This window comes from Phyllobates terribilis, unplaced genomic scaffold (genome assembly GCF_046119375.1).
Source record: "Phyllobates terribilis strain yellow unplaced genomic scaffold, ASM4611937v1 Scaffold_49__1_contigs__length_9717188, whole genome shotgun sequence".
In the NCBI taxonomy this organism is placed as follows: Eukaryota; Metazoa; Chordata; class Amphibia; order Anura; family Dendrobatidae; genus Phyllobates; species Phyllobates terribilis.
This window is the reverse complement of record NW_027362809.1, coordinates 4144750-4282210: the sequence shown is the minus strand read 5'-3', so window position 1 is coordinate 4282210 and position 137461 is coordinate 4144750. Positions and strand designations below refer to the sequence as shown.

General features: G+C 45.3%; 3 protein-coding genes and 1 non-coding gene across 4 annotated transcripts; all 4 read left to right on the top strand.

The window, feature by feature from the left end:
- Positions 1–16733: 16733 nt before the first annotated feature.
- LOC141191623 (oocyte zinc finger protein XlCOF8.4-like) lies at positions 16734–46389 on the top strand. Its single transcript, XM_073661555.1, has 7 exons — positions 16734–16792; positions 26513–26657; positions 26787–26966; positions 27050–27173; positions 27257–27351; positions 27550–27640; positions 40887–46389. Exons 1-7 carry the CDS (start codon positions 16767–16769, stop codon positions 41576–41578), a joined length of 1353 nt encoding a protein of 450 aa, XP_073517656.1. The 5' UTR covers positions 16734–16766; the 3' UTR covers positions 41579–46389.
- Positions 46390–49091: 2702 nt separating this feature from the next.
- LOC141191624 (oocyte zinc finger protein XlCOF8.4-like) lies at positions 49092–81765 on the top strand. Its single transcript, XM_073661556.1, has 7 exons — positions 49092–49186; positions 76896–77043; positions 77173–77352; positions 77436–77559; positions 77644–77741; positions 77937–78027; positions 81065–81765. Exons 2-7 carry the CDS (start codon positions 76966–76968, stop codon positions 81568–81570), a joined length of 1077 nt encoding a protein of 358 aa, XP_073517657.1. The 5' UTR covers positions 49092–49186; positions 76896–76965; the 3' UTR covers positions 81571–81765.
- A 158-nt stretch (positions 81766–81923) lies between these two features.
- LOC141191674 (gastrula zinc finger protein XlCGF66.1-like) lies at positions 81924–82834 on the top strand. Its single transcript, XM_073661618.1, has 4 exons — positions 81924–82113; positions 82243–82422; positions 82506–82629; positions 82713–82834. The coding sequence occupies exons 1-4, from the start codon at positions 82021–82023 to the stop codon at positions 82832–82834; spliced, it is 519 nt and encodes a 172-aa protein (XP_073517719.1). The 5' UTR covers positions 81924–82020.
- A 1207-nt stretch (positions 82835–84041) lies between these two features.
- On the top strand, positions 84042–84161 carry LOC141191692 (U5 spliceosomal RNA). The gene has a single exon (XR_012265443.1). It is a non-coding gene; the product is annotated as a U5 spliceosomal RNA (small nuclear RNA).
- The last annotated feature ends 53300 nt before the right edge of the window (positions 84162–137461 follow it).

Here is a 137461-nt window from a genome sequence, read left to right as displayed (position 1 = left end):
AAATTGTTGATACAGCAATTCCAGGTTCAACAGCAACAGATGCAGCAGCGACAGCAGCAGGAACTGATGACTCTCCTGGCGGAGGCCGTCCGTATCAGAGAAGCCGCACCACCTCGAGGCCGAAACGACAAGACCCAGGTAAGGAAAACCGTGAGACGGGTGTTGCAAAAGATGACTCAAGGGGATGACGTCGAGGCGTTCCTGGCCGTGTTTGAGAGGGTGGCGGACCGTGAGCGACTACTACCGGAGAAGTGGGCGGAGGTTCTAGCTCCATATCTGACCGATGAAACCACAGAAGGCGTATTTTGATCTGGCCCTATAGGACGCTAAGGAGTATAGCAAGCTTAAGGCTGAGAGCCTGGTGCGACTGGGAGTAACCCTCGCAGTCAGGGCACAACAAGTTCACATCTGGAACTTCCACAGGGGCAAACCTCCTCGGTCACAAATGTTTGATCTTTTGCACCTGGTACAGAAGTGGCTGCAGCCAGAGACTTGTTCCCCAGCCCAGATGGTCGAGAGAGTGGTCATGGATCGGTTTATCCACTCACTGCCTAAGCCAATTTAGTCCTGGGCTGCCCAGGGAGATCTCCAAAATGCAGACTACCCGGTGGGCCTAGTAGAGGTACCAGGCGGTAAAGGGTTCCCTGGGTGGTTAAGCAGTGGTTATGTCACCTTTCTAGGGCTCCCAGAAGAAGAGGACTAAATCTTCACTGGGTGGGCATCCAAAGTCCCAGGAGGCAGCTGAATCGCAGCTGGGAAATCAGTCCCATTCTATCCTCTGCTGGAGGTGTCATGCCCCTGGCCATATAGCCACTCGGTGTCCCATGTACTCTGAGCAAATGGACTGCAACTTGGGCTGGCGTTGCTCTTATTTTGCCTACCCCGCCTGTAGCGCGGTTCCTCAGCATGGCGAGGGCGCTCAGGCATGCTCATTGTCCATAAACGGGGTGCAAGTGTCTGGACTGTTGGACTCAGGAAGTTTGGTAACCCTGACAAGCGCCAAACTCCCTCATCAGCTGGTTTCTGGGAAGGTGGTGGGTGTCTGGTGTATCCATGGGGACGCTAAAAACTATCCTGTGGCCTGGGTGGATGTAAACATGGACTGTGGCACCTCATCTCAGGAAGTGGGGGTCATTAAAGACTTGATGCACCCGATAATAATCAGACAGGACTTTGCTTTATTCTGGGATATGTGGGGGAAAGCGGGGACACCTGGTTGCTCGGACGTCAGCCAGATCATCCCTGAAGACACCTCGCCGCAGGCTGTAATGGACGAGTTTCCCATGTGTGTGTTTGTGGGCGATGAGGATGAGGTAGCATCCCCTGAGGTCAATATCCCTGAGCAGGGGGTGTCCGAGGGAAAATTTGGAACTGCCCAACTCATGGATTTAACTTTGAAAGGGGCGTTCGAAAATGTTACCGTGTTAAATGGAGTGCCTCAGGAGCCAGGGGGCCGACAGTGGGTTCCCTCATTTTGCTGTGAATGGGGAATTGCTGTACATAGTAACCAAGTCAAGGGGTGAGGTAATAGAGCAGTTGCTAGTGCCAGGGCCCTTTAGACGCAGGGTACTTGACATGGCTCATTCCCATGTGTTGGGTGGTCACCTGGCGCAGATAAGACTTAGGAACGGATTCTCAAGAGAGAAATAATGAGATACTTGCAATGACTATAGGAAGCTGAACAAGGTCTCGAAGTTCGACGCCTACCCAATGCCTAAGGTATATGAGCTTATCGAAAGGCTAGGACCCACTCGGTACATCACCACCCTGGACCTCACCAAAGGATACTGGCAAATTCCCCGGTCCAAAGAGGCCAAGGAGAAGACAGCCTTCTCGACGCCAGATGGATGTTATCAATATGTCAGGATGCCGTTTGGGTTTCAGGGAGGTCCGGCCACTTTCCAGAGAGCCATGGACCGGATCTTAGCACCCCATAATAAGTACGCAGTGGCCTTCCTAGTTGACATCGTCATATTCAGCCAGGTCTAGGAAAGTCATCTTGGCAAAGTTCAAGCAATACTTGACGCCCTAAGGAAGGTGGGCTTTACCATCAACCTGAAGAAATGTGCTATGGGGATGGAGGAAGCCAGGTATCTGGACTACGTGGTTGATAGAGGGGAAATAAAACCATAAATAAATAAGGTTGAGGCGATTCTGAACTGGCCACAGCCCCTCACGAAGAAGCAGGTCAGGGCATTTCTAGGCATTGTGGCGACTATCGAAGGATGTCCATAACTTTGCCCTGATAGCAGCCCCGCTGATGGATCTTCTGAAAGGCTGGGTGCCCACGTAGCGTTTTTCAAGCGTTTATGCTGCGGAATTTAAGCAGCATAAACGCTTGTGAAACGCTAGGTAATCCGCACCCCATGGTCCCCAAGGGGATTCCGCATGTTCTATGTACATGCTGCGGATTTTTCCGCAGCGTTTATGCTGCGTACAAAAATCCGCAGCATGTCATTTAATTTTGCGGAAGCGCAGCGTAACTCCCGCCATTGACTTGCATTGAGACGCATAGAAACCGCGACTGTACATTTTTACAAGCGGCTTCTATGCGTCTCTATGTGCGGATGGTACCCAGTTCTGGAGGAGAGGAGACTCTCATCCAGACCTGGGTACCATTGTACCTGTAAAAAAAGAATAAAATAACAAATAAAGTTTATACTCACCTTACCGAAGGCTTCTCTCTGAATGCCGGCATCGCTTGAGGACCTGCGGTGACGTCACAGTCATGTGACCGCAGGCCCTTCACCGCTCTGTCTCGCTTTATGCCGGCAGCCGGGAACAAGCCAGGAAGCAGAGCTGCAGCCACGCCGGGCATCGGGGGTGAGTATAGCTTTATTTGTTTTAATTTTTACGGTTCACACTGTATAAATCCATGCTGTTTGCATGGATTTATATAGTGTGACCTAGTTGTCAAGCACTTTCCAAGTGATGCTATCGCCTGGAAAGCGCTTGTCAATCTGCATGCGGAAACGCATGTGAATCCGCATGTGGATCCGCATGTATTCTGCAGGAAAAACGCATGCACAATCTGCATGCGTTTTTTCTGCCAGGGAGATTCAGAAATGCTGCAGAAATTTTCTGCTTCATTTCTGCATCGTGGGCACATAGCCAAAGCGGCCTTCCAGGATTTAAAACTGACCCTCTGTAAACAGCCTGTCTTGGTGGTGCAAAATTTCTCCAAAGAGTCTGTGGTCCAGATGGACGCATTGGATGTCAGACTTGGAGCAGTCTTGTCCCAGGATATTAAAGGAGAGGAACACCCAATAATGTATCTCAGTCGTAAACTGTCCATGTGTGAGAAGAACTACTCCATAGTAGAAAAAGAATGTTTAGCCATCAAGTGGGCGTTAGACTCTCTGAGGTATTACCTGTTAGGTAGAAGGTTCAGGTTAGTGTCGGACCATCCCCACTAAGGTGGATGCGAGAAAAGAAGGGAAACAATGCCCGAGTAACTAGGTGGTTCCTAGCCCTACAAGATTTAGTTTCCAGGTAGCCAGAAAGGATAGGCGTGGTGCCAATTAAATCCGCACTCCTCCACACATGGATAAGGAATCAAAGGTTCAATTAAAGTCCATCTTTTATTTAAGGCTTTATTTATTTTGGACTTTAATTGAACCTTTGATTCTTTATCCATGTGTGGAGGAGCGCAGAGTTATTTGGCACCATTACTATTCTTTCTGGCTTTCTGTTGTTTATCCCTCTGTGGATTCAGTGCTGCCTGCAGCCCTCCATTATACATACCACATGTGTTATGCATTTAACAACCCAAAAAGGTGAGAAATTTCTGTTTTCTCATGACTTAATCTGGTAACAGCGCTATTTGCGCTTCCCTTTTTATTTATTTTTATTTTCCAGGTGGAGCATAGGCCTGGGAAAAAAACATAGGAATGATGATGCCTTATCAAGGGTCTTTGTATGGTGGCAGAAGGTGCCAAGCCCACCGGCTTTGGGCAGAGGGGGGGTATGTAAGGTTGCAGCTGGACATGTCATGGACGGGAGGTATGTGTACTCAAGGTGCCAAGCTTTGGTGATGTACGGAAGACTAATTTTCCTCTTTACTCTCCAAATCACACCCCACCACCTGTGAACTTGACCCAATCCCGTCCCATCTCATCCCCAACCTTAACACAGTCTTCATCCCAACCCTTACCCACCTTTTCAACCTGTCACTAACAACTGGTGTCTTCCCCTCATGCTTCAAACATGCCTCGATCACACCCATCCTCAAAAAGCCCTCCCTTGACCCATCCTCTCTGACTAGCTATTGCCCCATATCACTTCTCCCTTACGTCTCAAAACTACTGGAACAACACATCAATTCTGAACTGTCTTCCCACCTCTCCTCCTGCTCTCTCTTTGACCGCCTCCAATCTGGCTTCCGACCGCACCATTCTACTGAGACTGCTCTGACTAAAGTCACCAACGACCAACTAACCGCCAAATCCAAGCGACACAACTCTGTCCTCCTCCTCCTAGACCTGTCATCTGCCTTCGACACAGTGGACCATTCCCTCTTACTACAGATTCTCTCATCTCTTCGCCGTATCTTGGATCTCCTCATGCTTAACAGACAGGACATTCAGTGTCTCCCACTCACACATCACCTCCTCATCTCACCCCCTATCTGTCGATGTCCCCAAAGGTTCAGACCTAAGACCCCTGCTCTTCTCCATCTACACCTTTGGCCTGGGACAACTCATAGAATCTCATGGCTTTCAGTACCACCTCTATGCTGACGACACACAGATCTACCTTTCAGGACCCGATATCTCCTCCCTACTAACCAAAATCCCACAATGTCTGTCCACTATCTCATCCTTCTCTGACAGATTTCTAAAACTTAACATGGATAAAACAGAATTCATTGTCTTTCCACCATCTCATTCACCCCCCCCACCTGATCTATCTATCAACGTCAATGGCTGCCCACTCTCCCCAGTCCCTCAAGCTCGCTGCCCGACTAATCCACCTGTCCCCACTCTATTCCCTGGCCTCTCCCCTCTGTCAATCCCTTCACTGGCTCCCCATTGCCCATAGAATCCAGTTCAAAACCCTAACCCTGACATACATAGCCATCCACAACCTGTCTCCTTATATCTTTGACCTAGTCTCCTGGTACATACCCGTACGCAACCTCCGATCCTCACAAGATCTCCTTCTCTACTCCCCTCTTATCTCCTCTTCCCACAATCGCATACAAGATTTCTCCCGTGCATCCCCCCTACTCTGGAATTCTCTACCCCAACATATCAGACTCTCACCTACCATGGAAACTTTCAAAAGGAAACTGAAGACTCACCTCTTCCGACAAGCCTACAACCTGCAGTAACCATTGCTCCACCATACTGGTGCACGACCAGCTCTACCCTCACTTACTGTATGCTCAACTATCCCTTGTAGATTGTGAGCCCTCGCGGGCATGGTCCTCGTTCCTCCTGTACCAGTTGTCGTCACGTTTTGTTAAAGATCTTTTGTAATAGTTCATGTATGTATACCCCTTTTTCACATATAAAGCGCCATGGAATAAATGGTGCTGTAATAATAAATAATAATAATAATGTAAGACTCGGAAAAGTAGGCTGCAGCACACATAGTGCGGAGAGGTATTTAATGGCTCGGATTATAGGGCCGTGTTTTACGAGCAGCTGAAAGAGCTGGGGTGATCAGCTGCTCACTTACCATTAGTCCAGGTCTTGGAAGGCCTGATTTAAGACAGCTGGGCTTGCCTCAGTCTGTCTGTGTGTTGTGCACGGTGAGCAGACCTTGCATGTGCTGCTCAGACCTTGCTGAAGGCAGAGAATGGCATTTGCATTTAAATGACTGAGGCCGTGCTGTATGGACTAGTTATTTTGTGTTTTGTTCTATTATACATTTTTGGAACCTGAAATAGGCTGTTATGTTTTGTTTCCTGCCTGGTTTATGGACATTTAATAACACACCAGTTTGTTTGAACCTGCGGACTGCATCCCTGTGTGAACCAGCGCTTACCACAGAGCAGACCCCTCACAACACTTTAATAAATTTCATCCCACCATCAACTCATCACTCCTGTACTGAAATTAACTTTTTAGACACCTTCAAGCTATTGAACAATGAAATAGAGATGTCCCTGACCCTCTACATGGGTCAGTTTCCATCCAAAACACATAATAAAACTCTATTGTCTACAACCAACCCATTAGATATGTGATGGTGTGATATAGTATGTGGGTGTCATTTTGTGTATAGTTATATTTTACTGATTTTCATAGTGTTCTCTTGTTGCTCTGGGGATTAAAGGTGGGGATAATGTTAGGCGTCGGTCTGGTGCTGGATTCAAAATGGGTCCAGGACCTTCTGTGGTCTCCCATTTCAGTCCAGCCAGGACTGATGCTGCTCAGCATCACCATCAGCCCCAACGCCTAGCTGGTCCGCCAGCACTGTTTGTCTCCCAGGTAGTTGTGCCTAGCAATGTTAAGCCTGGGTTGCAGAGGGAGACAGGGCTTGTGGAATCTAAGTCCAGGATTTGCCGCACTGAGCATGTCCGTGACCTGGCGGATTATGATTGGTGGGTTGGCACCCACCTGACCCGGTGACCTGGCACCGCCTGATTGGTCCACGGGTAACGTCACCAATGGCGCGTTGGTGGGCAGGGCTTAGTCTTTAAAAGGCCCGCCCACAAAGATGGCGACGCGCTCAGATCATTTGAGCTGGCTGTTTGTGGTGTGCACACTTACTCTTGGGCTCCTCGAAGAGCCATAGCTTTAGTTAGGCAGGCTAGAAAAAGTAGGCAGGTAGCTTCGCCTTGCAGACTGGCTCTGACCAGGGGGTTCGCCTTACACCCCGAGCCGTCTGCAGTAGCCGTTCTCCCTGTACCGCCTTTGAGCCATATAGAGTGGGTCTGCTCAGTCCGGTAGCACGCCGGCTGAGTGCACGAATACCCGGCGGGAATCACACCCGCACGCTAGCGCCAACTCCTATAGCGTAGCGCCTGTATCGAAGACAGGGCTACTGCTTCTCCCACGGTCACATGTCTCCCTGCGGTTCTTGGAGATTGTGTGAACCGTTATACTAGCGCCAACTCCTATAGCGTAGCGCCTGTATCGAAGACAGGGCTACTGCTTCTCCCACGGTCGCACGTCTCCCTGCGGTTCTTGGAGATTGTGCGAACCGTCTTACCCTTCCGTGTGCATTAACACGAAGGGCTAAGATAGTTGATAGGTGCGTCGCCGGTCGCTCTCCCTCCGTGCAGTTAACGGAGATAGAGCGTATCGCTTTACCCGGTCCTGTGTGCTGTTAACACGGACGGGTTATCAGTTTAGTTGTCGCTTTCCTTTCCACCCGGAAAGTGTTCGGCAGCAGTCCACCAGGCTGCATTGCGGACCCCGGGGTCGGTTGCGTTCCATTAAAATAAAGTTGTCTGCAACCGCCCTCCTAACAGTATCTGAGCTCCAGGGTCTTGCCGAACATGGCCGACAACCAGCAACTGCAGCGTTACGTACAGCAACTGGAGACCAGACTTAGAACTCTGGAACAAACTGCTCCGGTCGCAGTAGCTTCCCAGGTGGCTACTCTAGCAGACAATATTATTAACTTGGCTGCGGTGAATACTGCAACCACTGCAAGTGCCCCATTACCCCGGTTTGCTCTCCCGGAGAAATTTTCTGGGGATAGTAAACTCTGCAGGGGTTTTATTAATGTATGCTCCATTCATTTGGAGATGATGGAGGCATGGTTCCCCTTCGAAAGAGCCAAAGTGGGATTTATCATCTCATTGCTTTCTCACAGGGCTCTGGAGTGGGCTACTCCTCTATGGGAGCGGAACGACCCGGTGGTAGCAAATGCGGGTCTCTTCCTTAAGACTCTAAAAAGTGTTTTCCTGGGTCCTCAGGTCACGCATGATACGGCTCTTAAGCTCCTTGCGTTGGTCCAGGGTTCTGTCACCGCCAGTCACTATGCCGTCCTGTTCAGAACCTTCGCAGCTGAACTGGATTGGTCTGAGCGGTCGCTTATCCCGGTGTTCTGGAAGGGTCTGGCTGGGCATATTAAAGATGCTTTATCTACCAGAGAGATTCCAACCTCCCTGGAGGAGTTAATATCTGTCGCTGACCGTATAGACTTGCGTCATGCAGAACACAGGTTAGAGCTAGAGGTTGGCAGTCCCCAGTATCTGTTGGCACCAGGCGTCTTTAGACCCAAATCCAAGACCTCCGATCCGGAGCCCGAGGCTATGGATGTATCCCGGACTGAGTCTAGTCCCTCTCGTTCCCGCTCTGCACATCTCTTGGAGCACCCTGTAAATAAGGGTTCCAAGCAGTCGGTAAAACGAGTAGGTCTTACCACCGTTGGTGGAGGTACATTAAATTCCGGGACCTCTTCCTCCAAGTTATCATATAATGTGACTTTGTCCTTTGGTAAATCTGCAGTTACTGCCAAGGCGTGGGTGGACTCTGGTGCTGAGGGCAATTTTTTATCATCCACGTTTGCCCAGAGACATGCCATCTCTACTGAGCTACTCTCTAGTCCAATGAACATTAGTGTTGCCAATGGTTCACTCCTGGATGTGCAAATCACCCATCAGTCGATTCCTCTCACCATGTCATTTCCTCAGGGCCACCGGGAGGTTATCTCTTTTCTTATTATTCCCGGTGGATTAGACGAGGTGTTGTTGGGTCTCCCCTGGTTACGTTGTCATTCTCCACACATTGACTGGAATTTGGGGAGAATTTCTTCCTGGAGTGGGAATTGTGCATCTCAGTGTTTGGGCAAAGTCACCCGGAGGGTAGCCTCTGATCCTTCTATCATTGCGACATCCGGTACAGATTCCTTGTCTGTTTCCAGGACCCTGTCCTTGTCAGATTATGTCGCAAAGAACTCTCAGGAAGAGAGGGTGACTGCAGTGTCCTCCAACCCGGTTCCGTCAGGGAGGACGTTTGTTTCCCCTAATCTACGGAGTATGGTGCTCTCCTGGGCTCATGCCCCTAAGATCGGAGCTCACCTGGGGGTCAAACGTACCACTAAGTCCCTTCTACGGTCCTATTGGTGGCCCCGGTGGCGCCAGGACGTCAAGGACTTTGTCCTCGCGTGTCCCGTCTGTGCGAGAGATAAATCTTTTCGCCAGAGACCGGCGGGTTCTTCCTTCCTGTCACCCGTGAAGGATTCTACACATAGAGGACCAGTTGTCACTGCTTCCTGTCCTAAAAGAGGGTACCCTGTACACCGGAGGGGTCACTTTTTTGTGAATCCTCTCTGTGACCCGTTGGACCACTTCCTTGCCCCCCGACTCATGGAGGAAAATGAGCGTCAAGTGGAGGGGGATGTTAAAGGTGGGGATAATGTTAGGCGTCGGTCTGGTGCTGGATTCGAAATGGGTCCAGGACCTTCTGTGGTCTCCCATTTCAGTCCAGCCAGGACTGATGCTGCTCAGCATCACCATCAGCCCCAACGCCTAGCTGGTCCGCCAGCACTGTTTGTCTCCCAGGTAGTTGTGCCTAGCAATGTTAAGCCTGGGTTGCAGAGGGAGACAGGGCTTGTGGAATCTAAGTCCAGGATTTGCCGCACTGAGCATGTCCGTGACCTGGCGGATCATGATTGGTGGGTTGGCACCCACCTGACCCGGTGACCTGGCACCGCCTGATTGGTCCACGGGTAACGTCACCAATGGCGCGTTGGTGGGCAGGGCTTAGTCTTTAAAAGGCCCGCCCACAAAGATGGCGATGCGCTCAGATCATTTGAGCTGGCTGTTTGTGGTGTGCACACTTACTCTTGGGCTCCTCGAAGAGCCATAGCTTTAGTTAGGCAGGCTAGAAAAAGTAGGCAGGTAGCTTCGCCTTGCAGACTGGCTCTGACCAGGGGGTTCGCCTTACACCCCGAGCCGTCTGCAGTAGCCGTTCTCCCTGTACCGCCTTTGAGCCATATAGAGCGGGTCTGCTCAGTCCGGTAGCACGCCGGCTGAGTGCACGAATACCCGGCGGGAATCACACCCGCACGCTAGCGCCAACTCCTACAGCGTAGCGCCTGTATCGAAGACAGGGCTACTGCTTCTCCCACGGTCACATGTCTCCCTGTGGTTCTTGGAGATTGTGTGAACCGTTATACTAGCGCCAACTCCTATAGCGTAGCGCCTGTATCGAAGACAGGGCTACTGCTTCTCCCACGGTCGCACGTCTCCCTGCGGTTCTTGGAGATTGTGCGAACCGTCTTACCCTTCCGTGTGCATTAACACGAAGGGCTAAGATAGTTGATAGGTGCGTCGCCGGTCGCTCTCCCTCCGTGCAGTTAACGGAGATAGAGCGTATCGCTTTACCCGGTCCGGTGTGCTGTTAACACGGACGGGTTATCAGTTTAGTTGTCGCTTTCCTTTCCACCCGGAAAGTGTTCGGCAGCAGTCCACCAGGCTGCATTGCGGACCCCAGGGTCGGTTGCGTTCCATTAAAATAAAGTTGTCTGCAACCGCCCTCCTAACACTAATGACATATTGAACCAGGCTAGCTTGTTGATTTTGCAAAGCAATGGAAGGACCAACAATGGGACCTTCCCCCCCTGACCTGTGAATGAGGAGAATGGACTTTTAAATATCACAGCCAGGAGAGACACTGGTGAGATTCTGTATGGGACGAGGATGTGAGGACAGCATGCCAGAGAGAATGGGAGAAGCCTGGATGACTTTGGAAATATTTCTTGAAGGAATATATATGGAGAAACATATGGACTATTTTATCCTCTGTCTGCTGGACTGTTGGACTCTCATCTCCCAGGACATTTGTACCATTACCGGACTGCATTCATGTTTCTGGACTATTTTTATCCTCTGTGTGGTGGATTGTATATGGACCTTTCAGTATTGCCTATAATAAAGGTCTTGGAATTGTTCAATCTTCTCTTGCTCTGTTGATTGTGTGATGTTGGAGAAGGACCCTGTGACCAGATACAATCGGATATGTTCCAACCCTATGGACAGAGACAACACCTTGGTGACCTCAGAAGGACTTTTTTGAACGAGGGATACCATACAAGAAGAATTGAAAACCAGATTGCAAGAGCCACCAGAATATCAAGGAATCATCTCCTACATTACAAAACTAAACAAGAAAGCAATCTGGTGCCTCTAATAGTCCCCTAAAATCCAAATCTGGAGGTGCTAAGTAGAGCTACATGGAAATTGCAACCATTATTACAAAAAGATGCCCGCTTACAATCTATATTTCCAGATCCCCCACTTCTGTGTTTTAGGCAGCCCCCAAAACTAAAAAGCATCATTGTCAGAAGCTCCATGTCCTAGCTACAGGAACCTTTCCCTGCAACCAGAAAAAAATGTAAAATCTGTCCATTTATAATGAACACAGACAAGATAAAGATTCCCAACTCAAATCAGGAGACAACCACAAGATCCCAAGTACTATCAGCTGCATCACATCTAATGTAGTGTACTTTAATTATATGTAATAAATGTCCAGCTTGGGGGTCTGTATGTAGGGGAGACAGGGCAAAAACTTAGAACAAGGATGAATTGTTATCGCCACACAATAAAAGAAAAAGATTAGATCTACCTGTGGCCTAACATTTTTTTATCCCTGATCACAGCATCATGGACATGAAATTACTTGTATTAAAAGGTAACTTCAAATCTCAGACAGAAAAATGTGGAATTACAAACTTATGACAATCTTTGACACACTCACAGAGCAGGAATGAATGTGTCGCATGGATTTATGTCTTTCTACATCAACTAAGGAATGTGCTCCTCAGACCGTTTGGGGGCATCACAATCATGGACCAGACCTCAATCACAGGACAATAAAACTTTCATAATCCTTATCAATGAACTGTTCCAATATTCACAGCCACAACTGCTTCTCCCTCTCCCATACTAATAGTTCTGCTTCACATCACTTGTCTTATCTATTGCATTATTCCTGTGCCCTGTTGTGTATAAATATGTGACTCTTCAGATTTTGTGTTATACTATGTCTACTGAAGAGATCTGAGTAGTCTCGAAAGCTTGTAATTTGTTACCATATTTTCAGTTAACCAAAGGTATCAACCACTGAAGACTCTCAAATTTTAATATTTTTTTCCAAACATCAATTTTAAGATCTATACACAGGTGTTCAATGGGATTTAGATCCGGACTCATTGCTGGTCACTTCACAACTCTACAGCACTTTGTTTCCATCCATTTCTGGGTGCTTCTTGATGTATGTTTGGGGTCATTGTCATTCTGGAAGACTCATTACCTAGAACGTAAACCCAGCTTTTTGACACTAGGCACTACATTGCCACACAAAATCCTTTCTTAATCTTCAGATTTCAGGATGCCTTGCACACAGTCAAGGCACCCAGTGCCAGAGGCAGCAAAAGAACTCAAAGACATCTTTGAACCTCCACCATATTTGACTGTAGTTACTGTGTTCTGTTCTTTTCTTTGTAGGCTTCATTTTGTTTAAACAGTAGAATGATGTGCTTTACCAAAAACTCTATATTGGTCTCATCTGTCCACAAGACGCTTCCCCAGAAGGATTTTGGCTTATTCATGTACATTTTGGCAAACTGCAGTGTAGCTTCTTTATGCCTCTGTGTCAGCAGTGGGGTCCTCCTGGGTCTCCTGCCATAGCATTTCATTTAATTCAAATGTTGACTGATAGTTCACACTGGCACTGATGCACCCTGAGCATGCAAGACGGCTTGAATTTCTTTGGAACTTTAGTGGGGCTGCTTATCCACCATCTGGACTATTGTGCGTTGCAACCTTTCGTCAGTTTCTCTCTTCTGTCCACATCCAGAGAGATTAGCTACAGTTCCATGGGTTGTAAATGTGTTGATTATGTTGCGCACCATGGACAAAGGAACATCCAGATCTCTGGAGATGGACTTGAAAAATATCAACAATTTCAAGGTTACAACAATTTTGGTTCTCAAGTCCACAAACAGTTCTCTTCTTCTCTTTCGTTCTCCATACTTAGTGTGGCACACACATGCACACAATGCAAAGATTGAATCAACTTCTCCCTTTTTTATCTGGTTTCAGGTGTGATTTTCATGTTGCCACAATTGAGATTGAACGAGCTTCACATTAAGTTGTTTACCCACACCCCACAATTTTGACAAGGTGCCAACAATTTTGTCCGGCGCGTTTTTGGTGGTTTTGTGTGAAATTATGTTCAATTTGCCTTTTTTTCTCTTTTTTTTTATTGTGTTGTTCCAATACACACAAAGGAAATAAACGTGTATAACAAAACGTGTGAAATTGTAATAATTTTCAGGAACAATTTCAAGGGAGCCAACACTATGGCCATGACTTGTTTTTGTTGCCTTTTAAATGTGTTGCAGCATTTCATCCTTTTCATGTTCAGCTATATTAGGAGGATTGTAGCAATCGCAAATTAGCAGCTTTCCATTATTGCCATTTCCATGTACATTTACCCATACTGGCTCTACATTGTCGTCGTTGAGCACAGGTTATAAATTGGATTTAACGAAAATACCCATCCCTCTATCTTTTGTTTCTTTCCTAACTTTTTAAGTGTAGTGTAGCCCTCTGTTTGTCACCCAGTCATGGCTTTCTAGCCAGGTTTCCCTAATGCCCACCACATTGTAATCTGCGGCTGACACAAGAGCCTCTAATTCATTCATTTTGTTTGCAAGTCTTATTGCATTTGCCAGCAGACATTTATTACTCCTACTCGCCTACTTAATTTCCTTGAATGTCCTAGCCCCCATAAATCCTCATTGACCCCTACTTTCTCTCTGTATTCTGTATCCCCTTATTTGCACAAGTACCCTCGCTCCCCCCAGATCCTAGTTTAAAAGCTCCTTCATCCATCTGACCATTTTTTCCCCGCAGCACAGCTGCACCCTCCCCGTTAAGGTGCAGCCTGTCCCTATGGTAGCACCTGTAGCTGACAGAGAAGCTGGCCCAGTTCTCCATGAATCCAAACCCTTTGTTCCTGCCACTTATTTAACTATTTAAGATCCAGTTAACTTTCTAGTGATGATAGTGGAATCTGCAGTATTTCTGAGGACACTTCCTTGGAGGCCCTGTACTTCAGCTTCTCTCCTAATTCCCTGTAATCATTTTCAAAGACCCTCCACCTCCCTCTAACTTTGTCATTGGTACCCATGTGTACCATGACTGCTGGATTTTCCCCAGCCCCACCCAATAATCTGTCTATCTGATCACATGAAGATCCCCAAATTAACTTAGGAGCTATCTTAAGGACCATAATCTTTCCACTTAACGAGATAATGCAGACGGCACCTGACCCACCTGGAACAAAGCACTCGCCCTACCTCATACTACTGATACCCTTCCAAATCCACCTCAATTATGTCTTGAGGCCTCATCAATTTTTTTTAAAAGAGAAGAATAGAAAGAATTATGATTTTCCAGGCAATAGGAAGTTGCAACTTAACTTACAGGATTTAAAATTTTTAGAATTTTATAAGGACCTACAAATTTAGGCACAAACTTTCTAGATGTGATCTTTAAGTGCAGATATTTTGAAGACAACCACACAAAATCTCTCTCCCTAAAGATAGAAGCCTTCCTACCTCTGTGGTTAGCACCACTTTTGGCCTGGTCACTAGCTACCAAAAGATCCCTTTTGACCTCCCTCCAGACCTTAATTAATTGGGGACAAAATCTCTCCTCCTCTGACATGGAGGATTGTAATCCTGAAAAATTCCCAAACACTACAAACTACAGCAGCTAAAAAAAAAGCAAGGTCCCGGTAGTCTTAGAGGAACGGTTATTTAGAGCACACTTGGTATGGGACAGAAATTCCACCCAGTCTTTCTGATTAGAGGAGACAAAACATCCCTAATACTGCTCTATTTCCTGGTTCATCCTTTTCTGTTTGACTGTTAGTCTCGGGATGATACACTAAGAGAAAAAACAGATTGATACCCAATCTGAAGCAAAAGCTAAGCCAAAAACTAGCCAGAAATTGAACTCCTCAATCGAAAATTATGTTTTTGGGAACACCATGAAATTTAACGATTTGAGAAATTAACAAAGTTGCTAAGATCCTAGCAGTTTGCATGTTTTGAAGTGGGACCAAAAGAACGATTTTGCTAAAACAGTCTACCACCACCCACATGACAGTAATACCACCAGTTAAGCAAATCAGTGACAAAGTCCATAGACAAGTGGGTCCAGGTTTGTAATGGAACATCGTTAGGGAAGAGATAACTAGAGGCTTTAGCCCTGGCACAGACTTTCAGACTTTGCATTTTCAGACATACTCTTCAATATCCTTAAGAGCATTCTACCACTAAAAAGACCCAGAAAGTGATCTTGAAGAGGCAGAAGAACCCACATGGCCAGCGAAAAAGGAATCATGTACTTCATTAAGAAGATCTATGACTAAAGAGGGCAGTACATAAAGCTTATTTATAGGTAAACCTTCCTGCGCACTGTCCTGAGCATCCTGAATGCGCTGCCTGAGATCTTCCCCACCCCTTCACTAAGAATCTTGACTTGAATTTCGTGTTGACATTCGTAGAGCCAGGGAGATAAGTAATGGCAAAATCAAACCGGGCAAAAAATACAAGGCCCACCAAGCCTGTCTGGTGTTTAAGCACTTAGCACCGTCAACATACAACAGGTTCTTATGATCGGTCAAGACAGTCACCTTATCTGCTGGACCTCAAATTGACATTTCTCCAGTTTAGCAAATAAATGGTTGTCACGTAGAGCCTGAAGAAACTCTCTGACATGCTCGTGATGCTCCTCCAGAGTATGTGAATAAATCGATATGTCATACAGGTAAATCACCACAAGTCTACCCACTAGTGAGCAAAAAATATTATGATATTTTAAAAGACTGAAGGTGCATTGGTTAACCCAAATGGCATCACCAAATTTTCAAAATGACACTGAGGCGTAATGAATGCGGTCTTCCATTCGTCACCCTGATGTATGTGTATAAGGTTATATGCCCCTCTCAAGTCAAGTTTGGAAAACCATTTAGCTCCAGATAATTGCTTAAACAGGTCCGGTATAAGGGGTAAAGGACAGGGATTGTGAGCCGTGATTTTATTAGTCTCTCCAAAATCCAAGTACGTATGCAACTCTCCATCCTTTTTTTAACAAGAAAAAACTCCCACTGCAACTGGAGAGGTGGATGGCCGTATATGACCGTTAGGGCAGAGACACACTGCCGTATAGCTCGTGCGATGATTGCATCGCACTGAATGGACTGGCCCGCACCTCTCCTGACTTGAACATGACAGCATGATGGATTTCTATGCAGCTGTCAAGCTCAGATCAGGAGAGGTGTCGGCCAGTACGAGGTTTATGATGTGATCCTTGCAGGAGAAGTACGGCCGTCTGTCTCTGCCCTTAGCCGGACTCTTCTGAATATAGTTTTCCAAGACCGCCCTCCCTGGAAGGGGTTAATCAAATGAGATTTTGGCATTTAGCTCCTGGTATGAGGTGGATAGCACAATCATATGCTGCCATATAGTAGACGTCCGGTAACTGGTGATAATCACCTCATGTGTCGTCTATTTGTCTCCAAGCAGGAAAATCCCACGTTACATTCCACACATAAAACTGTAGAAAAGGCGTCGCGGGGTAATTGTGCCAGTAGTGACGGGCAAATAATGCCGGAAATGTCACTGACAGCAGAGACGTCTTCATGTAGCGTCTTCACTCCGGATATCACTGTACAGGAGCCGCACAGTTCACACTGTGCATTCACTGAGGCCCCTGATCATGTGACCCCTGACTCCTCCCCTCCTGTGACCTCATCACAGGTCCTGTGCGCACAGAGCAGCCATATATGTGGTGGCGGCTCTGCAGGTGGAGGTATGTGGAGACCCCATTACTGGGCGCAGGGGGGCATTAACCCCTTCAGCACGGAGACTCTTTTGTGGTCTCTGTGTGGTGTGAACAGTGAGGTAACAGCTGTGGACAGAATGCGGCTTAGCTGGTTCCCGTCCACATTAGATCCATTCAGACGACTGCAGGATGAAGGACAGAAGCCCAGAGAAGTCCTCACACAACGCCATTATTCCTCTCCTAGCTCCAGCACAATAATGTAGATACTAGTGATGACATTTGGGGGATTTGCAGGAATATGTGGCAGATACTTGCTGGATCTTCTGCTTTCTTGGCCGGTTCCACTTGTAAGTCTTATTAACCCTTTCACCCCAGATTCTGTTTCACCTTCCTTACAGGTCACTTTTTTCAATTCTGACCAGTGTGTGAAGAATTAAAGCAATGGCAAAGGGAAAAAATTAAAATGTTACTTTTTCCCACAAAAATGTTACTTTACCCCCAAATTTTGCATTTTCCAAAGGGTAACAGGAGAAAGTGCATCATACAATTTGTTGTGCAATTTTTCCTGAGTAAGCCGATATCCCATATGTGGTAGGAAAACTACTGTTTGGGTGTACGGCAGGGCTCGGAAGGGAAGGAGTCCACTTGACTTTTTGTATGCAAAAATGTCTGGAATCGAGAGCGTACCCCATATCAGGTTTCCAGAGCCTCTGATGTGCCTATACAGTGGCAACCCCCACAAGGGACACCATTTTTGAAGATCGACCCCTCAAGGAATTTATCTAGGTTTGTGGTGAGCACCTGGAACACACAGGTGCTTCACATAATGTTATAATAAGCCGAAGACGAACAACTCCCATACAACAAACTATAATAATTATGTTATTGAACATATATTAAAAAGACAACAATTAAAAACAAAACCAGAATTTAAAAAGGTAAATCTACTGCAAATGAACAAGTAACAGGTAAAAAAGTTTTACTTATAGTTTATGCCAGATGTGAAAATACATATATAGATCCATATGGAGAAATATCTAATAAACACTAACTATATGATTGCATCATACATATAAATATAAAATGCATAGTGCATGTATGAGAAACAAATAGGAGCACCACATATCTGTTAGTAGTGTCAGTTCATTTTTTAATGTCTCCCCCGAGTGGGACCATATGGAATCTTATGAAGACTCCCGAAATAAAGATATTTGGTCTCATTCAAAATCCACTACGGCTAGTTGCTAAGGTTATGCTATACAAATACAAAATTATTATTATTTATTTATATAGCGCCATTGATTCCATGGTGCTGTGCATAAGGAGGGGTTACATACCAAATACAGATATCACAGTAAACAAACTAACAATGATAGACTGGTACGGAGGGAAGAGGACCCTGCCCTTGTGGGCTTACATTCTACTGGATGATGGGGAAGGAGACAGTAGGTTGGGGGGTTGCAGTAGCTCCGGTGTTGTTGAGGTGGCAGCAAGCAAGGTCATGGCAGGCTGTAAGCTTGTTTAAAGAGATGTGTTTTCAGGTTCCATCAGAAGGATAAAAGTGTGGTGGATAATCGGACGTGTTGAGGCACAGAATTTCATAGGATGAGGGATATTCGGAAGAAATCTTGGAGGCGATTAACCTCCACCTGTAGAGCCGTCACCACATATATGGTTGGTAGAGACTAAATCCAAGTCGGCAAAATACAACTAGTGCTGTGATAGGGTAACAAGAGGTACACAATGTATTCAGGTATATTAATAACCCCTACAGAGCCATCTAGAATTGTTTAGCACAGGCTTTTGCAGAGTCTTTGTACTACCAGTAACGTGGAAGACCCATATATTTCCATTGACAGAAGACGCACCTGAGCGGGGACTTGCATTTTTTGGAGATTGAATTGAAGCATTTTTTGAAAACATTTTACATAACATTTTCGATCAAATTTATCCTGCGCTCTACGCTGAGCACTTACATTGGGGTTTCCATCTACAGTGGGGGAAATAATTATTTGATCCCTTGCTGTTTTTGCAAGTTTGCCCACTGACAAAGACATGAACAGTCTAGAATTTTAAGGGTAGGTTAATTTTAACATTGAGAAATGGAATATCCAAAACAATCAAGAAAATCACATTGTATAAATTAGATATTTTTTTGCATTTGGCAGTCAGAAATAAGTATTTGATCCCTCTGGCAAACAACACTTAATACTTGGTGGCAAAACCCTTGTTGGCAAGCACAGCAGTCAGACGTTGTTTGTAGTTGATGATGAGGTTTGCGCACATGTCAGGAGGAATTTTGGTCCACTCCTCTTTGCAGGTCATCTCTAAATCATTAAGATTTTGAGGCTGTCGCTTGGCAACTCAGAGCTTCAACTCCCTCCATAAGTTTTCTATGGGGCATGAACCCATCTATCTTCCTTTCAGTAAGGTGAAGTCATCTTGTCCCCTTTGCAGAAAAGCACCCTCAAACAATAATGTTTCCCCCACCATGCTTCATGGTTGGGACGATGTTCTTAGGGTTGTACTCATTCTTCTTCTTCTTCCTCCAAACATGGCGAGTTGAGCTAATGCCAAAGAGCTCAATTTTTGTCTCATCTGACCATAGCACCTTATCGCAATAACTCACAGAATCATCTAGGTGTTCATTGACAAAATTCAGACAAGCCTGCACATGTGCCTTGCTGAGCAGGGGGACCTTGAGGGCACTGCAGGATTTTAAACCTTTAAGGTGTAATCTGTTATGAATGGTTTTCTTGGTGACTGTAGTCCCAGGTGCCTTGAGATCATTAACAAGTTCCAGCCCATGTAGTTATAGCCTGATCTCTCACCTTCCTCATGATCAAGGATACCCCACGAGGTGAGATTTTGCATGGTGCCCCAGATCGATGTTGATTGACAGTCATTTTGTATTTCTTCCATTGTCTTACTATTGCACCAACAGTTGTCTCGTTCTCACCCAGCGTCTTACTTATGGTTTTGTAGCCCATTCCAGCTTTGTGCAGGTCTATAATCTTGTCCCTGACATCCTTAGAAAGCTCTTTGGTCTTGCCCATTTTGTAGAGGTTCGAGTCTGACTGATTAATTAAGTCTGTGGATAGTAGTCTTTTTCAGGTGACTATATAAGACAGCTGTCTTTAATGCAGGTAACTAGTTGATTAGGAGCGTTTAACTGGTCTGTAGGAGCCAGAACTCATAATGGTTTGTAGGGGATCAAATACTTTTTTCTCACTGCAAAATGCAAAAAAATTATCTAATGTATACAATGAGATTTTCTTGATTTTATTTTTTGGATATTCTATCTCTCAATGTTAAAAGTAACCTACCCTTAAAATTATAGACTGTTCATGTCTTTGTCAGTGGGCAAACTTACAAAAACAGCAAGGGATCAAATAATTATTTCCCCCCACTGTAAATCTCTGAGTGACATGATTCAGATAAAACCCATTCACTATGAGGCAGCAGAGTTACTGTGGACTCCATCTCGTCTCTGTTTAGCGTTGTCTTTTTTTTCAGAAGTACACAAAACTTTGGTCTATTGCGCTTTTATGCACGCTTAAAAATATGGACACTGCCAAATCATAGGACAGACTTGAGTCCACAGTGTCTTAATCTGCCTAATTATAGGGAATCTTCCATTGGGTTTTCCATCTGAATCACATATTTTAGAGATCTACACGGAAACCCTGATGTAAGCGCTCAGCGTAGAGCGCAGGAAAAATGTGCGCCAAGCCTTATTGCGATCTTTGGGAGGAAGAATGAACAAATCAACAGCAGGTGAAGAATTGTTTTTATTTATTTTTTATGCCGTTCCTAATGTGGTATAAATGATTAGACGACTTTATTCTATGGGTCGGTGCGATTACAGCGATACCAGATTTATATTGTTTTTTATGTTTGGCTGCTGTCACACACTAAAAGATCCTTTTTTTTTAGAGCTATAATATTTCATTATCTCTGCTGACAGAGTCATTTAAGGGCTTGCTTTTTGCGGGACGAGTTGATGTTTTTATTGGTACCATTTTCGGGCACATAACATTTTTTGATCGCTTTCTATTCCGATTTTTGGGAGGCAGAATGAACAAAAACAAGCAATTGTTTGGCTTTTTTTATCTCGTTCCGCGTGTGCTAAAAGGCAGCTTTATTCTTCTGTTCAGTATGATTACAGCGATACTACAATTATATCATTTTTATGTTTTGGCGCTTTTACAGAATAATAACAATTTTATAGAAAATTAATCGTTTTTGCATCGCTATATTTTGACAGCTATATTTTTTTTCTTCTCTGCTGACGGAGCTGTATTACAGCTTGCTTTTTGTGTGACAAGATGATGTTTTTTGTGATACAATTTTAATTTAAATTTGACTTTTTGATGGTGTTTTATTTCACTTTTTTGGCGGCTTCATGAAAAACCATAGTTTTTTGCCACGTTTTTTATTTTTTACACTGTTCACTGAAGGGGTTAACTAGTGTGACAGTTTTATAGATCAGATCGTTCTGGACACGGTATTTGAGTACTAGGGGGTGACAGTACGAGAGACATAACCAGTCCGTGATGAAAGCACTGGAATTCTGCCTGACCAAAAATGTATTTTTATTCAATAAGGAGTACTTCCACCAGCTCAGGGGCACCGCGATAGGCAGCCCGTGTACACCATCGTATGCCAACCTGCTCCTGGGCTAGTGGGAGGAAACTATTGTTTTTGGTGACACTTTGCAGTGCCCTGAGGAGAGTATTATCATGTGGCTCCGCTACATTGATGATATCTTTGTCATCTGGAAGGGCACTGCGGAGACGTTCAAGGATTTTGTCAAGAAACTCAATGTCAACAATATTGGGTTACATTTTATGTATGAGTTGAATTCATCTAGCCTGGCCTTTTTGGACATTAAAATTGAGATCAATTCCAAGGGTGAAATTATAACTAAGACCCATAGGAAAGAAACGGCCACAAAGTCCCTCCTGAGGTGGGAGAGCAACCATCCGGCGCCCCTCAGGAGGGAAATCCCCAAGAGACAATACTTAAGAATGCACCAGTATTGCTCTAACTTGCGGTCCTTCAAGAAGCAGGCAGATGACCTCAAGATAAGGTTTAAAGACAGCGGTTACCCCGAAAGAGTTCCCTCCTGAGGTGGGAGAGCAACCATCCGGCGCCCATCAGGAGGGAAATACCCAAGAGACAATACTTAAGAATGCACCAGTATTGCTCTAACTTGCGGTCCTTCAAGAAGCAGGCAGATGACCTCAAGATAAGGTTTAAAGACAGAGGTTACCCCGAAAGAGCCTTGAGGGAGGCATACAACGAGGCCTTAAAAAACCTGATCAATGTTAGAACCTTGCTCTTAGGTTTTTTCCTTTGCTGGTCACATGACCTTGTTGGCCTATTTAATCCTGCTCCGCCCTTCTGGCTTTGCTGGACTTCATTGTATAACTACTTTCTAGCTAGCCTGTGCTCTGTATCTAACTCTGTTAGTTTGCTTGGTCTACGGACCTCTGTGTTCTATATATTTTGTTTGTTCGTCTGTCTGCTACTATTTCTGTTAGGAGGTGTCCCATTTTCCTCCCAGTCCTTAGTACTTGTAGGGATTCCTTCCCCACATCTATAGGTCTCCGTACAGACTAGCTTAGGACTTTAGCAGGTCTGATCGCAGGATCAGGTCCCCTGTTACATCGTAGGGATTAAGCTGAGTTCTATCGTAGGGACAGATCTCCTCTCTTTCCTTAGCTCTGGTAGCAGAACATAACAATCAAAGTGAAACTACACGATTCGTCATGAGATATTGCAATAGAGAGGAGGAGATTAGATCAATCCTCCAAAGGAGTATTAAAGATGGACACAGACATGGAGAATGAGATCACAACTTACCCACAAATCACATACCGAAAAGGTAAATCTTTGAGGGATAGACTAGTGCGTAGCCAGTATCAGCTGAGAACCACCCCAACTTGGTTGGATAGAGGAATCAAAGGGTGTTTCACATGTGGGGTAAGATGTAAGATGTGTGAATCGATCCAGTCAATCAATGTTCAGAAGCAATGTTACTGGTATCAGGTACTCCATTCGGCACTTCATAAATTGTCACACTAAGGGCATCATCTATAAGGGCACATGTGAGTGTGTGGTGGAGTACGTTGAAAAAACAAGAAGACAATTTCGTAGGCAGGTGGGGGAAACATATACGAGAAAATATGGAATAAAAGAGACACACTGGTCGCTAATCACATCAACCTACTGCATCACGGGGATGTAAGGAAGATCCTATTTATGGGGGTCGAGAAAATTACATCTCCGGTGAAAGGAGGTAACTGGGATAGGTCGATTTTACAGAGGGAGACCCGTTGGATTTTCAACCTCAGAACGGTACACCCGAATGGCCTGAATAAGCAAATGTCCTTAACTCCTTTCTTTGAAATAGAGGTGTAATAGGAACATATAGTCAGGGACCGCCGCCGATGAGTGGGGGCGCCACTGCGCAGGACAGGATGCCAACCTCCACGTTAGGTAGGTGTGCAGATAGAGAGGGAAACGCTAGGGCATTTATAGATCTTTTCCACCCATTCTTTGGCAGTTTGGTTTGGTAGGGCAGTTCTGTATTGACTAGACACACCTGCCCACACTGTAACAAAACCCTCACTGGCGACAACAGTCGCTGATGCATAGCACTCTCTTTGATGTCTCCAACATCGTTGACAGCCATCATTTCTGCTCAGCGTGAATCGATTTTAACCAGTGAACAGCACTGAAGGCCACTGTTCCCTCATCCAGCATAGATGTTACCTGGCCCATGCAAGTCGATGATGCCTGTGCCTGGTGGTGTGGTCAGGTACCCTAGCAGACCACACTGATGTAAACTGTTTCAAATGGTCTGACATGACGCTTGGGTGCCTGTCACCTCCCTTAAATGTGCCTGCAGTTGTGTGGCGTTCATCATCCAGTTCCGAAAGGCATTGTTCACAATGAAGCAGTCATCAGTGTGGGGTGTGGCCAAAGGATGTCCACTTCTCTGCCTTTCTGTGACTTTTCCACTCTCTCTGTATCTCTATTGCAACCTGCTGATGATGACACTCTGTGACACTCAAAGCTCAGTGACCACTTTCATCTGAAAACATCCTGCTTCAATTCTAACGCCTAAATATTTTGGGCGATTCATGGATCAAACACTTGTTGTAAATTTTGCCATTAAGCTCCTTGTTAGAGAACAGCAAGTTGTGCAAAAAGTTCTGTAGGGTTTCTACTCACTCAGCTGTGGTTGAGCAAGGCACCGGTTTCATTAAAATGTCCAGGCTAGTTTATTAGAACTTCATAAACCACTCAGCATAAGCTAACAAAAAGACGCCCTTTTCCGGCACAGTGAAAAACAGAAAGTAAATAGTTCATACAGTGTTGTGGGTTCGCCTACTCAGGTCAGTGTCCTTTAGCAGACAGCCTGGAGGTTTCCACAGTTCCAGTCACAGACACTGAATGAGACACTTGGTCTTCATTTTATCTGCCATACCACACCCCCAGCTGGGACTATGTGAGCCCCACTCTTTGACTGCTCGTAAACTCGGCCCTTATACGCCCTATTAACCCTCAGCACTATCTGTCCTTGAGTCTGCTTTTCCATCACCGAAGCTACCAACCTCGATGATATATATCTCCCCTCAAGCACCTGTGTTACATGCACGCCGCCTAAGCTCAGATAGGGGCGAGACCGATTACATGAATTCATTGGAATTCTGGGGGAACAGTTATTCCGGGCGACCATAGGCTGCAGCTTCTCTGAGGCACAGGACAGATTCAATTGCTGACCAGACACATTTGAAAGAGTCCTCATAAACGGTAGAATAGTAACATTTAATGAGGCATGGCCAATGCAATGTACATGTCTCTTTGAGCAACAGGCTCCAGTAATAACAGTACAATCTTCTTTGCAGCACAGCAGTACACAGTCTATTATCATGTAGCACAGTACAGCACAGTTTAAATGCATACACAACCACAGGCTTTTCCTTCACAAGGACTCAATTGTACACAGCATTCTTTATCCTCCATGGAGATAGGTGGGGGGGTTGATGAGGGAGACGATCCCTATGACAGGATTCCTTCCAGTCCTTATCTTCCTGGTCGACAATACTCCACACTGTTAGCTCAGGGAGTCTATCTGACCTGTGTTTAGCTTCCCTCCTGACCTGAATTCTGTTTTCTTGCCTTCTGTTAGATACTGATCATAAGCCACCTTTCTCTGCGGCTCTGGACAGACAGTAAACAACTTCCCCACAATCCCCCTGGGGCTCTGCTAAAACACTCCCCTTCTCCTGTGACTGTGTTAACCCCTCTAGTTGCTGGATGCTTCTGGAGCACAACACTTCCTGTCTACTGTGCTTGTGTTACTTCTAATAGTTGCTGAATGCTTTTAAAGCAACAGCACTACTTCTGCACGTCACACATGTCCGGCAGCCATCTTACAGTACTGAAACATTGAACAGTTGGACATGTGTATCAAAACATTAAGAGATGGTCACATTAAAGAGGTTATCCACTGCAATGTGTAGTTGGCAGATGGATTTAAACCTAGGAAATAAGGCTTTCTTCAAATACCTTTTGTTTCCAAATGTGCCTGTGAGCGGCGCTATCGTTGTCCTCTTAGCACCATCATGTGACCCCCAGCTGCAGTTGCCTCTGATGTCTGGTGACTTCACGTCAAGTTCCAGAATTGATTGACTGGGCTGTGGGCGGCGTTTCACCACATGTCACAGCCCAGCATCGTGTGCGCTCTCTCTTCACTGCTTTCATTAACAGAGTGCCGCAAGCCCGCGAGATGCTGGGCTATGAAGTGATGAAACTTCGCCCACAGCCCAGTCGATCATTGAGACTGGGACATCGGTGATGTCGGGTCAACTTCCAGTTCTGGGAGTTGCCATTTTTGCCCAGTCTCTTTCTTATGGTGGAGTCATGAACATTGACCTTAACTGAGGCAAGTGAGACCTGCAGTTCTTTGGATGTTGTTGTGGGGTCTTTTGTGAGCTCTTGGATAAGTCGTCGCTGCACTCTTGGGGTAATTTTGATCGGCCGGCCACTACTGGGAACATTCACCACTGTTCCATGTTTTTTGCTATTTGTTAATAATGGCTCTCACTGTGGTTCGCTGGCGTGTCAAAGCTTTAGAAATGGCTTTATAACCTTTTCCAGACCGACAGATCTCAATTACTTTGTTTCTCATTTGTTCCTGAATTTCTTTGGATCGCAGCATGATGGCTAGCTTTTGAGGATCTTTTAGTCTACTTCACTTTTTCAGGCTGGTTCTATTTAAGTGATTCCTTGATTGAGAACAGGTGTGGCAGTAATCAGGCCTCTATATGGCTAGCGAAATTGAACTCCGCTTCCCAAAGATGTGATAAACCACAGTTAATTTATGTTTTAATGGGGAGTTGGGAGGGGGGGGCAATCAGTTTTTCACACAGGGCTCTGTAGGTTTGGATTTCTTTTTCCCTTAATAATTTAAAAACTGCATTTTGTGTTTACTTGTATTATCTTTGTCTAATATTTAAATTTCTTTTGTGATCTGAAACATTTAAGTGTGAAAGAATAAGAAATCAGAAAAGGGGCGAACACTTTTTCACACCACTGTTGGTTTTATTAGTAGATGTAAAGGAATCTAAATACTGTACAATAATCTCCTCATATGTTCCCCTTATTATTCCCAGTAATTGTACTACACAGGATTTTTATGATGTTACATCGGCTCATCATCTTCTCATTCAGGTCTCTACAATATCGGATCCTCTTAGTGAATATATATAAGAGAATTTTCCTGAATTACGCTTCAAAGATGGATATGGACAGAGACAAGATGGCTGAGAAAATATTACACCTCACCCTAGAGATCCTCTTCCGTCTTACTGGAGAGGTGAGAGATTCTGATGACGTCACATTACATCATTCTTATCTATGGGAATAACAGATGGACAGAACTGGAGAGGTGAGGACTCTGGAAATGTCTAGAGTGAGATTTATTAATGTGTCTCTCCATAACCAGGATTACACAGTAGTGAAGAAGACCTCTAGTGAGCGCTGTCAGGACCCTGTGTCTGAGGGATGGGGAAGATCCCTGAGCCCAATCACAGGGCCTCCACCTCACCCCCTGATACATGAGGACATCAATGACCAGAAGATCCTAGAACTCACCTACAAGATGATTGAGCTGCTGACTGGAGAGGTGACACTGCTGGGAATGCTGGGACATTATACAGTAACGCTATGAAGGGATCGGGGGGATGACTGTATCATTGTATGTGTCAGGTTCCTATAAGGTGTCAGGATGTCGCCGTCTATTTCTCCATGGAGGAGTGGGAGTATTTAGAGGGACACAAAGATCTGTACAAGGACGTCATGATGGAGGTTCCCCAGCCCCTCACATCACCAGGTACTAGACAGGACTAAATACACACAGCCTATAATTATCTGTATGTAAAGAATGAATTCAGTCCCTGTATGTGTTTCCTCCAGATCTATCCAGTAAGAGGACAACACCAGAGAGATGTCCCCGTCCTCTTCCACAGGACTGTAAACAAGAAGATCCCAATGTTCCTCAGGATCATCAGGTAGATGGAGAGAAGGTGTCATGAGATCTCCCCTATGATGTGTAGACGGCTGTGAAGGTCTTGTATTCAGTCTTGTTTTATCCACCGGTATTATATATTTTATACTTGTGTAATGAGAACGCTGGAGATGGCAGGATTAGAGCTGATCATAGATGGGACTTCTCCATCTGTCTGTGACTTTTATAATATTTGTTTCAGGGTGAAGATCTGTCCCATATTAATACTACAGAGACATATGTGAGGGGTGATGAGCGGTGTAAAGAGGAGATTCCTACATATGACTACCCAGGTGAGTAGTAATCACTAAATGCAGAGAAGTCACAGATTCTTCTCAGTCACCGGCTCTGGCTGCTTTATCACTGGTCAGACAATGTGAACTGAGGTCTAAGATGGCAGACATACAAGAAACAGAGGCATGTTCACACTAGCAAAAAAGAAGCAAGACAAAAATATATCTCATATCCTACCATAATTATATATAAATGTAAAGCAAAATTGCATAATAAATATAGGGTACTTAGTGAACTATTTTTGATCAAAAAAAGTATACAAGCCGTCCCACCAGCGGCAAGGTGACCCTAAATTGGGATGGTACCTATACTGCCTATATTAAAAACCTTACTGTATATCAAAGTTGAAGTAATGCATATAAAAGGGTAGACAAATAGGACCGGGTCCCAACTCCAGACCACCTAGGCCCGTGGTAAGCTACATATATACCAATCAGCTCAACAAAGGGCATGCCACACCCTTAAATTGCACAGAATGCAAACAAGTCAAAAAACCAGACAATGTGAACTGAGGTCTAAGATGGCAGACATACAAGAAACAGAGGCATGTTCACACTAGCAAAAAAGAAGCAAGACAAAAATATATCTCATACCCTACCATAATTATATATAAATGTAAAGCAAAATTGCATAATAAATATAGGGTACTTAGTGAACTATTTTTGATCAAAAAAAGTATACAAGCCGTCCCACCAGCGGCAAGGTGACCCTAAATTGGGACGGTACCTATACTGCCTATATTAAAAACCTTACTGTATATCAAAGTTGAAGTAATGCATATAAAAGGGTAGACAAATAGGACCGGGTCCCAACTCCAGACCACCTAGGCCCGTGGTAAGCTACATATATACCAATCAGCTCAACAAAGGGCATGCCACACCCTTAAATTGCACAGAATGCAAACAAGTCAAAAAACCAGACAATGTGAACTGAGGTCTAAGATGGCAGACATACAAGAAACAGAGGCATGTTCACACTAGCAAAAAAGAAGCAAGACAAAAATATATCTCATACCCTACCATAATTATATATAAATGTAAAGCAAAATTGCATAATAAATATAGGGTACTTAGTGAACTATTTTTGATCAAAAAAAGTATACAAGCCGTCCCACCAGCGGCAAGGTGACCCTAAATTGGGACGGTACCTATACTGCCTATATTAAAAACCTTACTGTATATCAAAGTTGAAGTAATGCATATAAAAGGGTAGACAAATAGGACCGGGTCCCAACTCCAGACCACCTAGGCCCGTGGTAAGCTACATATATACCAATCAGCTCAACAAAGGGCATGCCACACCCTTAAATTGCACAGAATGCAAACAAGTCAAAAAACCAGACAATGTGAACTGAGGTCTAAGATGGCAGACATACAAGAAACAGAGGCATGTTCACACTAGCAAAAAAGAAGCAAGACAAAAATATATCTCATACCCTACCATAATTATATATAAATGTAAAGCAAAATTGCATAATAAATATAGGGTACTTAGTGAACTATTTTTGATCAAAAAAAGTATACAAGCCGTCCCACCAGCGGCAAGGTGACCCTAAATTGGGACGGTACCTATACTGCCTATATTAAAAACCTTACTGTATATCAAAGTTGAAGTAATGCATATAAAAGGGTAGACAAATAGGACCGGGTCCCAACTCCAGACCACCTAGGCTTTATCACTGGTGTAGTCCAGCCGTATCACAATCGTGTGATCACCATTTTGCCTCTAGACCACAACATTCTCTTCCACCCAAAACTGTTTGAATGGCTTTGAACATTGAAAGACCTTTTCCATAGAACTTGCAACCTGGAGGATCCACCTACCCCCTGGGATTAGGAGATGCTGACCATTACCTGCCCAGATCTGTAAACTACAAAGTAAAATGACAGCGTACATAGAATGTGCTGACAAGTGAGAAAAAAATATTATGATGGGCCTGTAAGAGAAAGCGAAGGGTAATGATGGTGTTGGCATCCTAGAACCCTGATATCTTATTGGATGAATCTACCTTCTCTCCCTTCTGTGCTGCTGAATGTCCTCATATGGTCCCTACAAGACCAGGTCCAGTCTTTCTGGCCAAACTTCACTTTTATGATCGACAACATTAAATGTGCAGTGAGGGCCAAGTGTGAATTTCTGTACAATAACAGCAGATATACCCTTAATCCTGACTTTTCAATTTCTTTTAAAACCGACTAACTTCAAACCAGATTGTGATAAACTAAACAAAAAACATTACACCTGTGCCATGATATATCTCTAAGCTGTGCGTGGCTGATGGCTGTAATATACATTTATTCACGTCTGCAGGAGATGTGTGGCCATGGCTCGAGCCCTGGTTTCATGGATTTGTTGAGGGAGGGCAATAACCCTTCACGGTTGACCAAGTGAGTGTCAAATTATTATGTTGATATGTTGATTGCAATCCACAGAAAACCAAACGGAAACAATGTTCTGTATTGGGAGGATTCAAAGAATCTCTGATCCCGTTTATTTTGCTTAGCATTTTATATTGTTTTGAGCATATCAATAGCCAATCAACTTTGCAGCCATACTACAGTACTACAGGCTGACCAATGTTAGTACAATTATTACGGAAACACATATATGGTCATATTAGTTCGAAGCATGATGGAATTTTACAAGGTCAGTCCTGGCCTAAACTAGTTAGATAACAGGAGCGGAGTGTCTGACAAAATACAAAATGTTCTTGTGAGAAAAGTTAGTGTGGGAAAGATGAGGCGAGAGAAAAGATGGAAAGAATGTATGTTATGCAAGGAGTGATAATAACATGATTTTGAAACAAGCAGACAAAATGGAGTTGCTATAGCATGAATATCAATATGTCCTTTACATTTTCCCCCCTAAAAATTATGTTATTATCAACATTAGAGGTACTATCCCAGGGTCATGCTTTGAGCCTGAGGGACATTGGTCTTCACTCAATTAGTGCCCTTGTTACCAATTGAGGCCGTCGCGGCATGTCCACCCCCCCCTTGTCCATTGAAATAATCATAAAGCTCTGATCTTCAGACTTGAGGTTGGTCGGGGCATGCGGGTAAAGGTCATCATTCCCTTGCCGTCCAGATCCTCAATGCTGGTTACATCTGGGAGGTCCGTGTATAGTAGCACTGGATGTCGGTTAACAGCGTCCTCCTTGCTCTCTGCTGACTGGCAGGTTTTCCTCATGCAAAATGGGATACAATAAAAGACTAGTTTTAGTAAGACATATATTAACAAGATGTAAGCTGCAATATGCAACACTCCTTGTAATATTCCAACAATCCATCCACCAATCCCTTTAAACCAATTAGCAGGATTTAAAAAGGAGAACGTATCAGACCACCAACTGTCATTGGTCAATTTGTTATGTTTGTTATATTCTTCCCTGAGTTTCCTAATGTCTTCCATTTTAGTCTTTAACCGTATGGTAGAGTCGGGGTCAATATAGTGACAACAGGCTGGGCTTATAACCTGACACATCCCTCCTTGAGCTGCTGTCAAATAGTCCAGCACTAAAGTATGTTGATTAGCTACTATAGTAAGTTGATTCTGCACCGCAACAGTAGTATTAATTACTTCCAATACACTCCAAATCTGGTCATCTAAGTAGTCAGTGACTTCCACTAATTTGTCCCACATTTGTGTTACAATAGGGTAGAGGAAGGCTGTACTGGCTTTCTTATTGGGTATACTCATTTGTACTAAATGAGGTCTTCCTGATGGGCGTGGCATGTTGTCCTTGGCACATTTATAGATGGTATGAAGAGGGATGGCTCTCATATCTACTTTACTATGGGGAATAAGATAAGTGGCTGGAGTTAGCCGGGCCAACGTACAAGTCCCCCCTACTCCGACTGGGAGCCATTTATACGCATTATTCTCACAGACCCAATATGTGGCTGATGGCAGATCCCATAAAGCAGAGTGCTGTAATACTAATTTATGTACTAAATCGATAAAAACGGTGTTATTTGATAACATACACCATGAAGGCATTTGTCCCAGGGGGCTACAATATCTAATATCCGGATTGCCACAAGTTGGATCACTAGGCTTATATTCAGAAGATTCATTGCAAGGGATGTTACCAGATATTTTATAACATGTGTCATTGGTACCTTTTATAAACAGATTTGCATGTACCCATGAGTGATTATGAATGCATCTTTCCAACAATGACGGTTTAAAAGCATCTGCCGTACTAGGAGTAGCATTAAAACTGATTTGTAGACCTTCAGTTGGTATGAAGCCTAAATTAGTCAAGGAGGACTTGTTTCTGGGCACCCATTTGTTTCCTTTAAGGGCAAAAAAATGTATGTGTCTACTGGTGGCACGAGGGAAGAACCACCCACCCAACTACTGTTATACCTACAGTTGTGTTCCATAATCTACTAAACTTAGTAGCGTTATTAGCAAGGGCGTTGCTACAATTGGGCCAGTTTAGTATTTCTTCCAGAGTGACTGGGACAGCCAGGAAAGGCATACTAGCGGCTGAAACTGGTGAGTGAGTACATATCCAACAGTCACTGATCGGGTTGTTCTCTAATTGACTCAATTCTTGTACCAAAATCTGGTGGTGAGTAATGAACTTGTTATTAAAAGGGTCAGTACTCTGTTGTAGGCTATTCCAGGTATTGACTAGTCTAACCATACATATTATCATAAAACATCTTAGGATAGTTGACGTTTGCAGTGTGAAGCATGGATCTATGTTGACTTCCCTTCAAGTTTTACTGCTGTTGGGGTTGTAAGGAGCACTTGGTATGGTCCATCATACAATGGTTCTAGTCCGTGTTTCCGAACATGTCTCTTCACATACACATAATCTCCGGGCTTGAGGGTATGATAGCATTCTGCATCAGCTGGATCTGGAATAGAAGATGATACTAACGCATGGGTGTTAGTTAAGGCTTTGGCAAGCTGAATCACATATTGCACAACATGATCTGTTTCTTCTGATAATTGTTGTGGGGTAAATCGAGCTATAGCTGGTTGTGACCCAAATAGTATCTCATAGGGTGACAATTTATGTTTCCCTATGGGGGTGGTGCGTATGTGATATAGTGCAATGGGAAGGAGCTCAGGCCACTGGGCCGTTGTCTCCTGCATCATTTTGATCAATTGCCTTTTCAGTGTGCCATTCAATCTCTCTACCTTGCCGCTTGACTGTGGATGGTAAGGAGTATGCAGCGCCACTGTTGATCCAATCATGGTAAGTATTTCTTGATATACGCATGAGGAAAAGGCTGGTCCCTGATCAGTTTCGACAATTTCTGGGACTCCATACCGGCAAACAACTTCAGAGACCAGCTTCTTGGCAGTAGTCTTGGCAGTCATGTTTGGAACGGCGAATGCTTCTGGCCCGCTGGAAAACATATCCACTACTACTAAGCAGTATTCATATTGTCCTGCTTTAGGGAGAGTGATATGATCAACTTGCAATCGTTGGAACGGATACTCTGCTTTAGCAAGGTGTTTTGTCGGTACATTCTGTAATCTGCCTGGGTTGCAGGTTTGGCATATTGTGCAACCTTTGTTTTGTGCGCTCAACACGGTGGAAATTCCTGGGGCCCAATAGAGTTTCTGTACCAGTAGCAAAGCTTGATTTTTCCCTCGATGCACCGGTCCATGGACACAGGCTGCAATGGCCTGATATAGGATTCGAGGCAAACAATACAGTTGTCCCTTTTTCCATAGCCCATCTATCAATTTAGCACCCGCCTCCTTCCATGACTGGCGTTCTTCTTTAGAGACTTTTTGCTATGTGCAGTGTAGCTTTGTGATTGGAGGGATCGGTTGATGCTCTTCTGCAGGTTGATCCTGAGTTGGCATGGAATTTAGCTCTTTGGTCTGCTGCCGCGTAACAGCCATGGACATGGATGTTGGAAGAAGAGCTGCTTGCTTAGCATGGAGATCAGCAAGTGCATTACCTCTTGATTCAGGGGCATCTGGTCGGGTATGAGCTTTTACCTTTACAACAGCCAACTGTCTTGGTAGTTGTACCGCTTCCATCAATTGTCTGACGCTCTCAGCATTTTTCACAGGAGAACCTGCAGTCGTGACAAAGCCTCTCCTTGCCCAGATCTCCCCAAAGTCATGTGCAATCCCGAAGGCGTATCTCGAGTCAGTAAATATATTCACACGTTTTCCTTCGGCCTGTTGACAAGCAGCAATCCAAGCTTTAAGCTCTGCTTCATGTGCTGACATACTGGGAGGTAAGGCTGCAGCCTCTACCAATGTATCTTCAGTTGTGACAGCATATCCAGTATGAAACCTGCCAGAGGTGACAGCATATCTGGATCCATCCGTATATAACGTAAGTTCTTGGTCATCCAAGGGTACTTCCCCCCACTAAAATAAGTGGAGTTGACTCCGCAGTAATTTTCTTCCAGACAATCATGTGGTGGAGCCTCTTTCCCCTCTCCCTCAGGAGCTGGTAGCAGGGTGGCCGGGTTGATGGTGGTGCACTGGTGTAATTTCACATTTTCTGTCAAAATCAACGTACACTGCAGCCGCAGAGTCTCTGTGTGGACAGATGTTTAGGTTGCTGTAAAGCCAAAACAGCCGCAATATCATGTGGAGCATAAATGTGAGTCTCATTTCCAAGGATGATGTCCGCCGTTTTTTCAAGTAACTGCTGTGTGGCGTTAACCGCTCGTAGACAGCTAGAGGAGGCCCTGGCTACCGGGTCCAGACGCGCTGAGTAATAACCGACCGAGCGCTGCTTTGTACAGTGTCTTTGCGTGAGTACCCCGGCTGCATGCCCTCCTGTATCGGAGACATACAAATGGAAAGGTTGAGCATAATCCGGGTTTCCAAGGGCAGGGGCTGTCATTATCCTTGATTTTAGTTGCTCAAAGGCTTGTTGCAGCAGTTCTTGGTGGTCCTTGTTGTTTACACCAGCCAGAATGTCTTCTTTTAATTCATCATATAGGGGTTGCATCAGACGTGAGGCGCCTGGGATCCATTGTCTGCAATATGTACATAGTCCGAGGAACCGTTGCAGCTCTATGGGATCTTTTGGGAATGGTAGTAGGTAGATGGCCGTCTTTCTTTCTTCTGTGATATGTCTGGCACCCTGAGTAAGGCAATGGCCTAAGAAAACCACTTGACCGTGGCAAAACTGAAGTTTCGAGGCTGAGACTCGGCAATTCAGTTTTGCTAGATGCTTGAGGAGGCGAACACTGGCCCTGATGGACACTTGCTCCGTAGGGGCACACAAAAGAAGATCATCAACTTATTGTACTAGTACTACCTCAGAGTTGTCCAGCTGCCACAGCAGCAGACAGCTAGGCATGTTCTTTGCAAACTGATTAGGGCTATTCTGCGCTCCTGCGGCATCACCGTCCAAGTCAATGGCCTGCCCTGATATATAAATGCAAACAGAAACTGACAGTCTTTATGTAGTGGAATGCTGAAAAAGGCTTTTGCTAAATCAATTACTGTAAACCAGGCAGCAGTAGATGGTATTTGTGAGAGAAGGGTATGTGGGTTAGACACCACAGGAGTTTCCAAGACTGTCACTGCATTTACTGCCCTCAAATCCTGCACCAATCGATAAGCGGGCGGCTGCCCCGGTTGGGATTTTTTCCTTACGGGGAACAACGGCGTATTGCACGGGGAGACGCAGGGGATTAGTGCCCCTTTCTCTAACAAGGTGTGAATTTGCTGGTGTAGACCTTGTTCTTGTACATGTGTGAGCGGCTACTGGCAAACCTTGGGAAAGGGCTCTCCGGGCTTGAGGTACACCTGTATTGGTTCTACTGGCAATCTCCCAATGTCGTCTGGGCCTTGTGACCACAGATGAGAAGGGATTTCCTCTGTGTATGGAGCTAACCTGGGATCTTTTGGGAGATTTCCAATTGTATTGTATGTTAATCATAACCGTGGGTAGCACCCGTAAGATGCAGACCGCCTCTATGTGTGCATCAGAGTTTGGATCCTTTAAAGTAAGGATCATCTGACCATTGTCCTGGTATTGAATTTGGGATCGGAATTTAGACAAGAGGTCTGCTCCTAAAAGATTTACCGTGCACGTCAGGGATATGACAAATTGTGCCATTACTTCCGGAAATGGGCCAATCGGAATAGTTTTAGTGAGAGTGTGTTTGTTAGGTCTGCCATCTACACCGATCAATATTAGATTGTCGTTAGAAAATTGGACTGGGAGACCCTGGGGCAGTTCAGTGGATTTTAAAATGGAGTTGGCCGCCCCAGTGTCTACCATGAACTTCACCGGATTCTCTCCTACTGGGAGAACTACAGATGAACAAAGCCCGGGGGTGGTTATGGGCATCACGATGGCAGACTCTGGTTGGCCTCCATTTCAGAATGGATGGTCTTGGGGGACATTTTCTTGTGAGTCTCATGGGCCGGGCGTCCTATTTCTAGATAGGGGGGCTTGGGCAATGCACTGGCTAGCAGGGGTGTGACAGTCCCTTTGGAAATGTCCCGTCCGGCCACACCTCCAACCCTGAAGACGGGAATTCACTACTGGCCTTTTCCTGGGATACATTACTCGCTGATCAGGTACTGCCATGGGGTAATAGTGGTGCTGTAAGAGAGGATACTGTGTTGCGGGTGCCGCAACTGCCACTGCAGCGGGTTTGGATTTAGGCTTAACCGCAGAAGCGGTCCGGACGACACTTTTCTGGGAGCTTTTTGCTACCTTTAGGGCATCTCCTGGGATGGTTGACTCAACATCTGGTCGTACAGCCAATATCACGTCCTTGATTTCAGTCCGTAACCCCTGGATAAAGGCGGATACTAACAGCTGGCAATGAGTTTTAGTATGTAAGGAGAACCCAAGGTTCTTATAGACCTGCATAAGGCGCCCATAAAACTTCTCAGCCGACTCTCCCTTCTCTTGAGTGACATCTGTGAGGGTAGTGGATTGATCAGCCAACTTATCCTGAGCCCATATTTTAAGGGCTTGACAGAAGTCAACCCCACTCTCATACGTATTGGCATCTAATGCTCTGTTATATGGGACAGCAGCCTCTACCATGGGATAATATCTTTCACCAGCTTTTACACAGAGCAGGTGTAAAGGATCTTGCCTTGTTGTTGAATATATCTCTCTATATGCGGCCATGCCCCTGTAAAAAGCCATGGGGAAATGTTCGGGATCCGGGAGACGGTTACACAGAGTATCCATCTGTACTGGGGTAAACGGGGTATATTTGAGGGGGCTGGTATTGTGGTCCGCTTCCTCCATTTCCTCCATCTTTGTGAGAGGGGGTGGAGGTGGAGGGAAATCAGCATGAGTATTGATTGTAGGGAGATCTTGAAGGTAGGGGAACACTGGGGGAGACCAGATATCGGGTTTGATTAGTTGAGCGGCATAATCAACGAGATCCCTGTCGATGGCCAAGAGTCTTATCTCTCTCAATTTATTTGGATGCGTGGCGATGTATTGCTTTATAGCCCCGACTATTATTTTGGCCACGTCTTGTTTTGGATATCCAAAAATACCGGTGGAAATAAATGGCAGGGCTAGGGTTGGTGTTTTGAATTGTTTCTGTAAGCAGGTGTTGTGACCTGGGTACATCCAGGGGATCATATTTTGATCCCACCACATGTATAACATACTGACAGGTCCCCCAATGCGACATATTTCTGCAGCTAGCCCCCCCCCATGCTGTAGTTTTGCATTTGCTACGTTTGCAATGATCCCAACTTGCTGTTGCGGTATACTCCCCATGCCTATTCTCAGTATAGTGGAAAATTCCGAAGGACCATTCAGTAAAACAGACGCCACCTCCTGGTACTCGTGTCCATGTTCTATTTCCCCAGTTCGGGAGAGGGTGAATAGGGTAGAGTTCGGAGGTCCCTGGGTCTCCCCGAATGGAGTGTGGACCATGGCGGGAGCAGGTGGGGGCAATGGTTTATAATACCCGCCGTCAGCGTTAAATAATGGGAAGGTTGGTGCTACAACACTGGGTCTGCGGGTTCCACAATTATAACACGTCTCGCGCCATCCCGGATTGGTGACCCAACACACATTACAAAGCCAGCCATCTGGGTTATATGGTGGTGGCTGGCCACCAGTGGGAAGTGCAGGGTATTTAATCTCCTATAAATTGCTCAGTTTCCGGATTCAGGGGCTGGGGTATGGCTACATTTGTGGGGGTAGGGGATGCTTCTTTAGGGGCTTCAGATTCAGTTTGTGGACACAAGTTGGGAAGGGGAATCTACTTCCTCCTTTGCCTTTTCCCCATCAGCTTTATTTTGTAGCACAAAACAGCCAGTCTTTGTAACAGTGCTAGATAATTTTCCTTTCTTGACATAAAGTTAATTGAAATAACCAGGCTTCATCTCCTCCTCTATTTCAACATATCCATCACCACAAATCTCATGTGCAACTTTCCTAAACTTTTCAGCATCTTCCAACAATCCACAGTCAACTAGTCTTCCCCTTTTCTGCCGGATTCCTTCGTCCCACAATGTAGGCTGAAGTCTCCCTTCCACGGGAAAGTTTAACAACTTAAACACTTTTGGTGCATTCTTAAATGATCTTTTGCCCTCTCGACCGACCATGATAGTCATCACATCCTCTCCCTCCTGAGGGGGAGACACTTTCTTTCTGCTCCACGGAAACATTGATTAATCACTGCACTGCTGCCTTTCGACTGACAAAGATCCTTGATTTGTGCACTGTATGAGTCCGGCCGGCCTCAACTGTGCCACTGACTCCCCCCTCCCTTCAGGTAAGTCACGTACGGTACTAGGTGAAAGGAGGAGAGCTCGCGTCTGCAGCCCTCCGGACACTCGATATACTTATATCTGTGTGCGTGTCCTACCCAATCTTCGATCACCTGCCGCGACTTATACTAATAGTGTTCAGTCTCCTAAGAATCTTTGTCAGAAGTTAAGGAAGATTCATACAATATTCACTTCTCAATCCAAGGTTTTACTGATTTAAAAGTTATCAATATCAGACCCCTAATGGGACTACACCGCTATAGTCTCACCTTTGACTATATCCAACCAAAACATCCGGAGATACTTCAAACAACCACGCACCACGTGGAAACCACGCCAAACGGTCAGTATCACTAGTAAAGAACTCGTGCACTTACCGTGGCTTTTGTGGGGGATGATCAGTCCCAATTCCAGTGGGGGAGGCCGAAAGCAAGTCTCTCTTTATGGACATCCAGAGGTAGTGGGGTGTCCCTGGTTAGGGATCCGAGTCACGCCACCAAACTGTTGAGGGAGGGCAGCAATGACCCTTCATGGTTGACCAAGTGAGTGTCAAATTATTATGTTACAAGGTTGATGTAAAGGACATATCGATACTCATGCTATAGTTACTTCATTTTGTGCTTGCTTCTAAAATTATGTTATTATTACACCTTGCATAGCATACATTCTTTCATTCTTTTCTCCTGCTTCACATGCAATTTTCTCACAAGAACCTTTTCTCTCAAGAACATTATATGAAAACCCTGCTCCTGTTATCTAACTAGTCTGAGCCGGGATGTATAACCTTGTAACTTTCCATCATGTGCCGAACTAACGATAATATGACCATATGTGTGTTTCCGTAATAATCATACTAACATTGGTTTAAGCCTGTAGTATGGCTGTAGGTGATTGGCTATTGATATACTCAAAACAATATATAATGCTAAGTAAAATAAACTGGATTAGAGATTCTCCGAACAGGAAACAAATACACAAGCCGGGAACTGAGCACAGAGGACTGAACCAGAGGAGAACAAGGCTGTATCTGGCAACTTCTGGCAATATGCTTCCAGCTTTAGTAGGGTGCGGTGCTTTCCAGTTGGCTGAAGCAGGGAGCAGATTACTCCAGCTGGACAGCACACACACCCATACTGCCAGACTGGATAGTACTAATGGTCCCAGGCACCATAATCTTAGCGGCTGGACAGAGCCTGCGCTGCCCAGAGCTTCTGGTTCTGACGTCTCCTCCATCACCAGCACCGCCTGCAGGATGAATAAGGCGGCTTCTGGTGAGAGAAGCAGACGTCGCAGGAGCAGATCCCAGAGGAGATGGGACCCACCATTTGCAGAAGCCCTAATGTGACCAAATTGCAGAAAACCAGAGCAGTAGAAATCCTCATAAAGTGACTCCATTTTGGAAATTATAACCCTCAGTAAAATAATCTATAGGAGTAGTGACTATTTTGACTCCACAGTCACTTTCTGGATATTAGCACACAGTGGATGTTGGAGAGTGAAAATTACAAATATATAATTTCATTACCCAACACATAGTGCCCAGATTGTGCTCCAGGAGACACACACCGTAAATTAAGTGGGTTCTTCTCACTATAGTAATGTCAAATACATGGATGCTAAATGTGTTTTGGGCGCACTGCAAGGCTCAGAAGTGAGGGGGAGATTTGACTTTGGGAGAGTGGATATTGCTGGATTGATTTATGGAAGTCATGTTGCTTTTCAAAAGCCTTTGAGCCACTAATAATGTGGAAACCTCTGGTTTTCCATTGACAGATGATGGACCTGAGTGGGGGCTTGTTTTTTGTGAGATGAGTAGAAGTTATTATTGATATTATTTTTGCCTACATAAGATTGCTTGATGGCTTTTTATTCCATATTTGGGAGGCAGAATTAACAAACAGGTGAACACTACGATCCACTGGTTCATCCTATGAGGTTTTCTATTAGACTGTGAACTGTTATTGTCTTGGTGAATAATGACGGCTAACATAGGGCAAAATATAACAAAAATCACAGAAAAAGATACAGCCTTACTAACACCAAATCATATAACAAATGCACTGGCAGGATGCCGCAGACCCCCATGATAAAGGTGGGGGCTGCGCAGGTGCAAAATACTGATGGAGCAACCACTCACAATCATACCAATTCATGGAGGGGGTGGTTGCCTAGTATTAAAGATGCACACAGATGAAGCTTGCATAGGACGCCAGTCACACAGGTAGGTTTGATGCACAGTGTCTGGCTTAGGATAGTGATGATGCCCATACTATTACATCAGGAAGGCTGCCCAGCACTATATAAGTGCACCCCAAATGGACAGACACCCCAGTACACCCAACCAACACTAAAATGCTAATGCATTTGTTATCTGATTTGGTGTTGGTAAGGCTGATTTTTTTCTGTGATGTTTTCTTGGTAAATAATGATACTTTTACATAAAGTACATTTTTACGGAGAGTTTAAGTAGAAACATTCAACAATATAAATTTTAAGGATATGTTATTCATAAATAATAATTGGTTTTATTCTTAGCAGATGACTGTACCAGGAGATCAGAGGGACAGCTGACATCTTCAATTTTTAAATCAGATGATCTTGAGATCACACAAGATACAATTGAAGTGAATGCCATTACTCCAGATATACCATCATCCCTTCACAGCAAAGATCTGTCATCTGATCATTTGAAACAGGTCCTGTCTTCTGATTCATTACCGACCACTAAGGAAAATCAAAGTCACAAAATAAGCATTAAAAAACAAATTGCTCCTAAAGCAAAGAAGCCATTTTCATGTTCAGAATATGGAAATAGTTTTTCCTTTGAAAAGTCTTTTCTTAAACATCAAAGCATTCACACAGCAGAAAATAGATTTTTTTGTTTCAAGTGTGGGAAAGTTTTTAACCAGAAATCAAATCTTGTTAGACATCAGAGAACCCACACAGGGGAGAAGCCTTTTTCCTGTTCAGAATGTGGGAAATTTTTTACAGAGAAATCAAGTTTAATCAGACATCAGAGAACTCACACAGGGGAGAAGCCTTATTCATGTTCAGAATGTGGGAAATGTTTTACATTGAAATCAAATTTTATCAGACATCAGAAAAGTCACACAGGGGAGAAGCCTTTTTCCTGCTCAGAATGTGGAAAATGTTTTACAGCGAAATCAAGTTTTATCAGACATCAGAGAATTCACACAGGGGAGAAGCCTTTTTCCTGTTCAGAATGTTGAAAATGTTTTAGCTGCAAATCACATTTGGTTAAGCACCAGAGAATTCACACAGGGGAGAAGCCTTTTTCCTGTTCAGAATGTGGAAAATGTTTTAGCTGCAAATCAGATTTGGTTAAGCACCAGAGAATTCACACAGGGGAGAAGCCTTTTTCCTGTTCAGAATGTGGAAAATATTTTAGCTAGAAATCAGGTTTTGTTACGCACAAGAGAATTCACAGAGGGGAGAAGCCTTTTTCCTGTTCAGAATGTGGAAAATGTTTTAGCCATAAATCAGGTTTGGTTAAGCACCAGAGAACTCACACAGGGGAAAAGCCTTTTTGCTGTTCAGAATGTGGGAAATGTTTTAGCCAGAAATCAGATTTGGTTAAGCACAAGAGAATTCACACAGGGGAGAAGCCTTGTTCCTGTTCAGAATGTGGGAAATGTTTTATCCAGAAATCAGATTTGGTTAAGCACAAGAGAATTCACACAGGGGAGAAACCTTTTTCCTGTTCAGAATGTGGGAAATGTTTTGTGAAGAAATCATCACTTCTTAGTCACCAGAGAACTCACACAGACGAGAAGCCATTTTCATGTTCTTAATACGGGAAATGTTTTATACGGAAATCAATCCTTAACAAACTTCAGAGAAGTCACACAGGGGAGAAGCCTTTTTCATTTTTAACCGAAAATTATATCTTCATAAAGGGGTTGTCCACTACTAGGACAACTCCTTCTCATTCCTTATGTTTGGCCTTTTTAAAATAAAAACACTCATACGCACTTCCTGTTCTGGCGCCGTTCCATTGGTGTCACAACTCGCGTTTCCGTAAGGATGTTACATCACACAATCCTGCTCCCAATCAACGCCACCTTCAGACGTATTGTACATCAACAGGAAGGACATGGCCTGGACACAGCACCAAGAGAACGCACACACTGAAAGCACTCTCTTCAGACCGTGTTCCTGGGGAAATTCTAAGCAATTTACAGCCTCAAACATGACTTTCTATATGGGAAAGAAAGAAGAGATCAGAGGTTAATCTGAGGTCCTCCACCTCTGTCAGCATGTCTGGTATGCAGCGTTTCTTATGGAAGGTCTTATCTTCTTGCTCCGGAGCTATTACTGCCTCACCTCAGTGTGGAAAAAGAAGCAGTCTTAACCCTCATGATGACAGACAGCTCCAGCCTGTAAGTCCTGCACCAACTTCTCTCTTAATGTAGACCTCACAAGAAAACAGCTCCACAAATCTCCCTGTACTCTCACCAAAGCCCCCATGTTGAGCAGTGCTTGCTTCACAGGGACATTTACCCCCCAGCCACAGGTTATTCTGATATGGGGAACAACATAACTTATTTGTATATCAGATTGCGTCTATCCCTACTAGAGAAGATATGGAGCAATATATTCAGAGGCTGGAGACCACATACAATACTGAAACACGTCCCCTCACTTCTATCCTGTCACAGCTTACTGACAAGGTACAGAGATTAGAGGATGATATTGTCCACGTTAGAGGCCATCAAAATGCTCAGAAACTAACACTGGATCTTCACAGCCAGTAAATAAACCATCTGTTTAATATGGTTGATGATCAAGAAAATCACAATAATATCTGGATAAGGGGTATACCTGAAAGCATCAATGCACAAGTGATTTATGCCAACACTGCGATCATTATTCATAATATCCTTGGTGATCCTATTGATAAGGAGGTGGAGATTTATAAGGCGCACCGTACCATAGGCAACCATGGCCCAGATCCTGAGCGTCCATGGGACATTATGTGTCGCATACATATTTTCAATGTAAAAGAGGCCATTGTGAGGAAAGCAGAGGAGTTGGGTCCTGGTGATTTCAATGGAAAATGCATATAATTGCTCACATATCCTGAATGACACTTGTTAAAAGAAGGGTATTGAAACCACTACTTGATGCCATCTGGGAAAATGGCCTGATGTACTCCTGGGGGTACCCATTCCAGCTGTATATTTTCAAAGATACAAGCAACATGAGATCTATTTGTGATGCCCTGGACATTCCATATATCTGACTGGCCACCTGCTCCACCATTGCCACAGAGAGTTCCAGCACGTCACAGAAGGCGTTCAGTGGATCAGGAACTTGATGGTGATGCAGCCAGATGGGAAAGGAACCTGCCAATCGTATGAGCTCCTGAAATTAATCTGGTCTTCCCTGATGAGAGACAGTTTGCCGATGCTTACTTATTTCTTTAAGCATATAATTAGATATATCTAAATAGAGCATTAGGAGCCACTCTTCCACTATATAGAATGTCTAAGTTCATATAAGATCTTAGACCGGCATATAAGTTGAGTTCACATGATACTACTGTAATATCAGGCTTTATTACTTTACTTGCTTTATATTCCATGGTTCCCCCTAATAGGAATCCTAGAACTGAAAGTTTGACTTACGCCTGTAAAGACAACCCCCAGTTAGGGACTTGCATTGGGATCTGCTTGTTTCGCAATTTCCTACTGTTTTGATATATTCATAATCTATACTTATTAAACACTGAGAGGTAGACGTTACTATCTACCGTCTATACTTCCTCTTTTCTCTTATTCTTTCTCTCTTCCATTCCCTCTTTTTTTCATATAATATGGCACAACTCAAAACTTGTTCATTAAATGTCAGAGGACTTAATGTTCCAGAGAAAGGAGCTCAAGTGTTTTATCGTAGGCATAAACAGCACGTACATTTTCTCTTTCTTCAGGAGTCACACTTTAGAGGCGATCATATACTGTACCTCAGTTTACTAATAGATATTATTCATCTTGGCTTCCCAGAAAAATGCAGTTTTGAAGTCTAAGGTGCTGAGTATAGGCCGCCACAGATCACTGCTGCATACTATTGTAGAAACACTGTCTGACACGAAGAGGAGGTTCGCGTTTGTTAAGATCTCTGTCTACTCCAAAATTTTGACTTTGGAAAACTTCTATCTCCCTAATTGTGACCAAATTAAGTCATGCCGTCATTACTTAAACAAACTAAAATATTTTGCGGAGGACCTTATCATCATTGGAGGTGACTTTAATTTTTTCTTGGATCCTTCTTTAGACGGGTCCCTGGGCTGGAGTCACCAATCTAAAACACAAACAAAAGCTTTGCTAATTGTGCTTTGGTCTCAAACAGTCGATGTATGGAGGATACTACATCCAGACATAAAGGATTATACCTATTATTCTCCTTTGCACAATATGCATAGCCATATAGTCCTTTTCTTAATTAGCCGTCACTTGCCTACATGGCAACCTACATCTCTAAAATGTTCTACAGTGAAGTTAATATATAAGGCGTGGGATAGGGGTAAAAATATTCTGGGAATTGGAAAGTACACAATCTATACTCCTTTATGGCACAGCTATAACTTACCAGAGCTACAGAAAAAAAAATGTTAGTGAGTGAGAGGATAGGGGTATATGTTTGGTGTCACAATTCTTGAGGGATGGATTATTCAAGATGTTTGAACAAATAAAGGCAGATTTTAACCTTCCACATAGGGTGTTTTATCAATATCTGCAAATACATATTGCATATACTACACAACTAGAATAAACATAAATTGACATCACCCAATAGATACCATTACTACATCGTTGGATACAAAAGGTCTAATATCCCTTATTTATAGGCAGTTACTGGCCCTACATTTGGATAAATATTCTTTGATAGTTAAGACAAAATGGGAGGAGGATGTGGGCCCCTTATCTGAGGAGCAATAGGGGAAATACTGGATTTGACACCGAAAGTTTCATTGTCAGAGTTACAAAGATTGTGCCGAATTCTTCTCATTCATAGAGTATATAGATCCCCAAGTATTTTATTTAAAATTGAAATACAAATGGATGACACATGTCCTATATGTGATCAAAATGATGCCCACCTGATGCATATGACGTGGAAATGTGTAAATATTGGCGACTAATGGAACGTGGTGATGGCTCTTGTACGATCTGTATTTGGGATACAACTTCAGTTGGAACCTAAAATCTGTATCCTAGGACTCCTGGGAGAGGACGTAGACCCAGACTCCATATGGCAATAGCTAGCTCAGGAATATTATTCCAAGCCAGAAAGTTGTCGGCACTACATTGGATAGACAATTCTCCCCTAACGATAACAGAACTAAAATCCAGGATAAATAACACTCTATGGTTGGAAAGGGGATCTTATATTAAAGGAACGCTCTCAAGAAATTCATACACATATGGGAGCAATGGTTAAATACACCAGGTATTGCTTCAAAGAACCTTCACAGAAATACTATCCTGGATCGTTTGTCCATTTCCTTACAGTAAACCAGGAATTTATATCCTTTATACGCAAGGTGTCAGCAAATAATCATAGTCTCAGTCCACACAATTGCCCCTTCTTAGATATATGCTTTTTCTTTTGATGTCCCAATAGGGAAAAAAATAAGCCGTCAGGAAGTATTCAGATATTTATGTACAAATGTAAAATTACTATTCCAAACATTGTACTATAGAGCGATATTGGGATTTATATCATTGTAAACCGGTTCTTGTATTCTTTACTGGTTTTTCTTTCTTTTTATTGTTGTTCTCACAATGTTTGTATAAAAAAAAAAAAAATGTTGGTAATTCTTTTAGTTTTTTTTCCATAAAATCGATCTGATTGAAAAACGAAAGGAGGGAAGGTCTTTACTAGATCAAACGTACACAAAATGCCAAGATCACATGTGAAGGTACTCGTACGAATTTGCAGATAAATGTGGTTGCTCATTGACAAGGAGGTTACATCCACACGTGTAAAGGACATACGTATCCAACAAAAAAGGGGCACCCGGGCCAGAAACTCATAACCCCATTGAAATAGCGGAAGCATTTAGTTGCTGTTTTATAGTTCACTATATAATATTCATGGACAATACCACGACATGCCACCTAATATTCTTGAAATAAAAATTGACAAATATATTAAGGACACTGCCGTTCCTTCCTTACAGACCCCTGAGCAGGAGATACTAGACTAAGTTTTCACTAAACAAGAGATAGGAGAGGACATTAAATCGTTCCCTATCGGGAAGAGCCCTGGGGCAGATGGATTCAATAATAGATTTTATAAGATGTTTGCACCTCAGTTATTACCATTTTTAGCCAAAGTGTTCAATGATATCTCAGAAGACTCCCCCTTTTGCCCCCAATCACTTAAGGCTCATATAACGGTTTTATCAAAGCCTGGAAAAGAACCAAATACCTGCCCTAATATTCATCCAATATCATTAAATAATGTAAAATATTCTCTAAAGTAATTACATCACGGCTCTCCCACTATCTACTCCCAATTGTCAGCAGCGCTCAGGTTGGCTTCATTAAGGGTAGAGAAGCTCGTGATAATAAAAATAAAACGTTGTTGTTAACCACTTTACAGCCTGTGGCGTATTAGTACGCACCAGGCTGTCACCCCCTGTTCAGCGCGGGCTCCGGCGCTGAGCCTGCACTGAACCGAGCACATGTCAGCTGATTATTACAGCTGACATGTGCCCGCAACAGCCGCGGGTGGAATCGCGATCCACCTACGGCTTTTAACATGCTAATTGCTGCTGTCAATCTCTGACAGCGGCATTTAACATCGCCGCGCCGGAAGCGTGTCACTTACCCCGCCCATCGGTGACCCCGTCACGTGGTCGTGGGTCACTGATGGGTGGGCATGACAACCCTGGGTCTGCAGCAGACCCCAGTGGTTGTCATGTGCTGATCGCTATGAGCGCCACCTACTGGTCGACGCTCATAGCACAGGAGCATTTCTGCTACATAGAGGTGATCTGCTCATCCCCTCTATGTAGCAGAGATGATCAGACAGTTGCTGCTTCTATAGAAGGAAGCAAAAAGTGAAAAAAAAATGTTTTTAAAAATATTAAAAAAATATAAAAGTTGAAATCACCCCCCTTTTGCCCCATTCAAAATAAAATATTAAAAAAAAACAACCCACATACACATATTTGGTATCGCCGCTTTCAGAATCGCCCGATCTATCAATATAAAAAAATAATTAATCCGATCGGTAAACGGCGTAACGAGAAAAAAATTCTAAACGCCAGAATTATGTTTTCTGGTCGCCGCAACATTGCAATAAAATACAATAACGGGCGATCAAAATATCGGATCTACCCCAAAATGGTATCAATAAAAACTTCAGCTCAGCACGCAAAAAATAAGCCCTCACCTGGCCCCAGATCCCGAAAAATGGAGACGCTATGGGTCTTGGAAAATGGCGCCATTTTTTTTTTTAGCAAACTTTGGAATTTTTTCCACCACTTAAATAAAAAAGAACCTATACATGTTTGGTATCTACAAACTTGTAATGACCTGGAGAATAATAATGGCAGGTCAGTTTTAGCATTCAGTGAACGTGGTAAAGAAATTAAAAAAAAAACATCTGAGGTATTGCACTTTTTTTGCAATTTCACCGCACTTGGAATTTTTTTCCTGCTTTCCTGTACACGACATGGTAAAACCAGTAATGTCGTTCAAAAGTACAACTCGTCCCACAAAAAATAAGCCCTCACATGGCCATATTGACCAACAAATAAAAACGCTATGGCTCTGGGAACAAGGGGAGCAAAAAACAAAAAGTCAAAAGCGGAAAAACCCAGGGTTGCGAAGGGGTTAATTTGACATGCAAAAAAACTGGCACCCAATGTGCCTTGTTTCTGTCTACACTAAAAAAGTGTTCGACACAGTGCATTGGACTTTCTTAAAGAGCGCCCTACCACAAATTAGGATGGACTCTTTCTTGTTATCTAAAATTCTATCCTTCTACACTGACCCTAAAGCGATAGGGTAAACGGCCTTCTATATGACACATTTTCTATTAAAAAGGGGACGAGACAAGGGTGTCCCTTATCACCTCTCCTATACACATTGGTGATGGAACATTTAGCGGTAGCATTACACACAAATCCAGATATTAGTGGAGTTACTATAGACTCACATCACTATAAACTAGCTCTATACGCAGATGACTTGTTGCTCTATGTTTCAAACCCAATGATCTAATTTCTGTTTATAATAAAGGAATTCGAATAACTCGGCCATGTAAGTAATTTTAAAGTCAACTACTCTAAAACAGAAGCCATGAACATAACTTTTAACCCTGAACTGACACAATAGCTAATTTCTAACTTTCCCTTTAAGTGGCAGAAAGACACAATTAAGTACCTGGGTATACAAATTCTGGGGAACTTGGATGATCTGTATCTTTTAAATTATATCCCCCATCCTGGAACAAATGGTTCAAAATCGAATGAATTATTACTTGAAACCCTTGTCCTGGTTTGGTCGTATTAGTGTGATCAAAATGGACATTTTACCAGATCTTCTTTATATATTTCAGACCGTTCCGGTCTGCGTTCCTCAAACCTTTTTCTCCCGTCTCAACAATTCTAAGAGCAAGTTTGTATGGGGAACATCGAGGCCTAGGATACGTGTTACAATATTGTGAAGAAACAGGAGGGAGGGTTAGGGAGCTACAACGCTGAATCCAAACAGGGTGAAGATAGTCCACTGAAGGGTGCCGGTCCCGCTGGTGAGCACAGACATATGAAGAAAACGAAAAGGAGAAAATCAGCACTCCAACAGGTAAAATCTGAGAAAAATGTATTGGATCATTTAAAAAAAACAAAAAATGTAAAATTCTTATGCGTTTATGGTGCTAGGGTAGCAGATGAGAAAAGGACAATGAAGTCATATATATATACAAGCAGAATGGAATCACATGACACAAAATGAGAAATCAATTAAACATGCAAAAGGTGTGAAGAAAATCCCGGCCACACTTCACATTGAAGGCAACGAGATCAAATACAGACAAGATGATCATTACAAGCGTCACACAACAAGCCAGAAATGCAAAACACCATGATGGTGAAAAATAAGATAGAATTAGACCTTATTCTCTTGTTCATGCATATCCGTATCCCCCTCTGTATATAAACTGTTTATTGCAGGACATTTGTGTGAAGACCACCGGTGTTAGCTGCCAGGGAATTATCCCATATAGGAACACAACACCGGGATTAAGTGTACAGGTGTGAGATCACAGGGTCAGAACATCACAAATGCCATCAACTATAGCAACGGAAGGTGGGAGGATATACTGATTATAGAGGGACAGGAACATGTATGCATGAGATTGATGATAGATTCAGTATAGAGCGTCGCAATAACAATGTCCAATAAACAGATAAAACGCATCAATGTCTAAATTGTGAATAGAAATATTGTTCTTATCGATCTGACACATGTAAAAATAGTACAAACAAGCAAGAAAACGATCAATAAGCCAATATTTAGAAAAATAGTTCAATAAACTTTATTGTAAATAGTAACAAGCATGATTTAGGGTAATTATAAATATAGCCATTCCAAACCTTGAAAAAGATTGCTCCACTAGGTACAGCATTAAACATCTAATCCACAATTGGAAAGATACATGTATGTAAACAAGTATTGACAATCAATACACATACTAGAGGGTGCATAGTCTACCACTAGCCAATAAAGTGCCAAAATAAGTGCATGTATAGTCATTTCAATAAAAATATGCAGTCCATCATAGTCCTGTCTATACATACCAAGAAATAAACGAAAAGGCTGCAGAGAAGAAATGACAGGGCACAGGAGCGTCACATTAACCAGCTGTACACGTGGAGCAACAGCCCCGACGCGCGTTTCGGATTTCCCTTCGTCAGGGGGCGTGGAGATTTGTATGTTTGAATTGATTTAAATAGGACCCGAAGGACCCATGGGCCGGAAGGGGCATGTGCGTAGTCATAGCTACATAGACGCTATCAGCGCCCGCATCACGCCACCACCGGAAAACAAGGCCCCACGTGACCCGGAAGTGAGGCGTGCGTTACTAAGGAGACCACGACATGCGCCGGCATCCACATCACAAGGCGATAGCTACAGGCCACACGTGACCCGGTAAGAACCATCGTCACAGATACAGAGAGACGGCAGGCGCCGAGGAGCGACAGCACGCACGCGTACAGGGTCATTATTCCAACAATTGTACAGGCTGTATATATACTTATTAGAAAAAAGGGGGGGAAGGAGGGGGAAAATGAAGTATAACAAACACTAGATTTTCCATGGCCACATATACAATAGAAGAAGAATAAGGAGAATAGATATATATCAACTCAAAAATGAAAGATTCAAAATAAAAAATAAACGATATGAAAAAATAAAGATAGTGACAACATGTATAAACATATGCATTTAGAGTCACGACCCAGCAACCACAAGGGGATTCCATCAGGACATCCCACAATGTGTACACACATGTGTGTTAAAAGGCATAATGAATAGGTACATAGATTAAATACGTCCTCAATACAGGAAAGAAAGCATATTAAATATTATAAATAAATGAACCCATAGATGTAAATACATCAATCGCATACAATGTTGCAACCCGCACACATATAGATGGATATCTAAATGTTTTTTCACATAGTGAATACATCAAGCCACGTAATGTCCAATTATATGTATCACTTATCAAAAAATATATACCAGGACGGCTCCATCTGTGTGGTGCGGAGACGGGACGAACAAGTCAATTATATGCCACACTCGTCAAGTAGACACCGGGACGGCTCCATAAACGTGGCACAAAAGAGAAAGAAGAGAAAGCAAGTAAAACAGCAGCCAGGAAGAGTAGGTAGTAAGGGGTCCTAGATAGCATAGAAAGTACATTAAAAACAGATAAAAAACAATATAAAAAACAACAACACAAATACAAATGCAGGGTTCATGGCATAGAACATAATATAGACGTTGCACAATTCAATGTAAATTAAGGGACACTTTCAATTATTCAAAGGAATAATGCATAGCTGATGTTTTCATTCAACCCTCGTGGATGTACAGAATTTAGGGTCCAGATCCAGCGAGATTCAATTTGGGCTAATTTCTGTCCGATCTTGCCTCCCCGTATATTTGGTGTAATGGAGTCTATCCCCCTAACCCGAAAGAGCGAGGCATCGCTGTTATGATGGATTTTATAGTGACGCGGGATCGTCTTAAGAGTTGATGTATCCGCGTGGTCGGCGGCAGCCAAAATCCCCAGTACATGTTCACATATTCGTATCTTAAACTGGCGAGTTGTCATGCCAACATAAATCAGGCCACATGGACATGTAGCGATGTATATTACATTTTTAGTTGTACATGTGATGAATTTGTTAATTGTAAACGTTCTAGTTCCATCAGATTTGAAGAACGTATCACTCCGTTCTACATTAGGGCATGCCACACACCGACCACACGGGACACATCCGCTCCGCCTAGGTTGCCCATCCAGAAATGTATTGCCTCCCGACCCCTCATAATGAAAGCGTACCAAATAATCTCTGAGCATACCGAGCATTATCTGTCATATCAACGGGAGGCAAATAGATGCATCATTGTAAAACAGAAGAGAACAAGTACAGAACACTGGTGAGATTACTGTGGAGCATTGTAATGGCGAATCAGATTACTGTGGAGCATTGTAATGGTGAATCAGATTACTGTGGAGCATTGTAATGGCGAATCAGATTACTGTGGAGCATTGTAATGGCGAATCAGATTAGATGGAGCGCACAAATCCATGATATCCAAGAGCTGAATGTATAACTGATCAATGGCAATGGGAGACGTCTGCATAGAGTCTGATGGAAAACCTGATCGTGAGGCTATAGATGGAGCAAGAATTTCTATCTGTATCAAGAAAAACAGGTAATTACATTATAATAAAACTGACAAAAACAAATATCTGATGCAGAACTGAATCGTGAAGCTATGGATGTAGCGGGAATTTCTATCTGTATCAACGAAAAACAAATCATTGAATTATATTGCGAAAAAAACTGATAAGAATAAATATATGAGAAATGGAAGATAAATAAGCTGCAGAACATTGCAATGGAAATACTCAGTCATTGCTGAAAAATCTTTAAGATATTTGCATCATTCATGTGCGTTCTGCGAAGATGAATCAGCGATGATAGCGCAATATACAGAAAGGCAAATAAGTACACCGGCAAATAATAACCGGAAAAACACAAAAATAAATTCAGAAAACCTGGAATGTCACCATATAGATGTCTGCTGGGAAGAAACCAGTATGGATTTCATCAATAGATGTAAAACAGGTCATTGCGGAAATTCATTACCCGAAGGGTATTTAGTATTTGCACGTCAGATCCAGAAGGCTTCACGCATATTAAGGTGTTTCTGTCTGTTCCACCCCTTACCGGATAACTAACTTTTACAAGACCAAAGAAAGAACAATGTGTGAGATCATTATTCTCTATGGACACACAATGTTTTGATGCCCCGGAGTATGTGCTATTAGAACTATTGATATATGAAATCTGCTCCGGTGCTCTCTATGAATCCTACCAATTTGTATAAAACAATGTTGTCCACTATTCTGGAGGAAGGCATTTATATGTCAGTATTTAATAACAAAATTCAGCGCTGGCTGTTACCTGATTATGCCATTTTTTATGGGCTCCCCAAAACACACTAGGGTATCTCCCCCCCACCCTTCGCCCTATTATCTCTGTCAACCTGTATTCCTCCATCCCTCACACATTGGCCGTCATTGCCGTTCAACACCATTTAAATAAATATAGTGGATATTCTGTGAATTTAAAAAGGTTCATTATAACATAAAATATTTGTTGTCCCACAACAATTTTATGTTTGATTCTAAATATCATTTATAAGTACTTGGAGCCCCCATCTGCTCCAAATTCTCACCATATTTGGCTATGCTGTACATGTCGTGGTGGGAAGAAATTTACATTTTTTCTGATGATAATCCATTTTTTGAGCACAGTTTTTGGTTTGGTAGATATGTTGATGATGTACTTTTGGTATGGAGAGGTGACCCCCAGTTAGTGTCACAATTTGTTTTGTAATTGAATTCTTATTCCTTAAATTTAAAATTAACTGTCAGTGAACCTTTGATTTCCACTCCATTTCTGGATATTTTCCTGACAGGGATAGTAACATCTTATAAAGTGGACACCACACTCTATAGAAAACCTTTGTCAGGCAACACATTACTGTTGTCTTCCAATTCTCAACTTACTCTATACAGTTCGCAGGGACGACTCAGTGTAGTTGGAGAGAAGCACTCCGATGCCGTTCAGCGAATGTGACTCGTGCTACACAAAATATGTAACTTCCAACATAAGTGCTGATCCATCCTCCGTGGATTCTTTTATGCCTAAGGGGAGACCTGTCCACATACCCCCTGTGATGACATCACGGGGGCTAGTCTCCAGCCTTCATATTTTTATTAGATATCTGTTTTTTGCAATAACTTATCATGGATTGATCGTAGAGGCCCAAAAGTGATACCATATTTTCTGTTATGATTTTACCTTTCTCCAAAGACTACACATGGTATAGCTGCCGTCTGCTATTTTGTTACTTTTGTGCCACAGCTCCCCAGAGGGGCTTACAGTGACTGTTAAATATCCATATTGTTCCTTAGCTGACCCTGCCACCCAAAATATAGGCCCCATTATTATTTGACATATGGAACTTTAGTTATTCCATATTCCATATTGGCTTCGGGCCGTCTGCAGGCCTTTGTTACATTTCCTTTGAAGCACTGGGAATAAAACATTCTCAGTTAGCTGTAAATCTATCACAAGCCTGTGTTAATTGGGTTTCGTAGCAGCTTTTGGGCCAGCATTTGCTTGCAAGGCCCTTCTCATATGTGTGTTGATTTGCATAGAGGCCACTGGCCAAAGTGTCAGCTCTTCTTCCATGGACAATTACTATAGGGGAGGAGGGAAGTGGAGTCTGAGAGAGACTTCTTAATATCTATGACAGGGGAGAAGAAAAGATTTTCAATATTTCCATTACAATCTATTTTTCATTGATACAGATAGAAATGCTTGCTATACCTATAGCCTCACAATCAGGTTTTGCATCAGACACTATGCAGACGTATCCCATTGCAATTGATATGTTATACAGTACAGACCAAAAGTTTGGACACACCTTCTCATTTAAAGATTTTTCTGTATATTCATGACTATGAAGGCATCAAAACTATGAATTATCACATGTGGAATTATATAGTTAACAAAAAAAGTGTGAAACAACTGAAAATATGTCTTATATTCTAGGTTCTTCAAAGTAGCCACCTTTTGCTTTGATGACTGCTTTGCACACTCTTGACATTCTCTTGATGAGCTTCAAGAGGTAGTCACCGGAAATGGTTTTCACTTCACAGGTGTGCCCTGTCAGGTTTAATAAGTGGGATTTCTTGCCTTATAAATAGGGTTGGGACCATCAGTTGTGTTGTGCAGAAGTCTGGTGGATACACAGCTGATAGTCCTATTGTATAAACTTTAAAAAATGAAGGTCAGTCAGTGCGAAAAATTGGGAAAACTTTGAAAGTGTCCCCAAGTGCAGTTCCAAAAACCATCAAGCTCTGCAAAGAAACTAGCTCACATAAGGACCGCCCCAGTAAAGGAAGACCAAGAGTCACCTCTGCTTCTGTGGATAAGTTTATCCGAGTCACCAGCCTCAGAAATCGCAGGTTAACAGCAGCTGAGATTAGAGATCAGGTCAATGCCACACAGAGTTCTAGCAGCAGACACATCACTTCAACAACTGTTATTGTGCAGCAGGCCTTTATGGTAAAATAGCTTCTAGGAAACCACTGCTAAGGACAGGCAACAAGCAGAAGAGACTTGTTTGGGCTAGAGAACACAAGGAATGGACATTAGACCAGTGGAAATCTGTGCTTTGGGCTGCTGAGTCTAAATTTGAGATCTTTGGTTCCAACCACCGTGTCTTTGTGCGACGCAGAAAAGGTGAATGGATGGACTCTACATGCCTGGTTCCCACCGTGAAGCATGGAGGAGGAGGTGTGATGGTGTGGGGGTGCTTTGCTGGTGACACTGTTGGGGATTTATTCAAAATTGAAGGCATACTGAACCAGCATGGCAACCACAGCATCTTGCAGCGGCATGCTATTCCATCCGGTTTGTGTTTAGTTGGACCATCATTTATTTTTCAACAGGACAATGACCCCAAACACACCTCCAGGCTGTGTAAGGGCTATTTGACCAAGGAGAGTGATGGGGTGCTACGCCAGATGACCTGGCCTCCACAGTCACCAGACCTGAACCCAATTGAGATGGTTTGGGGTGAGCTGGACCGCAGAGTGAAGGCAAAAGGGCCAACAAGTGCTAAGCATCTCTGGGAACTCCTTCAAGATTGTTGGAAGACCATTTCCGGTGACTACCTCTTGAAGCTCATCAAGAGAATGGCAAGAGTGTGCAAAGCAGTTATCAAAGCAAAAGGTGGCTACTTTGAAGAACCTAGAATATAAGACATATTTTCAGTTGTTTCACACTTTTTTGTTAAGTATATAATTCCACATGTGTTAATTCATAGTTTTGATGCCTTCAGTGTGAATGTACAATTTTCATAGTAATGAAAATACAGAAAATCTTTAAATGAGAAGGTGTGTCCAAACTTTTGGTCTGTACTGTACATCCAACTCCTGGATAGTATGGATTTGTACGCTCCATCTAATCTGATTCACCATTGCAATGTTCCACAGTAATCTCACCAGTGTTCTGTACTTGTTTTCGTCTGTTTTACAATGATGCATCTATTTGCCTCCTGTTGATATGATTGATAATGCTTGGAATATCTGCGGCTCTATGATCCTTCGCCAGGATATTATGCTTTGCACCAGATCAGATGCGGGTGTATTTCCTAACATCAGTGGTTTTCATACAAATTTCCTGCAATAAACAGTTTATATACAGGGTGGGATACAAATATGCATGAACAAGAGTATGAGGTTTAATTCTATGTTCCTTGTATGTAGTATTATTTGGTCATTATCTGGTGGTAATATGTGGTCTGGTCATGGTGTGGTGGTACTTGTTCCTTGTATGTGGTGTTAAAATGTTCTGTCACTATGTGGTGGTAAAATGTGGTCCGGCCATGGTGTGGTGGTATTTGCTCCTTGTATGTAGTATTATTTGGTCACTATGTGGTGATATGTGGTCTAGTCATCGTGTGTCGGTATTCTTTGTATGTGGTATTATTTGGTCACTATGTGGTGGTAATATGCAGTCTGGCCATGGTGTGACGGTTTTTGTCCCTTTGTATGTGATATTATTTGAAAAAAATGTATGTGACACATTCCCTTAAAGAAAAATATACCTAAATAGAGTACTGGATATTTTAAGAAATGTTTAATAGGTTACAGTAGAGTAGGGCCCTGCCAGAAGAGTCTACCTTGTCGTGGCGGCGGCTTACAAAATCGTTTGGCCAAAACAAAAGCTGCTGCTATGTATGTGATATGGTGTTCTATGGGAACTGTTAGGGTATGTGCACATGGTCAGGAGCCGCTGTGTGTTTGACACTGCATGCTTATGCAGCATCAAACCTGCCGCAGTCTGGTGTTACAGCATAGTGGGTAGGATTTCTAGAAATCCCATGTCCACTATGCGACTCTGTGCACCTATGGATCACCCACGGAAACTGACATGCAGTACGTCTTTCAGACCTGCAGCATGTCAATTTCTCTTGCGGGTCCACATGTGGACTTTCTCCACAGACTAACATCTATGAGAAAACTCCACATGTGCAAAAAAAAAATCGTGCCACTCAATTGCATAAATTGAGGGCAGAAGCCGCACGGCTATCCGGCAGCTTCGGTGTTGCAGGCGCCTCCGGAGTGTGGGCACATACCCTTAATGTGTGATTGATAAGGATGTGGTGCAGAAGTGGAGTTTTTCCAAGAGTGGGCGGTGTGACTGTGGAAGGTTTGAGGAGTGGAGGTGGAGCTGGGGTGGAGCCTGGGCGGAGTCTCAAGGGGCCCGAAATTTTTTTGTCAGTATGGGGCCTGAAATTCCTGGCGGCAGCCCCGCACATATACATACACTCATATACTAATCTTTCATGATATCACGGTCTTCTGGAGAGGGCTGCAGAACGCACTGTGGAGGAGGGGACACAGCAGACAGGACTGATTTCAGCTTCCTGCCCCTGCGTGCGGTCCGATGCTGTGGACTCTCCTCCCTCACCCTCTACTCTTTGAGGAAATGCTGCTGGGAAAGGAACCGCAGGAGGCAGAAGACCCCTGTAAGACCCTGCAGGAGGACAGACACAGCAGCCAATGAGCGCTCTCATCAGTCTGATGGAACAGCGTTCATTGGCCAGCGGCCTCTCTCCTGCATGACATGCCCCATTTTTCAATGCCCGCACTCTGCCCTGAGTATCAAAAATCATTACGGGTGGGAGTGGACAGGGTTAAGCAGCATCAGCCCTCAGTCAAGGGCCCCCATAGCAGCTGCGTGGTCTACTGCCTGAGCACTGCACCCCTTCCTGCATGGGCCCCCCTTCACCTCTGGGCCCGGGTGCATCGGTGGTGTGTCGGGCCCTGGCTGAACCCCTCGCTGCGGCTCTGAGCAAATGTAATCTTATTTACACACAAACGAGCGGTAAAGAAATCAGTGAGACACCTGTGGGATAAGAACGTAAGAACGCCCATTACACCCTCAGATGATTCCCTGGTGGGTACAGTGTCCGAAATGGGGTCATTTTAGGGGGTCGTATGTTCTTTACACCTCGAGGGCTTTGCTTTTGGCCGCTCCGTACACCTCGTACACACCTGACTCCGCTCCGTACACACAGCTCCGCTCCGTACACACGGCTCCGCTCTGTACACCTCGTAAACACGCGGCTCTGCTCCCTACAGCTCGTACACATGCGTCTCTGCTCCGCAGTTCTCTACTCCGTACATCTCGTACACGCGCGGCTCCGCTCCGTACACCTCGTACACGCGCGGCTCCGCTCCGTACACCTCGTACACGCGCGGCTCCGCTCCGTACACCTCGTACACGCGCGGCTCCGCTCCGTACACCTCGTACACCCGCGGCTCCGCTCCGTACCCCTCGTACACGCGCGGCTCCGCTCAGTACGCCTCGTACACGCGTGGCTCCGCTCCGTACGCCTCGTACACACACTCGGCTCCGCCCCGTACACCTCGCACACGCGCGGCTCCGCTCCGTACACCTCGCACACGCGCGGCTCCGCTCCGTACAACTCGCACACGCGCGGCTCAGCTCCGTACACCTCGTACACACGTGGATCCGCTCCGTACACCTCGTACACACGCGGATCCGCTCCGTACACCTCGTACACACGCGGCTCCGCTCCGTACATCTCATACACACGCGGCTCCGCTCCGTACACCTCGTACACACACGGCTCTGCTCCGTACACCTCGTACACACACGGCTCTGCTCCGTACACCTCGTACACACACGGCTCTGCTCCGTACGTCTCGTACACGCGCAGCTCCGCTCCGTACACCTCGTACACACGCGGCTCCGCTCCGTACACCTCGTACACACGCGGCTCTGCTCCGTACACCTCGTACACACACGGCTCCGCTCCGTACACCTCGTACACACGCGGCTCCGCTCCGTACACCTCGTACACGCGGGGCTCCGCTCCGTACACCTCGTACACATGCGGCTCCGCTCCGTACACCTCGTACACACGCGGCTCCGCTCCGTACACCTCGTACACACGCGGCTCCGCTACATCCACACTGTAAACCTCTCCTGACCCCACACATAAACTTCAGCTCATCCAGCACCATGACAACCAGCACAGCAGAGTCCTGCATCCACTGAGGCCCCTGATCATGTGACCCCTGACTCCTCCCCTCCTGTGACCTCATCACAGCTCCTGTGCGCACAGAGCAGCCATATATGTGGTGGCGGCTCTGCAGGTGGAGGTATGTGGAGACCCCATTACTGGGCGCAGGGGGCATTAACCCCTTCAGCACAGAGACTCTTTTGGGGTCTTGTGTTGCCCCTTTATAAGAATGTAGCACCCCGAGGACTTGGCTGCTACAGGGGTATTGCACCTCGAACCAGAGGTGTGGTATTCCACTCCCGGGTAAGGATGGAGCGTGGAACAGAGCTCAGTTAGCTGCATGCACTACACTCACCCTATTTCCGGGGGACAGACCAACGGCACTCCCACCAGATAGATGTGCAGGTACGACAGCTTCTGTCCCTGGCTGGAGTGGGGAGGGGGGAGGAACATCCCAGTGGTGTAGGAGCAGAGAGGGGAGGGACTCTGGGCATAGGTAGGAGCCCATTGGGTGCTAGTCACCTGGGCTTGGGTGTCAGAAGGGAGTATATAAGGTGGGCACCATCTTAAGTCAGAGAGTCCAGACAGGAGTAGAGTCCGGGTCTGTGCAGAGAGGAGCTCAGCCAGAGAGGGCTGACAGGGAGCTGTGGCTCAGTCTGGGCCCAGCTCCAGAGCCAGGCCTGGAGAGGAGGCCTGAGGCAGAGAGAGAGAGAAAGAAGAAGAAGGAGGAACAGGAACACCAGGAAAGGCCCAGAGACGCAAGAAGAGAGGGAACCCTGAGATCCCACGAGTTAACGGGTGAAGGGTTGGCAGAACAGGGTACCGGATCCCAAACTGGTGGAGGCCAATTATCCTCAGCCAGGAACCGGAGGTCGTGGTCAAGCCTTGGCGCGACCCCTCACCATATCCACCAGGAAGGCATACCATATAGGGTCAGGGAAGCCGGGAAAGGTTTCGCCACCAGAAGGCCCGAGGGAGCCGGACAAAGGTGGGTCCCTGGTGGGGACGGCCAGTAGAAAGGAAGAGAGGGGAGCCCCGGACCACGCTCCGGAATTGCCTGGGAGTTAGCCGAGTCCCTCACCTGGTGGGCGCAGCACGGCTCGGGTGGTCCTGACTGCGCACAAGTGACCTGATAAAGAACTGTGAGTAAAGCTGTGAAAACTGCAACCGCACGTCTCAGTGATTCCTTGTCACACCACCACTTCCACCATCATTCCTCCCTGCTTCACCAGCTACCCTGAGGCTATACCCCTCCCGTTGTGGGTTATACCATCCACGCTGCACCACCGTACCACCGGCCTCAGCGGTCTGCCCTGCAGCGGCGGCTTCATAGCCGCAATCAACGGGTGGCGTAGTCGAACTCTATAACATCTATTAAATTCCGCCACATAGTTTGACACCCTGGGCACGGACCGGGTCACCGCCACGAGGACTACTACCCCTATCAGATCCGGCTCCGGGTATTCCCCCGCATGCGCAACGCAGCACAACATGGCCCAGGGGGCGAGTCAACATTGGCGTAGTCGGCAGGATTTCGTGCCCGCAACCACCTGCGTGCCTGAAGAAAAGTGCATATATACCTCAAAAAGGAGTCTCCCGCCAATTCCAGAGGGTTCCCGCCATCGGACGCCATCTGGGGGTCGTTTCCCGCCGTTTGCCCGCCATATGCAGCCTTTGCCCGCCATCTGCGGAGTTTCCCGCCAACAGTGGACGATTCCCGCCATCTTGGACAGTTTCCCGCCCTGGCAGAGTGGACGCCGTTGTGGGCGTGCCAGAGGGTGGCAAGAGACCACCTCCCATCGTGGGCATGGTCCCAGAGTGGCGCCAAAGGAAGAGACCGCCCCCACCAGCCGAGAGTACAATAATGGAGATGTCCATCAGAGTGGGGGGGCTGCCCCTGAAACTGACAGTCACCAAGTTGCCCCGGGACCACTCCCAATGGGGTCGGATAGAGAACAAAACTGAGAGGATGGGTGCGGCCTGGAGGAGTCTGGATGGATCGCACCCGGGAATGGAGGAAGCGCCCAGCAATGCCAGCACCTCGGGCCGGGGCCTGCTGCAGGCCGCAACGCCAGACAGCCTAGTAGAGATCCTGGCACAGCTCCCCAGAGATCCGGAGCGTGCTGCGCTGGAGGACTTGGACCGGAGGATGGCCCGGGCACAGCAGGATGCGTTGGCCGAGTGGAGAAGGGAGATGGCCCGGCAGGCTGGAATTCGCCAGCAGGAGAAGCCACCCGCAACGAGGAGCATGTCCGCCTCTGAGGATGGTGCAGGAGGGACGAAGGCCGGAGACGACGCCGCGGAGGGAGCTGCAAGGATGGAAGCAGGTAATGGGGACGTCACTACCCCGAGCCCAGTAGCCGCAAGCCTGCCCCAGCTCCCCGTCGCAGAGCCCGAAGTCCTACTCACCACGCCCGTTGCCGCACCGCCACTACTCCCAACTAGGCCTCAAGCGGCAGGAGCCGCGGTTATGCCCTCTTCCGCGCCACGCCCCTTGACCCTGAGCGCGGCAAAACAGGAAGTGCCACCGGCCTGGTCGCAGGGCCTGGTGAACCCGGGCGCTGATGCCCCTCCAGCGCCCTCTTCCTCAACGGTGCCGTCCTTTGACCCAAATAGGATTCCCCCGGCCTGGTCGCAGGGCCGAGTACCCCCAGGCGCCGCTGCCCCTACAGCGCCCTCTACCTCCACAGTGCCACCACTGGGCGCAGATCTCTTCGCGCAACATACCAGCCCGGACGGGCTGCCCTTCGTGTGGCCACCGGAGTACGTCAACCCCCGACTCCGGAAAGAACGGCCCCTGTGCGAGCCTCTGATCCCGGCTCCGGCGCCCGCCAAAATCACTCCGCTTCCACTGGAGGATGCCCAGTTTGCATGGGACCCCACCGGTGAGAACCTAATGGGGTTTACCCAGGAGACCCGGGCGGACGCAGCCCGGCGTGAGGAGTGCTGCCGTCAACAGCTGGAGGTCTTTGGAAGAGAACGGCGAGAGAGGCGGATCCGCGAGGAACAGCTGCAGGCCCAAAGCGCGGAGCAGAAACGCCGGGCCCGACGAAACCCCCGTACGGCCCACGGCCCCCGCACCACCGGGACCGTAATAAAGTTCCAGCTAGAGAATGGCTGGGGCTTTATCCGGGATCACCGAACTCCCGGCGACGTCTTTGTCACCCGCAGGGATGTCGAGAGCCACCTGCCGGAGGGACACCGCGGACGTGACCTCTACCCGGGTGATGTGGTCGCCTTCACCCGGCATCAGTGTGCTAAAGGACCGTACGCCGTTCACGTACACCGGCTGACTGAGGAGGAGATGCAGTATGAGGAAGACCAAGAGGACCCGGACGGGTCTGAAGACTACCCTCAGGAGGGAGCACAGAGAGGACATAGCTACTGAAGGGAAGTAGCGTGAACAAAGAATTATATATAGTTACCCGTCGGGGTACAAGAACTGTCGTAAAATTGTTGATTGTGTGAACTGTTACCGGTGTGCCCTTCCTAAATTACCAGGCTGAGGACTGTGAGCAGCCATTCCCTATTCCCACTGGCCGAGGACTGAGAGCGGCCACCCTGTAAATAGTTGCGCTTCTTAAAGTGCCCCCTACTGATTTTATAAGAACTGTTTTTCTACCTCGGAATTAGTGACTGTTGCACTTTACCTGGTCACAAGTTGCGCCATGGCCAGAGATCAAAAATGTGTTTGTGAAGAACGTTTTATATGAGAATGTTTTACTTGAAAAAGTTTTATATTGAAAGTTTAAATGCTGCTAGTATAATAATGTAAAAGTTACCTGTGATGTTCTATAATGTGTCATATGCTAAAAGAGTTCCGGTAGTTTTGACCAGTAACGTTAAAGAGAAAAGGACCTCCCATCAGGGGATGATTGAAAAGTTGATATATCTTATATGCAAGTGTACACTTTAAAATTTTTGTATGTCTAAATTGTCTTTGCTCTTTTCCAGCCCGAGGACGTGCTGTGATTTACCAGGGGGGAATGTAGCACCCCGAGGACTCGGCTGCTACAGGGGTATTGCACCTCGAACCAGAGGTGTGGTATTCCACTCCCGGGTAAGGATGGAGCGTGGAACAGAGCTCAGTTAGCTGCATGCACTACACTCACCCCATTTCCGGGGGACAGACCAACGGTACTCCCACCAGATAGATGTGCAGGTACGACAGCTTCTGTCCCTGGCTGGAGTGGGGAGGGGGGAGGAACATCCCAGTGGTGTAGGAGCAGAGAGGGGAGGGACTCTGGGCATAGGTAGGAGCCCATTGGGTGCTAGTCACCTGGGCTCGGGTGTCAGAAGGGAGTATATAAGGTGGGCACCATCTTAAGTCAGAGAGTCCAGACAGGAGTAGAGTCCGGGTCTGTGCAGAGAGGAGCTCAGCCAGAGAGGGCTGACAGGGAGCTGTGGCTCAGTCTGGGCCCAGCTCCAGAGCCAGGCCTGGAGAGGAGGCCTGAGGCAGAGAGAGAGAGAAAGAAGAAGAAGGAGGAACAGGAACACCAGGAAAGGCCCAGAGACGCAAGAAGAGAGGGAACCCTGAGATCCCACGAGTTAACGGGTGAAGGGTTGGCAGAACAGGGTACCGGATCCCAAACTGGTGGAGGCCAATTATCCTCAGCCAGGAACCGGAGGTCGTGGTCAAGCCTTGGCGCGACCCCTCACCATATCCACCAGGAAGGCATACCATATAGGGTCAGGGAAGCCGGGAAAGGTTTCGCCACCAGAAGGCCCGAGGGAGCCGGACAAAGGTGGGTCCCTGGTGGGGACGGCCAGTAGAAAGGAAGAGAGGGGAGCCCCGGACCACGCTCCGGAATTGCCTGGGAGTTAGCCGAGTCCCTCACCTGGTGGGCGCAGCACGGCTCGGGTGGTCCTGACTGCGCACAAGTGACCTGATAAAGAACTGTGAGTAAAGCTGTGAAAACTGCAACCGCACGTCTCAGTGATTCCTTGTCACACCACCACTTCCACCATCATTCCTCCCTGCTTCACCAGCTACCCTGAGGCTATACCCCTCCCGTTGGGGGTTATACCATCCACGCTGCACCACCGTACCACCGGCCTCAGCGGTCTGCCCTGCAGCGGCGGCTTCATAGCCGCAATCAACGGGTGGCGTAGTCGAACTCTATAACATCTATTAAATTCCGCCACATAGTTTGACACCCTGGGCACGGACCGGGTCACCGCCACGAGGACTACTACCCCTATCAGATCCGGCTCCGGGTATTCCCCCGCATGCGCAACGCAGCACAACATGGCCCAGGGGGCGAGTCAAGAATCATAAGGTTTTTGTTCTGTTTCCTGTAATAGATACATACTACCCAACTATGGAGACAGGAAGGGAGGAAACGTATTGTTCTCATAGTACAGGACCCCTTTACTGCCACACAGTGTAATGCCCCCATTATGCCCCTTATGCAGGATGTATGATGCCCCCACAGTGTAATGCCCCCATTATGCCCCTTATGCAGGATGTATGATGCCCCCACACAGTGTAATGCCCCCATTATGCCCCTTATGCAGGATGTATGATGCCCCCCACACAGTGTAATGCCCCCATTATGCCCCTTATGTAATATGTATGATGCCCCCACACAGTGTAATGCCCCCATTATGCCCCTTATGCAGGATGTATGATGCACCCACACAGTGTAATGCCCCCATTATGCCCCTTATGCAGGATGTATGATGCCCCCACACAGTGTAATGCTCCCATTATGCCCCTTATTCAGGATGTATGATGCCCCCCACACAGTGTAATGCCCCCATTATGCCCCTTATACAGGATGTATGATCCCCCCCACACAGTGTAATGCCCCCATTATGCCCCTTATGCAGGATGTATGATCCCCCCACACAGTGTAATGCCCCCATTATGCCCCTTATGCAGGGTGTATGATGCCCCCACACAATGTAATGCCCCCATTATGCCCCTTATGCAGGATGTATGATGCCCCCACACAGTGTAATGCCCCCATTATGCCCCTTATGCAGGATGTATGATGCCCCCACACAGTGTATTGCCCCCATTATGCCCCTTATGCAGGATGTATGATGCCCCCCCCACAGTGTAATGCCCCGATTATGCCCCTTATGCAGGATGTATGATGCCCCAACACAGTGTAATGCCCACATTATGCCCCTTATGCAGGATGTATGATGCCCACACATAGTGTAATGTCCCTTATGCAGTATGTAAGATGCCCCCACACAGTGTAATGCCCCCATTATGTCTCTTATGCAGTATGTATTATGCCCCCCACACAGTGTAATGCCCCCATTATGCCCCTTATGCAGGATGTATGATGCCCCACACAGTGTAATGCCCCCATTATGCCCCTTATGAGTCATTCCATGTCAAGTGGACCAGTGGTCCCCACTTGACCTTCTCCGATTTTGCTGAAAATTTATAAGGATGTACATGTATGTTTGAAAAGAGGTTCTGTAAATTTTTAGGGCCAGATCTCAAATACATTGGGCACTGTTGACCTTTCACTGGAGGTTCCACCAAGCCTGCGGCTTCAGCTAAGAGGATTTTGCAAACTTTGGCACATAGCCATTAGAGTTCTATGCTGGCTATGATGCTGAAATTTGCCATACTAGCTCAACTTTTGCTGCTAAACACGATAAAATTTTTACCCGCTATGACAAAACAATATTTCGGCCGCAATTTTGTGTCAAAGTAGCTTGTAAAACGCGTCGCATAAAATTCATGCCAAACTTTGCCCATATATAACTCAAGACCAAAAACCAATAGTAACTGGTGCTTTGCCCTGTACACCAAACATCTACATGACTTTGCATTACTGCAATATCCCGGTCAAATCATATGTATTTGTGGAAATATTCACACCCACATATGATGAAAAACTTAAAAAAAACGAATTTTACCTATTTTTAGGTCAAATTTCTAAAAAAGGGTACCCCTAAAATATATTAATTCTGATATCATTAGAAAGAGCACATATTTCTCTACAAGGATCATTGTTGTTTTTTTTTGGAGTCTCTCAGTTTAAGAAAAAAAAAATGCCACTGAACATGGTGTTATTTATTAATAAGCAATGAATGGTAACTGCACTATTCAAACCCTTGCGTTTGTCCATGGTGGTTATACCACAACCAATTCCCTAAGAATTGGTATTATAATCCTATTAAGATTTGTAATAATGCTGTCTTTCGAGAATTGGCAGCCCCATCGCCTAGGAGCCATGGCCGATAGCAGGGCAAGGCCAGCCGCGGGCGGTCTCTTTATCGCAGGTTCCGAAGCCTGAGGGTGGGTGTCTTTGCCTAGGATCCCAAGCCTAATATTGGGTATCTTTTGTTGGTTCCCAAGCCATAATGTTCAGTCTAAGTGGTCTGGAATTGTTGCTGAATTTGCAACATAATCGGTTCAGAGAAGCTGTATTGTCGGCCCATTGCTGTTGCAGCTGGTGCTGGAATTATTGCAATGATTGACTGCTCGGGAATCCAGCATGTATCATTTCTCACAGGCCAGTGAAAGAAGCTAGCTGGTCCATGAGGATGGATAAAATTTATTAATGCATCATGGTCGTCGACTGAAATTTCAGAAATATTTCCAATCCACCAGTTCCTATCGTAAATGCAGGCAATGTATTGCCCTGGCTGGAGGTTTGCAATTGGCACAAAAGGCATTTCTGATCTGACAGATCTATCTACATGGGCAATGAAAGATGATGGGTCATTTGACACCCTTGAAATGCGAATCTTTTTGTCATCAATTGGCACAAACTGGTGATTTTCTCTTGTTCCAGCAATTGTATGTCCATCTTTGAACCTTTCCTCTTGAACTACCCGTATTTCGTCAATTTTTTCTTTTTGAACAAAAAAAAATTTGATTCCATGCAGTTGCTCGTTGCAAAAGTTGAATAAATCCACCGGGGTCAGGGGTCAGTATTTGGTTTTCAGTTGGGCGTTGAAGACTGGCACGAGCTGCCAACCTCTTTGCTGTCCCTCCAATCCCATCACAGGGCGACTTTCCATGACTGGTACCAAAAAAATTCCATTCAGCGCTGATATTGAAATAAGCATTGTGGTGGCACAAGTTGAGAAAATTTTTGAAATTTTTGTACTGGGCTGCAGATCCATCGCTGAAGTAGTGGATATGATGAATCCCATAGATGAGAGTCTTGAGATACTCCACAATTACTGTTAAGAAAGTGTGGACTGCAACTGTGTCATGTCGTGAGCAATCACTGATTATGCACAAGCTGATGTTCTGCGCAGCTTCACCATTTAACTCCTTGAAGTAAATTATAAATGGGTGTACTGTAGCTTGACTATTTTCCCAGTGGAAACATTGAATGGCATCTTGAACAATAAATGAGTAATTTTCAGCAAAGTCCATAAGGATCACAAGCTCTCTAGGTCTCAGATTTTCCTTCAACGATTTCAAATAGCTACTTTGATGCTTGGCGATGTAGTGATGGCTACAAAGTTTAGAAATTTTCAAAACCAATTCTTCAATGAAATCTTCTATAGTCAGTTGTTTGGTATCAAGCGTGTCTCGATCAGTGTGAATCCATTGTTTGAACTCAATAATATCTTCAGGGTCACTGATGACAAACACATTGACTAGAAATTCTTTTAAAACTTCAGGACCCAGGCATTTATCACAACGGCCAAGCATACAGTCCTTGGATTTAATTCCACAGACCATTTTGCATATGAGCTCTTTGTAGTCATCATTGATTGGGCATGCTGCAAGCATTAGTTTGACATTTTGGTGAATGGTACACACACAAACTTAATGTGTTCCAGCAGATCCAACGGTTACGCGCCACTTTGGCCGAAGCTCACAAAACTTGGAAAATCCAATTTCAGGGCCATTCCAATCCCGATAAGCAACAAACATTTCCCTCATATTGCTCAGTAATAGTTGCTTTTGCATCTGCTTTTTTTCTCCTGCTATTCGCACTGATACATAGTCTTTTTTACCAGGGCACATTCGACTCAATTCATCATCCTCAAAAAATGCCTGCACCTTTTTCTTCACTTCCTCAGAAACTTTCTTGCCACACTTGATTCTAGGTAAGGCTAAGATCCCATGTTCACATTTAAGCTTTCGAGCTTGTTTGACCATTCGTTCAGAGACACCGAATTCGTCTGATATAGCCTTAATGGACCAACTTTTAGGTGCCAATTTCAAGATTTGGACCTTTTCTGCCCGACTGGACACCTGCAGCTTTTGCTTCAAATCTGCCAAAAGGTGATTGTAATCCAGACACATTTTGCACTGTGCTGTTTTTGTTTGCTCAATGTCTTTCGGCTCAAGCCCTCCAATTGAAGCAATCTTGCTAGAAAATGAATTTTGTACCTGGCTTATCTTTCTCCTTGCATATCCAAGTGAATCCCGCTGGCTTACCCGTGGATATTTCAGAGGAGAGATGCCAATGGATGTTAAGCTTGAATTTAGACTTTCAGGAGAACATTCCATTCCATCTGGATCTGATTCAGAGGAAACTGGATCAGCTGATTTTTTCCTGTTAGCAAATTCTTTTCGATATGATGCACACATCTTCTGGCCAGGCTTCACATCATTCTTTGTAAATTCGTTCAACTGGTCAGCTGCTAACAAATTGATAGCTCGCAAATTCTTTTTGGTGGTATGACCTTTCTTCCCAAAAGGATTGCAACACGATTTTTGCAAATGCTCATATTTGGTCAAGAATGAAGCTTCATGGTGTAAACAGATTTGTGAATGTTCGTCAAAATTTAGTCCCACTCGTCGACGCAGCAATTTCTGTTCATCCAATCCAAAGCTTGTAAACAATTTCAACTCATCCTTGCTATGGGTGAATGTCTTAAGGTGGCACTTCGAATTGTTCGCAAGGCCGATAAAGCACTGGGCCGATTCTTCATCAATTTCATTCTCCATCACTAAAAAATAAATAATATATGCATTAAAATGTAACAATAGTCAATAACTTCATAAACAAAAAGGTTTATAGGTTTTTGATTATAATGGACATTGCTAGCAACAATACAACTCTGTAACGTGATAAGAATCTGAAAATCAAACACAAAATCAATGCATTACGCGCATAAATAACACCATGTTCAGTGGAATTTTTCTTTTCTTAAACTGAGAGACTCCAAAAAAAAAACCAATGATCCTTGTAGAGAAAAATGTGCTCTTTCTAATGATATCAGAATTAATATATTTTAGGGGTACCCTTTTTGAGAAATTTGACCTAAAAATAGGTAAACTTCGTTTTTTTTAAGTTTTTCATCATATGTGGGTGTGAATATTTCCACAAATACATATGGTTTGACCGTGATATTGCAGAAATGCAAAGTCATGTAGATGTTTGGTGTACAGGGCAAAGCACCAGTTACTATTGGTTTTTGGTCTTGAGTTATATATGGGCAAAGTTTGGCATAAATTTTATACGACGCGTTTTACAAGCTACTTTGACACAAAATTGCGGCCGAATTATTGTTTTGTCATAGCCGGTAATAATTTTATCGTGTTTAGCAGCAAAAGTTGAGCTAGTATGCCAAATTTCAGCATCATAGCCAGTATAGAACTCTAATGGCTATGTGCCAAAGTTTGCAAAATCCTCTTAGCTGAAGCCGCAGGCTTGGTGGAACCTCCAGTGAAAGGTCAACAGTGCCCAATGTATTTGAGATCTGGCCCTAAAAATTTACAGAACCTCTTTTCAAACATACATGTACATCCTTATAAATTTTCAACAAAATCGGAGAAGGTCGAGTGGGGACGATTTTTAAAACTGGTCCACTTGATGTGGAATGAGCCATATGCCGGATGTATGATGCCCCAACACAGTGTAATGCCCCCATTATGCCCCTTATGCAGGATGTATTATGCCCCCACACAGTTTAATGCCCCCATTATGCCCCTTATGCAGTATGTATGATGCCCCCACACAGTGTAATGCCCCCATTATGCCCCTTATGCAGTATGTATGATGCCCCCATTATGCCCCTTATGCAGTATGTATGATGCCCCCACATAGTGTAATGCCCCCATTATGCCCCTTATGCAGGATGTTTGATGCCCCCACACAGTGTAATGCCCCCATTATGCCCCTTATGCTGGATGTATGATGCCCCCCACACAGTGTAATGCCCCCATTATGCCCCTTATGCAGGATGTATTATGCCCCCACACAGTTTAATGCCCCCATTATGCCCCTTATGCAGGATGTATTATGCCCCCACACAGTTTAATGCCCCCATTATGCCCCTTATGCAGTATGTATGATGCCCCCACACAGTGTAATGCCCCCATTATGCCCCTTATGCAGTATGTATGATGCCCCCATTATGCCCCTTATGCAGTATGTATGATGCCCCAACATAGTGTAATGCCCCCATTATGCCCCTTATACAGGATGTTTGATGCCCCCACACAGTGTAATGCCCCCATTATGCCCCTTATGCTGGATGTATGATGCCTCCCACACAGTGTAATGCCCCCATTATGCCCCTTATGCAGGATGTATGATACCCCCACACAGTGTAATGCCCCCATTATGCCCCTTATGCAGGATGTATGATGCCCCCACACAGTGTAATGCCCCCATTATGCCCCTTATGCAGTATGTATGATGCCCCCATTATGCCCCTTATGCAGTATGTATGATGCCCCCATTATGCCCCTTATGCAGGATGTTTGATGCCCCCACACAGTGTAATGCCCCCATTATGCCCCTTATGCAGGATGTATGATGCCCCCCACACAGTGTAATGCCCCCATTATGCCCCTTATGCAGTATGTATGATACCCCCCACACAGTGTAATGCCCCCATTATGCCCCTTATGCCGTATGTATGATCCCCCACACAGTGTAATGCCCCCATTATGCCCCTTATGCAGGATGTATGATGCCCCCCACACAGTTTAATGTTCCGGGACGTACTAAAAAGAATGAAGATCAAGAATAAATAAAAAGAATGAACATAAAAGCATACAGGTCCAAACATATGGAGAGATATTATGGATTTCTTTTGTATCTTGCACATGGGATGAACATGAAATATATCAAGATTACAAGGGAATGAACACATTCCATTTAAACAGGTGTATCACTACCACCATCCCCCCTCACACAGTATAATATTTCCACAGTACCGCCTGAGGTCCTGCAGTTGGAATAATCCCTCTGGGAAATGGTTTTCCCTCTGCCTGCTCCCCTCCATGTAGACCCTCGAGCATGTATACTTGCATGTAGGGGAGCAGGCCTTACTAGATATCGAGGCTTTGTACAGTAATATACCGCATGAGGATGGTATCAGAGGAGTAAGACATTTCTTGAAATCGAGATCAATAGAGTGTAGCAGATATAATGACTTCATGGAGGATCTTCTAAAACTCACTCTTACTCATAACATATTTCTTCTTGACAGGAAGTACTTCCACCAGTTCAGGGGTACTGCGATGGGGAGCCCCTGTGCCCCCTCGTATGCTAACCTATTCCTGGGCTCATAGGAGGAAACCACAATATTCAGGGATGATCATAAGTGGTGGCATCCATATATTGGGGTATGATATAGATATATTGACAACATTTTTATCATCTGGTCAGAGACGAGTGAACAATTTCTTGAATTTGTCAGGGAACTCAATATCCATAGAGTGGGCCTTAGATTTATATCAGAGTTTAATTATGACAGTTGCCTTACTCAAGAAAGAACGGGATGGGACCCTAGGGACACTCATCTGCCATTAACCTATGAGCACTAATAAACTATTAAATTACTAAAAAAAAACAAGCAATATGCAAGGGCCAATTTTTACAGTTGAGTAGAAACTGCTCTAATGTCACAGATATTAATATACAGGCAATAGACATGAACACCAGATTCAAGGAAAAAGGTACCTACAGTACATTTTGGATTACGCACAATTGTTTGCAGAAAAACAGGATAGACGGACACTCCTCCATGCCTAACCGAGAGACCCAGAAAAATATGGGATAACACAAGTAGTAGGAACTTGTCACAATCAGAGTGACCTTATCTTTAATATCCGCAGAAAACACTAGTATAGTATGTACTTGTGGTCGACCCTGACCTGAGGGTGCTGTGGGATCTACTCCCACAATAACTTGTCAATTATGGACCGTTTAGTGCATAGTTTCTATAAAAATTTGGCTAGGTAGAAGAATCTGTGGTTTCTTTAGTTGTGGAGAAAGTTGTACATGTAATTGGATGAGACCATATAAATCTTTCTCGAGTTCATCTACGGTTGAAGCCTTTTTCCAGAGGGATTATTCTAACTGTAAAACCTCAGGACTTGTATATGTGGCCACATGCAACTGCCCCCTAGATTATGTATGCACGACCAAGAGGATTGTGGGGGGGGCATTTGGGCGAAATACGCCATGGCCGGGACACCTCATTAGTGAGACACATGAACAGTGCACATTGAGGTGAAACCAGAGACATCTCCTTTTGCATCATTGAGGTGGTTAAACCCAATGTGAGAGGAGGTGATCTCATTAGATGTATCCTCAAAATGGAAAGTGAGTGGATTTCCAGACTGGATTCACAAGCTCCAAAGGAACTCAGTGAGCAAATTTCCACCAACGTCACATTGCACCACAGACTGTCCAGAAGTTGGCAGATGCTTTAGTCCAGGTCTGGGAGGAGATCCCACAGCAGACCATCCACAACCTCATCAGGAGCATGCCCAGGCATTGTAGGGAGGTCAAACAGGCACGTGGAGGCCACACACAATACTGAGCCTCATTTTGACTTGTTTTAACGACATTACATCAAAGTTGGATCAGCCTGTAGTGTGTTTTTCCACTTTAATTTTGGGGGTGGCTCCAAATCCAGGCCTCCATTGGTTAATAAATTTGATTTCATTGTTGATTTTTGTGTGATTTTGTTGTCAGCACATTCAACTTTGTACAGAACAAAGTATTCAATGAGAATATTTCATTCATTCAGATCTAGGATGTGTTATTTGAGTTTTCCCTTTATTTTTTTGAGCAGTGTATTTTGATGTTGCCCGCGAGCAAATTCAATCAGGGGACCAACCAATTTCCATAGCAATTCTCTTGAATGCTCTACAATAATGGGCAAAGGCACAAGGGGACTTCGAAAGTGAGAGGTGGGGGCGGTTAATTGGCGTGTAGGGCAAGACTTGCAATACTTACATCCGGGCCAATAGAACCTCTGCACAATCTATTCCTGCGTTTTTTCCACTCCCAGATATCTCCCCAAGACATGTCAATGGGCCATGTCCAACACCTTCTGTCTATAGGGGCCCGGCACTATTAACTGCTCCACTCGCTCCTCCCTCACTTTCTTGACCCGGTACGACTCCCCACTCATCATAAAATGGGGAAACCTTGTGTCAACCCCCGGCTCCTGTGTAACCCCATTTATAACAGTGACATTATTAAAGGCTTCCTTCAGAGTTAGGTCCCAATGTTGGGCAAACCCAAAATTCTCACTGGTCACCCCTAACTCCGGAATGGCAGACTCGGGGGGCACTACCTCCTTATCCCCAATAAGGACACAAAAGGGAAACCTGTCTGACTCTGGGTGTGGTGATACCTCCTCAGGGTTAACTGGTCTCTTATCTGAGCCAGCGAACCTGGAACTCTTCCCCCACACATCCCAAAACAAACAAAAGTCCCAGCCTATAGTAATAGGGTGCAACAAGTCCTGAACGACGCCGACCTCGTGAGACTCAGTACCGTGAGCCATTTCAATGTCTACTCTGGCCATGGGCTAGTCCTTAGCATTACCATGAATGCACCGACCGCCAACTTTTTTTCCCCGGGATCATTTGAAGAGGAAGGGTGGCCATCATAAGGGTCACCAGACTCCCGGATTCTAGCAGTGCCGTTACCTCCTGTCTGTTGTCCTTCACAGAACATGCTTGTGGCCCCTCGCTGGGTTTACATTTCACACTGCAGGTCGGATAAGCTTAATATGAACAATGGCGTCCTATGCTGCAGTCCATCGGCTCAGCTGACAATGGGCGGCTATATGGCCTGGGCCGTGGCACCTCGAGTAAACAACATCACCTGTAGGGACCTTAGGCACCACCTCCCCCGCCCCTTTGGACCTTGGATGGCCCACCCCCTTTTGAGTCTCCGCCCCCTGTTGGGAACCCCAGTATGGAGTGGGCTGCCTTCCCAAGGAACCTTCAACCCCCTGGTATCTCTTGACCAGTCCAACCAGGTCATCCGCATTCCAGGGATCACCCTGGGCAACCCAAGCCTGTATGGGCCTTGGCAGGGAGTGCACAAACGGGTCCATCACCACCCGCTCTACCATCTGCGCAGGTGTAGGGGAATCCGGTACCAGCAACTTCTGGACCAGGTGCAACAGGTTAAACATTTGGAAGCAAGGTGGATTGTCCCGGTGATTACCCCAGCGGTGAACCCACTGCGCCCTGATAGTCATTGTCACCCCCAAGTGGGCGAGAATCTCAGTTTTTAGCTTGCCATACCCTTTGGCGTCCTGCAAAGCTAAATCATAGTACACCTTCTGGGGCTCTCCCGTCAAGTATGGCGCCAATACCTTAGCCCACTGCTCTGGCGCAAGTTTCTCCCTCTCAGCGACCCTTTCAAACACCGTTAGGAAGGCCTGAACGTCATCCACCAAGGTCATTTTCTGCAATGCCCGTTGTGACATGCAGAAGTAGTGCTGTTGCTTTAAAAGCATTCAGCAACTATTAGCAGTAACACAAGCACATGAGACAGGAAGTGTTGTGCTCCAGAAGCATCCAGCAACTAAAGGGGTTAACACAGTCACAGGAGTACAGTGTCCATTTTAGGACATGATCAGATATCAAAATCAAACATCATAATGATGTCAGTTTGAGGCTAAATACCCTGTCTGACAAGTGTTTCTGAAAAGTGATTTTGATAAGTGACTTTTACAACTGTTCGCTGATGGGACTTGAACCTAAAATTCTGTATCAAGACACCAGTGCACTAACCACTGAGATATTAACTCAGTTGAAGAAACCTAGGAGTTCCATCTGGTTATATGCTTTTCAGTTCAAATCTGATTGAAACTCATTGGGACTTATGCACAGACTGCAAGCAAGACCAATTCAAATGATGTTTGATTTTGATGTGTGAGTCTGATGTGTGACTTTCTTCAAACATTAGAATCAGAATCACAATGACTTTTACTCACCCTGAGTATTTTCATGGTTGATCTCATAAGACAAGAAAAGCTGCCAGTTACTATCACTTGCCTGGATAGCTCAATGGTAAGGCATCAGCCTCTGAAACTAAAGTGTCACAGTACAAATCCCAATAGAAATATTATTATTTTTTTTAACTATCCCTGTTTAGCACACAAACTACAAGGGTGTTTTACTTTTAATATCTGACATTTTGATTGTCATCCTGACGTGTTAAGAGTTTCCGACACGCTGTGCATTTGCATGGTAAATTACATAGCCAAAGTAAATTGGGAGGCACTAATTTACTACATATCTATTTCCAAGTGACTGTTCATTTGCATAATTTCTTAAAGGGGTCTAATGATAACCTTTCTTTTTTGTCAATTTTTCTTTCCATCCACCCAAGAACTGGCTGCAAACTCCCAATTTACTTTTGCTATGTAATTATTATAATTATATATCACTACCTAATTAATCAAATAATGAACCTACAGTTTAATGGTAAGGCATCTGTGTCACATAGTTTTGGTTTGAAAGGATAATAGTAATAATAATAATAATTAATAATAAAAAGTTCAGTGTCCCTACAGGTTTTTCTTGGCTTATGAGATTAACCATGATAATACTTAGTAATTGTGATTCTTATTCTGATGTGTGAGAAAAGTCAGATATCAAAGCCAAGCATCAGTGAAGTTTGTGTGCTCGCCAGCATCATTTAAAAAAACAAAAGTTTATTTTTTCTGCATCAGTGATTTAAACTCAGAACTAGTGATGGGCGAGCACTAAAATGCTCGGGTGCTCGATACTCGGGTTGAGCATATTGGAATACTCGGGTGCTCGACCCGAGCAACGAGCCCAATGTAAGTCTATGGGAAACTCGAGCATTTTTCAGGCGGCTCCCCCTGGCGGTCTGTTTTTGATCAAAAATAGCATGAAAGCTATCCCACCATGGCAAGGTGAACCTATTCGGGATAGTCCTACTCTGTATAATATTAAAAACCTTACCATGTGTCAAAGCCTCAAACTTCTGTGTGTGAATCAATCATGAGATCAAATGTGATAGAAGATTACAGTCCAGGGAAGATGGGAAACATTCATATAGACGACTGGTGGAGATGTAGTCAGTGACGGACTCTGGCTAAATATGTTTCTAGAGCCGTAGTAGAAGATGAATGTCGTCCTCATGAAGTAGTTATTTCTCATGTTACGTGTAATGAATATCTTCTGCAGTATTGCTAATGCCGATTGCAGTGTCTGTAAATGAGACGAGAATTAGCTTTATGGAAGATGAGTCTATGAGAAACATGTTCAGCTGCAGACTCCAAGGAAGAAACTGCTTGGTGTCTGTGGCCTAAAATATATAGGTTTTATTACTCGATGTAAAGAAGAAAACTAAATACTGTAAAATAATAAATCTCATATGCTTCCCTTATTATCTCCAGTAATTGTATTATTACACAGGATTTTTATGATGTTACATAGGCTCATCATCTTCTCATTCAGGTCCCTACAATATCGGATCCTCTCAGTGAAGATCAATTAAACAGAATTTTCCTGATTTTACCCATCAAAGATGGATTTGGACAGAGACAAGATGGCGGAGAGGATATTACACCTCACCCTAGAGATCCTCTTCCGTCTTACTGGAGAGGTGAGAGATTCTGATGATGTCACATTACATCGTTCTTATCTATGGGAATAACAGATGGACAGAACTGGAGAGATGAGGACTCTGGAAATGTCTGTAGTGAGATTTATTAATGTCTCTCTCCATAACCAGGATTACAGAGTAGTGAAGAAAACCTCTAGTGAGCGCCGTCAGGTCCATGTGTCTGAGGGATGGGGAAGACCCCTGAGCCCATTCACAGCTCCTCCATCTCAAGCCTTGATACATGAGGACATCAATGACCAGAAGATCCTAGAACTCACCTACAAGTTGATTGAGCTGCTAACTGGAGAGGTGACACTGCTGGGAATACTGGGAAATTATACAGTAACACAATGAAAGGATCGGGGGGATGACTGTATCATTGTATGTGTCAGGTTCCTATAAGATGTCAGGATGTCACTGTCTATTTCTCTATGGAAGAGTGGGAGTATTTAGAAGGACACAAAGATTTGTACAAAGACGTCATGATGGAGGTTCCTCAGCCCCTCACATCACCAGGTAATAGGACAGGACTAAATATACACGGCTTATAATTATCTGTATGTAAAGAATGAATTCAGTCCCTGTATGTGTTTCCTACAGATCTATCCAGTAAGAGGACAACACCAGAGAGATGTCCCCGTCCTCTTCTTCCACAGGACTGTAAACAAGAAGATCCCAATGTTCCTCACGATCATCAGGTAGATGGAGAGAAGGTGTCATGAGATCTCCCCTATGATGTGTAGATGGCTGTGAAGGTCTTGTGTTCAGTCTTGTTTTATCCACCAGTATTATGTGTTTTCTATTTGTGTAATGAGAACGGTGGAGATGGCAGGATTACAGCCGATCATAGATGGAACTTCTCATCTGTTTGTGACTTACAATATTTGTTTCAGGGTGAAGATCTGACCCATATTAATACTATAGAGGCATATGTAAGGGGTGATGAGTGGTGTAAAGAGGAGATTCCCACATATGACTACCCAGGTGAGTAGTAACCACTAAATGCAGAGAAGTCACAGATTCTTCTCAGTCACCGGCTGTGGCTGCTTTATCAGTGGTGGAGTCCGGCCGTATCACAATCGTGTGATCACCATTTTGCCTCTAGACCACAACATTCTCTTCCACCCAAAACTGTTCAAATGATTTTGGGCATTGAAACCCTTTTCCATAGAACTTACAACCTGGAGGATCCACCTACTCCATGTGATTAGGAGACGTTACCTGCCCAGATCTGTAAACCACAAAGCCAGAAAATTACTTGAAGAAAAATATTATGGTGGGACTGTAAGAGAAAGTGGAGGGTAATGATGGTGTTGGCATCCTAGATCCCTGATATCTTATTGGATAAATCTACCTTTTCTCCCTTCTGTGCTGCTGAATGTGCTCATATGGTCCCTACAAGACCAGGTCCAGTCTTTCTGGCCAAACTTCACTTTTATGATCAACAACATTAAATGTGCAGTGAGGACCAAGTGTGAATTTCTGTACATTAACAGAGTTTCCCTTTATCCTGACTTTTCAATTTCTTTTAAAACCGACTAACTTCAAACCAGATTGTGATAAACTAAACAACAAAAAAAATTACACCTGTGCCATGATATATCTCCAAGCTAAATTTAAGACCCATCAGCTCTGCACTATTTTAACAAGTTCTCTTTGAACGTCTAATATTTCTTCTTGAAACTCATCTGACAGAAAATATTGTCCCTCACGATAGTTTAGATTGCCAAGAGCCCCCGAGCCCCATACTCTAATTACCCCAGAGAGGTTTCACCACTAGTTACTCACTACTTACTGATGAAGACTGTTGAGTTTGATCATTTCAGTAGACGTATTATTGTTACTCACAGTTTTGACTATAGTAGTTAGTGCCCAAAATACTCTGATTTAACCCCTTCCTGCAGCCAGTTTTGTGTTCCTATCTGGGCCCATTTTTCAAATCTGACGTGTGTCACTTTATGTGGTGATAATTTTGGAATTCTTCACAAAGGATAATAGGAAACAAATGGACCTTACAAATAATATTCCAACTTCTCTTGAATCTGACAATACCCGATATACTGTTGTACACTACTGTCTGGGCACATGGCCGGTTAAGAAGGGCAGGAGCACCATTTAGCTATTTGAATGCAGATCTTGCTGGGATAGTGTGCAGACACAATGTATTGGGGACACTGTTCGTTGTCACCTGGCAGCTCAAAAGATGGCTACCACAAACAGGCTTAGCGCTATCTACTCCATTATCCAGATCCCAGGGTTTGCCTTTAACCCCTCTACATGGATTTGTACTAAGAGAGAGACCCCCTAAGCTTGGGCCACAGTGTTACCTAATGTTCTGTGGTGTGAGATGCCAATAAGAATAGTCAGATAGCCGGGTCAGAACATGGAGGTCAGAGAAAATACAAAATCACACAAAAGTAGTCAGTAAACGGGCCAAGGTCACAACAGAACACAAATACACAAGCCGGGAGCTGAGCACAGAGGACTGAACCGGAGGAGAACAAGGCTGTATCTGGCAGCTGCCGGCAATATGCTTCCAGCTTTAGTAGGGTGCGGTGCTCTCCAAATGGCTGAAGCAGGGAGCAGATTACTCCAGCTGGACAGCACACACACCCATACTGCCAGACTGGATAGTACTAATGGTCCCAGGCACCCTAATCTTAGTGGCTGGACAGAGCCTGGGCCGCCCAAAGCTTCTGGTTCTGACGTCTCCTCCATCACCAGCGCCGCCTGCAGGATGAATAAGGCGGCTCCTGGTGAGAGAAGCAGACGTCGCAGGAGCAGATCCCAGAGGAGATGGGACCCACCATTTACAGAAGCCCTAATGTGACCAAATTGCAGAAAACCAGAGCAGTAGAAATCCCCATAAAGTGACACCATTTTGGAAATTATAATCCTCAGTGAAATAATCTATAGGAGTAGTGACTATTTTGACTCCACAGGCGCTTTCCAGATATTATCACGCAGTGGATGTTGGAGAGTGAAAATTACAAATACATAATTTCATTACCCAACACATAGTGCCCAGATTGTGCTCCAGGAGACACACACCATCAATTAAGTGGGTTCTTATCACTATAGTAATGTCAACTACATGGATGCTAAATGTGTTTTGGGCGCACTGCAAGGCTCAGAAGTGAGGGGGAAATTTGACTTTGGGAGAGTGGATATTACTGGATTGGTTTATGGAAGCCATGTTGCTTTTCAAAAGCCTTTGAGCCACTAATAATGTGGAAACCTCTGGTTTTCCATTGACAGATGATGGACCTGAGTGGGGACTTGTTTTTTGTGAGATCAGTAGAAGTTATTATTGATATTATTTTCGCCTACATAACATTTTTTGGTGGCTTTTTATTCTATATTTGGGAGGCAGAATTAACAAACAGTTGAACACTACGATCCACTGGTTCATCCTATGAGGTTTTCTATTAGATTGTGAACTGTTATTGTCTTGATGAATAATGATGGCTAACATAGGTCAAAATTTTAAAAAAATCACAGAAAAAGATACAGCCTTACTAACACCAAATCATATAACAAATGCACTAGCAGGATGCCGCAGACCCCCATGATAAAGGTGGGGGCAGCGCAGGTGCAAAATGCTGATGAAGCAACCACTCACAAACCTACCAATTCATGGAGGGGGTGGTTGCCTAGTATTAAAGATGCAAACAGATGAAGCTTGCATAGGACGCCAGTCACACAGGTAGGTTTGATGCACAGTGTCTGGCTTAGGATACTGATGATATCCATACTATTACATCAGGAAGGCTGCCCAGTACTATATAAGTGCACCCCACATGGACAGACACCCCAGTACACCCAACCAACACTAAAATGCTAATGCATTTGTTATCTGATTTGGTGTTGGTAAGGCTGACTTTTCTGTGATGTTTTCTTGGTAAATAATGATACTTTTACATAAAGTACATTTTTACGTAGAGTTTAATTAGAAATATTCAACAATGTAAATTTTAAGGATATGTTATTCATAAATAATAATTGGTTTTATTCTTGGCAGATGACTGTACCAGGAGATCAGAGGAACAGCTGACATCTTCAATTTTTAAATCAGATGATCTTGAGATCCCACAAGATACAATTGAAGTGAATGCCATTAACCCAGATATACCATCATCCCTTCACAGCAAAGATCAGTCATCTGATCATTTGAAACAGGTCCTGTCTTCTGATTCATTACCGACTACTAAGGAAAATCAAAGTCACAAAATGAGCATTAAAAAAGAAATTGCTCCTAAAGCAAAGAAGCCATTTTCATGTTCAGAATATGGAAATAGTTTTTCCCTCGAAAAGTCTTTTCTTAAACATCAAAGCATTCACACCGCAGAAAATAGATTTTTTTGTTTCAACTGTGGGAAATTTTTTAACCAGAAATCAAATTTTGTTAATCACCAGAGAAGTCACACAGGGGAGAAGCCTTTTTTCTGTTCAGGCATGAGATCTAACGTGATGGAAGATTACAGTCCGGGGAAGACGGGAAACATTCATATAGACGGCCGGTGGTGATGTAGTCAGTGAAGAACTCTGGCTAAATATGTTTCAAGAGCCGTAGTAGAAGATGAAGATGTTGTTCTCATGAAGTAGTTATTTCTCATGTCACGTGTAATGAATATCTCCTGCAGTATTGCTAATGCCGATTCTAGTGTCAGTAAATCAGACGAGAATTAGCTTTATGGAAGATGAGTCTTTGAGAAACGTGTTCAGCTACAGACTCCAAGGAAGAAACTGCTTGTTGTATGTGGCCTAAAATATATAGGTTTTATTACTAGATGTAAAGAAGAAAACTAAATACTGTAAAATAATATATCTCCTCATATGTTTCCCCTTATTATCTCCAGTAATTGTATTATTACACAGGATTTTTATGATGTTACATAGGCTCATCATCTTTTCATTCAGGTCCCTACAATATTAGATCCTCTCAGTGAAGATCTTCTATTTAAGAGAATTTTCCTTATGGACCCATCAAAGATGGATATGGACAGGGACAAAATGGCGGAGAGGATATTACACCTCACCCTAGAGATCCTCTTCCGGCTTACTGGAGAGGTGAGAGATTCTGATGACGTCACATTACATCATTCTTATCTATGGGAATAACAGATGGACAGAACTGGAGAGGTGAGGACTCTGGAAATGTCTGGAGGGAGATTTATTAATGTGTCTCTCCATAACCAGGATTACTCAGTAGTGAAGAAGACCTCTAGTGAGCGCTGTCAGGTCCATGTGTCTGAGGGATGGGAAAGACCCCTGAGCCCAATCACAGGGCATCCATCTCACCCCTTCATACATGATGACATCAATGACCGGAAGATCGTAGAACTCACCTACAAGATGATTGAGCTGCTGACTGGAGAGGTGATACTGCTGGAAATGCTGGGACATTATACAGTAACGCTATTAAAGGATCGGGGGGATGACTGTATCATTGTATGTGTCAGGTTCCTCTAAGATGTCAGGATGTCACTGTTTATTTTTCCATGGAGGAGTGGGAGTATTTAGAAGGACACAAAGATTTGTACAAATACGTCATGATGGAGGTTCCCCAGTCCCTCACATCACCAGGTAATAGATAGGACTAAATACACACGGCCTATAATTATCTGTATGTAAAGAATGAATTCAGCCCCTGTATGTGCTTCCTCTAGATCTATCCAGTAAGAGGACAACACCAGAGAGATGTCCCCATCCTCTTCTTCCACAGGACTGTAAACAAGAAGATCCCAATGTTCCTCAGGATCATCAGGTAGATGGAGAGAAGGTGTCATGAGATCTCCCCTATGATGTGTAGACGGCTGTGAAGGTCTTGTGCTCAGTCTTGTTTTAACCACCAGTATTATGTGTTTTCCTTTTGTGTAATGAGAATGGTGGAGATGGCAGGATTAGAGCTGATCATAGATGTGACTTCTCATCTGTTTGTGACTTTTACAATATTTGTTTCAGGGTGAAGATCTGACCCATATTAATACTATAGAGACATATGTGAGGGGGGATGAGCGGTGTAAAGAGGAGATTCCTACATATGACCACCCAGGTGAGTAGTGACCACTAAATGCAGAGAAGTCACAGATTCTTCTCAGTCACCGGCTGTGGCTGCTTTATCGGTTGTGTACTCCGGCTGTATCACAATCTTGTGATCACCATTTTGCCTCTAGACCACAACATTCTCCTCCGTCCGAAAATGTTCAAATGATTTTGGGCTTTGAAACCCTTTTCCATAGAACTTACAACCTGGAGGATCCACCTACACCCTGTGATTAGGAGACATTACCTGCCCAGATCTGTAAATCACAAAGCCAGAAAATCACTTGAAGAAAAATATTATGATGAGCCTGTAAGAGAAAGCGGAGGGTAATGATGCTGTTGGCTTCCTAGAATCCTGATATCTTATTGGATGAATCTACCTTCTCTCCCTTCTGTGCTGCTGAATGTGCTCATATGGTCCCTACAAGACCAGGTCCAGTCTTTCTGGCCAAACTTCACTTTTATGATCGACAACATTAAATGTGCAGTGAGGCCAAGTGTGAATTTCTGTCCAATAACAACAGAGTTTCCCTTTATCCTGACTTTTCAATTTCTTTTAAAACCGACTAACTTCAAACAGGATTGTGATAAACTATACAGAAAACATTACACCTGTGCCATGATATATCTCTAAGCTAAATATAAAAAGTTCACTTTAAATGTCTAATATTTGTTCTTGAAACTCATCTGACAGAAAATATTGTCCCTTACGATAGTTTAGATTCCCAAGAGCCACCGAGCCCCATACTCTAATTACCCCAGAGAGGTTTCACCACTAGTTACTCACTACTTACTGATGGAGACTGTTGAGTTTGATCATTTCAGTAGATGTGTTGTTGTCTATACTCACAGTTTTGACTATAGTACTTAGTGCCCAAAATACTCTGATTTAACCCCTTCCTGCGGCCAGTTTTGTGTTCCTATCTGGGCCCATTTTTCAAATCTATGGAAAAATACTCTGGCTTCTCTTCAGAACGTAAAAATCTTTCGCCTTTACTAAAGATTTCCGTGGAGAGGAGCAAAACTGAGTTTTGTGGAGATATTTTTTTCTATTTTTTTTTTTTTTTTAAGCACAAATTGAGAGATTGCGGGGAATTTTACTTTGATTTTACACAATGACTGCAAAACTGCTGAATGGTTTGTGGTATCGGGTTATTTATATTCTGGGCATTGACTGAATGCTTTTGGTTTTGTTTTTTTTACCCTTAACTGAAGGATGCTCCAAAAATGGAAAGAAAAAAACAACCACAAAGAGCTGAAAAATGGAGAGCTTCATCTGCTCCCCCAAACCCGCTATGTGGTTAAACCACTAAACCTGTTAAAGAGGTTATGTACGGTTGTCCTGAGGAAGGAGTTGGTGGTCTCTGAAAAGCGTAGACAATAAACCTACATTTTTATCCATACTAATGGTTTGTCATGACTCCAGAGAGCGCAGAAACAACTTCCTTTCCCAGTACCTATCTCTGACATTTTTCAAATCTGACGTGTGTGACTTTATATGGTGATAACTTTGGAATTCTTCACAAAGGATAATAGGAAACAAATGGACCTTACAAATAATATTCCAACTTCTCTTGAATCCGACAATACCCTATATACGGTTGTACACTACTGTCTGGGCACATGGCAGGTTAATAAGGGAAGGAGCGCCATTTAGCTATTTGAATGCAGATTTTGCTGAGATAGTTTGCAGACACAATGTATTGGGGACACTGTTCATGGTCACATGGCAGCTCAAAAGATGGCTACCACAAACAGGCTTGTCACTATCTACTCCATTTTCCAGATCCCAGGGTTTGCCTTGCTCATCATCCTATAACCCGTCTACATGGATTTGGACTTAGACAGAGGCCCCCTAAGCTTGGGCCACAGTGTTACCTAATGTTCTGTGGTGTGAGATGGCAAGAACAATAGTCAGATAGCCGGGTCAGAACAAAATCACACAAAAGTAGTCAGTAAACGGGCCGAGGTCACAACAGGAATCAAATACACAAGCCGGGAGCTGAGCACAGAGGACTGAACCAGAGGAGAACAAGGCTGTATCTGGCAGCTTCTGGCAATATGCTTCCAGCTTTAGTAGGGTGCGGTGCTTTCCAAATGGCTGAAGCAGGGAGCAGATTACTCCAGCTGGACAGCACACACACCCATACTGCCAGACTGTATGGTACTACAGGTCCCAAGCACCCTAATCTTAGTGGCTGGACAGAGCCTGCGCCGCCCAGAGCTTCTGGTTCTGACGTCTCCTCCATCACCAGCACTGCCTGCAGGATGAATAAAACGGCTCCTGATGAGAGAAGCAGACGTTACAAGAACAGATCCCAGAGGAGACACACCATGTGACCAAAATGCAGAAAACCACAGCAGTAGAAATCCCCATAAAGTGACACCATTTTGGAAATTATAACCCTTAGTGAAATAATCTATAGGAGTAGTGACTATTTTGACTCCACAGGCACTTTCCGGAAATTAGCACGCAGTGGATGATGGAGAGTGAAAATTACAAATATATAATTTCATTACCCAACACATAGTGCCCAGATTGTGCCCCAGGAGACACACACCATCAATTAAGTGGGTTCTTCTCACTATAGTAATGTCAAATACATGGAGGCTAAATGTGGTTTGGGCGCACTGCAAGGCTCAGAAGTGAGGGGGAGATCTGACTTTGGGAGAGCGGATATTGCTGGATTGGTTTATGGCAGCCATGTTGCTTTTCTAGAGCCTTTGAGACACTAATAATGTGGAAACCTCTATTTTTCCACTGACAGATGATGGACCTGAGTGGGGACTTGTTTTTTGTGGGATGAATAGAAGTTTTTATTGATATTATTTTTGCATACATAACATTGTTTGGTGGCTTTTTATTCCATATTTGGGAGGCAGAATTAACAAACAGTTGAACACTACGATCCACTGGTTCATCCTATGAGGTTTTCTATTAGACTGTGAACTGTTATTGTCTTGGTGAATAATGGCGGCTAACATAGGGCAAAATTTAAAAAAATCACAGAAAAAGATACAGCCTTACTAACACCAATAATCGTACCAATTCATGGAGGGGGCGGTTGCCTAGTATTAAAGATGCACACAGATGAAGCTTGCATAGGACGCCAGTCACACATGTAGGTTTGATGCACAGTGTCTGGCTTAGGATACTGATGATGTCCATACTGGGCAGAAAGGCTTCCCAGCACTATATAAGTGCACCCCACATGGACAGACACCCCAGTACACCCAACCAACACTAAAATGCTACTGCATTTGTTATCTAATTTGGTGTTGGTAAAGCTGATTTTTCTGTGATGTTTTCATGGCAGATAATGATACTTTTACATAAAGTACATTTTTACGGAGAGTTTAAGTAGAAATATTCAACAATATAAATTTTAAGGATATGTTATTCATAAATAATAATTGGTTTTATTCTTAGCAGATGACTGTACCAGGAGATCAGAGGGACAGCTGACATCTTCAATTTTTAAATCAGATGATCTTGAGATCAAACAAGATACAATTGAAGTGAATGCTATTACTCCAGATATACCATCATCCCTTCACAGCAAAGATCTGTCATCTGTTCCTTTGAAACAGGTCCTGTCTTGTGATTCATTACCAACTACTAAGGAAAATCATAGTCACAAAATAAGCATTAAAAAACAAATTGCTCCTAAAGCAAAGAAGCCATTTTCATGTTCAGAATATGGAAATAGTTTTTCCCTCGAAAAGTCTTTTCTTAAACATCAAAGCATTCACACAGCAGAGAATAGATTTTTTGGTTTCAACTGTGGGAAATTTTTTAACCAGAAATCAAATCTTGTTAATCACCAGAGAAGTCACACAGAGGAGAATCCATTTTCTTGTTCAGAAAGTGGAAATTGTTTTACAGAGAAATCAAGTTTAATCAGACATCAGATAACTCACACAGGGGAGAAGCCATTTTCCTGTTCAAAATGTGGAAAATGTTTTAACCAGAAATCAGATTTGGTTAAGCACAAGAGAACTCACATACATGAGAAGCCTTTTTCCTGTTCAGAATGTGGAAAATGTTTTAGCCGGAAATCAGATTTGGTTAAGCACAAGAGAACTCACACAGGGGAGAAGCCTTTTTCCTGTTCAGAATGTGGAAAATGTTGTAGCCGGAAATCAGGTTTGGTTAAGCACAAGAGACCTCACACAGGGGAGAAGCCTTTTTCCTGTTCAGAATGTGGGAAATGTTTTAACCTGAAATCAGATTTGGTTAAGCACCAGAGAACTCACACAGGGGAGAAACCTTTTTGCTGTTCAGAATGTGGGAAATGTTTTAAAGATAAATCAGTTTTGGTTAAGCACAACAGAACTCACACAGGGGAGAAGCCTTTTTCTGTTCAGAATGTGGGAAATGTTTTAACCAGAAATCAGATTTGGTTAAGCACCAGAGAATTCACACAGGGGACAAACCTTTTTGCTGTTCAGAATGTGGGAAATGTTTTAACCATAAATCAGATTTGGTTAAGCACCAGAGAACTCACACAGGGGAGAAACCTTTTTCCTGTTCAGAATGTGGGAAATGTTTTGTGAAGAAATCATCACTTCTTAGTCACCAGAGAACTCACACAGACGAGAAGCCATTTTCATGTTCTTAATGTGGGAAATGTTTTACACGGAAATCAACTCTTAATAAACTTTAGAGAAGTCACACAGGAGAAAAGCCTTTTTCATTTTTAACCGAATATTGTATCTTCATAAAGGGGTTGTCCACTACTAGGACAACTCCTTCTCATTCCTTATGTTTGGCCTTGTTAAAATAAAAACACTCATGCGCACTCCCTGTTCTGGCGCCGTTTCCATCGCGTTTCCATAAGGATGTTACATCACACAAGATTGTTACATCACACAATCCTGCTCCCAATCACCGCCACCTTCAGACGTATTGTACATCAACAGGAAGGACATGGCCTGGACATAGCACCAAGAGAATGCACACACTGAATGCACTCTCTTCAGACCGTGTTCCTGGGGGAATTATAAGCAATTTACAACCTCAAACATGCTGTCCGATATGGAAAAGAAAGAAGAGATCAGAGGTTAATCTGAGGTCCTCCACCTCCGTCAGCATGTCTGGTATGCAGCGTTTCTTATGGAAGGTCTTATCTTCCTGCTCCGGAGCTATTACTGCCTCACCTCAGTGTGGAAAAAGAAGCAGTCTTAACCCTCATGATGACAGACAGCTCCAGCCTGTAAGTCCTGCACCAACTTCTCTCTTAATGTAAGCCTCACAAGAAAACAGCTCCACAAATCTCCCTGTACTCTCACCAAAGCCCCCATACTGAGCAGTGCTTGCTTCACAGGGACATTTACCCCCCAGCCACAGGGAATTCTGATATGGGGAACAACATAACTGATTTGTATATCAGATTGCGTCTATCCCTTCTAAAGAAGATATGGAGCAATATATTCAGAGGCTGGAGACCACATACAATACTGAAATACGTCCCCTCGCTTCTATCCTGTCACAGCTTACTGACAAGGTACAGAGATTAGAGGATAATGTTGTCCAAGTTAGAGGCCATCATAATGCTCAGAAACTAACACTGGATCTTCACAGCCCGTAAATAAACCATCTGTTTAATATGGTTGATGATCAAGAAAATCACAATAATATCTGGATAAAGGGTGTACCTGAAAGCATCAATGCACAAGTGATTATGCCAACACTGCGATCATTATTCATAATATCCTTGGTGATCCTATTGATAAGGAGGTGGAGATTTAAAAGGCGCACCGGACAATAGGCAATCATGGCCCAGATCCTGAGCGTCCAAGGGACATTATCTGTCGCATACATTTTTTCAATGTAAAAGAGGCCATTGTGAGGAAAGCAGAGGAGTTGGATCCTGGTGATTTCAATGGAAAACGCATATAATTGCTCACAGATCTATCCTGAATGACACTTGCTAAAAGAAGGGTATTGAAACCACTACTTGATGCCATCCGGGAAAATGGCCTGATGTACTCCTGGGGGTACCCATTCCAGCTGTATATTTTCAAAGATCCAAGCAACATGAGACCTTTCTGTGATGCCCTGGACATTCCATATATCTGACTGGCCACCTGATCCACCATTGCCACAGAGAGTTCCAGCACGTCGCAGAAGGTGTTCAATGGATCAGGAACTTGATGGTGACGCAGACAGATGGGAAAGGAACCTGCTAATCATATGAGCTCCTGAAATGAATCTTGTCTTTCCTGATGAGAGACAGTTTGCAGATGCTTACTTATTTCTTTAAGCATATAATTAGATACATCTAAATAGAGCATTAGGTGCCACTCTTCCACTATATAGAATGTCTAAGTTCATATAAGATCTTAGACCGGCATATAAGTTGAGTTCACATGATACTACTGTAATATCAGGCTGTATTACATTACTTGCTTTATATTCCATGGTTCCCCCTATTAGGAATCCTAGAACTGAAAGTTTGACTTACGCCTGTAAAGACAACCCCCAGTTAGGGACTTGCATTGGGATCTGCTTGTTTCGCAATTTCCTACTGTTTTGATATATTCATAATCTATACTTCTTAGACACTGAGAGGTAGACGTTACTATCTACCGTCTATACTTCCTCTTTTCTCTTAATCTTTCTCTCTTCCATTCCCCCTTTTTTTCATATAATATGGCACAACTCAAAACTTGTTCATTGAATGTTAGAGGACTTAATGTTCCAGAGAAAGGAGCTCAGGTATTTTATCGTAGGCATAAACAGCACGTACATTTTCTCTTTCTTCAGGAGTCACACTTTAGAGGCGATCATATACTGTACCCCAGTTAACTAATAGATATTATTCATCTTGGCGTCCCAGAAAAATGCTGTTTTGAAGTCTAAGGTGCTGAGTATCGGCCGCCACAGATCACTGCTGCATACTATTGTAGAAACACTGTCTGACACGGAGAGAAGGTTCGTGTTTGTTAAGATCTCCATCTACTCCAAAATTTTGACTTTGGCAAACTTCTATCTCCCTAATTGTGACCAAATTAAGACATGCCGTCATTACTTAAACAAACTAAAATATTTTGCGGAGGACCTTATCATCATTGGAGGTGACTTTAATTTTGTCTTGGATCCTTCTTTAGACGCGTCCCGGGGCTGGAGTCACCAATCTAAAACACAAACAAAAGCTTTGCTAATTGTGCTTTGGTCTCAACCGGTTGATGTATGGAGGATACTACATCCAGACGTAAAGGATTATACCTATTATTCTCCTTTACACAATATGCATAGCCATATAGTCCTTTTCTTAATTAGCCGTCACTTGCCTACATGGCAACCTACATCTCAGGTAGGAACTGCTGTATGGTCAGATCATGCTCCTGTATATTGTAACTAGCTATTGAACCCGTTCTACGCCCGGGTGACGAGCATTTTTATTGGTATATAGTCTCCCATGCGGGTATGTGCTGCCCCCCTCCTGGTATTTCTGCTGCCCCCATCATCCTATCCCGGTATGCATGGCACCCCTCATCCCCATCCTGGTATGCATGGCACCCCTCATCCCCATCCTGGTATACATGACACCCCTCATTCCCAATCCTGTTATGCATAGCACCCCTCACCCCCAATCCTGGTATGCATTGCACCCCTCATCCCCAATCCTGGTATGCATGGCACTCCTCATCCCCAATCTTGGTATGCATGGCACCTCTCATTCCAAATCTGGTATACATTGCACCCCTCATCCCAATCCTGATATGTATGGTACCAAATCCCTCATCCTGGTATGCATGGCACCACTCATCCCCCAATCCTGGTATGCATGGCACCCCATCCCTCTTCCTGGTATGCATGGTGCCCCTCATTCCTATCCTGGTATGCATGGTACCCCTCATCCCTATCCTGGTATGCATGGCACCACTCATCCCCCAATCCTGGTATGCATGTCACCCCATCCCTCTTCCTGGTATGCATGTCACCCCATCCCTCTTCCTGGTATGCATGGTGCCCCTCATTCCTATCCTGGTATGCATGGTACCCCTCATCCCTATCCTGGTATGTATGGTACCACTCGTCCTGGTATGCATGGCACCCCATCCCTCATTCTGGTATACATGGCACCCCTCATCCCAATTATGGTATGTATGGCCTCCTCATCTCAGAAACCTGGTATGCATGGCACCCAATCGCTCATCCTGGTATGCAATGCATGCCTCATCCCCAATACTGGTATATATGGCACCCAATCCCCTATCCTAGTGCGTATGGCACCCCTCATCCCTATACTGGTATGCATGGTACCCCTCATCCCTATTCTGGTATGCATGGTACCCCTCATCCTGGTATGCATGGTACCCCACATTCCTATCCTGGTATGTATGGTACCCCCCATCCCTATCCTGGTATGCATGGTACCCCGCATTCCTATCCTGGTATGTAGGGTACCCCTCATCCCTATCCTGGTATGCATGACACCCCATCCCTCATCCTGGTATACATGGCACCCCTCATCCCAATTCTGGTATGTATGGCCTCCTCATCCCAGAAACCTGGTATGCATGGCACCCAATTCCTCATCCTGGTATGCATGGCACGCCTCATCCCCAATCATGGTATATATGGCTCCCTCATCCCTATCCTGGTATGCATGGCGCCCTATCCCCTATCCTGGTATGTATGACACCCCTCATTCCTATCCTGGTATGTATGGTACCCCTCATCCCTATCCTGGTATGCATGGTATCCCGCATTCCTATCCTGGTATGAAGGGTACCCCTCATCCCTATCCTGGTATGCATGGTACCCCATCCCTATCCTGGTATGTATGGTACCCCTCACCCCTATTCTGGTATGCATGGCACCCCTCACCCACCAATCCTTGTATGCATGGCACTCCTCATCACTATACTGGTATGTATGGCACCCCTCACCCCCCCAATCCTGGTATGTGTGGTACCCCTCATCCTGGTATGCATGGTACCCCTCATCCCCCAATCCTGGTATGCTTGGTACCCCTCATCCCCCAATCCTGATATGTGTGGCCCCATCACCCCCCAATCCTGGTATGTATGGCACCCCTCATCCCTTTCACGCTGCACACATACAAAAAAATAAACACTTAATCTTACCTTTCTTCTCTGTGCTCCAGCACTGAAGTGTTCTGTTCTGCTGGAGGCTGGGGAAGGAGTGCGGCTCCGGAGTACGCACATGCCCATACCGCGCTGTCCGGCGCCATTTTGCTGAAGACACACTGCAAATGTGTCTTCAGTAAAATGGCGCTGGATAGCGCTACGTGAATGTGCTGATTCCGACACCTTCACTCCTGCCCCAGTCTCCGGCGAAGAGAGGCGACGCGGCAATGCTCCTTCCGGTCAGGTAAGTATGGCGCCGGGAGATCGCAGTATGCGTTCAGTGTCTACGCATACCGTGATCTCCGGCGCCATACACACTCCTCTTACCTGTAACGGCACAGTCTATAAAGGCTTCAGACAGAGACATGCATCTCCCGTTATATTATAGATCTGACTATGCCGGACTCCACCAAGGCTTCAGATGTTGGAACCTAAATGATAATCTGCTGAAAGACTCACTCTGTGTCTCAGACCTTCTTGAGTATAGACTCCTTCAAATGTATGAGCATGATGAAACTGCCTTACCATTTAAATGGGAAGCACTCACATGTGTCCTCAGAAGTATAATAATAAAACATAGATAAAAGCTAAAAAACGGAGAGAACAGCTAAAGTCCTCATTTGCTTGAGCGGATTGATCTACTTGACAAACAACATAAACGATCTGCTTCCCTCCAGGTATACACAGACCGGCTTAATGCTAGAATGGAGCTAAAGTAGGTTCATGGATGGGATAAATATTGTGGTATTTCAGGGCATTTACTTACGGAAGGAACCAAGTGGAAGCTTCCATTCTCGGTACTAGATATGGGGCCTCCTCGAGAAAATTATTTAAAATGTCGTACACTAAAGTTAATATATAAGGTGTGGGATAGGAGTAAAAATATTCTTGGAATTGGAAAGTACACAAATTATACTCCTTTATGGCACAACTATAACTTACCAGAGCTACATAAACTAAAAAATGTTAGTGAGTGGGAGAATAGGGGTATTAGAATAAACGCCATACTGATTGATAGACATCACCCAATAGATACCATTGCTAAAGCAGTGGATACAAAAGGTCTATTAACCCTTATTTATAGGCAGTTACTGGCCCTACATTTGGATAATATTGATAGTTAAGACAAAATGGGAGGAGGATGTGGGTCTGTTATCTGAGGAGCAATGGGGGAAATACTGGATTTGACACAGACACTTTCATTGTCGGAGTCACAAAGATTGTCCCGAATTCTTCTCATTCATAGGGTATATAGATCCCCAAGTATTTTATTTAAAATTGAAATACAAACGGATGACACATGTCCTAGATGTGGTCAAAATGATGCCCACCTGATGCATATGATGTGGGAATATTGGCGACTACTGGAAGGGGGTGATCACTCTTGTACTATCTGTATTTGGGATACAACTTCAGTTGGAACCTAAAATCTGTATCCTAGGACTCCTGGGAGAGGACGTAGACCCAGACTCCATATGGCAGTAGATAGGTCAGGAATATTATTCCAAGCCAGAAAGTTGTTGGCACTACATTGGATAGACAATTCTCCCCTAACGATAACAGAACTAAGATCCAGGATAAATAACACTCTATGCTTGGAAAGGGGATCTTATATTAAAGGAACGCTCTCAAGAAATTCATATAAATATGGGAGCAATGGTTAAATACCCCAGGTATTGCTTCAGAAAACCTTCACAGAAATACTATCCTGGATCGTTTGTCCATTTCCTTACAGTAAGCCAGGAATTTATATCCTTATACCCAAGGTGTCAGCAAATAATAATTGTCTCAGTCCACACAATTGCCCCTTCTTAGATATATCCTTTTTCTTTTGATGTCCCAATAGGGAAAAAAATAAGCCTTTAGGAAGTATTCAGATATTTATGTACAAATGTACAAATTACTGTTCCAAAACATTGCACTATAGAGCGATATTGGGATTTATATCATTGTAAACCGGTTCTTGTATTCTTTACTGGTTTTTATTTCTTTTTCTTTGTCACAAAGTTTATTTAAAAAAAAGAAATGTTGGTAATTCTTTGTTTTGTAAAATAAAAATGATCTGATTGAAAAAAAGAAAGGAGCGAAGGTCTTTACTAGATCAAACGTATACAAAATGCCAAGATCACATGTGAAGGTTCTCGTACGAATTCACAAATAAATGTGGTTGCTCATTGGCAAGGAGGTTACATCCACACGTGTAAAGGACATACATATCCAAAATAAAAGGGGCACCCGGGCCAGAAATTCATAACCCCATTGATATAGCGGAAGCATTTAGTTTCTTTTATAGTTCACTATATAATATTCATGGACAATACCACGACATGCCACCTAATATTCTTGAAACTAAAAATGACAAATATATTATGGACACTGACTTTCCTTCCTTACAGACCCCTGAGCAGGAGATACTAGACAAAGCTTTCACTGAACAAGAGATAGGACAGGCCAATAAATCATTCCCTATCGGGAAGAGCCCTGGGGCAGATGGATTCAATAATAGATTTTATAAGATGTTTTCCCCCCCAGTTATTACCATTTTTAGCCAAAGTGTTCGATAATATCTCAGAAGACTCCCCCTTTTGCCCCCCAATCACTTAAGGCTCATATAATGGTTTCATCAAAGCCTGGAAAAGAACCAAATACCTGCCCTAATATTCATCCAATATCATTAAATAATGTAAAATATTCTCTAAAGTGGTTACAACACGGCTCTCCCACTATCTACCCTCAATTGTCAGCAACGATCAGGTTGGATTCATTAAGGGTAGAGAAGCTCGTGATAATAAAAATAAAACGTTAATTTCACATGCAAAAAACAGGGGATCCCAATGTGCCTTGTTTCTGTCTACGCTAAAAAAGCGTTCGACACAGTGCATTGGACTTTCTTGAAGAGCACCCTACCACAAATTAGGTTGGACTCTTTCTTGTTATCTAAAATTCTATCGTTATACATTGACCCTAAAGCGATAGGGTAAACGGCCTTCTATATGACACATTTTCTATTAAAAAGGGGACGAGACAAGGGTGTCCTTTATCACCTCTGCCATACACATTGGTGATGGACCAATTAGCGGTAGCATTACACACAAATCCAGATATTAGTGGAGTTACTATAGACTCACACCACTATAAACTAGCTCTACATGCAGATGACTTGTTGCTCTATGTTTCAAACCCAATGATCTCATTTCCCTCTATAATAAAGGAATTCGAATAACTCGGCCATGTAAGCAATTTTAAAGTCAACTATTCTAAAACAGAAGCCATGAACATAACTTTTAACCCTGAACTGACACAATAACTAATTTCTAACTTCCCCTTTAAGCGTCAGAAAGACATAATTAAGTACCTGGGCATACAAATTCTGGGGAACTTGGATGATCTGTATCGTTTAAATCAGAGGTCCCCAACCGCCGGTCCGCGGACCAGGACCGGGCCGTTGGGGTTTTTCAGCCGGTCCGCGGGGAGAGGGGGCCCCTCCAGCCTCCAGCAGGGCCGCCATCAGGGCATGACTGCCCTGACTCCAGTATGGGGCCCGGCCGGTAGGAGCCCCCTCGGAGCCCCCCTCTTGTGCGTCTCTCTCCTCATGGGGCCCCCGGCCGCATGCTAAGCGCCGGGTCCGGGACATCTTAGCGCTGCGCTGCTGCGGCAGCACCTTCATGATTCCCCTGACTTCCGGTCATGTGACGGCGCCGTCACATGGCCGGAAGTCAGGAGAACCTGGTGTCAGCGATTTGGACGAGCGCCAGGATTCTGCAGGGATAGCATGGGGGTAAGTATAACAAGTTTTATTTTTTTTTAAATACAATTAACTAGGAGTGGGGGGAATGGGAGATGCACATGGGGGGAGGGGAGAGATGAGAGATGCACATGGGGGAGGGGAGAGATGAGAGATCCACATGGGGGGGAGGGGAGAGATGAGAGATGCACATGGGGGAGGGGAGAGATGAGAGATCCACATGGGGGGGAGGGGAGAGATGAGAGATGCACATGGGGGAGGGGAGAGATGAGAGATCCACATGGGGGGAGGGGAGAGATGAGAGATGCACATGGGGGGAGGGGAGAGATGAGAGATGCACATGGGGGGAGGGGAGAGATGCACATGGGAGGGAGGGGAGAGATGAGAGATGCACGGGGGGGTGAGAGATGCACGGGGGGGTGAGAGATGCACGGGGGGGATGAGAGATGCACGGGGGGTGGATGAGAGATGCACGGGGGGTGAGAGATGCACGGGGGGGATGAGAGATGCACGGGGGGTGGATGAGAGATGCACGGGGGGGTGAGAGATGCACGGAGGGGATGAGAGATGCACGGGGGGTGGATGAGAGATGCACGGAGGGGGATGAGAGATGCACGGAGGGGGATGAGAGATGCACGGGGTGAGCTGCACATGGGGGGGTGAGAGATGCACATGGGGGGGTTATGTTTACATAACTTTGTTGCCTTATGAAGGGCGGGGGGGGCCCCCAAAAATTTCTTGCACAGGGGCCCACTACAGTCTGTGTCCGCCCCTGGGATGAAGTAAATGCAGCTGAACAGCAGCTGTCAGGACAGCTGCCCTGTCCTGCTGCAGGGCGTGATGGGGCCTCAGTGATGCGGCTCCTGGCACAGCACATTATGTGGGGCTCCTGGCATAGCTCCTGGCGGGGACCTGGTCTACACTATATGATAAGTATGCACTAAACTCCAAATCCCTCCATTACCTCGCCCCCATATGACCAAAGCCCCGCCCACCCCACCCCCTCCTTGCTGGGCCATGGAAAAATGATCTTGCTTCAAGCCGGTCCCTGGTGCAAAAAAGGTTGGGGACCACTGGTTTAAATGATATCCCCCATCCTTGAACAAATGGTTAAAAATCGAATGAATTATAACTTGAAACCTTTGTCCTGGTTTGGTCGTATTAGTGTGATCAAAATGGACATTTTACCAGATCTTCTTTATATATTTCAGACCTTTCCGGTCTGCGTTCCTCAGACCTTTTTCTCCCGTCTCAACAATTCTAACAGCAAGTTTGTATGGGGAACATCGAGGCCTAGGATACGTGTTAAAATATTGCGAAGAAACAGGAGGGAGGGTTAGGGAGCTGCAACGCTGAATCCAAACAGGGTGAAGATAGTCCACTGAAGGGTGCCGGTCCCGCTGGTGAGCACAGCCATATGAAGAAAACAAAAAGGAGAAAATCAGCACTCCAACAGGTAAAATATGAAAAAAAATTATTGGATCATTTAAAAAAATAATAATAATTAAAATTCTTATGTGTTTCTGGCGCTAGGGTTCTGCCCATAGTTATAGCAGATGAGAAAAGGACAATGAAGTCATATATATATATATACAAGCACAATGGAGTCACATGACATGAAATGAGAAATCAATTAGACATGCAAAAGGTGTGAAGAAAATCCAAGCCACAGTTCACATTGAAGGCAACGAGATCAAATACAGACAAGATGATCATTACAAGCGTCACACAACAAGCCAGAAATGCAAAACACCATGATGGTGAAAAATAAGATAGAATTAGACCTCATGCTCTTGTTCATGCATATCCGTATCCCCCTCTGTATATAAACTGTTTATTGCAGGACATTTGTGTGAAGACCACCGGTGTTAGCTGCCAGGGGATTATCCCATATAGGAACACAACACCGAGATTAAGTGTACAGGTGTGAGATCACAGGGTCAGAACATTGCAAATGCCATCAACTATAGCAACGGAAAGTGGGAGGATATACTGATTATAGAGGGACAGGAACATGTATGCATGAGATGGATGATAGATTCAGTATAGAGCATCGCAATAACAATGTCCAATAAACAGAGAAAACGCATCAATGTCTAAATTGTGAATAGAAATATTGTTCTTATCGATCTGACACACGTAAGAATATAATATAAAATAATATGCACAATAACCAATATGGAGAAACTATAAACCTATAACAATGAACATATAAAGGGGAAAAAAATGCAAATCAAAATTGATTATATAGTAGAAGATTTACAAGGAAATCCACCCGCATCTGATCTGGTGCAAAGTATAATATCCTGGCAAACGATCATAGAGCCGCAGATATACCGAGCATTATCTGTAATATCACCGGGAGGCAAATAGATGCATCATTGTAAAACAGACGAGAACAAGTACAGAACACTGGTGAGATTACTGTGGAGCATTGTAATGGCGAATCAGATTACTGTGGAGCATTGTAATGGCGAATCAGATTACTGTGGAGCATTGTAATGGCGAATCAGATTACTGTGGAGCATTGTAATGGCGAATCATATTATATGGAGTGTACAAATCCATGATATCCAAGAGCTGAATGTATAACAGATCAATGGCAATGGGAGACGTCTGCATAGAGTCTGATGGAAAACCTGATCGTGAGGCTATAGATGGAGCAAGCATTTCTATCTGTATCAACGAAAAACAGGTAATTACATTATAATAAAACTGACAAAACAAATATCTGATGCAGAACTTAATCATGAAGCTGTGGATGTAGCGGGAATTTCTAGCTGTATCAACGAAAAACAAATCAGTGAATTATATTGCGAAAAAACTGACAAAAATAAATATATGAGAAATGGAAGATAAATAAGCTGCAGAACATTGCAATAGAAATACTCCGTCATTGCTGAAAAATCTTTAAGATATTTGCATCATTTATGTGCGTTCTGCGAAGATGAATCAGCGATGATAGCGCAATATACAGAAAGGCAAATAAGTACACCGGCAAATAATAACCGGAAAAACACAAAATAAATTCAGAAAACCTGGAATGTCACCATATAGATGGTCTGCTGGGAATAAACCAGTATGGATTTCATCAATAGATGTAAAACAGATCATTGCGGAAATTCATTACCCGAAGGGTATTTAGTATTTACACGTCAGATCCAGAAGGCTTCACGCATATTAAGGTGTTTCTGTCTGTTTCCACCCCTTACCGGTTAATTAACTTTTTCAAGACCAAAGAAAGAAAAATGTGTGAGATCATTATTCTGTATGGACACAAAATGTTTTGTTCCCCCGGAGTATGTGCTATTAGAACTGTTGATATATGAAATCTGCTCTGGTGCTCTCTATGAATCCTACCAATTTGTGTAAAACAATGTTGTCCACTATTCTGGAGGAAGGCATTTATTTGTCGGTGTTTAATAACAAAATTCAGCGCTGGCTGTTACCTGATTATCCCATTTTTCATGGGCTCCCCAAAACACACTAGGGTACCCCCCCCCCACCCTTCGCCCTATTATCTTGGGTATGGGTTCATTGAATGAGAATTTAAGCCAATGGCTGGTGAACATTTGTATTCTCTGGTTATTCAAACACCAGGCTATGTGAAAGATACTACGTCTGTCCTGAGGGTTTTTGACAGGTTCGTGTGGCAGGAAGAATATAGGTTTGTCACCAGCAATGTTGTCAACCTGTATTCCTCCATCCCTCACGCATTGGCCATTATTGCCATTCAACACTATTTAAATAAATATAGTGGATATTCTGTGAATTTAAAAAGGTTCATTATGACATAAAAGATTTGTTGTCCCACAATAATTTTATGTTTGATTCTAAATATTATTTACAAGTACTTAGAGCCCCCATGGGCTACAAATTCTCACCATCTTTGGCTATTCTGTACATGTCGTGGTGGGAAGAAATCTACATTTTTTCTGATGATAATCCATTTTTGAGCACATTTTTTGGTTTGGTAGATATGTTGATGATGTACTTTTGGTATGGAGAGGTGACCCCCAGTTAGTGTCACAATTTGTTTTGTAATTGAATTCCTATTCCTTAAATTTAAAATTCACTGTCAGTGAACCTTTGATTTCCACTCCATTTCTGGATATTTTCCTGACAGGGATAGTAACATCTCATAAAGTGGACACCACACTCTATAGAAAACCTTTGTCAGGCAACACATTACTGTTGTCTTCCAATTCTCAACTTACTCTATACAGCTCGCAGGGGCGACTCAGTGTAGTTGGAGGGAAGCACTCCGATCCTGTTCAGCGAATGTGACCCGTGCTACACAAAATATGTAACTTCCAACATAAGTGCTGATCCATCCTCCATGGATTCTTTTATGCCTAAGGGGAGACCTGCCCACATACCCCCTGTGATTTTGTTACTTTTGCGCCACAGCTCCCCAGAGGGGCTTACAGTGACGGTTAAATATCCATATTGTTCCTTAGCTGACCCTGCTACCCAAAATATAGGCCCCATTATTATCGGACATATGGAACTTTAGTTATTCCATATTCCATATCGGCTTCGGGCAATCGGCAGGCCTTTGTTACATTCCCTTTGAAGCACTGGGAATACAACCTTCTCAGTTAGCTGTAAATCTATCACAAGCCTGTGTTAATTGGGTTTGGTAGCAGCTTTTGGGCCAGCATTTGCTTGCAAGGCCCTTCTCATATGTGTGTTGATTTGCATAGAGGCCACTGGCCAAAGTGTCAGCTCTTCTCCCGTGGACAATTACTATAGGGGAGGAGGGAAGAGGAGTCTGAGAGAGAGACTTCTTAATATCTATGACAGGGGAGAAGAAAATATTTTCAATATTTCCATTACAATCTGTTTTTCATTGATACAGATAGAAATGCTTGCTATACCTATAGCCTCACGATCAGGTTTTGCATCAGACTCTATGCAGACGTATCCCATTGCAATTGATCTGTTATACATCCAACTCCTGGATGGCATGGATTTGTACATTCCATCTAATCTGATTCACCATTGCAATGTTCTACAGTAATCTCACCAGTGTTTTGTACATACTTGTTTTCGTCTGTTTTACAATAATGCATCTATTTGCCTCCCGTTGATATGATTGATAATGCTTGGTATATCTGCGGCTCTATGATCCTTTGCCAGGATATTATGCTTTGCACCAGATCAGATGCGGGTGTATTTCCTAACATCGGTGGTTTTCACATAAATTTCCTGCAATAAACAGTTTATATACAGGGTGGGATACAAATATGCATGAACAAGAGTATGAGGTTTAATTCATTGTTCCTTGTATGTAGTATTATTTGGTCACTATCTGGTGGTAATATGTGGTCTGGTCATGGTGTGGTGGTATTTGTTCCTTGTATGTGGTGTTGTTCGGTCACTATGTGGTGGTAATATGTGGTCCGGCCATGGTGTGGTGGTATTTCCTCCTTGTATGTAGTATAATTTGGTCACTATGTGGTGATAATATGTTGTCTAGTCATCGTGTGTCGGTATTCTTTGTATCTGGTATTATCTGGTCACTATGTGGTGGTAATATGCAGTCCGGCCATGGTGTGACGGTTTTTGTCCCTTTGTATGTGATATTATTTGAAAAAATGTATGTGACACATTCCCTTAAAGAAAAATATACCTAAATAGAGTACTGGATATTTTAAGAAATGTTTAATAGGTTAGAGTAGAGTAGGGCCCTGCCAGAAGAGTCTACCTTGTCGTGGTGGCGGCTTACAAAATCTTTTGGCCAAAACAAAAGCTGCTGCTATGTATGTGATATGGTGTTCTATGGGAACTGTTAGGGTATGTGCACATGGTCAGGAGCCGCTGTGGGTTTGACACTGCGTGCTTATGCAGCATCAAACCTTCAGCAGTCTGGAGTTACAGCATAGTGGATAGGATTTCTAGAAATCCCATGTCCACTATGCGACTCTGTGCACCTATGGATCACCCACGGAAACTGACATGCAGTACATCTTTCAGACCCGCAGCATGTCAATTTCTCTTGCGGGTCCACATGTGGACTTTCTCCACAGACTAACATCTATGAGGAAACTCCGCATGTACAAAAAAAAAATTGCGCCACTCAATTGCATAAAATGAGGGCAGAAGCCGCACGGCTATCCCGCAGCTTCGGGGTTGCAGGCGCCTCCTGAGCGTGGGCACAAACCCTTAATGTGTGATTGATAAGGATGTGGTGCAGAAGTGGAGTTTTTCCACGAGTGGGCGGTGTGACTGTGGAAGGTTTGAGGAGTGGAGGTGGAGCTGGGATGGAGCCTGGGCGGAGTCTCAAGTGTGCCTGAACATTTTTTGCCAGTATGCGGCCTGAAATTCCTGGCGGCAGCCCTGCACACATATACATACACTCATATACTAATCTTTCATGATATCACGGTCTTCTGGAGAGGGCGGCAGAACCCACTGTGGAGGAGGGGACACAGCAGACAGGACTGATTTCAGCTTCCTGCCCCTGCGTGCGGTCCGATGCTGTGGACTCTCCTCCCCCACCCTCTACTCTTTGAGGAAATGCTGCTGGGAAAGGAACCGCAGGAGGCAGAAGACCCACTGTAAAGGCCCCGTCACACTATAGCGACGCTGCAATGATCCCGACAACGACACGACCTGTCAGGGATCGTTGCTGCGTCGCTATGTGGTCACTGGTGAGCTGTCAAACAGGCAGGCTCACCAACGATCAGGGGAGCAGCGACATCGTGGAAAGAATCTTTCCACGATGTCCTGCTCCTGGTTACGAGCCTGCTGAAGCAGGAGCAGGCTGGTAACTATGGTAAACATCGGGTTACTAGGGGCACATGCGCACCTAGTAACCCGTTGTTTATCATGGTTACCACTCTGCTACAGTGAGCGGGAGGTTACCGCTCACTGTAGCAGGCTCGTAACCATGATAAACAACGGGTTACTAGGTGCGCGTGTGCCCCTAGAAACCCGATGTTTACCATAGTTACCAGCCTGATCGCTGCTCCCGCTGGTCACACACAGCGATGTGTGCTGACCAGCGGGAGAGCAACGACCAAAAAATGGTCCAGGACACTTTGCAGCGATCAGCGACGTCACAGCAGGGGCCTGATCGTTGCAAAGTGTCACACATAGCGACATCGCTGGTGAGGTCGCTGTTGCGTCACCAAAACCGTGACACAGCAGCGATCTCGCTAGCGATCTCGCTATGTGAGACGGGGGCTTAAGACCCTGCAGGAGGACAGACACAGTAGCCAATGAGCGCTCTCATCAGTCTGATGGGGAAGAGTTCATTGGCCAGCAGCCTCTCTCCTGCATGACATGCCCCATTTTTCAATGCCCGCACTCTGCCCAGGGTATCAAAAATCATTACGGGTGGGAGTGGACGGGGTTAAGCAGCATCAGCCCTGACTCAAGGGGCCCCATAGCAGCTGTGTGGTCTACTGCCTGAGCATTACGCCCCTTCCTGCATGGGCCCCCCTCCACCTCTGGGCCCGGGTGCGGCTGCATCGGTGGTGTGTCCACCCCTGGCTGAACCCCTCGCTGCGGCTCTGAGCAAATGTAATATTATTTACACACAAACGAGTGGTAAAGAAATCAGTGAGACACCTGTGGGATAAGAACGTAAGAACGCCCATTACACCCTCAGATGACTTCCCTGGTGGGTACAGTGTCCGAAATGGGGTCACTTTAGACTCACACCACTATAAACTAGCTCTACATGCAGATGACTTGTTGCTCTATGTTTCAAACCCAATGATCTCATTTCCCTCTATAATAAAGGAATTCGAATAACTCGGCCATGTAAGCAATTTTAAAGTCAACTATTCTAAAACAGAAGCCATGAACATAACTTTTAACCCTGAACTGACACAATAACTAATTTCTAACTTCCCCTTTAAGCGTCAGAAAGACATAATTAAGTACCTGGGCATACAAATTCTGGGGAACTTGGATGATCTGTATCGTTTAAATCAGAGGTCCCCAACCGCCGGTCCGCGGACCAGGACCGGGCCGTTGGGGTTTTTCAGCCGGTCCGCGGGGAGAGGGGGCCCCTCCAGCCTCCAGCAGGGCCGCCATCAGGGCATGACTGCCCTGACTCCAGTATGGGGCCCGGCCGGTAGGAGCCCCCTCGGAGCCCCCCTCTTGTGCGTCTCTCTCCTCATGGGGCCCCCGGCCGCATGCTAAGCGCCGGGTCCGGGACATCTTAGCGCTGCGCTGCTGCGGCAGCACCTTCATGATTCCCCTGACTTCCGGTCATGTGACGGCGCCGTCACATGGCCGGAAGTCAGGAGAACCTGGTGTCAGCGATTTGGACGAGCGCCAGGATTCTGCAGGGATAGCATGGGGGTAAGTATAACAAGTTTTATTTTTTTTTAAATACAATTAACTAGGAGTGGGGGGAATGGGAGATGCACATGGGGGGAGGGGAGAGATGAGAGATGCACATGGGGGAGGGGAGAGATGAGAGATCCACATGGGGGGGAGGGGAGAGATGAGAGATGCACATGGGGGAGGGGAGAGATGAGAGATCCACATGGGGGGGAGGGGAGAGATGAGAGATGCACATGGGGGAGGGGAGAGATGAGAGATCCACATGGGGGGAGGGGAGAGATGAGAGATCCACATGGGGGGAGGGGAGAGATGAGAGATGCACATGGGGGGAGGGGAGAGATGCACATGGGAGGGAGGGGAGAGATGAGAGATGCACGGGGGGGTGAGAGATGCACGGGGGGGATGAGAGATGCACGGGGGGTGGATGAGAGATGCACGGGGGGGTGAGAGATGCACGGGGGGGATGAGAGATGCACGGGGGGTGGATGAGAGATGCACGGGGGGGTGAGAGATGCACGGAGGGGATGAGAGATGCACGGGGGGTGGATGAGAGATGCACGGAGGGGGATGAGAGATGCACGGAGGGGGATGAGAGATGCACGGGGGTGAGCTGCACATGGGGGGGTGAGAGATGCACATGGGGGGGTTATGTTTACATAACTTTGCTGCCTTATGAAGGGCGGGGGGGGCCCCCAAAAATTTCTTGCACAGGGGCCCACTACAGTCTGTGTCCGCCCCTGGGATGAAGTAAATGCAGCTGAACAGCAGCTGTCAGGACAGCTGCCCTGTCCTGCTGCAGGGCGTGATGGGGCCTCAGTGATGCGGCTCCTGGCACAGCACATTATGTGGGGCTCCTGGCATAGCTCCTGGCGGGGACCTGGTCTACACTATATGATAAGTATGCACTAAACTCCAAATCCCTCCATTACCTCGCCCCCATATGACCAAAGCCCCGCCCACCCCACCCCCTCCTTGCTGGGCCATGGAAAAATGATCTTACTTCAAGCCGGTCCCTGGTGCAAAAAAGGTTGGGGACCACTGGTTTAAATGATATCCCCCATCCTTGAACAAATGGTTAAAAATCGAATGAATTATAACTTGAAACCTTTGTCCTGGTTTGGTCGTATTAGTGTGATCAAAATGGACATTTTACCAGATCTTCTTTATATATTTCAGACCTTTCCGGTCTGCGTTCCTCAGACCTTTTTCTCCCGTCTCAACAATTCTAACAGCAAGTTTGTATGGGGAACATCGAGGCCTAGGATACGTGTTAAAATATTGCGAAGAAACAGGAGGGAGGGTTAGGGAGCTGCAACGCTGAATCCAAACAGGGTGAAGATAGTCCACTGAAGGGTGCCGGTCCCGCTGGTGAGCACAGCCATATGAAGAAAACAAAAAGGAGAAAATCAGCACTCCAACAGGTAAAATATGAAAAAAAATTATTGGATCATTTAAAAAAATAATAATAATTAAAATTCTTATGTGTTTCTGGCGCTAGGGTTCTGCCCATAGTTATAGCAGATGAGAAAAGGACAATGAAGTCATATATATATATATATACAAGCACAATGGAGTCACATGACATGAAATGAGAAATCAATTAGACATGCAAAAGGTGTGAAGAAAATCCAAGCCACAGTTCACATTGAAGGCAACGAGATCAAATACAGACAAGATGATCATTACAAGCGTCACATAACTAGCCAGAAATGCAAAACACCATGATGGTGAAAAATAAGATAGAATTAGACCTCATGCTCTTGTTCATGCATATCCGTATCCCCCTCTGTATATAAACTGTTTATTGCAGGACATTTGTGTGAAGACCACCGGTGTTAGCTGCCAGGGGATTATCCCATATAGGAACACAACACCGAGATTAAGTGTACAGGTGTGAGATCACAGGGTCAGAACATTGCAAATGCCATCAACTATAGCAACGGAAAGTGGGAGGATATACTGATTATAGAGGGACAGGAACATGTATGCATGAGATGGATGATAGATTCAGTATAGAGCATCACAATAACATTGTCCAATAAACAGAGAAAACGCATCAATGTCTAAATTGTGAATAGAAATATTGTTCTTATCGATCTGACACACGTAAGAATATAATATAAAATAATATGCACAATAACCAATATGGAGAAACTATAAACCTATAACAATGAACATATAAAGGGGAAAAAAATGCAAATCAAAATTGATTATATAGTAGAAGATTTACAAGGAAATCCACCCGCATCTGATCTGGTGCAAAGTATAATATCCTGGCAAACGATCATAGAGCCGCAGATATACCGAGCATTATCTGTAATATCACCGGGAGGCAAATAGATGCATCATTGTAAAACAGACGAGAACAAGTACAGAACACTGGTGAGATTACTGTGGAGCATTGTAATGGCGAATCAGATTACTGTGGAGCATTGTAATGGCGAATCAGATTACTGTGGAGCATTGTAATGGCGAATCAGATTACTGTGGAGCATTGTAATGGCGAATCATATTATATGGAGTGTACAAATCCATGATATCCAAGAGCTGAATGTATAACAGATCAATGGCAATGGGAGACGTCTGCATAGAGTCTGATGGAAAACCTGATCGTGAGGCTATAGATGGAGCAAGCATTTCTATCTGTATCAACGAAAAACAGGTAATTACATTATAATAAAACTGACAAAACAAATATCTGATGCAGAACTGAATCATGAAGCTGTGGATGTAGCGGGAATTTCTAGCTGTATCAACGAAAAACAAATCAGTGAATTATATTGCGAAAAAACTGACAAAAATAAATATATGAGAAATGGAAGATAAATAAGCTGCAGAACATTGCAATAGAAATACTCCGTCATTGCTGAAAAATCTTTAAGATATTTGCATCATTTATGTGCGTTCTGCGAAGATGAATCAGCGATGATAGCGCAATATACAGAAAGGCCAATAAGTACACCGGCAAATAATAACCGGAAAAACACAAAATAAATTCAGAAAACCTGGAATGTCACCATATAGATGGTCTGCTGGGAATAAACCAGTATGGATTTCATCAATAGATGTAAAACAGATCATTGCGGAAATTCATTACCCGAAGGGTATTTAGTATTTACACGTCAGATCCAGAAGGCTTCACGCATATTAAGGTGTTTCTGTCTGTTTCCACCCCTTACCGGTTAATTAACTTTTTCAAGACCAAAGAAAGAAAAATGTGTGAGATCATTATTCTCTATGGACACAAAATGTTTTGTTCCCCCGGAGTATGTGTTATTAGAACTGTTGATATATGAAATCTGCTCTGGTGCTCTCTATGAATCCTACCAATTTGTGTAAAACAATGTTGTCCACTATTCTGGAGGAAGGCATTTATTTGTCGGTGTTTAATAACAAAATTCAGCGCTGGCTGTTACCTGATTATCCCATTTTTCATGGGCTCCCCAAAACACACTAGGGTACCCCCCCCCCCCCACCCTTCGCCCTATTATCTTGGGTATGGGTTCATTGAATGAGAATTTAAGCCAATGGCTGGTGAACATTTGTATTCTCTGGTTATTCAAACACCAGGCTATGTGAAAGATGCTACGTCTGTCCTGAGGGTTTTTGACAGGTTCGTGTGGCAGGAAGAATATAGGTTTGTCACCAGCAATGTTGTCAACCTGTATTCCTCCATCCCTCACGCATTGGCCATTATTGCCATTCAACACTATTTAAATAAATATAGTGGATATTCTGTGAATTTAAAAAGGTTCATTATGACATAAAAGATTTGTTGTCCCACAATAATTTTATGTTTGATTCTAAATATTATTTACAAGTACTTAGAGCCCCCATGGGCTACAAATTCTCACCATCTTTGGCTATTCTGTACATGTCGTGGTGGGAAGAAATCTACATTTTTTCTGATGATAATCCATTTTTGAGCACATTTTTTGGTTTGGTAGATATGTTGATGATGTACTTTTGGTATGGAGAGGTGACCCCCAGTTAGTGTCACAATTTGTTTTGTAATTGAATTCCTATTCCTTAAATTTAAAATTCACTGTCAGTGAACCTTTGATTTCCACTCCATTTCTGGATATTTTCCTGACAGGGATAGTAACATCTCATAAAGTGGACACCACACTCTATAGAAAACCTTTGTCAGGCAACACATTACTGTTGTCTTCCAATTCTCAACTTACTCTATACAGCTCGCAGGGGCGACTCAGTGTAGTTGGAGGGAAGCACTCCGATCCTGTTCAGCGAATGTGACCCGTGCTACACAAAATATGTAACTTCCAACATAAGTGCTGATCCATCCTCCATGGATTCTTTTATGCCTAAGGGGAGACCTGCCCACATACCCCCTGTGATTTTGTTACTTTTGCGCCACAGCTCCCCAGAGGGGCTTACAGTGACGGTTAAATATCCATATTGTTCCTTAGCTGACCCTGCTACCCAAAATATAGGCCCCATTATTATCGGACATATGGAACTTTAGTTATTCCATATTCCATATCGGCTTCGGGCAATCGGCAGGCCTTTGTTACATTCCCTTTGAAGCACTGGGAATACAACCTTCTCAGTTAGCTGTAAATCTATCACAAGCCTGTGTTAATTGGGTTTGGTAGCAGCTTTTGGGCCAGCATTTGCTTGCAAGGCCCTTCTCATATGTGTGTTGATTTGCATAGAGGCCACTGGCCAAAGTGTCAGCTCTTCTCCCGTGGACAATTACTATAGGGGAGGAGGGAAGAGGAGTCTGAGAGAGAGACTTCTTAATATCTATGACAGGGGAGAAGAAAAGATTTTCAATATTTCCATTACAATCTGTTTTTCATTGATACAGATAGAAATGCTTGCTATACCTATAGCCTCACGATCAGGTTTTGCATCAGACTCTATGCAGACGTATCCCATTGCAATTGATCTGTTATACATCCAACTCCTGGATGGCATGGATTTGTACATTCCATCTAATCTGATTCACCATTGCAATGTTCTACAGTAATCTCACCAGTGTTTTGTACATACTTGTTTTCGCCTGTTTTACAATAATGCATCTATTTGCCTCCCGTTGATATGATTGATAATGCTTGGTATATCTGCGGCTCTATGATCCTTTGCCAGGATATTATGCTTTGCACCAGATCAGATGCGGGTGTATTTCCTAACATCGGTGGTTTTCACATAAATTTCCTGCAATAAACAGTTTATATACAGGGTGGGATACAAATATGCATGAACAAGAGTATGAGGTTTAATTCATTGTTCCTTATATGTAGTATTATTTGGTCACTATCTGGTGGTAATATGTGGTCTGGTCATGGTGTGGTGGTATTTGTTCCTTGTATGTGGTGTTGTTCGGTCACTATGTGGTGGTAATATGTGGTCCGGCCATGGTGTGGTGGTATTTCCTCCTTGTATGTAGTATAATTTGGTCACTATGTGGTGATAATATGTTGTCTAGTCATCGTGTGTCGGTATTCTTTGTATCTGGTATTATCTGGTCACTATGTGGTGGTAATATGCAGTCCGGCCATGGTGTGACGGTTTTTGTCCCTTTGTATGTGATATTATTTGAAAAAATGTATGTGACACATTCCCTTAAAGAAAAATATACCTAAATAGAGTACTGGATATTTTAAGAAATGTTTAATAGGTTAGAGTAGAGTAGGGCCCTGCCAGAAGAGTCTACCTTGTCGTGGCGGCGGCTTACAAAATCTTTTGGCCAAAACAAAAGCTGCTGCTATGTATGTGATATGGTGTTCTATGGGAACTGTTAGGGTATGTGCACATGGTCAGGAGCCGCTGTGGGTTTGACACTGCGTGCTTATGCAGCATCAAACCTTCAGCAGTCTGGAGTTACAGCATAGTGGATAGGATTTCTAGAAATCCCATGTCCACTATGCGACTCTGTGCACCTATGGATCACCCACGGAAACTGACATGCAGTACATCTTTCAGACCCGCAGCATGTCAATTTCTCTTGCGGGTCCACATGTGGACTTTCTCCACAGACTAACATCTATGAGGAAACTCCGCATGTACAAAAAAAAAATTGCGCCACTCAATTGCATAAAATGAGGGCAGAAGCCGCACGGCTATCCCGCAGCTTCGGGGTTGCAGGTGCCTCCTGAGCGTGGGCACAAACCCTTAATGTGTGATTGATAAGGATGTGGTGCAGAAGTGGAGTTTTTCCACGAGTGGGCGGTGTGACTGTGGAAGGTTTGAGGAGTGGAGGTGGAGCTGGGATGGAGCCTGGGCGGAGTCTCAAGTGTGCCTGAACATTTTTTGCCAGTATGCGGCCTGAAATTCCTAGCGGCAGCCCTGCACACATATACATACACTCATATACTAATCTTTCATGATATCACGGTCTTCTGGAGAGGGCGGCAGAACCCACTGTGGAGGAGGGGACACAGCAGACAGGACTGATTTCAGCTTCCTGCCCCTGCGTGCGGTCCGATGCTGTGGACTCTCCTCCCCCACCCTCTACTCTTTGAGGAAATGCTGCTGGGAAAGGAACCGCAGGAGGCAGAAGACCCACTGTAAAGGCCCCGTCACACTATAGCGACGCTGCAATGATCCCGACAACGACACGACCTGTCAGGGATCGTTGCTGCGTCGCTATGTGGTCACTGGTGAGCTGTCAAACAGGCAGGCTCACCAACGATCAGGGGAGCAGCGACATCGTGGAAAGAATCTTTCCACGATGTCCTGCTCCTGGTTACGAGCCTGCTGAAGCAGGAGCAGGCTGGTAACTATGGTAAACATCGGGTTACTAGGGGCACATGCGCACCTAGTAACCCGTTGTTTATCATGGTTACCACTCTGCTACAGTGAGCGGGAGGTTACCGCTCACTGTAGCAGGCTCGTAACCATGATAAACAACGGGTTACTAGGTGCGCGTGTGCCCCTAGAAACCCGATGTTTACCATAGTTACCAGCCTGATCGCTGCTCCCGCTGGTCACACACAGCGATGTGTGCTGACCAGCGGGAGAGCAACGACCAAAAAATGGTCCAGGACACTTTGCAGCGATCAGCGACGTCACAGCAGGGGCCTGATCGTTGCAAAGTGTCACACATAGCGACATCGCTGGTGAGGTCGCTGTTGCGTCACCAAAACCGTGACACAGCAGCGATCTCGCTAGCGATCTCGCTATGTGAGACGGGGGCTTAAGACCCTGCAGGAGGACAGACACAGTAGCCAATGAGCGCTCTCATCAGTCTGATGGGGAAGAGTTCATTGGCCAGCAGCCTCTCTCCTGCATGACATGCCCCATTTTTCAATGCCCGCACTCTGCCCAGGGTATCAAAAATCATTACGGGTGGGAGTGGACGGGGTTAAGCAGCATCAGCCCTGACTCAAGGGGCCCCATAGCAGCTGTGTGGTCTACTGCCTGAGCATTACGCCCCTTCCTGCATGGGCCCCCCTCCACCTCTGGGCCCGGGTGCGGCTGCATCGGTGGTGTGTCCACCCCTGGCTGAACCCCTCGCTGCGGCTCTGAGCAAATGTAATATTATTTACACACAAACGAGTGGTAAAGAAATCAGTGAGACACCTGTGGGATAAGAACGTAAGAACGCCCATTACACCCTCAGATGACTTCCCTGGTGGGTACAGTGTCCGAAATGGGGTCACTTTAGGGGGTCGTATGTTCTTCACACCTCGAGGGCTTTGCTTTTGGCCGCTCGATACACCTCGTACACACCTGGCTCCGCTCTGTACACACAGCTCCGCTCTGTACACCCCGTACACGCGCAGCTCTGCTCCGTACACCTCGCACACACACGGCTCCGCTCCGTACACCACGTACACACGGCTCCGCTCCATACGCCTCGTACACACATGGCTCCGCTCCGTACACCTCGTACACGCGCGGCTCCGCTCCGTACACCACGTACACACGGCTCCGCTCCATACGCCTTGTACACACATGGCTCCGCTCCGTACACCTCGTACACGCGCGGCTCCGCTCCATACACCTCGTACACACGCGGCTCCGCACACATCGTACACGCGCGGCTCCGCACACCTCGTACATGCACGGCTCCGCTCCGTACACCTCGTACACGCGCGGCTCTGCTCCGTACACCTCGTACACGCGCGGCTCCGCTCCGTACGCCTCGTACACACGCGGCTCCGCTCCGTACGCCTCGTACACACGCGGCTCCGCTCCGTACGCCTCGTACACACGCGGCTCCGCTCCGTACGCCTCATACACACCCGGCTCCGCTCCGTACAACTCGTACACGCGCTGCTCCGCTCCGTACACCTCGTACACGCGCGGCTCCGCTCCGTACACCTCGTACACGCGCGGCTCCGCTCCGTACACCTCGTACACGCCCGGCTCCGCTCCGTACACCTCGTACACGCCCGGCTCCGCTCCGTACACCTCGTACACGCCCGGCTCCGCTCCGTACACGCCCGGCTCCGCTCCGTACACCTCGTACACGCTCGGCTCCGCACACCTCGTACACGCCCGGCTCCGCTCCGTACACCTCGTACACGCCCGGCTCCGCTCCGTACACCTCGTACACACGCGGCTCTGCTCCGTACACCTCGTACACACGCGGCTCTGCTCCGTACACCTCGTACACACGCGGCTCTGCTCCGTACACCTCGTACACACGCGGCTCTGCTCCGTACACCTCGTACACACGCGGCTCCGCTCCGTACAGCGCGTACACACGCGGCTCCGCTCTGTACACACGCGGCTCTGCTCCGTACACCTCGTACACACGCGGCTCCGCTCCGTACACCTCGTACACACGGCTCTGCTCCGTACGCCTCGTACACACGCGGCTCCGCTCCGTACGCCTCGTACACGCGCGGCTCCGCTCCGTACGCCTCGTACACGCGCGGCTCCGCTCCGTACGCCTCGTACACGCGCGGCTCCGCTCCGTACGCCTCGTACACGCGCGGCTCCGCTCCGTACGCCTCGTACACGCGCGGCTCCGCTCCGTACGCCTCGCACACGCGCGGCTCCGCTCCGTACGCCTCGTACACGCGCGGCTCTGCTCCGTACGCCTCGTACACGCGCGGCTCCGCTCCGTACGCCTCGTACACGCGCGGCTCCGCTCCGTACGCCTCGTACACGCGCGGCTCCGCTCCGTACACCTCGCACACGCGCGGCTCCGCTCCGTACACCTCGTACACGCGCGGCTCTGCTCCGTACACCTCGTACACACGCGGCTCCGCTCCGTACACCTCGTACACACGCGGCTCCGCTCCGTACACCTCGTACACGCGCGGCTCCGCTCCGTACACCTCGTACACGCGCGGCTCCGCTCCGTACACCTCGTACACGCGCGGCTCCGCTCCGTACACCTCGTACACGCGCGGCTCCGCTCCGTACACCTCGTACACGCGCGGCTCTGCTCCGTACACCTCGTACACGCGCGGCTCTGCTCCGTACACCTCGTACACGCGCGGCTCTGCTCCGTACACCTCGTACACGCGCGGCTCTGCTCCGTACACCTCGTACACGCGCGGCTCTGCTCCGTACACCTCGTACACACGCGGCTCTGCTCCGTACACCTCGTACACACGCGGCTCTGCTCCGTACACCTCGTACACACGCGGCTCTGCTCCGTACACCTCGTACACACGCGGCTCTGCTCCGTACACCTCGTACACACGCGGCTCTGCTCCGTACACCTCGTACACACGCGGCTCTGCTCCGTACACCTCGTACACACGCGGCTCTGCTCCGTACACCTCGTACACACGCGGCTCTGCTCCGTACACCTCGTACACACGCGGCTCCGCTCCGTACACCTCGTACACGCGCGGCTCCGCTCCGTACACCTCGTACACACGCGGCTCTGCTCCGTACACCTCGTACACACGCGGCTCCGCTCCGTACACCTCGTACACACGCGGCTCCGCTCCGTACACCTCGTACACACGCGGCTCTGCTCCGTACACCTCGTACACACGCGGCTCCGCTCCGTACACCTCGTACACACGCGGCTCCGCTCCGTACACCTCGTACACACGCGGCTCCGCTCCGTACACCTCGTACACACGCGGCTCTGCTCCGTACACCTCGTACACACGCGGCTCTGCTCCGTACGCCTCGTACACACGCGGCTCTGCTACATCCACACTGTTAACCCCTCCTGACCCCACACATAAACTTCAACTCATCCAGCACCATGACAACCCGCACAGCAGAGTCCTGCATCCACTGAAGCCCCTGATCATGTGACCCCTGACTCCTCCCCTCCTGTGACCTCATCACAGCTCCTGTGCGCACAGAGCAGCCATATATGTGGTGGCGGCTCTGCAGGTGGAGGTATGTGGAGACCCCATTACTGGGCGCAGGGGGCATTAACCCCTTCAGCACGGAGACTCTTTTGGGGTCTTGTGTTGCCCCTTTATAAGAATCATAAGGTTTTTCATCTGTTTCCTGTAATAGATACATACGACCCAACTATGGAGACAGGAAGGGAGGAAACGTATTGTTCTCATAGTACAGGACCCCTTTACTGGCCCCACAGTGTAATGCCCCCATTATGCCCCTTATGCAGGATGTATGATGCCCCCATTATGCCCCTTATGCAGGATGTATGATGCCCCCACACAGTGTAATGCCCCCATTATGCCCCTTATGCAGGATGTATGATGCCCCCATTATGCCCCTTATGCTGTATGTATGATGCCCCCACACAGTGTAATGCCCCCATTATGCCCCTTATGCAGGATGTATGATGCCCCCACAGTGTAATGCCCCCATTATGCCCCTTATGCAGGATGTATGATGCCCACACAGTGTAATGCCCCCATTATGCCCCTTATGCAGGATGTATGATACCCCCACACAGTGTAATGCCCCCATTATGCCCCTTATGCAGTATGTATGATGCCCCCACACAGTGTAATGCCCCCATTATGCCCCTTATGCAGGATGTATGATGCCCACACAGTGTAATGCTCCCATTATGCCCCTTATGCAGGATGTATGATGCCCCCACAGTGTAATGCTGCCATTATGCCCCTTATGCAGGATGTATGATGCCCACACAGTGTAATGCCCCCATTATGCACCTTATGCAGTATGTATGATGCCCCCACAGTGTAATGCTCCCATTATGCCCCTTATGCAATATGTATGATGCCCCTTATGCAGGATGTATGATGCCCCCATTATGCCCCTTATGCAGGATGTATGATGCCCCCACACATTGTAATGCCCCCATTATGCCCCTTATGCAGGATGTATGATGCCCCCATTATGCCCCTTATGCAGGATGTATGATGCCCACACAGTGTAATGCCCCCATTATGCCCCTTATGCAGGATGTATGATGCCCCCACAGTGTAATGCCCCCATCATGCCCCTTATGCAGGATGTATGATGCCCCCACAGTGTAATGCTGTCATTATGCCCCTTATGCAGGATGTATGATGCCCACACAGTGTAATGCCCCCATTATGCACCTTATGCAGTATGTATGATGCCCCCACAGTGTAATGCTCCCATTATGCCCCTTATGCAATATGTATGATGCCCCTTATGCAGGATGTATGATGCCAGCACAATGTAATGCCCCCATTATGCCCCTTATGCAGTATGTATGATGCCCCCACACAGTGTAATGCCCCATTATGCCCCTTATGCCGAATGTATGATGCCCCACACAGTGTAATGCCCCATTATGCCCCTTATGCAGTATGTATGATGCCCCACACAGTGTAATGCCCCCATTATGCCCCTTATGCAGTATGTATGATGCCCCACACAGTGTAATGCCCCCATTATGCCCCTTATGCAGTATGTATGATGCCCCCACACAGTGTAATGCCCCCATTATGCCCCTTATGCAGTATGTATGATGCCCCACACAGTGTAATACTCCATTATGCCCCTTATGCAGTATGTATGATGCCCCACACAGAGTAATGCCCCCATTATGTGCCTTATGCAGGATGTATGATGCCCCCACACAGTGTAATGCCCCCATTATGCCCCTTATGCAGAGTGTATGATGCCCCACACAGTGTAATGCCCCCATGATGCCCCTTATGCAGTGTATATGATGCCCCCACACAGTGTAATGCCCCTTATGCAGTATGTATGATGCCCCACACAGTTTAATGCCCCATTATGCCCCTTATGCCATATGTATGATGCCCAACACAGTGTAATGCCCCCATTATGCCCCTTATGCAGTATGTATGATGCCCCACACAGTGTAATGCCCCCATTATGCCCCTTATGCAGTATGTATGATGCCCCCACACAGTGTAATGCCACCATTATGCCCCTTATGCAGTATGTATGATGCCCCCACACAGTGTAATGCCCCCATTATGCCCCTTATGCAGGATGTATGATCCCCACACAGTGTAATGCCCCCATTATGCCCCTTATGCAGTATGTATGATGCCCCCCACACAGTATAATGTTCCCACAGTAGCGCCATCCTTCCACACACAGTAGAATGTTCCCACAGTACCGTCATCCCACCACACACAGTATAATGTTCCCACCATACCGCCATCCCCCCACACTCAGCATAGTGTTCCCACAGTACTGCTTGAGGTCCTGTAGTTGCAATAAGTCCTGAGGTTTTATAGTTGGGATTATCCCTCTGGAAAATGGTTTTCCCTTTGCCTGCTCCCCTACATGTAGACCCTCAAGCATGTAGGGGAGCAGGCCTTACTAGATATCGAGGCTTTGTACAGTAACATAGCGCATGAGGATTGTATCGGAGGAGTAAGACATTTCTTGAAATCGAGATCAGTAGAGTGTAGCAGACATAATGACTTTATGGAGGATCGTCTAACATTCACTCTTACTCATAACGTCTTTCTTTTTGACAGGAAGTACTTCCCCGATCTCAGGGGTACTGCGATGGGGAGCCCCTATGCCTCCTCATATGCTAACCTATTCCTGGTCTGGTGGGAGGAAACCACAATATTCAGGGATAATCATAACTGGTGGCATCCATATACTGGGGCATAGTATAGATATATTGACGACGTTCTTATCATCTGCACAGGGACGAGTGAAAAGTTTCTTGAATTTGTCAGGGAACTCAACATCAATAGAGTGGGCCTTAGATTTATATTAGAGTTTAATTATTACCAGTTGCCTTTCCTGGATATGCTAATCAAGAAAAAGAGCTGGATGGGACCCTAGGGACACTCCTCTACAAAAAACCTACAAGCACTAATAAACTATTGAAGTGGGATAGCCACCACCCCATCACCCTAAAAAAAAAGCAATATCCACAGGCCAATTTTTAAGGTTAAGAAGACATGAACACCAGATTCAGGGAAAAAGGGTACAAATACTCCTTCATACCTAACCAAGAGACCAAGAAAAAGATGGGATAAAACGAGTAATAGAAACTTACGACAATCAGAGTCACCCTATCTTTAATATCCTCAGAAAACAATAGGGTGTACTTGTGGTCAACCTGGACCTAAGGGTGCTGTGTTATCTGCTCCCACAATAACTTTTAGAAACGGTCGGTCAATTAGGGACCTTTTAGTGCATAGTTTCTATAAAAATCTGCACCCAAGAGGACTTGGCTTTATAGAAGAATCTGAGGTTTCTTTAGATGTGGAGAAAGTTGTACATGTAATTGGATGAGACCTTGTAAATGTTTCTCGAGTTCCTCTACAGGTAAAACCTTTTTTCAGAGCCAGAGGGATTATTTCAACTGTAAAACTTCAGGACTTGTATATGTGGCCACATGCACCCTAGATTATGTATGCAAGACCAATAGGCAGTCTAGGAGGAGAGTGGGGAGCATTTGGGCAATATACACCATGGTCGAGACACCCCAGTTAGTGAGACACATGAACAGTGTACATCGAGGTGAAACCGGAGACATCTCCTTTTGTATCATTGAGGAGTTTAAACTCAATGTGAGGGGAGGTGATCACAATAGATGTATCCTCTAAAAAGGAAGTGAGTGGATTTCCAGACTTGATTCACGAACCCCTAAGGGACTCAATGAGCAAATCTCCTATTCATGTCTGTTTTGTGTGAATACAGTCCCATTCTGGATTACATTTTTTGGATTTTATACTCTACCCATTGCTAGTCAGTTCCCTGTGAATGGGGTTCACATATTGTTGTACTTGATTGAGATATCTGAGCTTCTATATCAGTTATATCCCACTTATACTATTTAGTACCTAACACGTGTGGTGTTCCTTGTGTATTTCTAATTATGCAATAGTCATCAAATTTGACCATTTAGGAATATACTGTGGGCCACCATCCCATATCTTATGTAGTGATAAAGTAGATCTACATGCCTCTTTTATGATGGGAGGATGTGCAATACTTGTTTTTAGTCTCCCATGACGCTGATCTCAGAGAGAGGAGTATTCTGTTGATGGAATGCAATCCAATACCATATGCGCTCCATTGTGGAATGCAGACATCTGGGCATGTGACAATGATCCTAGATACTTTCTGTTGTAGAACACATAACTATGGGAATGCGCAGTCACGGGTACCAGTGGGGCGATGGCAATCAGTTTATCTGGCGTTTCAGTGTAAAGCTTGTCACTTCCGGACATGCACACTAGGGGATGGACATTATCGGACCTCTAGCGCATGAGAAGTTGTGCAGGCGCAGTACAATATTGTATACAGACTTAATTCTATATATCCTGTGACAATTCACCTCTAGGAATGGGAATGGGCCTCCTAGTCTGGGGAGGGGTTTTGGATGAAGTGGGATATTTAAACATGGACACCTGGCTACTAGGCACACTATGCTAAACATTATTGTGGCACCCCAGGGGTCTGGTTTTCCACAGTAATGTAATGTTATGTCTGAGAGCAGGTGGGAGGTCCTTTGGTCTGGGATCCTGTGCATGCCACACCTCCTGCCCAGTCTTGGGAGGGGAAGAACTTCCCCTGTATAAAACCCGGGGCTGAGGCAGGGTGAGTCAGACAAGGAGAGTGGAGACAAGAAGCAGCATAGGAAACAGCAGAGTTCCAAGGAGTCAGGGGCTGGCAGCTGCAGCGCTCGCCCTGACTAAGAAGATTCTTTACCGGACCCGGAGTCCGAGGCTGTGGGGACTAACTCCTACCCAGCAGCAGAATCCGTCAGGCAGGGGATTTCAGGTCCTCTGGCCCAGAAGCCCGAAGGCACGGTCACACGCGTGGGACCAGCACTGCCATCGTGGAGCGGAAGCCATTAGAAGGCCCCGAGTCACCGGCCATACGGGTGAGCACCACACGGTACACTCAGGGACGTGGGCTACTTACATCAGCTTCTAGCAAGGTAGCCAGAAGAGTACAGTCAGTTTGGGAGGCCTACAACTACGCCTGGCCAGGGGAGATCCCATCTGCTCAAAGACTGACCAGGCCCCGTTTGCTAGCAAGTACTCCGGGAGGGTCTGTCGTTGTTACCAGTAAAGACCCTGAACTACACCGTACCGTCTCTGAGTGGTTCCTGCTACCCCCATCATCCACGTCGGCTGCCCTGAGGCCATACCCCTCCCGTTGGGGGTTATACTATCACGCTGCACAATCCTACCACCGGCCTCAGCGGTCTGCCCTGCAGCAGCAGCTTCCTGGCTGCACTCAACGGGTGGCGTAGTCATCAACTATTTACTACTAATAGACTGCCGTCTAGTTTGACTCCCTGGGCACGGACCGGGTCACCGCCACGAGACTACGACCCTCCACTGATCCGGCTCCGGGTAGGCTCCCGCGTGCGCAACGCAGCGCGACACAGGCCCAGGGGCGCGTCAACTTTGGCGTAGTCGGCAGGATTTCGTGCCCGCAACCACCGGGTACTGCGTGCCTGAAAAGCAAAGACTGTTCAAACTTACCAGTGGTGAAGATTCCCGCTATCCGTGGAGGTTTCCCGCCATCCGGCGCCATCTTCTACCTTCTTCCCGCTATCGGTGAAGTTTCCCGCCATCCGGCGCCATCTTCGGCCTTCTTCCCGCCATCCGTGGAGTTTTCCCGCCGTTGGACGCCATCTTGGGGACGCCGCGCGGGAAGAAGAGGGGCGTGGACTCCGAAAGCGCGCGAGAACTGAAACCCCGCCTCACGTCCGGACGTTGCGTAAGGTCCTGGAAGGAGCCCAGCAGACGCCGACGTCACAGGAGCGCGACGGAAGGTCCTCAACCCTGACGATCCACTGCGGAGCCGCGGCCTACGGAAGAGGATCATCGCAAGGTAGGCCACGGTCCACTAGGGGGGAGGAAGATGTCGGATACGGAGGAGAGCTTCACTGCCCCAACCCCCGCCAGCGCTACCGCTGCTGCAGTTATGCCCTTCACCATGCCCTATATCCCGGGAGCAGCTTGGCTACCCCAGTATTCAGGGGAGTCACATACCCTGCATGACTTTAGAGAAAAGCTGGATAGCCTCTTCCAGGTGTACCCCCTCACAGAAGAGCAAAAAGTGAGCATCCTGGTGGCCCAACTAACCGGGGCAGCCAAAAGGGAAGTAAAATCCTGGCCACCTGGGAGGAAGACTGTCGCAGGGATACTAACCCGGCTGAAGGACACCTTTGATACCCGCACCTCAGCCGAGATTAAGCTTAGATTCTACGGGTGCAAGCAGCGAGCGCATGAGAGTATAAGGGACTATGCACTAAACCTACAAGAGGCCCTGAGGGCCATAAAGCAGACCGACCCTGATGGGGTGGGAAACGAGGACAGGTTGTTGACTGAACAATTTATAGAGGGTTTATATTGCAATGCCCACCGAACCCAGTTGCGGGCAATGGCCTTACAGGATCCCCATCTGGACTTTGCACAGTTCAAGGACAGAGCCATCCGGGTGCTCCGAGAACCGGCACCAGGTGGCGTTGTGACCCACAGACGCCCCACTACCACTTACTACCAGGAGGCGGCGCCCTTGTCAGCAGGGCCTGTGGGAGCTGATGCGCAGGCTTTGGACAATGACCCGGCTCCAGACCTACACCATCAGGTCCAAGAGCTAGTTAAGAGCGTTGCTGCGCTAACCCGAACTGTGCAGTCTTTACAGGTTTCCACCCCAGGGAAGATCCAGCTGGCATCCGGACCGGGGGACATCCCGTGGCGTCGACCAAGGAGGACCCCACCGGCCAGAGGAAGACCCAGTGACCGATACAGCGAGGACGGACGACCCATCTGCCGCCGCTGCAATCAACCCGGACATATGGAAAGGTACTGTTCTTTAAACGGGCACAACCTGGGGTAGAGGGCCAACCCCCAGGAAAAAGATCACCAGGCCCATCGAACTGGCGCGACAGATATGTGGGAGGACGTCCAGTCTTGCCTGTGGTACTGGATGGCATTCCCATGAGTGCCCTACTGGATACCGGGTCACAGGTCACCACCATCCCGTACGTGCTCTTCAAGCAGTACTGGAATGACTCGGATATTACCCACTACCCTGACAACGACTTGAGTATCATCGCCAGCAACGGCCAGCCCGTGCCACAGATCGGATTTAAGGAGGTGGCCCTCAAAATCGGTAGAGTCGAACTGGCCGCACAGGGACTGATCATTGTAGATATTGATAAACATGAGAGTCACCCAAAAATAACTCTAGGAACTAACGTAATTGAAAATTGTCTTGCAGAGGTGATTTTCCTTTTACAGCAGGTTGCCAAGAACGCCAGCTCCGGCGAGCAGCGGGTGCTCCAGAAAGAGATCCGGGCACTGATGCAACGGCAACAAGTGGAACTCTCCGGCGGTGAGATTGGTAGCGTAAGAATGTGTGACCCTTTTCCTATTGCCATGCCCCCAAAAAGTGAAATGATGATTTGGTGCCGGGCAGCTATTGGTCTGAGAGGAAGAGATTACCAGGCAATGGTAGAACCAGTTTACTCAGACAGTAGGCCCACCATTTTGACAGCACGGGGGGTGGTCAATGTACGCCATGGGAGGGTGCCCATTCGCATAATAAATATCGGGGAGAGGGAAGTGTACCTGCCCCGGTATGCCACGCTAGCCAAATTATATACCACTAATCAAAATTCTATACAATCTGTGGAACCCTTGCCTCCATCTCACCCGGAGGAAGGTAACGGCTCTAAGAAAGACATGGAGGACTGGTGTCAGCAACTACATTTGGGTACTGATTCCACTCCCTCACATCAGAAACAAGGAGTCTATCGGGTGGTTCAAGAGTATGAGAGAGTGTTTAGTAAACACCCGTTAGACTTCGGGCGAGTCAAGGGGGTAGAACACCGCATCCCCACGGGAGATCATCCTCCCATAAAAGAGAGGTATCGACCCGTACCCCCTGCACATTACCAACACGCCAAGGGGATGCTTAGAGACATGAAGGAGGCTGGGGTAATCCGGGATAGCTGTAGCCCCTGGGCAGCCCCACTAGTTTTAGTCAAAAAGAAAGACAACACCATGAGGATGTGTGTAGATTACCGGAAAATCAACCGTATCACACACAAGGATGCGTACCCCTTACCAAGGATAGAGGAGTCATTGGCTGCTTTAAGATCTGCTAACTTCTTCTCTACCTTGGATCTCACTAGCGGGTACTGGCAGGTTCCTGTAGCAGAGGCGGACCGGGAGAAGACCGCATTCACCACCCCGATGGGACTTAGCGAGTTCACCTGCATGCCGTTCGGACTCTGCAACGCCCCAGGAACCTTCCAACGATTAATGGAGTGCTGTCTGGGCCACAGAAACTTCGAGACGGTCCTGTTGTACCTGGACGATGTCATCGTATACTCCAAAACTTATGAGGACCACCTGAAACACCTGGCGGAGGTGTTCGAAGCTCTGGCGAGTTACGGCCTAAAGGTGAAACCCTCCAAGTGTCACCTCCTGAAACCAAAGGTGCAATACCTGGGACACGTGGTGAGCGCTGACGGAGTGGCTCCCGACCCCGATAAGATCACCGCAATTAAGGGATGGCCAAGCCCCTCCAGCGTAAAAGAAGTGCGGCAGTTCCTAGGGTTGGTAGGCTACTACCGAAGGTTTATTCCTGGTTTCACCAAAAAGGCAGCGCCTATGCAGGACCTCCTGATAGGCCAGTCCCGGAAGGCCAAGAACCAGAAGCCGCCCTTCAAATGGGAAGAGCCAGAAGAGGAGTCCTTCCGCCAGCTGAAGATGGCCCTCACGGGGGATGAAATCTTGGCGTACCCAGACTATAGCCAGCCCTTCATCCTCTACACCGACGCCAGTAACATCGGGCTAGGAGCCGTACTATCCCAGATTCAGCAGGGGAGAGAACGAGTGATCTCCTATGCCAGCCGAAAACTGCGACCCACCGAAAGGAACCCCGAGAATTACAGCTCATTTAAGCTAGAGTTCCTGGCCGTGGTATGGGCAGTCACCGAGCGCTTTAGGCATTACCTCGCTTCTTCCCGGTTCACCGTATACACGGATAACAACCCGTTGATACACCTGGACACGGCAAGACTCGGTGCCCTGGAGCAGAGGTGGATGGCCCATCTGTCCAACTACGAGTTCACAATCAAATACCGGGCAGGACGCTCCAATACTAACGCGGATGCCCTGTCCAGGATGCCCAACCTGCCGGACGAAGGAGAAGATCCGGAGGGACTGGAAGAAGTTGAACTCCCTGCGTTCCACCGTCATGGGACTATCCAGTATTCCCACCGGGTAAGGGGTAAACAGGCTGCTACGTTGAACCCCTTACCCCACTACAACTGGGCGGAAACGCAAGACAGCGACCCTGCCGTCCGACTGGTGAAGGAGATGCTGACTCGGCCGGAGGCTCGACTTGAACCAGACGCTCCGGAGGAAGCCAAACAACTATGGGCAGAGAAGAGTCGACTATTCCTTTACAAGGGGAAGTTGTGCCGCAGAATGGTCAACTCCCGGACGCATGAACTACTCTGGCAAGTAGTGGTGCCACGAAGAGACGCAGCCATGGTGATGGAGGCATACCACGACGGAGCTGGACACTTCGGGTGGAAAAAGCTGGAGTTCCTGCTGCGCGAGCGGTTCCACTGGGTAGGCATGAGGGGAACCATCGAGAAGTGGTGCAGAGACTGTGGCCCGTGCAATCTGAGAAGGAAGGACCGGGCCAGCCAGAAGACTCCCCTGCAATCCATCGTCACCCGGCAACCGTTGGAACTGGTAGCCTTGGATCATGTAAAACTGACCCCAAGCAGAAGTGGCTACGTCTACGCGTTAACCATCGTGGATCATTACTCCCGGTTCTTGGTTGTCGTCCCCGTCAAGGACTTAACGGCTCAAACAGCAGCTAGAGCCTTCCAGCAGCACTTCTGCCGTCCACACGGGTACCCGGACCAAGTGCTGACGGACCAGGGACCTGCCTTTGAAGCGGAGGTCTTCCAGGAATTCTGCAATCTGTATAGCTGCCGGAAGATAAGGACGACACCCTACCATCCGCAAACTAATGGACTTTGTGAAAAAATGAACCAGGTGGTAATGGATCTGCTAAAAACATTGCCCCTGGAAGAACGCAGTCTGTGGCCTGAGAAGTTGCCCGATCTGGTGGACCTATACAACCACATCCCGGTAGGTTCCACCAACTGTACCCCGGCTTACCTAATGAGGGCGAGACCTGGTAAGTTACCTGTTGACCTGGAAATGGGAGTCCTGACACCTGAGGACACTTCACCAGAAACAGACTGGGACACAGAGAGGCAGCAGCAGTACCGGAGAGTACAAGAGAGCGTGGAGCGAAGTCTCTGTCAGGCTAGGGAAAGACAAGAGAAGACTTACAACCAGTATGCTCCCGCTGTTCCCCTGGTACCCGGAGAGCAGGTCTTGAAGAGGAAAAGACGGCTCCACAAGTTGGATGACCAGTGGGAGGAGGACCCGTACACCGTACTGCCCTCAAGCCATGAGAACCCGAAGGTCTGTACCATCAGTAAAGACGGAGGGGAAACCACAGCCATTGTATCCCGGGACCACCTGAAGAAGTGTCCCGAACAACTGAGGAACCCTGAAGAGGAACAAGAAGACCATCGACCCGTGGAAGAAAGGGAAGATATGGTTAGTACCGTGCTCGGGGACTTCCCTCAGTCTTGGACTCAAGTCAATGGTGCAGTTGTGGTACCCGTACTCACCTTCCTCCAACCATCATCCCAAGAACCTACGGAGCAACGGGTAGAGCTGGAAGAACAGCCGGTCCAGGAGGCAGAAGACTCCACACAAGCAGAACAGGAGAATCAACCCTCTGCTTATAGTGAGCCTGCCGTACCCCTAGTGAGACAAAGAGCCGGTAGACAGCTGCCCAGTTTACCCTTGACAGCTCCTACACCCTGTAGTTCAGGGCCAGACAGTCAGCTCCGTAGGTCCACTCGGGCCACTAGAGGCCAGTTACCCGCACGCTGGAGAATTTAAAGTGTATAAATTGTTTTATTTATGTTTTTTTTTCTGCGTATTGTTGCTTGTGAATAATTTTGTGTTTCCAGTTGTTTTTAGGAAACCTTGGTGGATTTACCGGGAATCCTTGTATATAGTTGGAGCGTAACCCAGGATGGACTAGAGACTGTTAAGGACTCGGGGTAGGACAGACCCCTACCTGGTTACGTCTCCCTGTGTTGGTGAAATGGACACCTTTGCTTTTCTTCAAAGACTGCACCCGGTTGCGGACACGCCGCAACCATCTTATGTGTTTTTCTTATTGTGTTGTTATTGTTATACTTTGTTATGTTTTTCTAAATGTGTTTAGTCCCGGAGTACTAAATTTCACTAGGGGGGAATGTGGCACCCCAGGGGTCTGGTTTTCCACAGTAATGTAATGTTATGTCTGAGAGCAGGTGGGAGGTCCTTTGGTCAGGGATCCTGTGCATGCCACACCTCCTGCCCAGTCTTGGGAGGGGAAGAACTTCCCCTGTATAAAACCCGGGGCTGAGGCAGGGTGAGTCAGACAAGGAGAGTGGAGAAAAGAAGCAGCATAGGAAACAGCAGAGTTCCAAGGAGTCAGGGGCTGGCAGCTGCAGCGCTCGCCCTGACTAAGAAGATTCTTTACCGGACCCGGAGTCCGAGGCTGTGGGGACTAACTCCTACCCAGCAGCAGAATCCGTCAGGCAGGGGATTTCAGGTCCTCTGGCCCAGAAGCCCGAAGGCACGGTCACACGCGTGGGACCAGCACTGCCATCGTGGAGCGGAAGCCATTAGAAGGCCCCGAGTCACCGGCCATACGGGTGAGCACCACACGGTACACTCAGGGACGTGGGCTACTTACATCAGCTTCTAGCAAGGTAGCCAGAAGAGTACAGTCAGTTTGGGAGGCCTACAACTACGCCTGGCCAGGGGAGATCCCATCTGCTCAAAGACTGACCAGGCCCCGTTTGCTAGCAAGTACTCCGGGAGGGTCTGTCGTTGTTACCAGTAAAGACCCTGAACTACACCGTACCGTCTCTGAGTGGTTCCTGCTACCCCCATCATCCACGTCGGCTGCCCTGAGGCCATACCCCTCCCGTTGGGGGTTATACTATCACGCTGCACAATCCTACCACCGGCCTCAGCGGTCTGCCCTGCAGCAGCAGCTTCCTGGCTGCACTCAACGGGTGGCGTAGTCATCAACTATTTACTACTAATAGACTGCCGTCTAGTTTGACTCCCTGGGCACGGACCGGGTCACCGCCACGAGACTACGACCCTCCACTGATCCGGCTCCGGGTAGGCTCCCGCGTGCGCAACGCAGCGCGACACAGGCCCAGGGGCGCGTCATTATCATCCCTGTATCAAGCCTCCTGATGAAGCTGTTGGGGAAACGCGTTGAGGCAGATTATTGAAACATTCTCTGAGTACCATACCCTTTCCTTTATATATACCTTGATACATATCTGGTTCTATTTAATGTATCAGTGTATTATATACAGTTGAAACCAGAAGTTTACATACACTATATAAAAAGACACATATGCATGTTTTTCACAATATCTGACATGAAATCAGAATAAACCCTTCCCATTTTAGGTCAGTTTGGATTATCATAATTTTTAATATTTGCCAAATGCCAGAATAATGAGCGAGAGGCATTTTTATTACTGCAAAGTCAAAAGTTTACATACATTTCATTAGTATTTGGTACCATTGCCCTTAAGCTGAATGATTTAGGTCAAGCATTTAGGACATCCTTCCAGAAGCTTCTCACAATAGTTGGTCGGAATTTGGGCCCATTCCTGACAAAACTGATTTAACTGATCCAGTTTTGTTGCTCGCACCTGTCTTTTCAGCTTTGCCCACAAATTTTCAATAGGATTGAGATCAGGGCTTTGTGATGACCACTCCAAAACACTGACTTTGTTATCCTTAAGCCACTTTGTTACCATTTTAGCAGTATTCTTTGGGTCATTGTTCATTTGGAAGACCTATTTCCGCCCAAGCTTTAACTTCCTGGCTGATGTCTTGAGATGTTGCTTCAGTATTGCCACATAATCTTCTTTTCTCATGAAGTCATCTATTTTGTGAATTTCACCAGTTTCTCCTGCAGCCAAACAACCCCACAACATGATGCTGCCACCCCTGTGTTTCACAGTTGGGATGGTGTTCTTAGACTTCGAAGCTTCTCCCTTTTTCCTCCAAACGTAACAATGGTCATTGTGAGGAGTTACCCACTTACTAAAGACTAGAATACTTTTCCAGCACTAAGCACCCATTTTCATTGATCTTAATTTTGTGTTTTGTTAGAAATTAGTTTGCTGTGTTGTGTTAGTGATTTGTTTGCTCATCAGTTCAACCTCAGGTATCAATTCCATTCAGTGACCTTATATCAGGGGCCTTGGGTCATTGTTCTCTCAGCCAACGGACCCCTTGTGTAGATGGAAAGAGTAGACGAAGAGGAACCGTCACCACAGGGAGTCTCACAAGCAAACCCAGGTGATGGCTGAGAAAATACCTCCACTAAGGCACAATTAGCTGTGGGAGGGAGGGGTGAGCTCTTCTGCCCATTCAGGGGGCTGATCCCTGTGCAGGAGAAAGAGAAGACACATTTTCTAGTCAGGGAGAGTTGGTGGAAGGATGCCAAAGGAAGAGGATGGAGACTGAGGACTTGGAAGGATGGATGGATAAGCATGTTACAGTTATGGGATCTGTCATTTGGATGTAAACTTTCTTAAAGGATTGTTGCTACTGGATACCTGTGTTTCCATCGTTTTATCTGTCGTCTGGTGGATTGTGGACTGTGGCTACAGACTATACTGGCTGGGGATACGAAATCTGTGGGCCAACCAAAAGTTGGGAGACAGTGAGTATGGCCAGATACAAAGCCAGCGGAACTACTGATCCCAGGTTGGGAACTTAAGGACTGAGAGAACTGTATTTTGTCTATTTACCTAGAATTGCTGTATTACTACACATGTGATTAATAAAATATTGTTGCATCGTTAACCTGCTTAGGTGATTACTTACAACCCACAGCCTCAGATCTTCACAGTCATTATGCCTAAAAAGTTAAATTTATTTTCATCAGACCAGAGGACATGTCTCCAAAATTAAGGTATTTGTTCCTTTGTGCATTTGTCAACATTAATCTGACTTTGTTATGTTTATTTTGGAGTAATAGCTTCTTCCTGGCAGAGTGGCCTTTCAGCCCATGTTGATACAGCACTCGTTTCACAGTGGATATTGACACAATCTTACCAGCTTTCGCCATCATCTTCACAAGGTCTCTTGCTTTTGTCCTTGGGTTGATATGCACCTGTCAGACCAAAGCACGTTCATCTCTGGGACACAGAACCCACCTACTTCCTGAGTGGTATGATGGTTCTACATTCCCATCTTGTTTGTACTTGCGTATAATTGTTTGTACAGATGAACGAGGTGCCTTCAGGTATCTTGAAATTGTACCCAAGGATAAGCCAGACTGTGCAAGTCCACAATTCTCATCCTGATATCTTGGCTGATTTCTTTAGACTTTCCCATGATGCTACACAAAGAAGCAGTGTGTTTCAGGTGTGCATTAAAATACATCCACAGGTGTGTTTCTAAATAACTCAGATGTTGCCAAAAAATCTTAAGTTTCCAAACACATGACATCATCATATGGGCAGTCCAAAATAGTTTAAAGGCATAGTAATCTTAGTGTATGTAAACTTTTGACTTTGCAGCGAGTAATAAAAATGCCTTAAAACATTCTCTCTCTCTCATTATTCTGGCATTTGGCAAATATTAAAAATTATGGTAATCATAATTGACCTAAAAAAAAAAAAGGTTTCTTCTGATTTCATGTCAGATATTGAGAAAAACATCCATATGTGTCTTTTTATATAGTGTATGGAAACTTCTTTTTTTCAACTGTATGTGTCAGGGTTAACAAGGGCTTCTGAGGTACAGCCACCAGCGAGCGGGGGTGCCGTTGTTGTTCTTTAGGGTTCCATCCTCAGCTGATAGGCAGTATAAGCTTTGTTTAGGTACAGGATAGGGTTAGGTAGTGACTGTATCAATTATTCAGCAGCATCATTTTTTACACCTGTTTATATACATCCACAAAAAGCCATTCAGCTTGTAATTTTGCTTGTTTTAAGAACATATGTGTTGTTAGTCCAGTTTTTAATGCATATATTTAATAAATGTTTAAGATTTTACTTTAGGGGGGTTTTCCAGCAGTACTGCCCCCTACACACAATATATGGTTTCATCCACTCCACCGACTACCCCACGGATGATTAATAAATACTCACTTAGCCCCATTCTTGGTGCAGATACTAATGAATCCAGAACCTATGAGATTTTTACCACATGATAGTTTGATAGTTAAGTGGGTATCATCCATAGCGGCAGCCAACCCGACCACTATGGTGCCCATGAGAAAAACAAGAATTTGAGCTTGGTTTAAGTTGGTATCCATGCAGCACATAAATGCATGCTTACAATGGCCATGAATCAGAAAAAAATTACAAGAAGAAAAATTATCATAAACCCTGCTGTAAATAAAAAGCAAAAGTGCATTTAAATAAAATAGGGTTCTTAGTAACACTGTTTTTGATCAAAAATAGCATGAAAGCTATCCCAACCATGGCAAGGTGAACCTATTCGGGATAGTCCTACTCTGTCTAATATTAAAAACCTTACCATGTGTCAAAGCTTCAAACTTCTGTGTGTGAATCAGACGTGAGATCTAATGTGATAGAAGATTACAGTGCAGAGAAGACGGGAAACATTCATATAGACGGCCGGTGGAGATGTAGTCAGTGATGGACTCTGGCTAAATATGTTTCTGGAGCCGTAGAAGAAGATGAAGATGTCGTCCTCATCATGAAGTAGTTATTTCTCATGTCATGTGTAATTAATATCTCCTGCAGTATTGCTAATGCCGATTCCAGTGTCTGTAAATGAGACGAGAATTAGTGTTATGGAAGATGAGTCTATGAGAAACGTATTCGGCTACAGACTCCGAGGAAGAAACTGCTTGTTGTCTGTGACCTATAATATATAGGTTTTATTACTAGATGTAAAGCAGAAAACTAAATACTGTAAAATAATATATCTCCTCATATGTTTCTGTGGCATCCCGGTCCCCGTTCTACTGCTGCTAAATGAGACAGATGTAGAGTGATAGTAGACTTGTTCCAGTGTGGGCACTGTGAGTCAGGAGATATAATACATTGCATTGTAAATTGGACTTTCCTGCCATCTGCTGGCCAATGTGTGTATATGAAAGGCAAGTGATTACTCTCCTCGCAATAAGCTGCCATAGAAATGTCTGGGAGGAGTCTCTCAGCTCAGGGCTCGCACACTGACTGAGCACTGGTACAAATCAGTAGTGGGCGGTTCAAGCTGCCTAATGAAGATACAGGAGACAGACACTGTTTCTCACAGAAGAGTTTCCATGCCAGTCCACGCTGGCGGGACATTTTTCTCCACATAATCTCCTTCACAAAATGAGTGAAGCCTCTGCCAGTCAGGAGAGATAACGCTGTTCGTGTGCTCTCCTGCACGCTGGTTATCCTGTTTGCTTCTAGCCAGGACCAGATCCACGTGGCTGCCACACCATCGACTACCGACTGCGAAAGGGAATGGTGGTCTAAAAACTGAGCACACCCAGACTTTAGTGTGTTTCCACGGAGAGCCAATCTGTGAAGGTCCCTCCATCAGTGTAATATTTCTTGGACTACGCATAGCATTTCCTCTACTAGCAAGTGAAGAGAACTCTGCTCCAGCTGCCCTGTACAGTGTCCATTTTAGGACATGATCAGATATCAAAATCAAACATCAGAATGATGTCAGTTTGAGGCTAAATACCCTGTCTGACAAATGATCCTGATCAGTGACTTTGATAAGTGACTTTTACAACTGTAATAATAATAAAAAAAAAGTCACTGTTCGCTGATGGGACTTGAACCCAAAATTCTGTGTTCAGAAGCCAGTGCACTAAGCACTGAGCTATTAAGTTAGATGATGAATCCTAGGAGTTCTATTTGGTTATATGATTTTCAGAGTAAACCTGTCTGAAACTGATTGGGACTTTCAGAAATACCTGCTCCTAGCCAAATTCAAATGATGTTTGATTCTGATGTGTGAGTCTGATGTGTGACTTTCTTCAACCATCAGAATCACAATGACTTTTAGTCACCCTGAGTATTTTCATTGTTGATTTTATAAGACAAGGAAAGCTGCCAGCTACTATCACTTGAACGAATAGCTCAACGGCAAGTCATCAGTTTCTGAAACTCTAGGTTCAAATCCCAATAGGAATGTTATTTTTTTTAATTATGTCTGTTTAGCACACAAACTACAGGGGTGTTTTACTTTTTAATATCTGACATTTTGATTGTCATCCTGACGTGTTAAGAGTTTCCGACACGCTGTGTATTTGCATGGTAAATTACATAGCCAAAGTAAATTGGGAGGCACTAATTTACTACATATCTATTTCCAAGTGACTGTTCATTTGCATAATTTCTTAAAGGGGTCTAATGATAACATTTCTTTATTGTAAATTTTTCTTTCCATCCACCCAAGAACTGGCTGCAAACTCCCAATTTACTTTTGCTATGTAATTATTATAATTACCGTATATTCCGGCGTATAAGACGACTTTTGAAGACTGAAAAATCTTCTGTCTAGTCTGGGGTCGTCTTATATGCCGGTAATGCTTTTGAACTTTCAGAAATTGACATGCGGGGATACACTGGGGGTGTTAATAAGCTGCTGTGGCCGTATCCCTGCCATGTCGGAGTTAATATAAGGTGGAGGGAGTTAAAATACGGCGGCGGTAGGTCCAGACAGTCAGCGCTTCTGTGCTGAAACTGACACATCGCTGCGTATTCCCAGCTCCGGACACAGCGCAGGGCTTCTGTGCCGACAGCTTTCACTTGTCACAGAAGCGCTGCGCTGTGTCCGGAGCAGGGAAGTTCGCATCGCTTCTGTGACAATATATGAAAAGCCGGCAATTCAGCAGCGGCATAAGCCGGCACCCGACAATTTAGAATAGAAAGAATAGAGCTTCACACATAGATTAGATAGATAGAAACATGTCAGTCACATATATATGAAGTACAGTGACAGTGTTGCTTACTGTACTTGTCATTTAGTGTAAAGGATTTATTAAAACAAATAATAGTGTTTTCATGCACCGTCTCTTTAAAAAAGCCGGCCGGCAATTCAGCAGCGGTACCCGACAATTTATAACAGACAGAATAGAGCTTCACACATAGATTAGATAGATAGAAACATGTCAGTCACATATATATGAAGTACAGTGACAGTGTTGATTACTGTACTTGTCATCTAGTGTTAAAGGATTTATTTAAAAAAAAATTGGCGTGGGGTTCCCCTTAATTTTAGGCTCTAGCGGAGGTTAAGCAGACAGCTGGGGCAGATGTTTGAAGCCTGGGAAGGGGGTAATACCCACGGAGCTTCCCAGGCTACTAATATCAGCCCCCAGCTGAATACCTAGCCTTTACTAGCTATTAAAATGGGGGACCCCCCAAAAAAAATGACGTGGGGTCCCCCCTAATTTAATAGCTAGCAAAGGCTAGGCAGACAGCTGGGGGCTGATATTAATAGCCCAGGAAGGGAGCCATGAATATTGGCCCCCTCCCAGGCTAGAAACACCAGCCGTCAGCCGCCCCAGAAATGGCGCATCCATAGGATGCGCCAATTCTGGCACTTAGCCTCGCTCTTCCACGCTGCCCTGGTGCGGTGGCAGGGGGTAATAGGGTTGGGGTTGATGTCAGCTTATAATGCCAGCTGACATCAAGCCCAGGTTAGTAATGGAGAGGCGTCTATAAGACACCCCCATTACTAACCCCATAGTAAAAGTTAAAAAAAACACAAACACCCAGAATAAAGTCCTTTAATTCAGGGTTCCCCAACTCCAGTCCTCAAGGCCCACCAACAGGTCATGTTTTCAGGATTTCCTTAGTATTACACAGGTGATAATTCCATCACCTGCACAGGCAATAATTCCATCACCTGTGCAATACTAAGGAAATCCTGAAAACATGACCTGTTGGTGGGCCTTGAGGACTGGAGTTGGGGAACCCTGCTTTAATTGAAATAAAGACACAATTCTTTATTGTTCTAAATTAAACCATACTTACCATCACGCCCATTCCAGCTGAAGCCAACGATCTCCTGCAATAAAAGAAAAATAATAAACCAACATCATCCTTACCTTTCCATGGTTCCCACGACAGCTTCAGCTCTGCTACATCGAGATGACAGGCTGGACCGCAGCAGAACGCTGCCATCCAGCCTGTCATCCCGCAGACACTGAGAAGCGCAGGCATGCTTGCGCTCTGCAGTGTCTGGCTGTGACGGCATCCAGATGAGCCGACAATGAACTCAGCTCACCTCCTGGACGTCCGTCACTGACAGCGTGGGAAACTTCTACTGCGCATGCGGGGAGCAGGAGAATTTTCCCACGCTGTCAGTGACGTGCATGAGGTGAGCCGAGTTCATTGGACATGATCTCTGCTCATCTGGATGCCGTCACAGTCAGACACTGAGGAGCACAAGCATGCCTGCGCTTCTCAGTGTCTGCCGCATGGCAAGCTGAACGGCAGCGTTCTGCTGCGGTGCAGCCTGTCATGTGAATGTAGCAGAGCTGGACCGGTCCTGGGAACCATGGAAAGGTAAGGATGAGGTTGCTTTATTATTTTACTTTTATTGCAGGAGATCGTTGGCTTCAGCTGGAATGGGCGTGACGGTAAGTATGGTTTAATTTAGAACATTAAAAAATTGTGTCTTTATTTCAATTAAAGGACTTTATTCTGGGTGTTGTGTTTTTTTTAATTACGGTACTTTACTAGAAATTCATGGTGGTCATGTCTAATATTGGCGTGACCCCATGAATTTCGGGCTTAGGGCCAGCTGATAATGCCAAGCTGGCCCTAACCCCTTTATTACCCAGTGAGCCACCGCACCAGGGCCCTGGATGAGTTGGGTACAGCGCCAGAAGATGGCGCTTCTATGAACGCGCCATTTTCCGGGGTGGCTGCGGACTGCAATTTGCAGCGGGGGGGGGCCCAGAAAGCTTGGGTCTCCCTGCGCTGCAGATTCCAGCCCCCAGCTGCCTAGTTATACCTGGCTGGACACAAAAATAGGGCGAAGCCCCACGTCTTTTTTTTTAAATTATTTCATGAAATAATTAAAAAAAAAAAGGGCTTCCCTATATTGTTGTGTCCGGCCAGGTACAAATAGGCAGCTGGTGGTTGGGGGCAGCCCGTTCCTGCCTGCTGTACCTGGCTGGACACAAAAATATGGCGAAGCCCACGTCAACATTTTTGGGAAAAATTAATTACAAAATTAATAATAATTGAGGGACTGCATCTTTATTAACCCCTCAATTGTCATTTAGTGTTAAAATAAAGGATTTTTTAAAAAGAAAATTGGCGTGGGATCCACCATCATTATAGTCTGTAGCGGAGGTTAAGCAGACGGCTGGGGCAGATGTTTGAAGTCTGGGAAGAGGGTAATACCCACGGAGCTTCCCAGGCTACTAATATCAGCCCCCAGCTGAATACCTAGCCTTTACTAGCTATTAGAATGGGGGACCCCCCCAAAAAATGACGTGGGGTCCCCCCTATTTTAATATGTTTATGAGTGACAGTTTTCCTGCTATATACCTGCATGTCATAAGAATTTAAATTAAAAAAGGACCATGTTAAATTCAAATCTGTTTTTTTTTAATTTTTACCGGTGTTTGGTATGCGTTGGAAAAGGGGTAGTCTTATACGGTGAATATATCCTAAACTCTATATTTTAACAGGAAAGTAGGGGGGTCGTCTTATACACCAGGTCGTCTTATACGCCGGAATATATGGTATATATCACTACCTAAATAATCAAATAATGAACCTACAGTTTAATGGTAAGGCATCTGTGTCACATAGTTTTGGTTTGAAAGGATAATAATAATAGTAATAATAATAAATAATAAAAAGTTCAGTGTCCCTACAGGTTTTTCTTGGTTTATGAGATTAACCATGATAATACTCAGGGGGTCTAAAAGTAATTGTGATTCTTATTCTGATGTGTGAGAAAAGTCAGATATCAAAGCCAAGCATCAGTGAAGTTTTTGTGCTACCAGCACCATTTAAAAAGCAATAGTTTATTTTTTTCTGCACCAGGAATTTGAACTCACAATGTCCACTTTGTGACACAAGAGAGTTACCATTCTGCCATAAGCTCAAATGATGCTGCTGGATGGTTTTCCTTGGTTTACGAGATTTACTATGCAAATCCTCATGGTGTCTGGAAGTCCTTCTGATTTTGATTCTGATGTGTGAAGAAAGTCAGGTATCAAACTCATTCATCATTTGAATTTGGTTTGGACAATGTCTGTGTTTAAGTCCTGATTGCACTGGAAATAACATAACCAAGTAGAATACCCAGTTTTCTTTAATGAGTGTATAGCTCAATGGTAAGCGTGCTGACTGTGAAACAAATGCTTTTGGGTTCAAGTCCCAGTAGCGTGACATAGTTGCCTTACCATTAAACTGTAGGTTCATTATTTGATTATTTAGGTAGTGATTAGTGTTGAGCGAGTATGTTCTATTAACCTTTTCGCCGAGTATGCTCAGGCCGAGCTCAGAGTATTTATAGCTGCTCGGTGATAGGGTTAAACCCACCCCCCCCCCCCCCCCCCGTGTGCATGATTTGCGACTGTTTGACAGTTTTATTACTTGTGAGGAATGACTATTTCTTACACATTCCTCCCATGTAATAAAGCTGTCAAACAGTTGCGAATCATGCACACGGGAGCGATTCAACCATATCACCGAGCAGCTGTAAATACTCGGAGCTCGGCCCGAGCGTACTTGGAACAGAACATACTCGCTCAACCCTAGTAGTGATATATAATAATAATTACATAGCAAAAGTAAATTGGGAGTTTGCAGCCAGTTCTTGGGTGGATGGAAAGAAAAATTTAAAATAAAGAAATGTTATCATTAAACCCCTTTAAGAAATTATGCAAATGTACAGTCACTTGGAAATAACTATGTAGTAAATTAGTGCCTCCCAATTTACTTTGGCTATGTAATTTACCATGCAAATAGACAGTGTGTCTGAAACTCTTATTACGTCAGGATGACAATCAGAATGTCAGATATTAAAAGTAAAACACCCTTGTAGTTTTGGTGCTAAATGGGCATAATTAAAAAATATATATTCCTATTGGGATTTGAACCTGGACACTGTAGTTTCAGAGGCTGATGCCTTGCCATTGAGCTATCCAGTCAAGTTATAGCAACTGGTAGCTTTTCTTGTCTTATGAGATCAACCATGAAAATACTCAGGGTGACTAAAAGTCATTCTGATTCTGATGTTTGAAGAAAGTCACACATCAGACTCACACATCAAAATCAAACATCATTTGAATTTGGTTTGGAGGAGGTATTTCTGAAAGTCCCAATCAGGTTCAGACAGGTTTACTCTGAAAATCATATAACCAAATAGAACTGCTAGGTTTCATCAACTGCGTTTATAGCTCAGTGGTTAGTGCACTGGCTTCTGGACACAGAATTTTGGGTTGAAGACCCATCAGCGAACAGTGACTTTTTTTTATTATTATTACAGCTCTAAAGTCACTTATCAAAGTCACTTGTCAGGATCACTTGTCAGACCGGGTATTTAGCCTCAAACTGACATCATTCTGATGTTTGATTTTGATATCTGATCATGTCTTAAAATGGACACTATAGCCCTGAGAGGCCATGACCTCACTTGTTTCATGAGGAGAGAACCATTACTTTCATATGCACAATATACTGTAAACTTTGCCTTTAAGAGAGACTGTACCCCGTTACCTCCTTTAGTAAATCCTTTAGTAAAGTTGTTATATTTACAAGTTCACCTGCGTGTCTGGCTGCTTGTGATTGCACAAACATCA

Excerpts from the sequence above, each read along its gene's own strand:
- LOC141191623 (XM_073661555.1), top strand. The coding sequence starts at position 16,767 with ATGTGGTGGCGGCTCTGCAGGTGGAG. Across the intron at positions 27,352-27,549 it reads ATGTTCCTCAGGATCATCAG|GGTGAAGATCTGTCCCATAT; the intron begins GTAGATGGAGAG and ends TATTTGTTTCAG. Across the intron at positions 27,641-40,886 it reads TCCTACATATGACTACCCAG|ATGACTGTACCAGGAGATCA; the intron begins GTGAGTAGTAAT and ends TATTCTTAGCAG.
- LOC141191624 (XM_073661556.1), top strand. The coding sequence starts at position 76,966 with ATGGATTTGGACAGAGACAAGATGGCGGAGAGGATATTACACCTCACC. Across the intron at positions 77,353-77,435 it reads TTGAGCTGCTAACTGGAGAG|GTTCCTATAAGATGTCAGGA; the intron begins GTGACACTGCTG and ends TGTATGTGTCAG. Across the intron at positions 77,560-77,643 it reads TCAGCCCCTCACATCACCAG|ATCTATCCAGTAAGAGGACA; the intron begins GTAATAGGACAG and ends TGTTTCCTACAG.
- LOC141191674 (XM_073661618.1), top strand. The coding sequence starts at position 82,021 with ATGGACCCATCAAAGATGGATATGGACAGGGACAAAATGGCGGAGAGG. Across the intron at positions 82,114-82,242 it reads TCTTCCGGCTTACTGGAGAG|GATTACTCAGTAGTGAAGAA; the intron begins GTGAGAGATTCT and ends CTCCATAACCAG. Across the intron at positions 82,630-82,712 it reads CCAGTCCCTCACATCACCAG|ATCTATCCAGTAAGAGGACA; the intron begins GTAATAGATAGG and ends TGCTTCCTCTAG.